The 144,179-nt window shown below is 45.4% G+C and overlaps 1 protein-coding gene and 1 long non-coding RNA gene across 2 annotated transcripts; one reads left to right on the top strand and one right to left on the bottom strand.

Annotated features, from left to right (window-relative positions):
* Positions 1-2,524: 2,524 nt before the first annotated feature.
* On the bottom strand, positions 2,525-120,975 carry LOC140203186 (extracellular serine/threonine protein kinase FAM20C-like). The gene is made up of 10 exons (XM_072269103.1): positions 119,616-120,975; positions 109,873-110,045; positions 77,060-77,138; positions 27,562-27,654; positions 25,482-25,597; positions 21,059-21,239; positions 18,791-18,900; positions 15,104-15,185; positions 5,272-5,331; positions 2,525-3,378 (listed from the first exon to the last, which is right to left on the bottom strand). Exons 1-10 carry the CDS (start codon positions 120,056-120,058, stop codon positions 3,126-3,128), a joined length of 1,590 nt encoding a protein of 529 aa, XP_072125204.1. The 5' UTR covers positions 120,059-120,975; the 3' UTR covers positions 2,525-3,125.
* Positions 80,585-94,847, top strand: LOC140203187 (uncharacterized). Its single transcript, XR_011887322.1, has 3 exons — positions 80,585-80,821; positions 92,500-92,631; positions 94,674-94,847. It is a non-coding gene; the product is annotated as an uncharacterized lncRNA (long non-coding RNA).
* Positions 120,976-144,179: the final 23,204 nt, after the last annotated feature.

Genomic DNA, 144,179 nt, shown 5'->3' on the forward strand with positions numbered 1-144,179 from the left:
AAGTCACAGAGAAAGGTTGAACAAGTTGGGTCTTTATTCTTTGGAACGTAGAAGGTTGAGGGGGGACTTGATAGAGGTATTTAAAATTATGAGGGGGATTGATAGAGTTGACGTGGATAGGCTTTTTCCATTGAGTGTGGGGGAGATTCAAACAAGAGGACATGAGTTGAGAGTTAAAGGGCAAAAGTTTAGGGGTAACATGAGGGGGAACTTCTTTACTCAGAGAGTAGTAGCTGTGTGGAACCAGCTTCCAGCAGAAGTGGTTGAGGCAGGTTTGATGTTGTCATTTAAAGTTAAATTGGATAGATATATGGACAGGAAAGGAATGGAGGGCTATGAGCTGAGTGCAGATCGGAGGGACTAGGTGAGAGTAAGAGTTTGGCACAGACTAGAAGGGCCGAGATGGCCCGTTTCCGTGCTGTAATTGTTACATGGTTTATATATGGTTATATAAGGTTCCCCATGGCAGGCTCAATCAGAAAGACAGGAGATATGGGATCCGGAGAAACTTAGATGTGGATACAGAACTGGCTTGTTCATAGAAAGCAGAGGGTGGTTGTAGATGGGGTATATTCTGCCTGGAGGTCAGAGGCCACAGGGATCTGTTCAGGTGCCTGTTCCTGTTCCATTTTGTTGAGCGAGGCATGGGGGCTAGGGGGTTGATGTTCAGTTGTGTTCTGTTAGTTTTTTTTATGTGGTAGGGGTTGTTTGGGGGTCGATGTTCTTGTTCCATTTTGTGCGGGGTGGGTGGGTAGGTTGATGCTTCTCTCTCAACGACTTTCAGGTTCATGGTTATCTGAAGAAGACTAATTTCAGAGTTGTGTATGGATACATGTTCTGAGAGAAATGAACTTTTGAACCTTTCCTCTTTGCGGTTTTTATTGATGACTTGAAAGCGGAAGTGGAAGGGCAGGTTTGTAAATTTGCATAAGACACGAAGGTTGGTAGAGTTGTGGAAAGTGTAGTTCAACCCCGAAAAGTGTGAAGTGATTCACTTCGGAAGATCGAATTTGAAAGCAGAATACAGGGGTTATTGGCTGGATTCTTAGCAGTGTGGTTGAACAAAGGGATTTTGGGATGCACGTCCATAGATCTCTCAGAGTGGCCATGCAAGTCGATAGACTTGTTAAAAAGGCATATGGTGTATTAGTGGGAGGATTGAGTTCAGGACCACAAGGTAATGTAGCACCATAAAACCCTGTCTAGACCACACTTGGAATATTCTGTTCAGTCCTGGTTTTCTCATTATAGGAAGGACGTGAAAGCTTTAGAGAGGGTGCAGAGGAGAATTACCAGGATGCTACCTGGATTACAGAGCGTGTCTTATGAGGATAGGCTGAGCTTTTCTCTTTGGAGTGAAGGAGGATGAGAGGTGACTTGGTAGAGCTGTACAAGATGATAAGCAGCAGCATAGATCGATTGGACAGCCAGAGACTTTTTCCCAGGACGGAAATGGCTAATACAAGGGGGCATAATTTTAAGGTGATTGGAGGAACATATAGGGAGGATGTCCGAAGTAGGTTTTTAGACAGAGTGTGGTAAGTGTGTGGAACATCCTGCCAGGGGTGGTAGTAGAGGCAGATACGTTAGAAGCATTTCAGAAATTCTTAGATAGGCACCTGGATGATAGAGAAGTGGAGGGCTATGTGAGAGGGAAGGGTTAGACTGATCTTAAAGCAGGTTACGAGGTCAGCACGACAGCACGGGCTGATGGACCTGAACTATGCCCTAATGTTCTATGTTCTTAAACCAACCTCCTTGGTCAAGCTTCTGGTCAACTGCCCTAGGATCTCCGATTGTGTCTGGAGTCCACTTCTGTCGGATTGCTCGCCTGTGAAGCTTCTGTCTCTGACATGGCTGTGCATTTTGATGGTTGCATTTAACAGGCAGCCAATAGTTTGTGGAATTATTTACTTAATACACCTTACCAGAGCTTCCTTAGGGCTTAGCTATCTGAATCCAGAGTGATAATTTCAAAAGTCCTTCCCCTTTCAGGTTGGGACCCCTTGTTGACTGTCCTTTTCCTCCACAGATGCAGCCTGACCTGCTGAGTTCATCTAGTACGTTACTTGTATGCGTGCATGTGTATGTGTGTGTGCGCATTAGTACATTGGTGCATGTGTGTGTGTGTGTGTGTGTGTGTGTGTGTGTGTGCGTGTGTGTGTGTGTGTGTGTGTGCGTGTGTGTGTGTGTGTGTGTGTGTGTGTGCATGTGTGCTTCTCCGGACTCCAGCAACTGCAGCCTCTTGCTCCTCTGAGACACCAAAGATTCTGCAGATGCTGGAAATCTTGGGAACACATGCAGAAGGCTGATCAAGCAGCATCTCTGGGTGAACAGCCTCAACCCAAAACATGGACTGCTCATTCCGGCCCAGAGTCACTACCTGGCCTGTTGAGATCCTCCAGCGTTTTGTGCGTGTTGCTCCTGTGTCCGTGTCTTGAAGGAGCAGTGCACCCTCACCGGCCTCCCACCTCAGGGCCGCTCGCCTCAAGTCGAACCTCAAGAGACACGGGACAGGGGCGAGTCATTGCCATTACTTTTATTGCACTTTTCACCAGGTCGCAAAAAACAATTACCACAAAATTAAAGCTGAGGAACACCGTTAACTGAGTCGGCTGGAGCCGCAGACCGCAGACGTCAGCCGCCCCGCCCCTACCTTTACACAAAGAGTTAAGAACAACACTGGTATCAATCTGTCGGGAAGAATCCCCACGCCATCCTTGTCTCCGAACGCGAGCCCAGTTTTCTCAGGCCAATGCAACCGACTTTCAAGTTTTCACACAGCGGGTAGAGTCCTTTTCCTTTCATTTATATATATATATTTAAAGATTTATATATTTTAAAGTCTTTTGTTTCTTCTGTTTTGGAATTGCACAGCTGTTCAATATTCACATCTTAGGATTGGATTCCATAGTGAAAAAAAAATCAAGTAAGTGCCTTAACTTAGAAACTTTTCATTATAATAATCTGTGCCAGAGTCTATACTTTACATATTTGGAAACAATTACATCTTTGTTCTGAATTCATTGAATTCAAAAAGTAACATAGATCACCAGTCTCTTCAAGACTTTCTATTTTTTACTTAGACGAGTAAAAAAAAGAGGGGGGAGTTTGGGATCCCTCTACTACCTTTTGGAAGAGGCTAAATTGACTTTGAAGTCTATGTCATTTGCCACCACGTTGTCATGACCCTCCTTCTCCACACAGTCATTTACCATCTTTAAGATGATTCTCACTCTCCTGTCCATTGCTTTCAGGTGGGCGTCGATCAGAATCGGAGAGAGCTTGTCTCTCATCAGCGACTCTTCCATCACATCGCTCAGCTTGTATTCTTCCTTTGCCAGGAGCTGCAGTCGAAGGTACGTCGATTGCTTGATTCTACGCAAGTGGTAGAAGGTGGGGTGTTAGCTCTGAAAATTCACGGCCCGCCCCCTATCAACACTGAATCCCTTCCACCTCTCTGGACACTGTGTCCCACACCACAACAAGCCCATTCTCTCTCCTCCCCCCTGTGCCCACACACCCAAACTGGTCCCTAGGCCTTGGTTTTAGAATCCATGCCCTTATTTTCCCACCATGTCCTTGTCCTCAGGACCATCCCTGTTGTTTCCTGTCCTGGTCCAGCAGCATGGGTGCTATCTCCAAGACAGCACACCAGAACTTTCTCAGAAGGCTAAGAAAATTCAACATGTCCACAATGACCCTCATTAATCTTTACAAGTGAACCACAGAGAGCATCTTAATGGGATGCATCGCATCTTGGTATGGTAACTACTCTGCCCAGGACTGTAGAGAGGTGTGTACACAGCCCAGCCCATCACACAAACCAGCCTCCTCACCATTGACCCCATCTATACTTCCCACTCTCTTAGGAAAACAGCCATCATAATCAAGGACTCATCCCACCCCGGACATTCTCTCTTCTCCACCCTCCCATCAGGCAGAAGGTACAAAAGACGGAGAACACGTACCATCAGCTTCTACCCCGCTGCTCTCAGAGGACCTCCCACACACTGAAAGATGAACTCGTGATCTCCCAATCTGTCTTGTCGCAGCCCCTGCACTTTATTTGTCTCCCTGCACCACACTTTCTCTGAACCTGCAAACCTCTTTTTCTTTTTGCTGTCTTGATGTACTTAGCTATGGAGTAATCTGTCTGGGTTGTGCGCAAACTAAAGCTTTTCATGGTTTCTTGGTAGGCGCGACAATAGAACAGTTCAGCACAGGAACAGGTGTTCAGCCCACAACATTGCCAATTAAATTTGTAATCAAATGAGCAACTAAACTGATCTCTTCTGCCTAAAAATGTCCATATCCTTCCATTTCCCTCACAGTTATTTGCTTATCTAAACGTCTCTTAAAATTCTCTAATGCAGGGGATCCCAACTTGGGGTCCATGGACTCTTTGTTTAATGGCATTGGTCCATGGCATGAAAAAGGTCAGGAACCCCTGCTCCAATGTATCTGCCTTCTGCCTCTCCCACCATCCCGGGCAGTGCATTCCAGACTCCCACTACTTTGTGTAAAAAAAAACAAACTTGCGTCACATCTCTCTTGAAATGAATCCCCTCTCAGCTGAAATGCACGCTCGCTCTACTAGACATTTCAACACTGGGAAAAAGATACTGTCTACCTACTCTATCTATGCTTGTCATAATCTTATATACCTTTATCTGTAATGAGTTCTTCAGACCTGTATGGGATGTTGGCGAGTGTTGGGCTCTGAGGTTATTAGAGCACCTGAAATGGTTTTTGTTTAACAAGAGCCATTGATTGTTTGGATTTCCTTGTGTTTTTCTTCAGTGACTCGCTCTTTATAATATAGTCTCCTGGTGTTTTCTGTTTAAGCTTATTAAGTTTATTTTGATAGGCTTGGGGATTCCCTATTATTTGTAATATTTAAGTGGATGCCTGATTAGTGCTAATCGTGGGGTCCTAGCTTTGATAACGTTCCTTTTTACGGTGTTGCTCGGTCAAGCCACCGATGTTCTTTTGGAATTATTACGGATAAACTCTCGTTGCCCCCTCTACATCAGAGTCTGTCTTTCCTCTGCACTTGGGTTCTGATATTGCCAGCACACGCTGTGACACAATCAAATCTCCCCTCTCAGCCAGAGAAAACAACCCAAGTCTGTCCGACCTCACACTTGCCCTCTAATCCAGGCAGTATCCTGGTAAAGCTCCTCTGCGCCCTTTCCAAAACCTCTACGCCCTTCCTATCATGGGTCGAGCCCATAATAAACCAGTTTCCGATACGCCCTCAGGACTTACCGACAGCACTGACTCAGTGGCACGAGGATGGAAAGCTCGTCGTGGGAATGTTTGCCAAACCTGCGCAGGAAACAAAGTCAAACATTAGGAAGCCCTTTCACAGTTCCAGCCGATGTGCAGGAGAACTGTGTCTCATAAGGAGACCATGAAGCAATTATTTTTTTCTTCCCAGGCAACCGCGTTCCTAGATATGCTGAATCTGGGACTGGCTTCAAGGAGTACTCCCTCTGCAACTTTTACGCACAACTTTTATAGGTGCAGGTGAGCGGCAGACCCTGACAAAATGACAGTTCAAGGGCAACACAAACAAAATGATGGAGGAACTCAGCAGGTCAGGCAGCATCTGGAGAGGAATACACAGTTGCCGATTTGGGCCGAGACCCTTCATCAGGACCGGGAAGGAAGAAGCCAGAAAAAGAAGGTGGGGGAGGGGAAGAAGTAGAAGCTGGCAGGAGATAGGCGAGACCAGATGAGGGGGCAGGTGGGATGAAGTGAGAAACTGGCAGGAGATAGGCGAGACCAGATGAGGGGGCAGGTGGGATGAAGTGAGAAGCTGGCAGGAGATAGGCGAGACCAGATGAGGGGGCAGGTGGGATGAAGTGAGAAGCTGGCAGGAGATAGGCGAGACCAGATGAGGGGGCAGGTGGGATGAAGTGAGAAGCTGGCAGGAGATAGACGAGACCAGATGAGGGGGCAGGTGGGATGAAGTGAGAAGCTGGCAGGAGATAGGCGAGACCAGATGAGGGGGCAGGTGGGATGAAGTGAGAAGCTGGCAGGAGATAGACGAGACCAGATGAGGGGGCAGGTGAGATGAAGTGAGAAGCTGGCAGGAGATAGGCGAGACCAGATGAGGGGGCAGGTGGGATGAAGTGAGAAGCTGGCAGGAGATAGACGAGACCAGATGAGGGGGCAGGTGGGATGAAGTGAGAAGCTGGGAGGTGATAAGTGGAAGAGGTTAAGGGACGATGAGGAAGGAATCTGATAGGAGAGGACGATGGACCATGGGAGAAAGGGAAGGAGGAGGAGCACCAGAGGGTGGTGTTAGGAAGGTCAGGAGAAGGGGTGAAAGGGGAGCCAGAATGGGGAATGAAAAAAGAGAGACGCGTAGGGGGATAAATCGATGGTCATGCCATCAGGTTAGAGAAGGGACTCCCAACTTTTTTTATGGCACGGACGCTTAACATAAACCAAGCGGTCCATAGACCCTAGGTTGGGAACCCCTGGGTTAGAAGCTATCCGGACGGAATATGAGGTTTTGCTCCTCCAGCCTAACCTTCATTAGAGATACGGCATGGTTACAGGTCACGGGGAGAACGTACAAACTCCTTACAGACTGCTGTGGGAATTGAACCCGGGCCTATAATAGAGTCATGCAAACTGCTACGCTACTGTGCCCCCCCCAAATCTTGAATTAATCAATTGATTCATTACACATCAATTCATCATTGTAGTACAATGATGTAATAAAATCCATGGCATTGTTCTAGCTCAATGTTCCAGCTATTGTTCTGATTTGTACAAACAGTATGCAAGACAAGCTTTTCACTGTGTCTTGGTACATGTGAGAATAACAATAAACCAATTCCAATCCCAATTCCAATCAAATTCACAATTCCAATTCTAATCCCTGGTCTAATTCCAATCCTGATCCCAATACCAATCATCATTCCAATCCCAATCCTCATCCCTATTTAAATTCCAATCCTTTTCCCAATTCCAATTTCAATCTGAATCCCAAAACCAATCCCAATCTCCATTCCAATCCTGATCCCAACACCAATCCCCATTCCAATCCCTATTCCATTTCTAATCCCAATCCCAATACTAATCCTCATTCTAATACCAATCGCCATTCCAATTCCAGTCCCAATCCCATTCAAGCTCCTGATGTGAAGGAAGCCAATATGAATGAACAGTATGACAGACAAGTGTTTCAGATGTGAAATGAAACCGTCCATCGTAAAAACAGGAAACAATGGAAATACTCTGCAGGTCAGGCAGCATCTGTGGAGGGGGAAGCAGAGCTAGTGTTTCAGAACTGGCCTGAAACTTTATTGATTTCCAGCTTTTATTTCATTTCCTGTAGATTGCCCTTTGCGTAAACAGGAGAAGCTGGGGGCGGTGGGGCGGTGATGCATGTTTATGGTCTATAGGGAAATCAGTAGGAGAACTGTACTGTGGTTAAAGAACTGTGTATATGTGCAGGTGGGAGGCAGGAATGGGGCTTATTTCTGCTGTTGTTGTTTTGTTGCTTGTGTTCTGTGTTGTCATGCCAAGCATGTTGGGTATGCCATGTTGGCGCAAAAATGTATAATTCTGGTGTGCTGGTTGTTAATGCAAATGACATGTTTCACTGTTTCATTGTCTGTACATGAGACAAATAAACTTCAATCTTGAATCAGAATGATAGGAATGATAGAGATAGGCAGAGATTTGACGGGCCAAATGGCCTTCCTCACTGCCATAAGGCAATGTAACATATAGCATCAGGGAGCAGTTTGTTGCATAGGAGTCCTGATGCTCTCTCCAAAATATATTTAACTAGCAAATCACAACCACAGGGTTCCACAGGTGCTGGAAATCTTGAGCAACACGCACAAAATGCTGGAGCAACTCAGCAAGTCAGGCAGCATCTATGGTAATGAATATGTCTTGGTCTGATCATCAGCACTAGAAAGGAAGGGGGAAGAAACCAGAATAAGAAGGGAGTGGGGGAGGGGGAAATACAAACTGACAAGTGATAAGGTGAGCGAGTCTGGGTGAGCACGTGGTCGAAGGGTCGGAGGGCAGCAGAGACCACAGATGAGTAGCAGTGAGAGAGGGTCTGACTGAAAACCTATCGAAGAGAAGATGAAAACTTCCTTAGAGTGGGCATCCTTCACAGAAATTTCACAGTCGAGCAGATAATCATAACCAGTGATGCACTGAGTTAGCTGTTTGACAGCACCAGGGATTAAACAATGTCTGGGAACATCTTTCAAGGTTCAAGGGCAGTCCGAGATCTGTCCCATCGTGGGATTGGTTGGAATAGGGACAGAACAAGCCGGAGGGTCGAAGATGTACAGAATTGAAATTACCCCGGGGTTAACTCTACCGATGGTTGGCTAGTGATTCAGGCCAACTAATATATTGAGCATCTTGTGTGAGTGACATACAAGCCCAGTGCTGTGAGTGGTGTTATACAGGGTTAGAAATCCTCCAGGCTAGAACTTTCAGTCTCCATGATGACCCGGTAGACCTCAGAGCAGGCTTCCTTCACAACAGGAATTTCAAAGGTATACCTTGAGGAAATACTCTACAATCTTTCTTTCCACAAGACCAAAATAGCAAACGACGTAGGAGCAAAACTAGGCCATTCAGCCCATTGAGACTGTTCCACCATTCCATCACAGCTGATTTATTATCCTTCTCAACCCCATTCTTCTGCCTTTTTCCCATAACCTTTGACACCCTGACTAATCAAGAACCCATCAAACTTTGCTTTAAATATACCCAATGGCTTGGCCTACATGACCGCCTATGGCAATGAATTTCACTACACTCTGGCTAATGAAATTACTCCTTATCTCTGTTCTAAAGGGACAGCCTTCTATTCTGAGGCTCTGATTCTAGACTCCCCCACTACAGGAAACATCATCTCCAAGGCCTTTCAATATTCAATAGGTTTCAATGGGATCTCCCTCATTCTTTTAAATTCCAGGGAATACAGGCCCGGAGCCATCAAATGCTCCTCATATGTTAATCCTTTCATTCCTGGGATCATTCTTGTGAACCTCCTCTAGACCTTCTCCAATTCCAGCACATCCTTTCTTAGATAAGGGGATCGAAACTGTTCATTCTGAGAGGTGAGCAGCTCATCAGACACTGGCAATTGAACGATCTCTGGGTTTGCTTCACCCACGGCCTCAGTATTCACCTTCCATCCAATTTTGTGGACGTGTTCCGGAGGTAAACAGTGACCAAGTCCAAGCAGTCAGCAGAAGAACATTAAACGCTGATTTTATCAGCATTCACAGACACGCAGAAAGGCACACACACTGTGGAGAAGAACCGATGACCTCTAAAAACTGATTGCACCCTCTGTTGTGACCTTGACGCATTGTTGTACTTGTTACCGCTCTTTAGCTGTGGCGGATGGCTGGCTTCAGTACAGTCTGTTTCGTTCTGTCTCGCCTGAGAGATGCAATTTGCATGAACAACAAAGGAACCTGCAGAGACTACATTAGCCGTGAATTTGGGATGTTACAGAGAAGTACAAAACCATCCCTTCAAAGTTGTTTGGCTATCCATAGCGACCAAACTGATTCAATTCACAGACTCACTATCGAGGACTCTACAATTTATGTTCTCAGTATTTTTAAAAATTATTTGTGCAATTTGCCTTCTTTTACACATTGGTTATTTGTCAGTCTTTGTTTATGTATAGTTCTTCATAAATTTAATTGTATTTCTTTATTTTCCTGTAAAAACCTGCAAGAAAATGACTCAGAGTAGTAGGTAGTGATTGACACACACACTCTGGCCACTTGTTCGGTACCTCCTTTACCTAACAAAGTGGCCACGGATTGTGCGGTTGTGGCTTCTGTTGCTGTTGCCCACCTACTTCAAGGCACGATGTGTTGTGTGTTCAGAGATACTCCTCTCGTAACGTGTGGTTATTTGAATAACCTTCACTTTCCTGTTAGCTTGAACCAGTCTGGCCATTCTCGTCTGACCTCGCTCATTAACAAGGCATTTTTACCCACACAACCGCTGCTTACTGAACTTTTTTTTGTTTTTCACACCATTTTCTGTAAACTCTAGAAACTGTTGTGCATAAAAATCAGGAGATCAGCAGTTTCTGAGATACTCAAACCGCCCTATCTGGCACCAAGGGTCAAAGTCACTTCGGTCACATTTTTTCTCCATGCCAATATTTGGTCTGAACAACAACTGAACCTCTTAACCATGCCTGTGTGCTTTTATGCATTGAGCTGCTGTCACGTGATTGGTTGATTAGATATTTGCATTAACGAACAGGTATACAGGTGTACCCAATAAAGCGGCCACCAAGTGTACCTGTGCTGAGCAATGCACACAAAATTCTGGAGGAATTCAGCAGGTCAGGCAGCATCTGTGGAGAGGAACAAATAGTTGACATTTTGGCCGAAACCCTCTGTCAGGATTAGTCCTGTTGACGAGTCTCGGCCTGAAATGTCGATCGTCTACTCTTCTCCATAGATGCTGCCTGACCTGCTGAGTTCCTCCAGCATTTTGTGCGTGGTGCTTTGCATTTCCAGCATCTTCAGGCTTTCTCATCTCAAGATTATCTCTGTGCCTAATACACAATCCACCTTCTTTCAGAAATGTGTTCACAGACTTGACCTCCACAGCTTTCCAACCAGATAGTTCCACAGGACCATCTCCCTGAGTCAAGATGTTTGTTATCCCTTCAGTCCTATACCAGAGGACATCTTTTGAGGTGGTTGAAGGAAAGTTTAGGGGAGATGTCACAGGTAGGCTTTTTTACACACAGTGTGGCCGATGTTTAGAATACCCTGCCAGGGATGGTGGTACAGGTAGATAATTAGGGACACTTAATTGACTTAGATAGGCATATGGGTGATAGAGGAATGAAGGGTTATGTTGGAGGGAAGAGTTAGATTGATCTTGGAATAGGTTAAAAGGTTAGAACAACATTCACTTACACTCCAGGTGTAATGCGTTGCAAGGTTTCACTGCTAATATAACGGCTTCTCTGTAAGGTTTCACTGCTAAGGTAATGGTTTCTCTGTAGCAGCAATGTTTAGGTTATGACTAGAGATAACGGGGGCTTTGGAATGTATGCTAGCCAATGAGAGGCATGTTGTTCTTCCTTGTGGATCTGGGAGCAGGGATTTCATGGTCTTTTGTTGGGGAGAGATGAAGAGAGAAGATGCGAATGAAGAGAGGTGGTAGAGCACCAAACGGAGTGGACTTGGAGTGAGGGTCCGAGGGTCAGCAACGATCGGAGAAGGTTGATGGGGAACAAAGGAACAGAACCGTGAGCTCCAACGTTGCTCATTAGACTGTCCCATGAGAACGGATCCTTTTTTTGTCTCTTTACAAACCACACAGTCAAATTAAGAGTTATGAAGCTCAATCATTTAATTATTGTGTACTGTTTGTTATTTCGTGGAACTGATTTGTAACAGGGGACACATTGTGCAGCATCCACCCAGACAAGATTCCTTAAGTTTGGCCGTGCCGGGGGCTGTCTTCCCCTAGATGAAGCTGCTAGCTGAAACCAGGGTTACACAGGGAATAAAGCTCTAACGTACTCAAATCTTTCCTTGTAACTCAGGCCCTCAAGTCTCGGCAACATGTTTGTAAATTTTCTCTGTACTCTTTCAGTCTTATTGCTGTCTTTCTGATGGTAGGTCATAGAGTCATAGAACGTCATAGCAGAGAAACAGGCCCTTTGGTTCATCTAGTCCATGCCGAACTGTTATTCTACCTTATCCCACCTGGATCATAGCCCTCCACCATGCATGTACATATCCAACTTCTCTCAAATGTTGAAATCAAATTTGAATCCACCACTTCTGCTGGCAGCTTGTTCCACAGTAACTCCTCCTCCCCTCCACATGAAGAAGTCTCCCCTCCCCCCCTCGCCCCGCCAAGCTCTCCCAGGTGACCACAACGGCACACAATACTCCAACTCTGACCTCACCAAAATCTCATACACCTTCAGCATAACTTTCCAAAGCCTGTACTCAATTTCTGTCAGCGCCGGTAAAACCATGCCTGGTTGATCCAATCCCTCATGATGTGACAGTCCCCGTCATCCCAGGACCCAGTCTCCTGAACCTTAGCTACGCTCCCTCTAAAGGCACATACACCTCTTCTGAAAGGAATTGATCAGAACTGTGTTAAGTACATCATACATTTAATGAACCAGTTTGAGATTCAAAATTGCTTGTTATTTCTCATTACCCTAGTGTAAAGAAGAATGAAATGATTGAAACTTTGATATGATATCTACCTCATGACACTACCTATTTTTGCCGTTCATTTATTGATTGATTAACTGATACAGCATTGAATATGCCCTTCTGGCCTTTCCAACCGCGACACCTAGCAACCCCCAGTTTTAGCCAGAGCCTAACCAAAGGACAATTCACAATATGACCTACTAACCAGTATGTATTTGGACTGTGGGAGGAAACTGGAGCACCTGCAGGAAGTTCACGTATTCCACAGGAAAGACATACAAACTCTTTATAGAGGGCGCTGGAATTGAATTCTGAACTCGGACGCCCGGAGCTGTAGTCTTGTGCTAACTGCTACGCTACTGTGGTTTTGTACGACTTAGTTTGGGGCCTTCTCTGGAGGGGAAGCCCCAAATCCTCGGCTTTGCCTATTGCCTGTTGCCGGGGCTGGGGTCGAAGCGCTTGGCAGAGATGGTGCTCGGTGCTCGGTGTCGAATAGGTGGTCGGAGGCTCGGAGTTTTTCGGACGGACTCGGAGTTGGACCGTGGTCGGATGCTTCCAGGATGCTGCACCGGCAAGTTGGCGGCGCTGGAGGTTCACCGTCTGCGTGAGATGATGGGACTTTCGAGAGACTCTGTGACTTTTACTGTGCCATGGTCTGTTCTTATCAAATTACGGTTTTGCTTTGCACTGTTGTAACTACATGTTATAATTATGTGGTTTTTGTTAGTTTTTAAGTCGGTTTGTCATGTGTTTTTCGTGATATCATTCTGGAAAAACGTTTTATCATTTCTTAATGCATGCATTACTAAATGACAATAAAAGGGGACTGCGTGTCCTCATAATCATAATCATAGTTATATTTTATATATTTCTTATTGTAATTTATTGTTTATTTTATATACTGCATTGTACTGATGGCACAGAACAACAAATTTCACGGCCTATGTCGGTGATAGTAAAAGCCACATGCACAAAATGCTGGAGGAACTCAGCAGGTCAGGCAGCATCTGATGCACCTATCAATCATACGATATGTTAAGCACAAGAGACTCTGCAGATGCCGGAGATCGTGAGCAGCAAAAACACAATTCTAGAGCAGGGGTTCTCCAATCTGAGTTCCACAGACCCCCGGGTTAATGGCCGGGGTTCAAGGCACAGAAAAGGTTGGGAACCCCCCCGATCTGCAGGTCAAGCAGCGTCTGAGTGAATCTGTGGAATTCATCGCCACAGACCGCTGTGGAGGCCAAGTCATTGGGTATGTTTAAAGCCGAAGTTGATCGGCTCTTGATCATTCAGGGTGCCAAAGGTTACGGGGAGAAGGCAGGAAATTGGGGTTGAGAGGGACAAGAAATCAGCCACGATGAATGGCAGAGAAGTCTTGATTGGCTGAATGGCCTAATTCTGCTCCTCCGTCTTATGATCCGTGTAGCTCCTCTAGCATTTTGTTCATGTACGTTCATGTTAAGCTTTATGTAAGTTATATTAAAAACATGTAGGGAACAAGGGCAGTTAATTGTTTCACAGAAACACTGGTAATTAGGCTAATGAAATAATTACACAGAACAGGATGCAGGCCAGATCTCTTCCCTTTGTATTTTGTTTTTCCATCTTTGTATTTTTACGATTTGATGTTTTTTGCACATTGTTGTTTGTCCGTCTTTCTTTGTGTGCATTTTTCAATGATTCTATCGTGTTTCTTGGTACTTACTCTGAATGGCCCTTAGGAAATGAATCTCAGGGTGACAGACACACACTTTGGTGATAAATGTACTTTGAAATGTGTAAGAGACTGACCTGGAGAGGTGATTTACTGGATTCAACAACAGCTAAAGTAGATAGTTTTGTGGTAAACTAATTATGTCATTGCACCAATATGTGAATAGTTAACCCATGCTGTCATTTTATGTATGAAGGTAGCACTAGTTCTGTTTGGGTTTATCAGTAGTTCTGAGTCTGTCACTAGTTCTCTCTGAGTCTGTCACTAGTCCTGTCTGGGTCTGTCACTAGTTCTGTCTGGGTCGGTCAGTAGTTCTGTCTGGGTCTGTCACTAGTTCTGTCTGGGTCAGTCAGTAGTTCTGTCTGGGCCTGTCAGTAGTTCTGTCTGGGTCTGTCAGTAGTTCTGTCTGGGCCTGTCAGTAGTTCTGTCGGGGTCAGTCAGTAGTTCTGTCGGGGTCAGTCAGTAGTTCTGTCTGGGCCTGTCAGTAGTTCTGTCTGGGTCTGTCAGTAGTTCTGTCGGGGTCAGTCACTAGTTCTGTCTGGGTCTGTCAGTAGTTCTGTCTGGGCCTGTCAGTAGTTCTGTCGGGGTCAGTCAGTAGTTCTGTCGGGGTCAGTCACTAGTTCTGTCTGGGTCTGTCAGTAGTTCTGTCTGGGTCTGTCAGTAGTTCTGTCGGGGTCAGTCACTAGTTCTGTCTGGGTCTGTCAGTAGTTCTGTCTGGGTCTGTCACATGTTCTGCTTGGGGAATTGATGTAGTGCAGGAACTCTAAACACTGAGTCTGTCACCTTGATGAATTATTCTATTAGACACCATTCTTATGTTCAAAGTGTTTGCTTTCAATAAAAGCTGTCCTGTTGTAACTCTGTAGAGTCTGACACTTTTTCCAATGACTACAAAGAAATGCACACGTGACATCTTTTTGTGCGTGCTCATACCTGTTCATCCTTTTCTGCTTTTATACCATTACATGCTCCTGCACATGTCAATACATCTCACACACAAGCATCACGACTGTTCACTCACAGCTGCATAATCTCACACACGCGGGCGAACAAGCACACATACACACACGTGCACATAACATACGCACAGGCACGCACATGCATACACGTGCACACACTTTTGCCCGTCCCATTGGAAGCTACGACTATCCCCCCTCCTTACCCTCTGCCATTGTCTAGATGAATGATAAATGAATCGTTCCCAAACTTTTCAAAGGTTTCGTAATGGTGCCGATCCATGTTACCTGTTGAGAGAGCAGCAGAGAAACAGTCAGCCAAAGACCGGGCCTGCCCGAACCCAGCAGCTCCATTGTTGGTCTCTCGACCACCCTCAGTCATACACCTGAGGAGGAGAGGGAATGCCAGCCAGCTCCTCAATCCTGGAGGGAGAGCTGCCGAGGGTGAGCTACGCTCTCAGTGTTCAGCACATGTGACCTGGAAGTAGCCTCGCTATTGACCAACTGACCTGTCCATCCCAGTTGAGCTCCAACATCTCACTGGTCTCCATCCTCCATGGAGAGGACCCCATGGAGACTCTCGGAGTGGGTGCTAGGAGGGCATCTCCTCATTCTGAAATTCTGACGGGAACACAAGAGACTGCAGAGCTCTGTTTCACTCACCTTCATGCACTTTGGAAGAAGGAAGAATAAAGGTGTATAATATTTTCTAAATGGGGAGAAAATTCAGAAATCAGAGGTGCAAAGGGATTTGGGAGTCTTAGTTCAGAATTCCTTAAAGGTTAACTTAGTCAGTGTCAAGGAAGGCAAATACAATGTTAGCTTCCATTTTGAGAGGACTGCAATACAAAAACAAGGATGTAATGCTGAGGCTTTATCAGGCATTGGTCAGACAGCACTTGGAATATTGTCAGCCTGAGTATTACCTAAGAGAGGATGTGCTGGCATTGGAGAGGGTCTAGGAGGTTCACGGCAATGGTGAATCTGTGGAATTCATCACCACGGACAGCTGTGGAGGCCAAGCCATTGGGTATATTTAAAGCGAAGGTTGATATGTTCTGGATTAGTTGGGTGTCAAAGTTAACAGGGAGAAGGCAGAAGAATGGGGTTGAGGCTATAATAAGTCAGCCATGGCAGAACTGTGGAACATACTAGATTGCCCAAATGACCTAATTATGCTCCTACAGTACTGTGAAAAATTCTTAGGCACATACATATAGCGAGGGTGCCCAAGACCTTTGCACAGTACTGTGTTTGTCAATGTGGAGCGGACAGTGAGCTTGTAAATCTGGTGGGAGCAAAGGATGTTGGGAGTGGTGAGGTGGACTGCCACGGGAGGGGTGTAGGACAGGAAGAAGTGCTGGGGGGGGTGGTGCGGGTGCAGACACACACAGCCCTAAGACACCAGGCAAGGTCATTTGATTCCAAACAACTGGTTTATTGATTATTACAGAATATCTCTCCGGTGCTTCCCACTCCCTCCCCTCTCTCTTCCCCTTTACCCAACCATGATTCCCCTCTCTCTGTCCCATCCCCACTCTCAGTCCACAATGGAAACCCATATCAGAATCAAGTTTATCATCACTCACGTGTCATATATATATATATATATATATATATACACACACCTAAAGCCTTTGCACATTACTATATGTTTTATAAGACCATAAGATACAGGAGCAGAAGTAGGCCATTTGGCCCAAGGAGTCTGCTCCGCCTTTAAATCTTGGGCTGATCCAATTCCTCCAGTCATCCACACTCCCCTGCTTTCTCCCCATATCCTTTGATACCTTGGCTAATCAAGAACTTATCTATCTCTGCCTTAAATGCACCCAATGACTTGGCCTCCATAGCCTCTCGTGGCAACAAATCCCACAGATTTACCACCCTCTGTCTAAAGTAATTTCTCCGCAATTTATAGTCTCATGATCTTCATCTTATTTCTTTATATCTTGTGACAAGCCTTCATTAGCATAGCAGGACTTGCATGTCTAAAGGAGATACAAGAGACTGCAGACGCAGGAATCTGGAGCATCACACAAAGGTGCAGGAAGAACTCAATGGGTCCGACTGCATCTGCGGACGGCAATGGACAGCTGATGTTTCGGTTTGAGACCCTTCATCTGGACTGAATGGGTAGACGGGGAGAGGGCGACTATAAAAAGGTGAAGGGAAAGGGCGGAGCAAGAGCTGGCAGGTGATGGGTGGATCCAGGTGAGGAGAGGCGACAGGCAGATGGAGGAGAGGAGAGCAGTGATAGCGACAGATGCTGGGAGGTGAGAGGTGGAGGTGTCAAAGGGGCTGCACGTGCTGGAATCTCTGACAGGAGAGAAAGATGAAGCATGGAACCAAGTGAGGGAGGTGGGGAGGTGGGGAGGTGGGGAGGGCAGGGGGATAGCAGGAAAGGAAGAGCAGTGGGACGAGTGTGAAGGTGATGGATATCCTTCTCGGAGCTTTTTTCTACCCCTGACATCCAACTTTGTATACCTTTCTACTTTTTAATTAAAATTTTATGTCTTTTAGGCCAATAAAGGGCCTGGATCTGAAATGTTGGCTGTCCATCTCCCTCCACAGATGGAGTCTGGCTAGCTGAGATCCTGAGAGTCCAAAGGCAGGATGTCTGGTCTCAGCGTAAGGGGCTGGTCAAGTAAGGTTGAGGGTTGTGAGACTTTGTATAACCCCACGGACAGTGGGTGCTCCATCACTGACTCGACGGTGGAGGCTGATGGACCTTTGATCCTTTGAAGGGATCATGGAGCCTTGAGAGGGGAAAGTTGCTGAGGTGGAGGAATTAGCCCAAATGCTAGGCCATTTCATCATGGCTGATTCATTTTCCCCCTCAGCCCCAATCTCCTGCCTTCTCCCCTTATCCTCTCATGCCCTGACCAACCAAGAATCGTTCACGCCTTAAATATACCCAATGACTTGGCCTCCACAGACACACGTGGCAACGAATTCCACAGATTCACCACCCTCTGGCTAAGGAAATTCCTCCTCATCTCCATTCTAAAAGGAGTACCCTCTATTAAGAGGCTGTGTCCTCTGGTCTTAGACTCTCCCACCATAGGAAACATCCTCTCCACATCCACTCTACTGAGGCCTTTCAACATTCAATAGGCTTCAATAAGGTCCCCTCTCATTCTTCTTAATTCCAGTCAGTGCAGCCCCAGAGCCATCAAACGCCCCTCATACATTATTCCTTTCATTCCTGGAATCATTCTCGTGAACCTCCTCTGAACCCTCTCCAGTGTCAGCACATCCTTTCTTAGATAAGGGGCCCAAAACTGGTCACAATACTCCAAGTGAGGCCTCGCCAGTGCTTTATAAAGCTTCAACATTACATCCTTGCTTTTATGTTCTAGTCCTCTCGAAATGAATGGTTCCAGTAGATCAGTTCTGCTTCCCTACTCGTCTCCCGAAGTCACGCCCAACACCAAAGGTCCTGCTCTATAGGTTTAGGAGCTTAGAATCACGAGGACCCGTCAGATCTATGCGATGTACCAATCCTCTCAGTGCAGTTTCCTCTACTCTTTCCCCTAAACCACAAATTATTCCCCCCAAACATCTGTCTGATTCCCTGCATATCCCAAAATCTATCAAGGTTTGAGGCCCTGCTTCTATCCCTTCATAAGTCAGCTGAATTACAGGAAACAAGAGGAAACCATTCAGTCCATCAATACTGTACTTCTCATACCTCAATATACCCACCAGCTGATCTCTGAGGCTGCCGAATGTCAGATGATTCAGCAAAATCAGAGCAGGGATCTCCTGCCCGTACCGTCACCGGGCAAGAACACTAGGATTTACCAGGAGTGCAGGGTGCTCGGCCCTACGGGCTGGGGGGCCAATTCCTGTCCTGTACAACCTCATTACATACAGCGAGCCTTCCTTACCCATGAGAAAGTCAAAAATAGTCATGTCGATGAGGTCGAGGAGCCATGTGCCCAAGTTGTAAGGTGCCGTTTGTTTGACTTCCTCGCAGTAGTCAGGATCCACCTCCCATCTGCTCGGGGGGGGGGCGGGGGTGGAAGCAGAGAGTTCTGTTAGTAGCACAGTCAGTGATTGTAGTATCCGCGCAAATCTCTCTCACATCGAGCTGCCCCTCCCCACCCCCCCAGTTAACCCAATGCTTCTCCAGCCCCCTAATCCCAAAGTCCTTCTGCCATAACATCTACTGTACAAGTCACACTGGTGTACAAGTCAGCCCCTGTCTCTGACTATCAGCGGCTGCTTCCCAGGGTCTCTGTCGCACAACATTTGCTGTATAGGGTATACATCAACCCCTCCTCTCTATCCAGCAACAACTGCTCCCCAGGGTCTATATGTCATAACATCTGTTGTATAAGTCACACTGGTGTACAAGTCAACCCCTGTCTCTGTCCATCAGCAGCTGATCCCCAGGATCTATGTACCACAACATCTGTTGAATAAGTCACACTGGGGTATACATTAATCCTTGCTCTCTATCTCTCTGTCCCAGCAGCAACTGCTCCCCAGGGTCTACGTACCATAACATCTGTTGTATAAGCCATACTGGGCATAAGATGACACCCCCCCCCCCCACAAACAACTGCTGATCCCAGTGTCTATTTAACGTGACATCTAGTGTATAAATCCCAGGTATATAACAGCCCAAGGTCTATCCAAGGTCCTTTAATACTGTAACATCTGGAGTACAGTCCTGTGCAAAAGTCTTTGGCATATATATAGCTAGGGTGCCTATGACTGTCTCATAGTTCTGTATATTATGCCTCTCCATTTACCAAATAACACTTAATACTACTGAGCTAACACAAGGCCTCCTGTCCCATGATCCTCTCGTATCCCCTTTGCCTATCACCTGTCCAGCTCTTGGCTCCATCCCTCCCTCTCCTGTCTTCTCCTATCATTTTGGATCTCCCCCTCCCACTTTCAAATCTCTTACTCACTCTTCCTTCAGTTAGTCCTGACGAAGGGTCTCGGCCCAAAATGTCAACTGTACCTCTTCCTAGAGATGCTGCCTGGCCTGCTGCGTTCACCAGCAACTTTGATAAAGTGTGTTGCCTAAATACTCTTAATTCTGTTTCCCAACCACCGTCCTATTTTAACCAATATACAGTTCTGTGCAAAGGTTTTAGGCTTGCTAACTATAAGACTTTTGCACAGAACTGTAGCTTGCACACTGATGTATATAAACTATTTTGGCAACCCTGCCCCCTCCAACATGCTTCCAGCAACACCAGATCCCCAGGTCTATTACCTCAACGTTTGATATATAAGTCATACAGATGTATAAATCGTCCCTTGTCTTTCTTCCTTCAACAGTTTATCCCAGGGTTTATTTACAGTAATAGCTGGTAAATAATTCATACTAGTGAATCCCCCCTTCCCCCGTGCTCCCTTCCACTTTCATATTCCCCACCAATTCCTGCTTTGTTATAGACTTCAGTGCTAGGAAATCACCCTTCATGGTTTTAAGGCTTTTTCCCCATTGAACTTTAGGTCAAAATTAAATAATAAAACCACGTTCTAGTTTTGAAACGCGATAGGTTCCAGTAATCATTTACAGTTATTTGTTTTTACTCTTTTCAGTTTCCTGGCTTGAGGTAAAGTTTTGTAAAATATGCATCAATAATGGAAAATCAGCAGCGAATTGTACAATGTCTAACTTACTTAGAACATAGAACAGGACAGAGAAACAATCCCTTCGGACCACAATGTCTGTGTCGACTGTGGCGACAAATTAGACTAATCCCCTTTGGTCTGCACGTGATCTGAATCCCTCCAAAGCCCTTCAAGCCTAACCGTCCCTTGATGGTGGATAAGACTCTCTCAATGATCAATGATCAACTTGATTCGCCATATATGTCTACATATATCAGTAATTAGCTGTGGTGTGTTAGTGTGACATGTAACAGAAAGACTAAAGAATTATATAAAAATCAAGTTACAGATTAAAGTATATATATATGGAATAAAATGTGGATAAATCCATTGCATTTTCCGTGAAATGTAATTCCGAGAGGATCAATGGATACTATTATTGAACAAAAGAAAAACACAGGACAAAACACTGAAACACCACAGCCGCCATCTTTGTCATCACCTCCCCTCCCAGTTTAGTCCCTTTGGGAACTGCCCCGAAGGGAGGCGTGCACCACTATCCCCCCCACCAGACTTACTCCGCTCGTTTGCGTTTGTGATAAGACCGTCGCCAGGGATTCCTCCACGTCTTCCTTTTGGCCAGGGCCAGGTCAGGCAGGAAGGCCGCCAGCGATCCCTCGATCTGGTCGGGTTTCCCGCACAGAGCGTGCTCGGTGGAGCAGTAGTAGGAGCACTCTCCGTAGAAGCAGACGTTGTTGGCTGCGCGGAGAGAGAGAAAGAGGGAAGGAGGATGGGTGCCAGTCAGCCAGGTTACCACAGGCAGCGTGCGGTGGGATAAGCTCATCGCAGGCTCTTACATGGGAAGTGGTGGATCCCAGTATGGGACTGAGTAATTATAAAGCCCAGGATGGTATATCACAGGAACAGGCCCTTCAGCCCATCATATCTGTGTTCACCATCATGACAAATTAAACCCATCTGTTCTGCTGCCACATGATCCATATCCCTCTGTTCCCCGCACATTCATGGGGCTGTCTAATTGCCTCCTAAATGTTGCTCTTATATCCGTGTACAGCACCTACCCTGACAGTGCCTTCTAGTGTCTACCATCCTCTGTGTAAAACACTTGTTTGCCACTGCCTTCTTCTCGGCAGTGTCTTTACAAGACAGGAGAGCATTCTAACTGGCTGCGTCACCGTCTGGCATGGGGGTGGGGGAGGCTACTGCACAGGATCGAAATAAGCTGCAGACAGTTGTAAATTTAGTTAGCTGCATCATGGGCACTAGCCTCCTTAATATCCAGGACATCTTCAAGGAGTGATGCCTCAAAAAGGAGGCATTCATCATTAAGGACCCCAAAACCCAGGAAATGCCCTGTTCTCTTTACTACTGTCAAGGATGAAGTACAGGAGCCTGAAAACGCACACTCAATGATTCAGGAACAGCTTCTTCCCCTCTGTCATATGATTGCTAAATGGACATTGAACCCATGAACACTACCTCACTCCTTTTTGCACAAATTATTTAATTTAATGATAGATAAATTAGATAGATACATGGATGGGAGAGGTCTGGAGGGTTATGGACTGGGTGCAGGTCAATGGGACTAGCGGAATAAAGTTTCAGCACAGACTAGAAGGCCGAATAGCCTGTTTTCTGTGCTGTAGCTATGGTTCTATTTTAAATGATTTAATATATAGTATATATATATATAATTACTGTAATTCGGTTATTTATTATTATGTATTGGGTTGTACAGCTGTGGCAAAAAGAACACATTTGAAGACATACACTGGTGACATTAAAGCTGATGTGAGTGTCCCACATCTCCTTTAAACTTTCCCCCTCTCACCTTAAATGCATGTCCTCTAGTGCAGGAGTTCCCAACCTGGGGTCCATGGACCCCTCAGTTAATGGTAGGGATCCATGGTATAAAAGAAGTTGGGAACCCTGGTCTAGTGTCCGACATTTTCACTGTGGGAAAAGTTATTCAGACTGTACCTATCATCATCATCATCGACCCAGCTGGTGGTGTAGTGGCATCAGCGCCGGACTTCGGGAGGAAAGGTCCCGAGTTCGAATCCAGCCGGCTCCCCTGCATGCTTTCCATCCGTGCTGGGTTATGAGCTGGTGATCTCTTTGGAAACTCACCCGGCTGAAGGCAATGGCAAACCACTGCTGCAGCTAGCCTCGTACGCGGTTCCCCACTACGTCAGAGAGGCGTGGAGAGAAACTCCGGATGCGACATACCTTTCCCTTATCATCATCATCATTATGTGCCGTGTTGTAAGAAATGGGCTGTCATGGTGAAGTGGTTTGCCATTGTCTTCTTCTAGGCAGTGTCTATACAAGACAGGTGACCCCAGCCAGTATCGATACTCTTCAGAGATTGTCTGCCTGGTGTCAGTGGTCGCATAACCAGGACTTGTGATATGCACCGGCTGCTTGTACGACCGTCCACCACCTCCTCCCACATGACCCTGATCAGGGGATAAGCAAGTGCTACACCTTGCCCAAGGGTGACCCGCAGGCTAGCAGAGGGAAGGAGCACCTTACACCTCCTTTGGTAGAGACATATCTCCACCCCACCACCCAATCTATGCATCTCATAATTTTACAAATTTCTATCAGGTCTCCCCTCAGCCTCCAGCGTTCCGGAGAAAGCAGTCCAGATTTGTCCAACCTCTCCTTTTAGCTCCTACTCTCAAATCCAGGGGAATCTCTTCTGCATCCTCTCCAAAGCCTCCAGCAACAGGGCGACCGGAACTGTGCACAGTACGACAAATGTAGCCTGGTGCTTCATTTATGTTTAATGATAACTCACGAGGATGTTGCTGGGACTTGAGGACCTGAGTTATAGGGAAAGTCTGAATAGGATGGGACTTCATTCCCTTGAGCACAGGAGAATGAGGGGAGATTTGACAGAGGGAGAGGTATAGATAGGATGAGTGCAAGGTGAAAGGGAAGGTGAGTGGGTAGGACGGGAGGGGGGATGTCTCTCCCACTGAATTCCTCCTTCTTCAGCCTCTTACCTCTTCCACCCATCCCCTTCCAACTTCTTACTTTGTCTCCCGTTCCCCACCCATCCACCTTCCCCCTCACCCGTACTCCCCCCACCTTCTTACTCTGGCTTCAGCGACTTTCCTTTCCAGTCCTAACGAAGTGCCTGAACCCCTCATCCTCCTCATGTAGACTCCTCATCCTCCTCCATAGATGCTGCCTGACCTGCTCACACTGTTCCCTCTAACCTGCGTGGCAGCAGCCGTGCAGTTACTGAAATGCTCCCGCGCACATTGCCCTTATGACGTTTTATTAAAGAGCCACGCAGTTTTCAGCCAGTGTAAAAATGTCCTGCTCAGAGCAATATCTGGTCCCTGCAGCAACACTGGAGGGACCGTTGGTGTTGAGTTCCTCCGGCATTTTGTGTGTGTACATCCTTGTTTACTTATTGTAAAAATTGTGTATAACTGATGTTTAATTCATATTTTTCTTGTGAACATTGCTTCTCTGAGGCTATGCTTCTGTGATTCACTTTCACTTCACCTGTGCCTACAGGTATTTGCGCGTATGACAATAAACTCGACTTTGAAATCTAACTCTAATGTCCTGAAATCTGGTTGGGCTCACTTCGGAGGGAAGCTAATTTGCACAAGATGGAGAATATTCTGCCAGGCACTGTCATATGTCAAGAGTATTACCTCACAGATTCACAGAGGATGGTAGCATTCATAGAGAACAGGTCCTTCGGCACAATCATCAAAGATCCTCACACCCAGACCACGCTCTTTTCTCGCTGCTGCCATCGGGTAGAAGGTACAAGTGCCTCAGGACTCACACCACCTTACTACCTGACAACCATCAGGCTCTCGAGCAAAAGGGATAACTAACTCATACAGTGTTTCCCAACTGGGGGACTCTTTATCCTGTTATTTCATCCTCTCATTACTTAATGCTGTTTATTTATATTTTCATTTGAACAGTTTGTTGTTCATTGATCCTGTTTATGGTTACGTTTTATAGATTTGCTACGTATCCCCACAGAAAAAAGGATCTCAGGGTTGTATGTGGTGATTTTGAAAATAAACTTTACTTTGAACCTCGACTACTTGGCGGGGTGCAGATACATCTCTACCAAAGGATGCATAAGGCACTCCTTCCCTCTGTGAGCCTGCAGGTCACCCTTGGATAAGGTGTAGCACCTGCTTAGCTCAATGATCAGGGTCACGTGAAGCCATGGGAGCAGGTGATGGATGGTCGTATGAGCAACTGGTGCATATCACAAGTCCTGGTTATGCGACCACTGACACCAGACAGACAATCTCTGAAAAGTATTGATAATGGCTGGGGTCACCAGTCTTCTGCCCAGAAGAAGGCAATGGCAAAACAACTTCTGTAGACAAATTTGCCAAGAATGAACATGGTCGTAGAAAGACCGTGATTGCCCATGTCATATGGCACAGCACATAATGAAGGCTCAAGTCCTGGTGGTATGTGCTTTCAAGCTTTTGTATCTTCTGCCTGATGGAAGGAGGGAGAAGAGAGAATCACCAGGATAGGAGGGGTCCTTGATAAAGTTGGCTGCTTTCTTGAGGCAGTGAAGGGAGTCCATGGAGGGGAGGCAGGTTTGTGTGATGGATTGGGCAACATGCACAACTCGCTATAGTTTCTTGTGGTCTTGAGCCATAACAAGCCATAAAGCATCCAGACATGACACTTTCCAAGGTGCATCTGCAAAAATTGCTGAGGATTATCAGGGACAAGCCAAGTTTCCTCAACTTTCTGAAGAAGTAGAGAACTTGGTGTGCTTCTCTGTAGTTTGATACAACTGATTCACCAAGGAACGACTCAGCCAGAGGGCACTCAGGCACTTCCCTCCAACAATCCCCTCCCCTCTAACCTTAGCCTACCTACTGCCGTGAGTTAGGAGCTTCATTGTTGAGGGGGCGCGATGCAGAGAAGGGAGGTGGCATTGCGAGGGCACCACCAAACCAAGCTGCCTACCTGGTGAGATGAAGAAGGTCCTCCAGAGTTTCTTGTCATGGGTGACGTCTCGGATTTCCCTCGTCATGTTGACCAGTCTCCCAGCAACCGGGGGCACACGTCGGAAATCCAGAATCCTTCAAAGGAAAAAGAGGGCCACCATCGAGAGAGTAAAATAAACCCTCAGTCACACTTAACTCTTGATAGGGTGGTAAAGAAGGCATATGGGGCACTTGTCTCCATTGTTCAAGGCACTAAGGGTAAGTGTATGGAAGCCATATTGCAGCTAATCAAACCTTGGCTAGGCTGCACTTGGAATATTGTGTGTAGTTCTCATCACACTATTACAGGAAGGATGCAGAAGCACTTAACATGGTGCAGAAGGGGTTTATTAGGATGCTGCCTGCATTAGAGGATTTGAGCCATAAAGAGGTTCGACACTCGCCTGCAGGAAAGATGTAAATACGGTTGAAAGAGTACAGAGAAAATTTACAAGGATGTTGTCAGGGCTAGAGGACCTGAATTAGAAGGAAAGGTTGATTAGGTTAGGACTTTATTGCTTGGAATGTAGCAGATTGAGGGGAGATTCAACAGAGGTACACGAAATTATGAGAGGTGTAGCTAGGGTAAATGCAAGCAGGCTTTTTCCATTGAGGTTGGGTGGGACTACAACCAGAGGTCATGGGTTAAGGGCGAAAGGTGAAATATTTAAGGGGAACATGAGGAGAAACTCCTTCACTCAGAGGTTTATGAGAGTGTGGAATGAGCTGCCAGTGTAAGTAGTGCATGCAAGCTCAACGTCAATGGTTAAAGTAAGTTTGGATAGGTACATGAATGGTAGGGTTATGGAGGGCTTTGGTCCAGGTGCAGGTTGATGGTAATAGGCAGTTTAAATGATTCGGCACAGACTAGAGGAGATGAAGGGCCTGCTTCTGTGCTGTACTTTTCTATGACTCTAAACTTGAGTTGTTTGCTTCAGAGTATCAAAGGCTGAGGAGAGACCTTGTAGAAGGTGACAGAATTATGAGAAGCATAGATAAGGCAGCCAGTCAGAATCTTTCTCCCAGGTAGAGATGGCAACTAACAGTGAATATTCACTAAAGTTGAGAGGGGGAAAGATTAAAGATTAAAGGAGATGTTGCAGGAGAAGGTTTTTACATAGAAAGTGTTGGGGGCAGCAATGGGCTGCCAAGGGTAATGGTGGAAGCAGATGTGATAATGGCATTTCGATAGGTACATGAAGGTGCAGGGAATGGAGGGAGATGGATTTACCAGGATGCTGCCTGGATTAGAGAGCATAGCTTATGAGGATAGGTAGGGCTCTTCTCTTTGGAGTGAAGGAGGATGAGAGGTGACTTGATAGAGGTGTACAACATGTTAAGAGGAAAGGTCGAGTGGACACCCAGAGATTTTTTTTCCCAGGATAGATAAAATTTTAAGGTGCACCAAGGTGCAAAGTTTTAAGGTGAACATGAGATTCTGCGGATGCTGGAAATCCAGAGCAACACACACAGACTGCTGGAGGAACTCACCAGCTCAGGCAGCATCTATGGAGGGGAATAAACAGATGATGTTTCAATCTTGAAGAAGGGTCTTGGCCTGAAACGTCAACTATTTGCTCATTTCCATAGATGCTGCCTGACCTGCTGAGTTCCTCCAGCATTTTGGGTGTCTTGCTCATAACTTAATGCTGATTGGAGGTAAGTATAGAAGAGGTGTCAGAGGTAGGTTTTTTTTACGCAGAGTTGGGCGTGAGTAACACTTGACCGGGGGAAGTGATAGAGCCAGGTACATTAATGACATTTAAGAAACTCTTATATATGCTCATGGATGACAGAAAAATGGAGGGCTATGTGGGAGGGAAGAGTTAGATTGATCTTAGAGTAGATTAAAGGGTCAGCACAACATTGTGGGCTGAAGGGCCTGTACTGTGCTGTAGTGTTTTGGTTTCGATGTTGTATGAACGTATAAGAGATTTGTGGGCTGAAGGGCCTGTACTGTGTTGTAGTGTTTTGGTTTCGATGTTGTATGAACGTAGAAGAGATTTTTGATCCAAGGGTCCCGTTCCCGTGCTGTACTGTGCTGGGTACAGAAGTCTCACCTGTCCAGATGAAAGGCAGCAATCTCCGAGTTGTGTCTCTCGTAGTCGGAGAAGTAGAAGAAGTCAGGAGGAGTCTCCTGCTCCCTGGTTTGCCTGGAAAAAAAACACTACAGTTTAATGAGACTTGTCCATTGGCAGGAGGCACACAGATAAGAAAACGCCGTTTACTTTTACTAAAAATTTAAAAGGTAATAAGTACATACAGTACTGGGTAAAAGTCCGAGGCACATATGGATATATAGCTATGGTGCCTAAGACTTTTGCACAGTACTGTCGCAATTTTATGTACGGCACTGTACTGTTGCTGCAAAATTTTAAAAAATACCCGTCATATGTGAGTGATGATAAACCTGATTCTGATATGGGTCTCTATTGTGGACTGAGAGTGGGAAGGGGTCAGGGAGAGGGGAATCATGGTTGGGAAAAGGGGTTGGGAAAAGGGGAAGAGAGAGGGGAGGGAGCGGGAAGCCCTAGAGAGACATTCTGTAATGATCAATAGACCAATAGTTTGGAATCAAATGACCTTGCCTGCTGTCTCAGAGCCGGGTGTGTCTGCACTCGCATCACCCCCACCCCTGGCACTCCTTCTCTGCCACCTGTCCCACACCCCTCCTGCAATGCTCCACCCTCACCATTCCCAACATCTGTTGCTCCTGCCAGATTTACAAACTCGCTTTCCGCTCCACGTTGACAAAACAGTACTGTGCAAAAGTCTTAGGCACATATATCTAGCTAGGGTGCCAAAGGCTTTTGCACAGTACTGTATATGTCACCATACACAACCCTGAGATTCATTTTTTGTGGGCATACTCAATAATTCCATAATAGAATAACAAAAGTGCAAATATGAAAAGAATGAAATAATAATAATAATAAATAAGCAATAAATATCGAGAACCTGAGATGAAAAGACCTTGAAAGTGAGCCCAGAGGTTGTGGGAACAATTCAATGATGGGGCAAGTGAAATTGAGTGAAGTTATCCCCTTTGGTTCAAGAACCTGATGGTTAAGGGATAGTAACTGTTTCTGAAACTGGTGGGGTGAGTCCAGAGGCTCCTGTACCTTCTTCCTGATGGCAGCAGCGAGTTGAGAGCATGTCCTGGGTGGTGGGGTCACTGAAGATGGATGCTATTTTCCTGCAACAATGCTGCATGTAGATGAGCTCAGTGGTAGGGAGGGCTTTACCTGTGATGGACTGGGCCACATCCACTACTTTTTGCAGGATTTTCCCTTCAAGGGCATTGGTGTTTCCAAACCAGGCTGTGATGCAGCCAGTCAATATACGCTACACCACATATCTAGTCAAAGTTTTAATGGCATGCTGAATCTTCACAACTCCTAATAATGCAGAGGCACTACAGTGTTTTCTTCATAATTGCTCTTACATGCTGGGCCCAGGACAATCCTCCAAAATGATAACACCGAGGAATTTGAAGGTGCTGACCGCTGATCCTCCAACGAGGACTGGCTCATGGACCTTTGGTTTCTTCCTCCTGAGTCAATAATGAGCTCCCGGGTCTTGTTAACGTGGAGTGAATGGTTGTTGTTGTGGCACCACTCAGCCAGATTTTCAATCTCCCTCCTGTATGCTGATTCGTCACCGCCTTTGATTCGGCCAATGATAGTGGTGTCGTCAGCGAACTTGAATATGACATTGGAGCTCTATTTAGCCACACGGTTATAAGTGTAAAGAGAGTAGAGCAGGGAGCTAAGCACACAGCCCCCTGCTTTACTCACGTAAGGTAAAAGCCACCTGAAGCACCTTCAATTACTCCAAAAGACTGAGGTTTGGTAAAATACTGAAAGGCTTTTATTCGCTGTACAATACGACCTCCACAGTGAGTGTCTGCCCCCGGACTGAGGGGGAGGGGCAAGGCGAACACCTTTATACAGGACTCTGTGGGAGGAGCCACAGGGGCAGTCAGCAGAGGGGTGTGTCCAGACAGGTAACCGAGTTACAACATATATACATGGTTTACCACACCACCCAGGCTGTTCCTTAAGGAAAAGAGTAGTTAATTCCCTTACGTAGGGAATGAAGGCTGGTGTCAATCAGATTACAAATGCACCATCCAGGCCAAGCTCTCTTCTCACTGCTACCATTCGGAGGGAGGGAGGTATCATTACCTTAGATCCCACACCACCAGGTTCAGGAACAGTTATTACCCTTCAACCAACAGGCTCCTCAACCAGTGTGGCTAACTTCACTCATCTGAACACTGAACAGATCAGAACCAGGTTTAATATCACCGGTAGATGCTATGAAATTTGTTGTCATGGGCTGCAGTACATTGCAATACATAGTAACAAAAACTGTGAATATATATATATAGTCAAATTCAACAAGTAGTGAGGTAGTGTTCATGGTTTCAATGTCCATTCAAAACTAGGATGATAGAGGGGAAGAAATATAAACACAAAATAATCTGCAGATGCTGGGGTCAAAGGATAAAGGGGAAGAAGCTGTTCCTGAATCATTCAGTGTGTGCCTTCAGCTCCCGTACCTCCTCCCTGCAACCTCTGGACTCACTTTCAAGGACGCTACAACTCATGTTCTCAGTATTATTATTTTATTTTTTATTTTCGTAATTTGTCTTCTTTTGCACAGTGGTTATTAGTCAGTCTTTGTTTTTGTACAGTTTTTAGAAATTGTATTTCCTTACTTTCCTGTGGATGCCTGCAAGAAAGTGGATCTCAGGGTGGGACATGGTGACATATATGTACTTTGATGATAAATTTATTTTGATGATCTTTCTGTGTGATAATGATGAGGCTCAAATGCCAACTTCACAACAGGAGTGGCCAGGAGCAGCAACTCACCAGGAGACGTCAGAATCGCTCTGAGAACTCGGGGGTTTGTAAGCTAATGTAGTGGAACGAGCGTGATGAGGGAGGTGGCAGAGGTTACCATTTTCTGACAAAATTATTGAAACCAAGCTTTCTATTAGCAGAATGCAAATATACAATTCCTTGCTGAACAAAACAGTTCCTGCTCTCCGGTGAGGTATGGGGTCGCACACGCGTGCCTCGTGCGACTAAAATCTGACACAGTCAGAAGCTGGGAGTCAGAGGGAGTTGCTGATAGAGTCATAGAGCCCTACAGCATAGAAACAGGCCCTTAAGCCCATCTAGAGCATACTGATCCAATCTTCTGCCTCGTCCCGTCTAACCTGCACCTGGACCATATCCCTCTAAACCGCTCCCATCCACGTACTTCACTCAGGAAATAGCAGGGAGCCACATGGACCCTTGAACCTTCTGCAATACCCAATCAAATTTCGACTGATCCAGTTGCAACCTCAGCTCTGCATTCCCGCCCACCTTTCATCCTCATGATTTTCACAAATCCTTCCCCCTCTTCCTTACACGTGTGACACCCTGCGTTCCAAAGACATGTGACATTACTAAACTATGTCTTAAATTGGGATTCCTTAGTTTTAAGCTGTGACCCTGCCCTACGCCCCCCCCACCCCAAACTTATTTACACAATGCAGAAATAGCCCTTTCTTCTATCATGACCCTGAGGGGCTTTCTAAAGCATTGAACCATCGGACCATTGGTAAGACCGTTGTTCACGTGACAGTCAACCAACCAGATCAGTGAGTCAGACCAATATAAACACAAGCACTCGGCAAAACCCACACTCAGTTGTGCACCTCGTCTACTGATGAAACGTTTGTGACCAAACCTCCAGGCCCGGTGAACAACCTGAGCACCAATCTTCTCGTTCATTTCATGCTACATCTACGTATCTCCCTCACAACTTTACGTAACTCTGTCATGCATCCCTTCCACTCCATGGAAAAGAAACCCAGTCCATCCCGCCTCTCCTTAAACTGAAATGCTCCTCCCTGGGTAACATCCTCGCAGAAACACAAGAGACTGGAATCTTCAGCAGAAAAACAAATGAAGCAACACACATAAAATGCTGGAGGAACTCAGCAGGACAGGCAGCATCCATAGAGAGGGAAAAACAGTCAACATCGGTGCTCAGTCCTGGTTGCCTCACTACAGGAAGGATGTGGAAGCCATAGAAAGGGTGCAGAGGAGGTTTACAAGGATGTTGCCTGGATTGGGGAGCATGCTTTATGAAAACAGGTTGAGTGAACTCGGCCTTTTCTCCTTGGAGCGACGGAGGATGACAGGTGACCTGATAGAGGTGTATAAGATGATGAGAGGCATTGATCGTGTGGATAGTCAGAGGCTTTGTCCCAGGGCTGAAATGGTTGCCACAAGAGGACACAGGTTTAAGGTGCTGGGGAGTAGGTACAGAGGAGATGTCAGGGATAAGTTTTTACTCAGAGAGTGCTGAGTGCATGGAATGGGCTGCCGGCAACAGTGGTGGAGACAGATATGATAGAGTCTTTTAACAGACTTAGTAAAATAGAGGGCTATGGGTAAGCCTAGAAATTTCTAAGGTAGGAACATGTTCAGCACAACTTTGTGGGCTGAAGGGCCTGTATTGTGCTGTAGATTTTCTATGTTTCAGGGCCGAGACACCTCACAAGGATGGAAAGGGTAAAGAAGTCAGAATAACAAGTTACGGGAAGGAGAAGGAGTAGAATCTGGCAGGTGATAGGTGAGACCAGCTGAGGGAGGAGGTGAGTGGGTGGTGGAATGGGGTTAAAGTATGAATCTAGCAGGTGATAGGTGAGACCAGGTGAGGGGGAAGGTGAGTGGGTGGGAGATGGGCATGAAATAAGAAGCTGGAAGGTGATAGGTGGAGTAGGTAAAGGCTGAAGCTGACAGGACAGGAAAGTGGACCATGGGAGAAAGGGAAGGAGGAGGCGAACCAGAGGGATGTGAGAAGGGATGAGAGGTGAGCCAGGATGGTAATGGAAAAAGAAAGAGGGAGGGGAGAGAAATTATTGGAGGCTACCCAGACAGAATATGAGTGTTGCTCCTCCAACGTGAGTAGCCTCATGGTGGCGGTAGAGGAGCCCATGGGCTGACATGTTGGAATGGGAATGGGAATAGAAACGGGCAGGTGATGAGTGAATGCTGGTGAACCCATGTGAGGCGGGGGGAGGCCGTTTCTGCTGTGAAAGAAAAAAAACTGCTGGAACAACTCCGAGCATTCGAGCCGTATCTGTGGAGGGAAAGGAAATGCTGATGTTTCAGGTCGAAACCCTGCATTGTGCTGGATCTCTGCTCCACCCTCACCACCCACGTTCTACAGCAGCATGAGCGGAACAGTGATAAAAGAAACATCGTTCATCTGGAAAGAATGCAGAGATGATTTATGAGGATGCTGCCAGGACTTGTGGGCCTCAGAGGTTGCACAGGCCGGGACCTTATTCCCCGGAATATAGTAGGCCGAGGGGCAACCACAGAGGCTCGTTAAATCATGAAGGCCATAGATAGGGTGAATGCACAGTCTTTTTCCCAGGGGAAGGAAGCCAAAAACTAGAGGGTATCGGTTTAAGACGAAAGGGTGAAGATTTAAAATGGATCTGAGGGGAGGGTGTGTGTGAAATTCCTCAGAGATCAGTGCGTATATGAATTGAGCTGTCAGAGAAAGTGGTTGAGACAGGAACCAATAGCAACATTCAAATATTTAGATGGGAGGTGTTTATTAATTTTTATTGAGATACCCCGCAGAATAGGCCCTTCTGGCCGTTTGAGTTGCACCACCCAGCAATTTCCCCAGTTTAGTCAGAGCCAAATTACAGGGCAATTTATAATGACCAATTAACCTACTAACCAGTACGCCTTTGTACTGTGGGAGGAAAACCATGCGGTCATGGGGGTGAATGTACTAACTCATTCCAGGCAGCAGCGGGAAATGAGCCCAGGTCGACTGTACTTTAAAGCGTTGCGCTACCCACTACACTACTGTGCTGTAGAGGGATATGGGCCAAATGTGGGAAAGTGGTATTACCTCGCTGGGCACCACGGTTGGCATGGGCTAGATGGGCTGAAGGGCCTGTTTCTGTGCTGTATTAATCTATGGCTCTAACTCCACACAACATCACAGCCGTGGCCTAACCAATTGTAACAGGTTGTCCCTGTTCTTGTACTCTGTCACAGTCAGTGAAGATTGGAACATTCAAGCTATTTAAAATATATGTTAATACGCGTTCTTCACTACACTATCTACGTGCCATTACTTTCAGGGACCTCAAGCTCCCTCTGTTCACCAACACTCCCTGGGGTCTTGCCATTTACTGTGCATGTCCTATCCCACTTAACCTTTCCAAGTCCATTGCTACACATCTGTCAGCAGTAAATCCCATCTGTCATTGTTCAGAAGAATCGGAATTAGAATCACTGACACACAGGACTGTGCAAAAGTTTTAGGCACATACTGTATGTATAGCCAGAGTTGCCTAAGAGTTTTACACAGTACTGTAGTAATTTTATGTATTGCACTGTACTGCTGCAAACAAAAAATCAAATTTCATGACAAACCTGATTCTGATATGGGTCTCTATTGTGGACTGAGAGTGGGAAGGAGACAGGGAGAGGGGAATCATGGTGAGGAAAAGGGGAAGGGAGAGGGGAGGGAGTGGGAAGCACCAGAGAGACATTCTGTAATGACTAATAGACCAATTGCTTGGAATCAAATGACCTTGCCTGGTGTCTCAGGGCGTGATATGTCTACACCCGCACCACCCCCACCCCTGGCACTCCTTCTCTGCCACCTGTCCCACACCCCTGCCATGTCGCTCCACCCTCACTATTCCCAGCATCCTTTGCTCTGCCCAGATTTACAAACTGGCTCTCCACTCCACGTTGACAAACACAGTACTGTGCAAAAGTCTCAGGCACCCCAGCTATAAATGTATGTCATGAAGATTGTTGTTTTGTGGCAGCAGTACACTGCCTAGCTTGCCAGTACAGTGCAATGCTTAAAAAAATTACTGTGTTACAGTAAAAATAAATAAATTAAATAAGTATCTCTAAATAAATACACTAATTAAATATTCTAATTTCAAAAGGTGCAATAACGCAAAACTGAAACAAATCGTAAAAGGGCAGCATGCGGTTAGCGCGACGTTATTACAGCTTGGGGCATTGGAGTCCACAATTCAATTCCAATGCCATCTGATAGAAGTTTGTACGTCCTTCCCATGGGAGTGTGGGTTTCCTCCGGGGGCTCCGGTTTCCTCCCACACTCCAAGGACGGACCAGTTGTAGGTTAACTGGTCGTTGTAAATTGTCCCGTGATTAGGTGAGGGTTAAATCGGGCGATAGCTGGGTGATGCGGCTCATCGAGCCAGAAGGGCCTGTCCCACGCTGTATCTCTAAACGAACAAACAAATAAATAAATAAACAAATCGTGCAAAAGACAAATAGCGAGTTAGCATTCATGGGCTCATTGTCTGTTCAGAAATCTGATGGTGGAGAGAAAGAGTCTGTTCCTCAAACGTTGCGTGTGTGTCTTCAAGCTCCTGTACCTCCTCCTTTGTGGTAGTAATGAGAAGAAGGCACGTACAGATTAGTGAGGGTCCTTAATGATGGATGCTACCTTCTTGAGTCACTTTAAGGGGCATTTAGACAGACACATGAGCAGGCAGTGAGTGGATGAATCTGGACTATGTTCAGGCAGAAGTGCTGTGGTTTAAGTCGGGATCATGGTCAGAACAGTCATGATAGGCCAAAGGGCCCCTTCCTCTATTACCTTTCAATGTGCTGTAGAGTCGTGGAGCAACAACAGCTCAGAAATAGACCCTTCGGCCCAATGAATCCATGCTGACCACAGTGTCCCGCTGTCCTGCGCTTGGCTCATATCACTCGACGTCCTGCCCCTATCCAAGTGCTCCTTAAACAATACTACTGCAATCAGTCTACCCTGTAGCTGATCAAAAACTAAGCAACGCATCACCAGCACTAGCCTACTCACCATCATGGACATATATACAGACACGTGTCAGGAATAAGGCCGGCAATATCATGTAGAATCTCATCTACCCTCCTCATGGACTGTGTGTCCCACTCCCATCAGGGAGCAGGCTACGTAGCATCCACACCAGGACCACCAGGCTCAAAAGCAGTGAGGCTGATCATCATCTCTGCCCACTACCCACCCCTCCACATGCCCCACTATCACTGCTTTATCATTTCCTGTCAGTGTCATCCAATGTACAAGCACTCCTGTGCCAGGCATCACTTTATGGACATATAATCAATCTCCGTATAGGCTATCCAATGTATTTATATTTCTCTTCACTCTCCTCTCCTATTAGATTCCTTCCACTTTAACCCTTTCCCTTTCCTACCCACCTGGCTTCACCTATCACCTCCCAGCCAGTCCTCCTTCCCCTCTCCCCACCTTTTCATTCTGGCCTCTTCCCCCTCCCTTTCCAGTCCCGAAGGAGGGCCTTGGTCCAAAGTGTCTTCTCTTTGTTCATTTCCACAGATGCTCTCTGATTTGCTGAATTCCTCCAGTGTTTTGTGTGTGTTGCTTTGGATTTCCAGCATCAGCAGACTTTCTCATGTTTATATTATTCAATTATTGTGGGTTTTTTTTTGTCCTGTATCAGATCTGGAGTAACAATTATTTCAGTCTCCTTTACACCTGTGTACTGGAAATGACATTAAACAATCTTGTATCCTCTCGACAACCTATCGAGAACCTCAGGGTTCTCTCCTGAAATATCCTCTCGATATCTAGCCTTTGAGAACCGCAGGGTTCTCTCCTGAAGTAACCTCTCCGACATCCAGACTGCTGAGAACCTCAGGAACTTGTGTGCTTCAATCTCCCGGTTCCGAATGCCCTGTGGGGTGAGCCTCCTTGCTCACAGCACAGTGCTGACCCAGCCCGTATAGCGGCAGACCCACCAACAGTGGGAGGCACCCAGCTCCCTGTGAGGGGGGGGGGACCAGAAACTGTATGCAGGACTGAAGGTGATTGTAGGCCACATAAACCCCTCAAACAGTTTCAAGCTCAAGTTTAATTGTCATTCCACCATACATGGATACAGCGAAATGAAACAGCGTTACCCCAGGGTCCAATGTACAAAACACAGTACCAACAATCACACACAGCACAAGGTACATCTAGCAAATATAAGACATCAGTAAAATGCCATCACACAAAAAACAGTAATAGCCCAAGACCCTGGGTCTATAAATGGCTTGGAATCCCAATGAGAGTCATACAGCACAGAAACAGGCCCTTCTTCCCAAATGGTCCATGCTAACCTGGATGGCCATCTGAGGTCATCCCATTTGCCCACGTTTGACCCATAACCTTCTAAACTTCATGAAAACCAGCCTCCCCTACATGGATCCTGTCAACACTTCCTGCTGCCTCGGGTAGCAGCCAACATAATCAAGGACTCCTCCCACCCCAGTCATTTGCTCTTAAAAGTTCCAAGTAAATTTATTATCAAAGTATATATGTGTCACCATACACTACCCTGGGATTCATTTTCTTACAGGCATTCACAGTAGAGTAAAGAAATATAACAGAATCAATGAAAACCGACACGCAAAGACTGACAAACAACCAATGTGCAGAAGACATTCTGTGCAAATACAAAAATATGCAATAATTAATAAATGAGTAAATAAATAGTACTGAGAACATGAGGTGTAGAGTCTTTGAAAGCGAGTCCATAGGCTGTGGAATCATTTCAGAGTTGAGTTGAGGTGAGTGAAGTTATCCACGCTGATTCAGAAGCCTGATGGTTGAAGGGTAATAACTGTACCCCCTGCCATCAGGCAGAAGATGCAAAGGTTTTCTCTTCCCATGGCCACGGTAGCACCGTGGTTAGTGCAATGCTTTGCAGTGCCAGCGATCAGGGTTCAATTCCTACCACTGTCTTTAAGGAGTTCATACCCACCAACATGCCAGAGGAGAAATTTGTAGCATTGGCAAGAGAACATTTCTGAGGATCTATCCAGATCCCAATATATCGATGTGATTACAAAGAAGGTATGACAGGGGCTATATTTCATTAGGAGTTTTGTTAGATTTGGTGTGTCACAAAGATATTTGCAAATTTCTACAGATGTACCACAGAGAGCATTCTTACTGGCTGCATCACCATCTAGGATGGTGGAGGGGGCACTGTGCAGGATTGAAATAAGCTGCAGAAAGTTGAGAGGGGAGACTTGCAGCATGGGCGAATGCTGGTCTTCCATAAACCTTGCCCAGGCCTGCATCCTGGAAAACCTCCAAGGCGCAAATCCATGGTCTCACGAGACTAACGGAATAAAAAAATATATACTTACTGTAATTTACAGGTTTTTTACTTATAAGACCATAAGACAAAGGAGCAGAAGTCGGCTATTCGGACCATCGAGTCTGCTCTGCCATTTCATCATGAGCTGATCCATTCTCCCATTTAGTCCCACTCCCCCGCCCTCTCACCATAACCTTTGATGCCTGGCTACTCAGATACCTATCAATCTCTGCCTTAAATACACCCAATGACTTGGCCTCCACTGCTGCCCGTGGCAACAAATTTCACCGATTCACCACCCTCTGGCTAAAAAAATTTCTTCGCATTTCTGTTTTGAATGGGCTCCCTTCAATCCTTAAGTCATGCCCTCTCGTACTAGACTCCCCCATCACGGGAAACAACTTTGCCACATCCACTCTGTCCATGCCTTTCAACATTCGAAATTGCATTGTATTACATTGCACTGCTGCCACATGGTGACAAATTTCATGACATATGCCAGCGATATTAAACCTGATCCTGATTCTGATTCGGAATTTGTGGAGCGATGATATCAGAACTCAAGAACACATCTTCTATGTGGAAGATAAAATCTACTTCCTGACTCATCTTTAGGGCAAGGAGGATGTGGGTGGTAAATCTGTGGAGTTCATTGCCACAGACAGCTGTGGAGACTTAGTCATTGGGTATACTTAAAGCAGATGTTGATAGGTTCTTAATTAGTCTGGACATCAAAGGTTACTCGGAAAAGACAGAATGGGGTTGAGAGGGATAATGAATCAGCCTTGATGGAATGGAGAAGCAGACTCGATGGGCCAAATGGCCTGATTCTGCTCCTATGTCTTATGGAAGCCAGAGTAGTGAAGATGAAACGTAGACGGGCACAGGGTGAACTCCACATAGACAGCGCCGGAGGTGGGGATTGACCGGGGTCTCTTTCGCCACGCTATCAGCCCTGTCACTGCTCCCGTGTTGACTTCTGTGAGGAGGGTGGAGGAAAATATTGGCCGGTGCCTCCTTGCCACTGGCTCGTCCCCTGGCACAGCACAAGAGTTTCCTAACAACTGCTCCACCGTGGGGAGTTAAATGCTTGCAAAGTGAGTGAACCCTTTAAATCAAAAATTGACAGCTCTGGTTTCGGTGTCAGCTGGGGGTGGAGTGGTTTGCACTTTTGTCTTCTGAGTCAAACGATTGCGGGTTCTAATCCCATTCCAGAGAGTAGAGTTTAAAATCTGGAGCGGCACTGTTGGACTGGGAGATCATTACGTTGTAAAACTGCAGTTAACATAGCACTGTCACAGTGGCAAAGATAGGGGTTCGATTCCTGCCGCTGTCTGTTAGTACTTTGTACGTCCTCCCCATGATCTTGTGGGTTTCCTCCGGGCGTTCCGGTTTCCTTCCACACTCCAAAGGCATAAAGGTTAGGGTCAGCGAGCTGCTAGCATGCTGCGTTGGCTCCAGAAGCACAGTGACTGTTGTGGGTCGCCCCAGTACATTTTCACCTGTGTTGGTTGTTGAAGCAAATTACACATTTCTGTTTTGATATATATGTGACAAGTAAAGCTGATCTTTGTAAGCTTTTTTATCCTTTCAATTATTAGTGGAGGCTGGAGTGACTTTGGAAGCAGTTGTCAGTGAAAGTGCTGTGTGATAAGGTACACAACCCATCCAGGAATGTGCTGACTGAGCTCACCTCACCCAAGCTGATGCCGGGGCCAGTGTGCTGATACTGGGACGCTGCTGGACGGGGGTTCCGCTCTCGGCCTACCACTAGGTGGTGCCGGCGAGCCAGGCAGAGCCGTGATCACAGTGACTCACAGCAGAGGCTGTGGTCAGCCAATCTCACAGGCTGCAGACAGTTTTGTCCCTTCATGTCTGCATGTGTGTGTCTGTGAGAGAGAGGGAGGTGCAGAAAATGTGTGTCTGTGATACTTTCCTTTTGAATGTGTCTGTATATACACATGCATCTCTCATGTGCTTGTGTGTGTATGCCTGTTTGTATATGTGAATGAGGCGCTGTGTGTGTGTGTGTATCTACATACAGTGGCATGCAGAAGTTTGGGCACCCCTGGTCAAAATTTCTGTTACTGTGAATAGTTAAGTGAATAGAAGATGAACAGATCTCCAAAAGTCATAAAGTTAAAGATGAAACATTCTTTTCAACATTTTAAGCAAGATTAGCATATTATTTTTGTTTTGTACAATTTTACAGTGAAAAAAAGGAAAGGAGCACCATGCAAAAGTCTGGGCACCCCAAGAGATTTGAGCTCTCAGGTAACTTTTACCAAGGTCTCAGACCTTAATTAGCTGGTTTGGGCTATGGCTTGTTCACAGGCCAGGTAATGCAAATTTCAAAGCTTTATAAATACCCTGACTCCTCAAACCTTGTCTCAACAATCAGCAGCCATGGGCTCCTCTAAGCAGCTGCCTAGCACTCTGAAAATTAAAATAAATGATGCCCCAAAGCAGGAGAAGGCTATAAGAAGATAGCAAAGTGTTTTCAGGTAGCCATTTCCTCAGTTCGTAATGGCAGTTAACAGGGATGGTGGAGGTCAAGTTGAGGTCTGGAAGACCAAGAAAAGTTTCTGAGAGAACTGCTCGCAGGATTGCTAGAAAGGCAAATCAAAACCCCCGTTTGACTGCAAAAGACCTTCAGGAAGATTTGGCAGACTCTGGAGTGGTGGTGCACTGTTCTACTGTGCAGCGACACCTGCACAAATATGACCTTCATGGAAGAGTCATCAGGAGAAAACCTTTCCTGCGTCCTCACCACAAAATTCAGCGTTAGAAGTTTGCAAAGGAACATCTAAATAAGCCTGATGCATTTTGGAAACAAGTCCTGTGGACTGATGAAGTTAAAATAGAACTTTTTGGCTGCAATGAGCAAAGGTATGTTTGGAGAAAAAAGGGTGCAGAATTTCATGAAAAGAACACCTCTCCAACTGTTAAGCACGGGGGGTGGATCGATCATGCTTTGGGTTTGTGTTGCAGCCAGTGGCACAGGGAACATTTCACTGGTAGAGGGAAGAATGAATTCAGTTAAATACCAGCAAATTCTGGAAGCAAACATCACACTGTCTGTAAAAAAAGCCGAAGATGAAAAGAGGATGGCTTCTACAACAGGATAATGATCCTAAACACGCCTCAAAATCCACAATGGACCACCTCAAGAGGCGCAAGCTGAAGGTTTTGCCATGGCCCTCACAGTCCCCCGACCTAAACATCATCGAGAATCTGTGGATAGACCTCAGAAGAGCAGTGCATGCAAGACAGCCCAAGAATCTCACAGAACTAGAAGCCTTTTGCAAGGAAGAATGAGCGAAAATCCCCCAAACAAGAATTGAAAGACTGGCTACAGAAAGCGTTTCCAAGCTGTGATACTTGCCAAAGGGGGTGTTACTAAGTGCTGACCATGCAGGGTGCCCAAACTTTTGCTTTGGGCCCTTTTCCTTTTTTGTTATTTTAAAACTGTAAAAGGTGGAAATAAAAAAGAAATCTTGCTTAAAATATTGAAAGAAATGTGTCATCTTTAACTGTATGCCTTTTGGAAATCAGGTCATCTTTTACTTGCTTAGCTATTCACAGTGACAGAAATTTTAACCAGGGGTGCCCAGCTGTGTGGTGAAAAAGGCACAACAGCGCCTCTTTCACCTCAGACGGTTGAGGAAGTTTGATATGGGCCCCCAAATCCTAAGAACTTTCTACAGGGGCACAATTGAGAGCATCCTGACTGGCTGCATCACTGCCTGGTATGGGAACTGTACCTCCCTTAATCGCAGGACTCTGCAGAGAGTGGTGCGTACAGCCCAGCGCATCTGTAGATGTGAACTTCCCATTATTCAGGGCTTTTACAAAGACAGATGTGTAAAAAGGGCCCAAAGGATCACTGGGGACCTGAGTCACCTCAACCACAAACTGTTCCAGCTGCTACCACCTGGGAACGGTACTGCAGCATAAAAGCCAGGACCAACAGTCTCCGGGCCAGCAGACTGATGACACAACTGTATTTCTAGGTTATACTGACTGTCCTGTTGTACATAATATTTATTATAAATTACTACAAATTGCACATTGAGACGGGGAAATAACGTAAAGATTTTTACTCCTCATGTATGTGAAGGATGTAAGCAATACAGTCAATTCAGTTGAAATGTATGTGTGTGTCTACGTATGTGTGCCCATGTTTATGAGTGTCGTGTACCCCTGTTTGTGTATTTTAATGAGTCGGTGTGTGTGTGAGAGGGAGAGTGTGAGAAGGTGTGTCTTTGAGTGTGATATGTAGGTGAGAGTGTGTGTATATATGAGAGAGAGTGTGAGTGATACAGAGAGAGGGGACTAAGAGCGTGAGTGAGAGAGAGATGGGGAGAGAGAGAGGGAGATCAATAGATAAATCTGGTTTTGTGTGAGTGTGTATATGTGAGACAGAGAGAGAGGGGAGAGGAGATCAATAGATAGATCTCGTATGTGAGCGTGTGTGTATGTGAGAGAGAGAAGATCGATAGATAGATCTGGTTTAGTGTGAGTGTGTGTGTATTTGAGAAACTGCTGTGTTGCTAAGGGATGAGCACACATCACAACGTTGTTTCTGCTGTGTCCTGTCTCCTCTCGGTGTCTGACAGCAGGGGTCAGAGGCCTGAGGGGGACAGAAGCCAACCATCAGGGATTGCAGGCATCTTTGGGCAGAGCTCAGACCAGAGACACCTCCGGTATCACCTTACACAGTGAAAACATTCAAAATAAAGACCAGCCTCAATAAAATGTAAAAAATGTCAAACAGTAGTTTGCAAAACGCGGAATAACAATTACTGGGTGTGGTATGACAGCCAAAGAATTAAACATTGGGTGCACCAGTTTTGGCTGATTTCTCATTTTAAGCAGAATAACTCAACTGAGAAATTCAAGTGAAATCATTTATCAACAAGGGAGCTGGAATCATCTGTCCTCGTGCTCTGAAGATTCCCCTTACATTTGCTTCCAAAGTACAATTAGAGTTGTTTCTATATTGGACGGATCCCACAGGGCCCCCTGTCTGTCTCACCTTTTTAATGTGAGTGTGTTTTAAAGGGCTCTGTACAAATTTTGCTCGGGACCCACACAGCTTGAGTCAGAAGGCTGGGGCAGGTCGGGGACCCCAGCAGTTCAGCGTTGCGATAGCGCCGTGGGATCTCACAGTGCCTGAGAGGCCAGGCGGACTGGGACCGTGAGGAGCATTCTAACTGGTTGCATCACCCTCTGGTATGGAGGGGCCACTGCGCAGGGTCGGGAAAAAAAAACAGCAGTGGGCTGTAAACTCGGCCAGCTCCATCATGGGGACCAGCCTCCCCACCATCGAGGACATCTCCAAAAGGTAATGCCTCAAGAAGGCATCATCCATCATTAGAGACCCTCACCCCCAATCCAGGACATGCCCCCTTTTCTTTACTAGCCTCCTTTCCCCGTGACTGTGCACTCCAATTTCCCCCCCAGAGTCCAAAGACCATAAGGCATAGGAGCTGAATTGGGCCATTCAGCCCATACAGTCTGCTCTGGCATACGAATTAGGGTTAGTGGGTTGTGGGTGTGCTGTATTGGTGCTGGAAGCATGGCGACATTTGCAGCCCACTCCCAGCACGATCTTTGCTGATTTGATTTGATGCAAACAATGCATTTCATTGCATGTTTTGATGCACACGTGCAAATAAAGCTAATCTTTATCTTTATTTATCAGACTAAGTCCATCCCAGGAAGACTTCTCCTACCATTGAGCACATCCACGTACAAGCAGCACTGCCTTAAGAAAGCAACATCCATTGTCAAGGACTCCCACCTTCAAAGGCATAGACTCTTATCACCTTCGTTACTGGACCAGTTGTGACGAAGGGCCTGTTTCTGCGCTGTATAACTCTATAACTTCAATTTGGAATCCATGTCTGTTTCTGGGGTTTCTTGGCCTACAATCACCTTCAGTCCTGCACACAGTCTCTGCTGCCCCTCACGTTCAAAGTAAATTTGTTATCAAACTACATACAAACTCTGAATTTTGTTTTCTTGCAGGCATACACAGTAAATCCAAGAAACACAATAATAGATTCAATGAAAGACTGCATTCAACAGGACAGACAAACAGCCCATGGGAGAAGGACAACCACTTGTGCAAACACAAAAGAGGGGAAAAAGATCAATAAATGAATAAGCAATAAATATTGAGAACATGAGATGAAGAGTCCTTGAAAGTGAGTCCATAGGTTGTGGGAAGGGTTCAATGATGGGGCAAGTGAAGCTGAGTGAAGTTAACCCCTCTGGTGCCACACACTGTTTGTGGGTCTGCCACTATACAGGCTGGTTAAGCACTCTGCTCCGAGCAAGGAGACCGACCCCACAGGGCACTCGGAACTTAAGCCTGTAACCCGGGACTTCCTAACAGTGATCCACTGGTTATAACTGTGCCATTCTGAATTCAGTCTTGTGAGACCATGGATCTGCGCCCTGGAAAGCCTTCACTCTCCAGGGCGCAGGCCTGGTCGAGGTTGTATGGAAGACAGGCAGTTGCCTATGCTGCAAGTCTCCCCTCTCCACGACACCGATGTTGTCCAAGGGAAGGGCAAGGGCCAATACAACTTGGCACCGGCGTCATCGCAGAGCAATGTGTGGTTAAGTGCGTTGCTCAAGGACACAACACGCTGCCTCAGCTGGGGCTCGAACTCACAACCTTCAGGTCGCTAGTCCAATGCCTTAACTACTTGGCCATGTGCCTACTCAGTAAATCCACCACAGTGCTGGGCATTTGGCATAATTTAATTACATTGCTGAGAAGAAATGCCCAGTGTCCTGCACCAGGCACCGTTTATCAAACTGTACGGCTTAACTAAATCTTTCAAATTCAGAATCAGGTTTAACATCACCGGTATATGTCATGAAAATTGTTGTTTTGCGGCAGCAGTACAATGCAATACATAACAAAAAGCAATAAACTGCAATACGAAATATATATGTAAGATGAATCTCAAGGTTGTAAACGGCACTGTTATAACTTCAACAAAATTGCTTTGAACTTTGAATGAAAAATTTAAGTGGTGCAACAAGAGAGGAAAATAAAAGTGAGGTAGTGTACATGGATTCGGGGACCATTTAGAAATGTGACAGAAGAGGGGAAGAAGCAGTTCCTAAAACATTGAGGGCATCAAATTCACCAACGAGATAACACTTCAGTGAAGACTTGCCTCCTTTCCCTTATTAATGTGTCAATTTTGTTGTTTTTCTCCAGCAAGTTTTAATTCAGGGGAGAATTAATTCTGTGTTTTATGAGAGGGTTGATCAGACTCTGGTGATGCATTCTCTGGATTTCGAGAATGTATAACAGTACAGGACAGGGTCAGGCTCTTCAGCCTGCCATGTGGTGCAGAGGTAATTAAACTGGAAATTAGATGCCTAACGAAGCTAATCCCTCCTGCCTACACAATGTCCATATCGCTCCATGCATGTAAATGAGAGGCTCCTAAATGAGACACGAGGCCCTGTGCCCTTCTGGGCCCGCAAGTTGTCGAGTCAGGAGTTTGAGACCCCGAGTTCAGGGTCCCGTCATCAGTGGATCCTAGGGTTGAAGCCCAAAGGTCGACGACCCAAGTCAGTGCATCTGGAAGTCGAGGCCTCGGTCGCTGACGCCCTGGTTTTGCGAGTTCACTGGGGAAGTCAGAGGCCCGATGTCTGTGGGTCCACTAGGAGCGGGAGGAGCAGCCCCCAGGGCCTGCCCTGGGGATGAAGGCCCATCGGTGTGCGAGTGGGTGGGCGGGAGGGAGGAGAGGGGCTTGGCTTGCCTGTTGTTTTGTTTCGTTTCTGTTGTTGCGTTGTTGTCATCGCTTGCGTAGTTCTGCTGAACACTGTGGCCATGCAATGCTGGCACCAGAACGTGCGGCGACACTTGCGGGCTGCGGCCCCGTGCCTCTGCTGCTTGTGTGGGTTATTAACACAAATAAAACATTTCACTATGGTTCGATGTACACGTGATAACTAAATCTGAGTCTATTGCATCTGCCTCCACCACCATCTCTGGTAGCCTATTCCAAACAGCTATCAATCTGTTATAATCCAGCCCCACACATCTCCCTTGAATTCTTAACTTAAATGTATACCATAAGACCATCAGATATAGGAGCAGAATTAGGCAATTTGGCTCATCAAGTCGGCCCTGGCATTTAATCATGGTTGATTTATTTTCCCTCCCAACCCCATTCTCCTACCTTTTCCCCATAACCTCTGATACCCTTACTATTCTCGAACGTATCAATCTCCACCTTAAATATAATAAGATCATAAGACCATTAGATATAGGAGCAGAATTAGGCCATTTGGTCCAGCGAGCATGCTCTGCCATTTCATCATGGCTGATCCAATTTTCCTCACAGCCATAATCTCCTGCCTTCTCCCTGTATCCCTTCACACTCTGACCGATCAAGAATCTATCAACCTCTGCCTTAAATATACATAAAGATTTGGCTTCCACAGCTGCCTGTGGCAAAGAATTCCACAGATTCACCACCATCTGGCTAAAGAAATTCCTCCTCATCTCCGTTCTAAAAGAACGCCCCTCTACTCTGAGGCTGTGTCCTCTGGTCTTAGACTCTCCCATCATAGGAAACATACTCTTCACATCCAATCTATCAAGGCCATTCACCATTCAAGAGGTTTCAATTAGGTCACACTTCATTCTTCTGAATTCTAGTGAATACAGGCCCAGAGCCATCAGATGGTCTTCCCATCACAAGCCAGTCAATTCTGGAATGATTTTCGTGAATCCTTTGAAACTCTCCAGTTTCAGCACATCCTTTCTGAGATATGGGGCCCAAACTTGCTGATGATACTCGAAGTAAAGCCTCACCAGTGGATGATTGAATTGATGGCTTTGTTACAAAGTTTGCAGACAATATTAAGATAGGTGGAGGGGCAGGCAGTTTTGAGGAAGTAGAGAGGATACAGAAAGACTGAGACAGATTAGGAGAATAGGCAAAAGCCTTCTGAAAATCCAAGTACACAACATCAGCCGATTCTCCTTTGTCTATCCTGTTTGTTATTTCTTCAAAGAATTCCAACAGATTTGTCAGACAAGATTTCCCCTTGAGGTTTTATGCTAACTACAGCCTACTTTATCATGTGCCTCCTAGTACCATGAGACCTCATCCTTAATAATCAACACCAACATCTTCCCAACCACTTAGTAACTGTCCCATAGTTTCCTTTCTTCTGCCTCTTTCCCTTCTTGAAGAGTGGAGTGACACTTGCAATTTTCCAGAACCATTTCAGAATCTAATGATTCTTGAAAGATCATTACTATTGCCTCCACAATCTCCTTAGCCACCTCTTTCAGAACACTGGGTGTACACCATCTGGTCCAGGGAACTTATTTACCTTCAGACCTTTCAGTTTCCCAACAGCCTTCTCTCTAGTTATGGTAACTTCACACACTTCATGCCCCCGGCACCTGGCTCAATAAATTGCATCTCAATAAATAAAATAAATAAAACCAAAAGATTGGAAATGTTCAGTAGGTCAGGCAGCATCTGTGGAAGGGAAAACAGACTTAAACATTAACTCTGTCTTTTTTTTTAAATTGAGATACATACAGCTCAGAACAGGCCCTTCTTGTCCTTCGCATCATGCTGCCCAGCAACCCCCGATTTAACCCTAACCTAATCACGGGACAATTTACAATGACCAAGTAACCTACCAACTGGTACGTCTTTGGAATGTGGGAGGAAACCGGAGCACCCGGAGATAACCCACGTGGTCACAGAGAGAACGTACAAACTCCGGTCACCAGTTGTACTAACTGCTACGCTACCATGCTGCCCATAGCTGCTTCCTGACCTGCTGAGTTTTTCCAGCATCCGTGCACATGACAATCAACTCAACTTTGTTTTGAACTTTCAACTGAACACATTTCACAAAAACTTCATATTATGGCATGAAGCACCCAGATACCAATTATTATCCAGCCCACTCTCCAAGCTGCTGATTAATGCTTAAAGATATTCATGCCTCACTCAGTGTTCATTGCTCATTTACCTTCTGGCTGCTAGTGATCGACTAATTAACCAACCAATTAGCAAGCAGCCAAGCTGACTAGAATCAATTTTGCCAATCGATGATGTTACCCAAACAATCATCGATTCTCAATTGGAAGGATTCCTCGGGCTGTGACACTCCACAAATCACCAACAAATACACAACAGGCCCTTCTGCCCATCAGAGTCTGCGCTAACCACTCTCACTACATGACCATAAGATATCGGAGCAGAATTAGACCATTAGGCCCATCAAGTCTATACTGCCATTCAATCAGGCTTGTTCTTTTTTTGAACCCCATTCTCTTGCCTCTCCCCAAGACCTTTAACCCTCTTACCAATCAAGGACTTATCAAATTTTGGTTTTAAACCCCCAAACTCTTGGCAATGAATTCCACAGATTCACTATCTTCTGGCTGAAGAAATTCCTTCTCACCTCAGTTCTAAAAAAAGCCCCTTTGTTCCGATGCTGAGCCTTTTGACAGGTACGTGGATAGACCAGGGCTTCCTAACCATTTTTATGCCATGGACCACTACCAATAACCGAGGGTCCATGGACCCTAGGTTGCAAACCACTGCCTTAGATCCTGGACTCTTTTACTAATGGGATCATCCTCAATGCATCCCGTCTATCCGGGCCTTTCCAAATTGGGTAGATAATTCTAATCCTATATTCTCCCTACATTCGCATCATCTCCCAACTGGTTCTACCACCTACTATGCTCTTGGGGCAACTTACCGGGGCCGATTAATGACTGATCTGCACGTCTTTTGGGAGGCGTCGCCTCAAGAAGGCAACTTCATCATCAAAGATCCCCACCCACCATCCATGCAATGCCATCTTCTCGAAGCTACCACCAGGTAGAAGGTATGAAAGCCTGAAACCCCACATCACCAGGTTCAAGTAACATAGCAGACAGCACTACGCTATTACAGCTCAGGGCGTTCCAAAGTTTAGAGTTCGATTCTGGTTCCATTCTGAAAGGAGTCTTTATATTCCCTCCGTGGAATGCGTGAGCTTTCTCTGGGTCCTCTGATTTCCTCCCACAGTCCAAGGGTGTACTGGGTACGTGAATCGGTCATTGTAAATTGCCCCACAGTTAGGTTTACGTTAATTGGGTTTGCTGGGATGGCATGGCTCGAAAGGCCACAAGAGCCAATTCTGCGCTGTCTCGCTAAATAAATAAACGTGGTAGAGGTGTATGAGATGATAAGATATGGGACATAATTTTAAGGTAATCAGAGGAAAGTGTGGGGGGGGGGGTGTAGAGAAGTAGGTTTTTTTTAAAAACACACAGAGTAGTGGCTGTGTGGAACGCCCTGCCAGTGGTGGTGATAGAGATTAGGCACATGGATGAAAGAAAACGGAGGACTACTGTATGTGGGAGACAAGGGTTAGATAGATCTTGGAGTAGGTTAAAGAGTCAGCACAATATCATGGGGCGAAGAGCCTGTACTGTGATAGACTGTTCTATGCTTAACAGCTACTTCTCTTTGTCCACTTAGCTCTTGAACTAACCAGCAAAGCCCTAATCACCAATGTTCCCTCTATTTTTTTTACGTCTGCGTGGACCGACTATTGCTCTGAGCAGGAAAATTTTACATGGCCTGAAAACTGCATGGCACTTTAAATGTTTCTTTTTGTAATATGCATTCCAATGAATATTTAGAACAAAAATTGAAAAATCACTATTTTGATTTCATTTATTAATTGAAGGGTATAATGAAATAAAGTATAGCAAAGAAAATCTTTCACATCCATAAACATTATCTCGCCTGATGGCATCAGTATTCGGGAGGCTGACAGTTTATTAGCAATGAGCTACCGACTTCCATTCTGTGTTTATTGTTACAATTTGTAACAGCGTTGTAACTTGTAACACTGACAATGCAAATACCTTGAAGCTCTAAAATGTTTCAAATAAAGGTTATGGCACGTTTATTATTTGGAAAATTTATGGATTATATTCATTAACATAAACAATTACAACTATCTTGGCGCCATCATCAACCAGGAAGGATCAAAGCCTGAGGTCCTTGCAAGGACAGCCCAAATGACCGCAATGCTGACTAAACTATAACCAATCAGGAGAGACAATAACATGGCTCTCAGATCCAAGTTGGAACTACTGCATGTACTGTGCTCTCCGTCTTCTTGTATGCATGGAAAGCTTCAGAAGGCCCCTCGGCACCTCCATACAAATCATGTCTCAAATGACGAAGTACGAAGAACCATCACCCAGCTCATGAAGATCTACTGTCCACAGTAAAAAAAAGAGGAAACTGAGATGGTATGGCCACATAACAAGATCAAGTGGACTCTCAAACACCATTCTTCAGGGAATGGTGCAGGGGAAAAGATAAAGGGGCAGACAGAGGAAGAAATGAATAGACAACATCACCGAGTGGACCAGCAAGAGCTTTGCCACAATCCAGGAACTCGCCCCAAAATTGAGAGATGGAGGCAACCGGTGCAGTACTCATCTGTACAGCACCCCAAGACCCAGGCGGGTTGCGGGATCGTAAACGTAGCCGTAATTACAGGGTTTTTCACAATTATATTAACATAGATTTCAAAAATACATTAGCATAATTTCAAAATTACAGTACTGTATTAAGTCTTAGGCACACCGATATATACCCCTACCTAAAAGAAAGAAAAGAAAAAGAAAAAAAAAGAAAGAAAGAAAGACTGCCTGGATATTGGAAGGTCTCCACATGCTCCATGGGATTCAAAATAAATTTAATATATTTATTTGTTACTTTCCCCAAAGGACCAACATCTTTATCATTGGCACACCTAGATATGCCAACGTATCTTTTGTAAATAAGGGTGCCAAATATTCAAAAATTTATCATATTTATCTCTTAAATTATAAATAATTTTTTCAAGTGGAATACAGCTAAAAATTTCATTATTCCAACGATCCATACTTAAATATGAATCTGATTTCCAAGTAACTGCTATAGCCTTCTTGGCTACTGCCAATGCGATTTTTATAAATTCTTTCTGGTATTTATTTAACTTAAGTTTCAGTTTTATCCCTTCAATGTCACCTAATAAAAATAATATAGAGTTATGCCAGTAAATTGTTCCAATAAAACCCTTAAATTTATCCAAAAAGACAAAGGAGCAGAAGTCGACCATTCGGCCCATCGAGTCTGCTCCGCCATTTTATCATGAGCTGATCCATTCTCCTATTTAGTCCCACTCCCCCGCCTTCTCACCATAACCTTTGATGCCCTGGCTACTCAGATACCTAACAATCTCTGCCTTAAATACACCCAATGACTTGGCATCCACTGCTGCCCGTGCGAACAAATTCCATAGATTCACCACCCTCTGACTAAAAAAATTTCTTCGCATTTCTGTTCTGAATGGGCGCCCTTCAATCCTGAAGTCATGCCCTCTCGTACTAGACTCCCCCATCACGGGAAACAACTTTGCCACATCCACTCTGTCCATGCCTTTCAACATTCGAAATGTTTCTATGAGGTCTCCCCTCATTCTTCTAAACTCCAAGGAATACAGTCCAAGAGCAGACAAACGTTCCTCATATGTTAACCCTCTCATTCCCGGAATCAATCTAGTGAATCTTCTCTGTACCCTCTCCAACATCGGCACATCCTTTCTTAAAAAAGGAGACCAAAACTGCCCACAGTACTCCAAGTGAGGTCTCACCAGCGCCTTATAGAGCCTCAACATCACATCCCTGCTCCTATACTCTATTCCTCTGGAAATGAATGCCAACATTGCATTCGTCTTCTTCACTACTGACTCAACCTGGAGGTTAACCTTAAGGGTATCCTGTATGAGGACTCCCAAGTCCCGTTGCATCTCCGAACTTTGAATTCTTTCCCCATTTAAATAATAGTCTGCCCGTTTATTTCTTCTGCCAAAGTGCATAACCATTTCCCACTTCTTTGCCCATACTTCCAATCTATCCAAGTCTCTCTGCAGACTCTCTGTTTCCTCAGCACTACCGGCCCCTCCACCTATCTTCGTATCATCAGCAAACGTAGCCACAAAGCCATCTATTCCATAATCCAAATCGATGATGTACAATGTAAAAAGAAGCGGCTCCAACACGGACCCCTGTGGAACACCACTGGTAACCGAGACCATTGATCAGATAAGTTTGAATTTAATCTATTTATTTTTTGCGGTGTAATATATAAGTGGTGCAAAAAATTATATTGTACTAATCTGAGTCGAACATTTATTGTATTTGTCATACTGTTAAGACATAGTCTTGACCATTAGTTTCATCAATATTAACACTCAAATCCATTTCCCATTTTTGTCTTGACTTGTGAATTTCTTGTTTAAGTGTCTGTTTTTGAATCAGATTATACATAAAAGAAATAAATTTTTTAATTTTTCCTTTTTGAATTAAAATTTCAATTTCATTAGGTTTCGGCAAAAACATTGTTTGGCCCAGTTTGTCTCTTAAATAAGCTCTTAATTGAAGGTAACTAAAGAAAGTGTTATTTGATATTTTATATTTATTCTTTAATTGTTCAAATGACATCAATATACCTCCTACATAACAGTCTCCTATACATCTAATCCCTTTTTGGTACCAATTATATAAAAGTTGATTATCCATTGTAAAAGGAATAAGTCTGTTTTGGATCAAAGGTCTCCTTGCTAATAAAGATTTCTTTATTTCATCATCAACATTTATCTTATTCCACAGATCAATCAAATGTTTTAATATAGGAGATTCTTTCTTTTCCTGTAGCCATTTAGATTCCCATTTATATATAAAATCTTCGGGTGTATTTTCTCCTATCTTATCTAATTCTATTCTAATCCATACGAGTTTTCATTCGTCAAAGAAAGATGCAATAAATCTAAGTTGATTTGCTTTATAATAATTCTTAAAATTTGGAAGTTGTAACCCTCCTAACTCAAATCTCCATGCCAATTTTTCCAATGATATTCTTGACATCTTACCTTTCCAAAGAAATTTCCTCACACATTTATTTAACTCATGAAAAAATTTCTGTGGCAGTTGTATTGGTAGTGTTTGGAATAAATACTGTAATCTAGGAAATATGTTCATTTTTACAACATTGACTCTACCCACTAATGTTATTGGTAATATCATCCATTTGTCAAGATCTTCTTGAATTTTTTTCGATAGTGGTAAATAATTAAATTTATATAAATTCTTTATATCATTATCAAGTCTTATACCTAAATAAATGAATTAATTACGAATATTAAACTCAAAATAAATGATTCACCACCTTAAGTTAGTATTTTGTAGATGCACCTTTGGCAGCAATTACAACCTTGAATATGTGTGGGTAGGTCTCTATCAGCTTTGCACATCTGGATACTACAACTTTTCCCCATTCATCTTTACAAAACTGCTCAAGCTCTGTCAGATTTAATGGGAATTGTGAACGAACAGCCCTTTTCAAGTCCAGCCACAAATTCTGAATTGGATTGAGGTCTGGACTCTGACTTGGCCACCCTAGGACATTAACTTTGTCATTTTTAAGCCATTCCTGTGTAGCTTTGGCTTCATGCTTGGATACATTGTCTTGCTGGAAAACATCTTCTCCCAAGTTGCAGTTCTCATACAGACTGCCAGGTTTTCCTTTAGGATTTCCCTGTATTTTGCTGCATTTATTTCATCCTCTACCTTCACAAGCCTTCCAGGGCCTGCTGCAGTGAAGCATCCCCGCAGCGTGATGCAGCCACCACCATGCTTCACGGTAGGGATGTTGTCTTTTTGATGAAACGCAGTGTTTGGCTTACGCCAAAACATAGCATTTAGTCTGACAGCCAAAAAACCCAACTTTGGTTTCATCCAACCATAGAACCTTCTTCCAGCTGACTTCAGAGTCTCCTACATGCCTTCTGGCAAACAGTAGCTGAGATTTCATGTGAATTTTTTTCAACAGAAGCTTTCTCTTTGCCACTCTCCCATAAAGCTGCGACTGGTGAAGCACCCGGGCAACGACTGTTGCATGTACTGTCTCTCCCATCTCAGATATTGAAGCTCATAACTCCTCCAGAGTTGTCATAGGTCTCTTGGTGACCTCCCTCACTAGTCCCCATCTTGCACGGTCACTCAATTTTTGAGGGTGGCCTGCTCTAGGTAGATTTACAGCTGTGCCATATTCTTTCAATTTCTTGATGAATGACTTAACTGTACTCCAAGGGACAGTCAGTAACTTGGAAATTTTCTTGTTTCCATCTCCTGACTTGTGCTTTTCAATAACATTTTTACAGAGTTGCTTGGCGTGTGCCTCTGTCTTCATGGTGTAGTTTTTGCCAGGATCCTGACTCACCAGCAGTTGGACCTTCTAGATACAGGTGTATTTTTACTACAATCAATTGAAGCAACGTGACTACACAGGTATCTCCATTTAACTAATTATGTGACTTGTAAAACCAATTGGCTGCACCAGTGATGATTTGGTGTGTCATATTAAAGGGGGTGAATACTTATGCAATCAATTATTTTGTGCTTTATATTTGTATTTAATTTAGATCACTTTGTAGAGATCTGCTTTCACTTTGACATGCAAGAGTCTTTTTCTGTTGATCAGAATCAAAAAAGCCAAATTAAATCCACTGTAATTCAACGTTGTAAAACAATAAAACATGAAAACTTCTGGGGGGGATGGTGAATAACTTTTACAGGCACAATATGTGCCTACGATGTTTGCACAGTACTGTACATTAGGGACATTTAACAGACTCTTAGATAAACTCATGGTTAATGGAAAACTGGAGGGCTATGTGGAAGGGAAGCGTTAGATTGATCTTGGAGTAGGTTAAAAGGTCAGCACAACATCACAGACCACCAAGGGCCTGCACTGTTTTGTAATGTTTTATAGTCTATTATTGAGGATTCACTCACAGAACATAGAATATAGGATAACTTTTCTCTCACTGATATCAGACTCTTGAACAGACTTCAATTGCAGTAAAGATGAACCCTTCCAAAGGTCAGTCTCCTTATGTACAGACGTCACACAATCAATCTATGCATATAAACTATTATATATATTCATTGTGTTTTTTTTTATAATTGTGTTCTCTATCTTATTGTGGTCTGATCTTGTGCTGCATCAGATCCAGAGTAACAATTATTTTTTTCTCCTTTACACTTGCGTACAGGAAATGACATCAAACCATCTTGAACCTTGATCTCTCCCTCTACCTCAAGGTGGCGCTGATCTGCCAACCTGCACTGTGCTTCTTCCATAACTGTACAATTCTTATTTTTTTCCTTCTCTGTTACTCACTGTATTTATGCATGACATAATCTGTCTGGATGGCGCGTGTACGGGGTCTTTCTTTTTTGTATGTTAAATTTAAAATGGCTTCTTTGTTATGTTATACTGGGGAATGCTGAGAAAGTCTCTAACTGGACATTTGCTGGGGTTAATACAGACAGCAGGGTGCTATTAGCCAATGGGTGGTCATGTATCGTTTTTGTTTGGATGATAATGCTGTCTCATATAACTAGGGACGGGGTTTTTGGCAGGGAGTCGGAGGAGAGACGGGGAGTCGGAGGAGAGACGGGGAGGACGGCAGGGAGTCAGAGGACAGATGGGGAGTCAGTGGAGAGACAGGGAGTCGGAGGAGAGATGGGGAGTCAGAGGGGAGACGGGGATGACGGAGGAGAGACGGGGAGGACGGGGGGAGACGGGGAGGACAGGGGGAGACGGGGAGTCAGGGGAGAGACGGGGAGTTGGGGGAGAGATGGGGAGGACGGCAGACGTGCGGGGAGTCGGAGGAGAGACGGGGAGGACGGTGGACGTGCGGGGAGTTGGAGGAGAGACGGGGAGGACGGCGTACGGGCAGAAAGGCTCCGGTCGATCACTCCGGGTGGTCCCGAGCCGTGAGTCGACAGGACTCGGGTGGTCGTCGGGAATCGACTGAGCTCCAACGGTTGCGCACGAAGAACTTGGACCTTGATAAGTCTTGGTGCCTTTTTTTTCCATTACTTCCTTTTCTGTATCGAATTTATATTAATGTCATAGACTTAGTAATATCTATAAAGTGTACTTGGTAAAACATACTGGGTGTGGTGGCTGATGATTGATGTTTGGGATTGATTCGGGCAGCAACCGACTCCGTGGGAAGCGTTGAGGCGGGTGCTGGGTGGGATTTCCCCGAGACATATACGAGCCAATATAACTGAGCGTTACACATGTAAATAAAGCTTTTCACTGTATCTCAGTATATGTGACAAATCAGTCACTGAACGTCACTTTGCACTGCACCCACCCAGTCTAACACCACCGAGCATCTGCAGCAATTCCCTTGCCTCGTGGCACCCTGAGGTTAGAAAGACACAGCTGAAGAGAAATTGGCGACACATCTCATGGGAGCTTTCAAAAGGCAGTACATTGAGCTTTCAGAGTCATATCAAGGTTGGGGTTTAGAGCTTTTGCTTGCTCTACTCTCTCCTTGGCATTATGAGGGCTGCGAAGAGCCATCAGGACTGCCAGAGAGGCGGCTGAGCGAGCCTCCAGATGGCTATGGATCAAGAGGTGTGACCCATGGACCTGCTGGGACACAAGCCTGGGCCCGATCAACCCTGGCTGGGTCGCCTGGGTGAGAGTGTCTGATGATGAAAGACCCAAAACATCTGATGACTCCAGGTTACATCACAATGATGCTGTGTCCCAGCACATTCTAGGATGTATCTCAGCATCATACAGTCACTACAGCACAGAAGCATGCCCTTCAGCCCATTTAGTCTGTGAACTATCATTAATTTGCCTCGTCCCACCAACTTGCACCTGGACCTTAGCTCCACTCCCCTCCCATACTCTTCTCATTCAAGTACTAGGGGTGTTTGATAAGTTCGTGGCCTAGAGTAGAAGAAGTCAATTTTTGAAAACCTGGCACATTTATTTTTCCTACATTTACACACTTAGTCCAGCGGTCGTGGAGCATACGGATCCCTTCTTTGTAGAAATCGACGTCTTGGACCTCCGGAAAGTGGTCCACAGCAGGTGTGATTGATAAGTTCGTGGCCCAAAGTAGAAGGAGATGAGTTATTAACTTCAAACTTTCTGCATTATCACTCAAAGAGTTGAACTGCATGTGCGTGTAACGAGAGCTGTATAACTCATCTCCTTCTACCTTAGGCCACAAACTTATCAATCACCCCTGCTGTGGGCACTTTCTGGACATCCAAGATCCGCATGCTCCACGACCGCTGGACTAAGTGCGTAAATGTAGGAGGGGATTATGTTGAAAAATAAGTGTGCTAGGTTTTTGAAAATTGACTCCTTCTACCATAGGCCACGATCTTATCAATCACCCCTCGTACCTATCCAAACTTCTCTTAACCGTTGAAATCAAACCCACATCTGCTGGCAGCTCATTCCACACTCTCACCACTCTCTGAGTGTATAAGATCCCCTGCAGGTTCCCCTTGAATATCACACCTTTCACCCTTAACCCATGACCTCTAGTTCTAGTCTCACCTAACCTCACTGCAAAATGGCTGCGTTTACCCTATCAATACCTCCCATAATTTTGTATACCTCTATCAAATTTCTGCTCATTGAGATACCTCTATCAAATCTCCCCTCATTGAGATACCTCTATTAAACCTGCCTCACTGATGATTGTCCAGTGGCACTTACATCAGGACACCCATGTTCCAGGAAATTCAATAATTGTGTTACAGAGTGCACCATTGTTGTAACAGAAAATTGGATTTGCAGTAGACCTGTGAATAATCATTTTTTTTCTGTAATCATGACCTAGTTTGTTACTTAATTAAGTCTTTCTGTAGCTACCTTATGTTATCAAAATGTAGTCTCACTGATAATTGTGTTAACTGAGAACGTAAAGGTTCTACCAAATTCAAGCTCGGGTGGAGCAGTTTTGACTCGTCTGCTGTCACACACCAGCTTTATAATAAATCGTGCGTTATTTCCGACACCAGCTCCAATAGTGGGAGAGTCTGAAACCAGAGGGCACAGCCTCAGAATAGAAGGACGTCCCTTTAGAACAGAGATGAGGAGCTGTTTCTTTAGCCAGAGGGTGGTGAATCTGTGGAATCATTACCACATACGGCTGTGAAGGCCAATTCACTGGGTATATTTAGAGCCATAGAGAAGTACAGTTCAGAAACAGGACATTCAGCCCATCTAGTTCATGCCAACGCCATTTAAACCCCCTACTCTCATCAACTGGCACCAGAACCATAGCCCTCCATGCCCCTGCCATCCATGTACCAATCCAAATTTCACTTCATTGAAATCGAGCTTGCGTGCACCACTTGTGCTGGAAGCTCGTTCCACACTCTCCCCACCCTCCGAGACGAAGAAGTTTCCCCTCATGTTCCCCGTAAAGACTTCTCACCTTCCACCCTTAACCCATGACCTCTGGTTGTAGTCCCACCCAACCTCAATGGTAAAAGCCTGCTTGTATTTACCCTATCTACACCCCTCATCATTTTATTTAAAGCGAAGCTTGATAGGTGCTTGATTAGTTGGGTATCAAAGATTATGAGGAGAATGGGGTTGAGAGGAAAAATAAGTCAGTCATTATAGAATGATTAAAGCAGACTTGAAGGGCTGAATGGCCTAACTTGGCCCCTACAGAGCCTATGAAGAAACTATGGCTGAGCCACCAAGTGTGGTATTAAGCACTTTGGCTGGAAGAATACAGATGTAGGCTAAATGGGGAAATTACTCTGATTACCCTCCCTTCATCACCACCCCCCCCCCCCACTCCATAGGAAGCACTGACCATCCCTACAGTTCAGAAATCAGAGGGGCAAAGAGACCTACTTCAAGATTCACTTACGATGAACTTGCAGCTAGAATCAACAGTAAGGAAAGCAAAAACAATGGCAGTAGCCATTTCGAGAGGACTAGAACGTAAGAGAAGCTTGGACAGGTACATTGATGGGATCAATGAACACACGTTGATGGGATTAGGCAGAAGGTGAGGTTGACATGGACTAAGTGGACACAGGGCCTGTTACTCTGCTGTAGAAAGCAAGGGTGTACTGCTGAGGCTTTATAAGATGCTGGCCAGACCACATTTGGAATACTGTGAGCAGCTTTGGGTCCTGTACCTCAGGAAAGATGTGCTGGCTCTGGAAATTATTCAGAGGAGGTTCACAAGAATGAGCCCAGGAACGCAAGGCTTGATGGATGAGGAGTGTTTATTGGCTCTGGGCCTGTATTTGACGTTCAGAAGAATAATGGGGAATTTCATGGAAACCTCATGGATGCTGAAGGGCCTGGATAGTGCAGATGTGGAGAAGATATTTCCATTAGTCGGAGAGTCTAGGATCTGATGGCACAGCCTCAGAATGAAGGGATGTCCCTCTAGAATTGAGATGAGGAGGAATTCCTTTACCTAGAAGGTGGCGAATCTGTGGAATTCACTGCCACAGGCTGCTGAGGAGTGTATTTAATGCAGAAATTAATAGATTATTGGGTGATAAAAGTATTAAGGGTTACAGTGAGAGGGCAGGAGAATGGGGGCAAAAAAAATGTCATGGTTCAGTTGTGGAGCATTTCAATGGCTTAATTCTGACCCTATATCTTATAGTCTTATGGAAATTGGGACTAGACATCTGGGTTTAATGGTCTCCTGTGGATACACTACTGGCATTTTTCATTTAAAGATGCGCATGGTTTTGCTCAAAAAGAAAACATAAACATTCAGCTCAGCCACTGTAAGTTTAGCAATTTGTGCACAGCTTCCCCAACCCACATGTCTTGGATCATCCGGGAGGGGAAAAAAAAAGATCAAATGCTTTATAGCAGAACGCAGAACTAAAAATACTGCTACTGTCTTAGAACAGCAGAACCAGGCTCAGACCCAGCTCGCTGGCTCCAGATTTAGTTCAGACTGGCTGCATTATAGCCCAGTATGGAAACACCAATGCCCCGAATGGAAAATCCTACAAAAAGGAGTGTATGTGGCCCAGTCTGGCACAGGGAAAGCCCTCCCCATAACTGAGCACATCTACATGGAGTGCTGTCACAGGAAAACGGTATCCATCAAGAGCGACTCCCACCACCTGGTCATGCTCTCTTCTCGTTGCTGCCATCAGGAAGGAGGTACGGGAGCCTCAGGACTCACACCACCAGGTTCAGGAACAGTTATTAATCCTCAACCAACAGGCTCTTGAACCAGAGGGGATAAATTCACTCAACTTCACTCACCCCAACAGTGAACTGTTTCCACAAACTATGGATTCACTTTCAAGGATCCTTCATCCCATGTTCTCGATATTTATTGCTAATTTATTCATTTATTATTACTTGTTACATTTTGTATTTGCACAGCTTGTTGTCTTTTGCACACTTGTTGCAGACATCCCACCCTGCAAAAACTCATTTCAGGGAGGTAGCACCTCAATTTGCGGGAGACTCCCGGAACTTCCGGGAGCGGTGGGATGTCTGCAATAGAGTAGCTCCTTAGCAGCTGGCCAGCTAGTTTAAATAACGTTAGCTATGCTAGTGAACGAATGACACCTGTTAAAGTCACCTCAACATGTCTTTTACATTTTAACCCACCATGGGCAATAGAAAAGTCACTGTTGCAAACAGTGCAGTGAGTAACACTGTCATTATTTTGACCCCTATTAGGCAGGGGTACACTTTAGTGTAGTCTGGGGTGATGTACGTTTTATATTTTCTTTTTCTGGAACACTCTGCCATGGCACGCTCTCGCTCTCTCTCTTTCTCCCTCTCTCGTTTTCGCTTGCTTTCTCTCTCGTTCTCTCGCTCGCTCTCAAAAAAATTGATTTCCGTGATATTGTATATAATTTGTGGGCATCAGGGAGCCTCTATTAATATGCGGGGGACTCCCGGAACTTCCGGGAGAGGTGGGATGTCTGTTGTTGTATGCCCAGTTGCTGCAGTCATTCATTGATTCTATTATGGTTATTGGATTTATTGAGTATGCCCACAAGAAAATGAATCTTGGAGTTGTGTATGGTGACATATATGTAACTTTGATAATAAATTTACTTTGAACTTTTGAATGTTGCACATTTTTCAAAAAGGAACCCAGTTCTAGATTCAGGCCCTCTGCTCTGGCTCCAGGTTTTGGTTCAGATTAGCTGCAGATCTATGGAATGGAATCTGGCTCCAAATTCAGTTCCTGCAACCTGGCTCCACATTTTGGCTACAAACTGGCTGCTCACTTACAGAAAGAAACCCGGCTCCACATTCTGGTCTTGTATCCTGGCTTCACATTTTGGCTCAGACTGGCTGCACATTCAGAGAAAGGAATCCAGCTCCAGCTTCTGGCCATGTATCCTGGCTCCACATTTTGGCTCAGACTGGCTGCACATTCAGAGAAAGGAATCCAGCTCCAGCTTCTGGCTGTGTACCCTGGCTCCATATTTTGGCTCAGACTAGCTGTTCATTTACAGAAAGGAACCTTGCTCCATATACAGGCTGAAGTTATATTATGCCAGCACAGGCACAAAGAGAGACCACTACAGACCAATAACTCAGTTACTTAACAACACCTACTAAATTGCTTAATGTGATGACTCTTTCGGGGGCCATTTTTACCGTGAGGATTAGGTTCGGGACACAGAGTGTACGGCTGACTATCTGGGCCTCACTGCTGTTCCTGGAGTATTAACAACTTGCCTGATTCACCTGACCCTGGGCGTCTGAAAACCTGCCTCTCATCTGCACCCGTGAACATTACCCTGTACAATCATGAGCCAGGGGATTCAAAAATCTGAAAGGATGGACCACCAAAGCTGGAGTAAATTCATTATCAAAGTACGAATATGTCACCGTGTACTACCTTGAGAATCAATTTATTGCAGGCATTTACAGGAAAATAAAGAAACACAATAGAATTTATTAAATAAGTTACACAGAAATAAAGTCTGACCAACTACCAAAGTGGAAACATAGAAACATAGAAAATAGATGCAGGAGTAGGCCATTCAGCCCTTTGAGCCTGCACCGCCATTCAGTATGATCGTGGCTGATCATCCAACTCAGAACCCTGTACCTGCCTTCCCTCCATACCCCCTGATCCCTTTAGCCACAAGGGCCATATCTAATTCCCTCTTAAATATAGCCAATGAACTGGCCTCAACTGTTTCCTGTGGCAGAGAATTCCACAGATTCACCACTCTCTGTGTGAAGAAGTTTTTCCTCATCTGAGTCCTAAAAGGCTTCTCCTTTATCCTCAAACTGTGACCCCTCGTTCTGGACCACAGAAAAGAAGACATCTTTTGCAAATAAAAAGAATCATTAACATTGAGAACACGAGTTGTAGGGTCCTTGAAAGTGGGTAATAGAATCAGTTCAGAGTTTAGGTGAGTGGTTATCAATGCTGGTTCAGCAGCCTGATGGTTGAGAGGTAGTAACAGTTTCTGGACCCGGTGGTGTGGGACCTAAGGTTCCTGTACCTCCTGCCCAATGACAGCAACGAGACGAGAACATGGTCAGGATGGTGGGGGTCCTTGAGGGTGGATGCTTCCTTCTCGTAGCACCACTCCTTGTAGATGAGCCCAAGACACCAGACCCAAGGACAGCTTCTACCCCATTGATATAAGATGAGTGAATAGTCCCTAGTACAATAAAGGTGGGCTGTTGACTTCACAATTTACCCATTGTGACCAGTGTCTGCCAGCACTGCATTTTCTCTGGAACTGTAACACTTTATTCTGCACTCAGCTCTGATTTTTCTTGCACCACCTCGTATGTACTGATGTGATGAAATGATTTGTTTGTATGACATGCCAAACGACGCTTTTCACAGCAAGTCAGTGCATGTGACGACAGAACACAAAACTTAGAACACAGCAGCCCTCAGGGCCCAATGTTGTGCCAACTTTTTAAACCTATTCCAAGATCAGTCTAACCCATCTCTCCCACAGAGCTCTCCATCTTTCCATCATCCATTCAAAGTGATTCAAAGTGTCACTGCTAATTTGTTCTGTACCTTATAATATGTAATTTATGCACTATCCTTTGTTTATTTATGCATAATTCATTTGTAGACTTTATTCTTACCTTCCCAAGTTACTGTGTGTTATGTGTACTTCTGTGCTTTACACCCTAGTCCAGAGAAACGTTGCCTTGTCTAGCGGTAGATATGTATGAAGTTAAATGACAATAAACTTAACTTGACTATCCATGTGTCTATCTAAGTGTCTCCTAAATGTCCCTAATGCATCTGCCTCTAGTGGGCACATGGCCAAGTGGTTAAGGCATTGGACTAGCGACCTGAAGGTCGTGAGTTCGAGCCCCAGCCGAGGGAACATGTTGTGTCCTTGAGCAATGCACTTAATCACACATTGCTCTGGTGCCAAGCTGTATGGGTCCTAATGCCCTTCCCTTGGACAACATTGGTGTCGTGGAGAGGGGAGACTTGCAGCATGGGCAACTGCCGGTCTTCCATACAACCTTGCCCAGGCCTGCTCCCTGGAGAGTGAAGACTTTCCAGGCGCAGATCCATGGTCTCGCATGGTCTTGCAAAACCTGCCTCTACCACGCACCCACCACTCTGTATGTAAAAAAACATCTCTGACATCCTTGCTATATTTTCCACCAATCACTTTAAAATTATGCCCCCCCTCACCAGCATTCGCCATTTCCGTCCTGGCGAAAAAAGTCTCTGGCCATCCACTTAATCTATGCCTCTAATCATCTTATACACCTCCATCGAATCACTTCTCAGCGATAGTAAACCAATCGACCAGTTTGCCAGTGGGTACCCATGTCCTGAAGTGCTACTTGCATTATTAATCAGTAAACAAAAAGATCATGAAACAAACAGACGCTTCTGCCTAAGTTGTGCCAAACTCATTAAGATAATGATGTCTAATTACCCTGATTCATTCTGTCTGCACATGATCCACCTTGCATTCTCTGCATATTCATATACTGTATCTGTCTAAGAGACTCTCAAACACCTATCGTATCTGTCCCTACCACCATTGAGGTCTAACCGATATGAAGCACAGTAATGTTATACTGTTTACTTTTTAACTAGTGTTGTAAATGGTGGTGGGGTAGAGATAAGTCGCTACCAAAGGAGGTGTAAGGTGCTCCTTCCCTCCACTAGTCTGTAGGTCATCCTTGGGCAAGGTGTAGCAAATGCTTAGCCCCCCATTTGTGGTCATGTGAAGCCATGGGATCAGGTGGTGGATGGCTGTATGAGCAGCTGGTTCATATCATCAGTTTTGGTTATGCAACCATTGCTGCCAGGCAGACAATCTCTGGACTATTGATAATGGCTGGGGTCATCTGTCTTGTAAAGACACTGCCCAGAAGGTGACATTGGCAAACCACTTCTGAAGAAAAATTTGCCGAGGACAATCATGGACAAAGACCACGATCGCCTATGATATGGCACATAATGATGATGTCATATGACACGGAGCATAATGATGTAAAGTCACCTTATGCTAATGTAAATCTTCTGGAATACATTTCATTATTTGCTAAGTTATTTGTGGGAATATTATTTTAAGAGTTGTGTGAGAGTTATATGTATTGTGTTCACCTCAGTCCAGAGGAACATTGTTTCATTTGGCTGTATACATGTATGCGGTTTAATGGCATTAAATCTGAACTAGTGCGATCATTTAAGTCAGTGGTCCCCAACCTCCGGGCCATGGATCGATACATTGCCACGAAGAATGCAGCGGTACAGCGGTAGCCGGAATGCACCCAGCACATCTTTAAGAAAAAAGCCAAAATAAACAAGCTAATTAATTAGGTGCCGCCCGGCACGTAAATGTCGGCCTAGATCAGGGGCGATTGCTGATTGTCAAGTTGTCATTCCAAAGAATGGCGCCAAGCTACTGGAAGAGCTGGAGGGCAGTGAATCAGCATGATTTAAGGAGATTTGGTGAGTCACCAAATACCCTAGCAAATTTCTACACATGTAGCATGCAGAGTATTCCTGCTTGCTGTATCAGCACCTTTTAAGGAGTGTCCAATACACAGGATCGAAAGAGCTTGCAGTGAATTGTCAACTTAACCATCTCTACCACCATCGAGGACATCTTCAAAAGGCCTTGCCTCAGGAAGGCGGCAAGCCGGATGGGTATTAAGGACGGCAAGTCCTGGACCGTGAAGGTTCATAATGATGGAGGCTGCCTTCTTGAGGCACCGCCTATTGAAGATAAACTCAGTTGTGCCCAGTTGGCTGAGGGTACAACTCTCGGCAGCTTTTGCAGATCCTGTGCAGTGGCATCTCCATGGAGACTACAGTTCACTTGCAACTTCATCTGCAGCCTTCCAAAGAAAACTGGATAATCGGGTTACGGAATAAGCTGGAGAAGAGGATATGATTCACAAGGGGATAGCATAGGCTCAATGGGCTGAACAGCCTTCGGCACAGCTGCAATTCTATACCACTAAAAGTCAGCTTGAATACTGTCAAATGCTAGTCCAAGCATCTTAGAGTTAATCTTTTGAGGCGCTATTTGAGATGTTTTGGCTTGGTGCCACACCAACCCTAGGGCACTTTGCTTACAATGCAATCTTTTCTCTCCGAGATTTCTACTTCGCAGTAACACACTGGCGTTACACTGAGGGCCTGTGATATAATTCCAGCATCGCACTGTTCACCGGCTGCACTTTCAGAGGGGCAGAGTTTGGGCAGGGGATAGGAAACCGCTCCAGTATCTCTTCCCATTGGTTGCCTGGCGAGAAGGTGACATCATTATTGTCAAAAAGGATACAGTGCTTTCCTGGCAAATATGACGAATAAACTCTTCTCGTGCTTCTAGCCAGGGACAGGTATCAATTTTAACTGACATTTCAATGACAAACTGTGCCACTTTAATCAGGGCTGATGCCTGAGTATGGCTAGCCCGGTTGTATTTGTACTCCGCAGTCCATCCCTCCTGATTGGTTAGGATCCTGAAGAGGTACTGGATGAATGCCATCCACAAATCAGTAAGGAAGCTCAGATCACAGCTTATGTGGGTTCAAGATGACCTGGTCCTCAGGTCAGCTGACATTTACAAGATTCCCCGTGAATGTGGAGCAGCGTGGACGGGATGCAAGATTTAAACCCACATCAAGGAGCCCAGGAGATGTATCCGTTTGGGTTACCCGAAGAAATCAGCAGTAGCAGAATATTGTATTTGCAATAGCTGTAGGACTGATTTCGCCAGAACAAAACTAGTGTGCTGCACCAATGGCTTTTTGGGACTGACTGGTGAAGGAAGCCATTGAAATAAAACCAGAGGAAAAGGATTGTAACAAAGACGAAGGTCTCGGTCTAAGTAAGAACCAGATTTCAATTGTAAACAAGGTTGGAGAACGGAAACCTGATTGAATGAGGACTCACCAATCAAGAGGGGTGGATGATGGGGGGGATGAATACTTCCAGATTAGATATGCCCAGGCATTAGCCCTGATGAGGATGTCGGAGTTCATCATTGAAAAGTTGGTTAAGGTCGATATCTGTACCTGTTTGGAAGCACGAGAAGAATTTATTCATCACAACTGTCCTCTGCTATCTCCACTCTGTGCACTGTCAATATCATAAGACCATAAGGCAGGAGCAGAATTAGGCCATTCAGCCCATCAAGTCTGCTCCACCATTCTATCAGAGCTGATTTATTATCCCTCTCAACCCCACTCTCCTGCTTTCTCCCCGTAATCTTTGATGTCCCGACTAATCAACAGTCTGTCAAGCTCCGTTTGAAATATACTCAATGAATTGGCTTCCACAGCCACCTGTGGCAAAGAATTCCACAGATTCACTATCCCCCAGCTACAGGAATTCCTCATCACTAAAGGAACGTCCTTCTATTCTGAGGTTGTGCCCTCTGGTACTAGACTCTCCCACTCTAGGAAACATCGTCTGCACATCCACACTGTCTAGACCTTCCAATATTCAATATCCACACCCCCATTCTTCTAAACTCTAGCAAGTGCACACCTAGAGCCATCAGATGCTCCTCATACAGTACTGTGGAGATATAATTACCTAGGGTAGCTAAGACGTGTGCACAGTAAAGTAGATAGGAGAGAGAGTTTGTAAATCAGGCGGGAGGAACAGATATTCTGAATTGCGAGTGCGGAACGTGGGTGGGATGGGTGCCAGAGAAGGAGTGCCAGGGGTGGGGGTGATGTGGGTGCAGACACACCCAGCCCTGAGACACTAGACTAGGTCAATTGATTCCAAACAATTGGTTTATTGATCATTACAGACTGACTCTCTGGGCACTTCCTTCTTCCTCCCCTTTTCCCAACCATGATTCCCCTCTCCCTGCCCCCTTCCCACTCTCAGTCCACAATAGAGACCCATATCAGAATCAGGTTTATCATCACTCACATATATCATGAAATTTGATTTTTTACTGCGGCAGCAGGAATACAGTGCAATACATACAATTATTACAACACTGTGCAAAAGTCTTCGGCATCCTAACTATACATACGTGCTGAGGACTCTTGCACAGTGCTGTATGTTAACCTTTTCATTTCCAGGATCATTTTCCTGAACTTCCTCTGGACACGGGAGGCCTAAGATTGCTCACAGTACTCCAGGTGTAGTCTGACCAATGCCTTGTAAAGCTTAGGCCCTTGGGATCTAGAGATACAGAGTCATACAACACATTAAGTACCAAGATGCCCACCTTCATTTGGTCCCCCCTGTACCTAATAAAGTGGCCACTGAGTCAGACATCCCACCTCTCCCGGAAGTTCCGGGAGTCTCCTGCATATTAATAGTGGCTCCCTGATGCCCGCAAATTATATACAATATCACGGAAATCAATTTTTCTGAGAGCGAGAGAACGAGAGAGAGAAAGCAAGAGAGAGCGCGAGAGCAACCACGAGAGAGAGAGCGAGTGCAAGCAAGAGAGAGCGCGAGAGCAACCACGAGAGAGAGAGCGAGTGCAAGCAAGAGAGAGCGCGCGAGCCAGAGAGAGAGCGTGCAAGTGAGACAGAAAGCGGGCGAGAGCATGAGAGAGAGAGAGAGAGAGAGAGAGAGAGAGAGAGCGCGAGCGCGCGCGTGTGCACGCCATGGCAGAGTGTTTCAAAAAAAGAAAATATAAAACGTACGTCACCCCAGACTACACTAAAGTGTACCCCTGCCTAATAGGGGTCAAAAATAATGACAGTATTGCTCGCTGCACTGTTTGCAGCAGTGACTTTTCTATTGCCCATGGTGGGTTAAAATGTAAAAGACATATTGAGGTGAGTTTAACAGGTGTCATTCGTTCATTAGCATAGCTAACGTTATTTAAACTAGTTGGCTAGCTGCTCAGGAGCTACTCTATTGCAGACATCCTACCTCTCCCGGAAGTTCCGGGAGTCTCCCGCAAATTGATGGTGCTACCTGCCTGAAATGAGTTTTTACAGTGTGGGATGTCTGCTGAGTGTGTGTTCATGGTCTTCTGCTGCTGTATCCCATCCACTTCAAGTTTCGACATGTGCGTTCAGAGATGCTCTTGACTTCTGCACACCACTATTGTAACGTGAAGTTATTTGAGTTACTGGCGCCTCCCTGTCAGCCTGAACCAGTCTGGCCGTTCTCCTCTGACCTCTCTCATTAACAAGATATTTTTGCTGCTCACTGGATGTTTTTATTTTCATTTTCGCACCATTCTCTGTAAACTCTAGTGACTGTTGTGTGTGAAAGTCCCAGGAGATCAGCAGTTTCTGAGAAACTCAGACCCCACCCCCCATATCTGGCATCAATAATCATTCTACGGTCAAAGTCACTTCGATCGCATTCCTTCCCCATTCTAATGTTTGGTCTGAACAACAACTGAACTTCATGACCGTGTTTGCATTAAGTTACTACCACATGACTGGCTGATTTGATATTAACACTGCAGGTGTACAGGTGTACCTAACAAAGTGGCCACTAAGTGGATATGTACTTTGATAATAAATTTGACTCTGATAGAGTCATATAATGTGAAAACTGTAAACAGTGTGAATCATGGAGCACTGTAAAAAAAAAAGAATTTTAACAAAGACGAAGGTCTCACTCGAAGTAAGAACTAGAATTCGATTGTAAACAAGGTGGAAGAGCAGAAACCTGATTGGATGAGGACTAACCAATCAGGAAGGGCAGACTACAGGGGTAGAAATTCCATCAGACTAGACATGCCCGGGTATCATCCCTGATGAAGATTCGTCATTGAAATGTCAGTTATAATCGATACTTGTACCAGGCTGGAAGCCCGTGAAGAGGTTATTTGTCATGTAAGCCGGGAATGTATTCAGAGAGCAGAGCTTAGTTTTGGAGGGTGGAACCTAGTCAAGATGGTGCCAAATGGTGACTCCTTTGTTTGCATCTTCGGAAACAGTTCTATTTCCATCTTTAATATCTCTATTTTTCCCTTTCAGGGTTCTTTTGAAGACTCTGACCTGGAGTTACACGCTGACTACGGTTCTTTGTGGGAATGGGACCCGCTCTCGAGGTTTCACAACTGGCCGTTATCCGACATGCCAAGGGCGCGGCCTAACAGTTTGGCTCACCTTTGGAAGCCTAGGATCTCTGGGCTCTGGAGATGGGCGGATCGAAGGTCAGTGTCCCGACAGACCAGCGTTTCGTGGGAGCCGGAAGATCTTTGGCTGCGTGCCCAGAGACCTGAGATCTTTGGGCACACTCGGAAAAAGCGATGCGACGGACTTTTAACATCATAAACCAGCGAGTTGTTTGTTAAGTCTCCCCTCTCGCTGTGAAACAGAGACACCTCTTTCTCCCTTATTAGGGAGAGAGAGAGAGCCTGTGGTGTATTGAATTACCAGGTGAACAAGTAGTCTTTGGGGTAGGGCAAGTCTGTGTCTTTGCTGTTGCTCTTGCTGCACGCTTGAGTGCTCGGTGGTGGGTGCAGATGATTTTTTTTTTGCCGGTGGGGGGAGGGGGGATCAATGCTTGCTGCTGCTTACACGCGGGAGGGAGGGGAGCTGGGGGGGGGACTTTCGGGTTCTAACATCTAACTGTCATTCATTCTTTGGGGCACTCCTCTGTTTTCATGGATGGTTGCGAAGAAAAAGCATTTCAGGATGTATACAGTATACATTTCTCTGACATTAAATGTACCTTTGAAACCTTTGAAAGCACTAGATCCCTTTTCACTATAATACTGTAAGGTTGTGTTGCTGTAATCACGGAATAACGTTCCTTCGGATAAAGGAAAGTGTCGGTGAAGTGTTAGGAGAAAGTCGGGGAGAATGCGCGGAGAATAGGGACAGTGTAGGATTGGTTTGGTTTGGTTAGCTTTATTATTGTCACATGTACTGAGATACAATGAAAAGCTTGTCTTGCATATTGTTCATCCAGATCAGATCATTGCATGGTGCACTGAGGTACAACAAGGCAGAACAATAACAATGCAGAATAAAGTGTAACAGCTCCAGAGATGAATGGAAATGGATGGCTGATGGTCAGGTCGGACTCGATGGGCCAACGGCCTGTTTCTGTGTTGGACCTCTCTCTGCACTCCCCCAATCTCCCCTCCCCTTTGCTCCTCCACGCAGTGCCAGTACCAGGTAGGATATCTTTCTCTAATCTGCGCCACCAGCAGTCGATAAGCCAAGGCTGGACGGGAGCCAAGACAGGAGAGGGAGAGCAAACAGGGAGCAGGGAGCGAGGAAGCAAAGAAAACAAAGACGCGAAGGTTAAAGTGATCACCAGCCTGCGTCATGGCGCAAATATGCTGACGTTGTATCATCGGAAATTTACGCGTTGGGTCACTTTAGCTGATACACTCTGACGATGTATATGCTTCTCACAAACGAATGATTAATTTATTCATCAGCTTCTCTAACTTCTGATCATTTCACCCCCCCCTTCCCCTTCCTTCTTTTTCCATTCCCAGTCTGACTCCCCTCCCACCCCTTCTCTTCACCTCACCTGCCCATCTGAGGCCCCTCCTCCTTTCTTTTCCCCCATGGTCCGCTCTCCTCACCTATCAGATTCCTTCTTCTTCAGCCCTTAAACCTCTTCCACCTATCACCTCCCAGCTTCTCACATCACCTCCTCCTCCACCCACCAACCTTCCCTCTCACCTGGCTTCACCTGCCAGCTTGTGCACTTTCCCCGCCCCCTACCTCCTTATTCTGGACCGCTCCCCCTTCCTTTCCAGTCTAGAAGCTTCTACTGTTGACTCCTCTCATAGATGCTGCCTGACTTGCTGCGTTCCTCCAGCATTTTGTGCTTGCTTATAGCATTTGTAGAATCTCTTGTATTTATGATTCGTGCCTCTACAGTTCACAGGACATCCACTCCGGAAGCGGTGTGAAGCCCCTCACTGTCTCACCGCAGGGTCTGCAGTATTTCAGAGCTCAGCCTGTAAATGGGGCACAGCAAGTGTCCGCAGACAGTGGGTCACCCCTTTGCAGATGGCCGTCCTTTACCGCTAGTGTCAGGGATCACTGAGACGTAACATTAGCCCAGTTCTTTGTCTGAGCACAGAAGCTGTCAGTTCTGCTACGTTCTCTCTCCAAGCAACTGCTGTGTTCTGCATTTCATTTTCTTTTTTCTTTTTTCTCCTCCCTCTCCCTCCTCCTCCCCACCCAATTGTGTCACCTGGACCCTCGGTCTCCACCCTCTCATAGACAAGCTTCTCTACCCTTCCTCACATCCTAAGGACACCTGTCTCCTCACGTTTCCAGTCGGAGTCACGCACAGCACGGAAACAGACCCACTGCACCCAGTGGCCTGACGAAGCATCATCCATCTGAAACGTTAAATCCGTTTCGACCTCCACTGTTCCCCCTAAGCTGCGTGGGCACACGGCCACGCAGTAACTGAAATGTTCCCGCGCACATAGCCTTTGTGACCGCCCGGCTGGAATTTTATTTAATATAATACTTTATTAAAGAGCTGTGCGGTTTTCAGACTGCTCAGAGCAGCTGTAGGGAAAAATTAGAGGGAACGTTGGTGCTGCCTGACCTGATGAGTGTTTCAGCATTTTCTAGATTCTAGAAGACTTCTCTTTGTGATCTGGAGATCTTTAAGAAGAGGTGCCTCAAGAAAGTGGTATCAATCCCCAAGGACTCTCAACAACCAGGTCATGCCCTCTTCTCATTACCACCATCGGGGAGGAACACAGCAGCCTGAAGATCCACACGTACTCATCCCCACACCACACAATACATGGAATCTGCATTGGCCACCAATAGACAATCTCCTAAAAGTACATCACACCCGACCAGACTGATCACATTATCCTCTCCCCCTCTGCCATCAAATTCCTGAATGGCCTATCAACACTACCACATTATTCCTTTTGTTTTACACTATTTATTTGTGTCGTTTATCATAATTTTGTACTTTTATATTGTACAGCTGCCACAAAATAACAAATTTCATGCCATACAGTGGACGTCAGTGTTAACTAATCTGATGCTGAACGAAACATTCATGCCGGCACAACATGACTTGCCAACTTTTACACTCAATGTCCTGACCATTGATGGCAAGCTTGCCGTGTGCCTCCTTTACCACACGATCAATGTTTGTTGAGAGCTTTGCATGGGGCCAGCAACGCCATCCTGCAAAAGCCCAGAATGATAGAAGCTTCAAAGACCTCGTCCATGGTAGAGGGAGGATCTTCGCCTGGGGCATGGGCAACACCTTCAAAGATTCAAAGTGCATTTATTATCAAAGTATGTATGTAGTGTACAACCCTGAGACTTGTCTTCCCTCAGATAACCATGAAACCTGTTCAAAGAAAAACATCAAACCCCCAGCGCACAAAAAACAAATCGTGCAAATGCTAAAAAAAAACGAGCAAAAAACACATTATAAAACATCAAGACCATAAAGTCATCGACAGAGTCCAGGCATATTCGGTTCAGTGCAATCTAATGCTATGTAGTTCATTGTCTGCAGGCTGTAAAGCCATTCTGGCCCGATCAAAATCGCACAAAATAGCAACAAAGAAAAGGAGCGACTGGAAATCAGAAATGCGTCATTCCGTGAACTACAGAGTCCAATCCACAAACAGCGTCGATTAAACCTTGCCCAAGACCCAGACCTCCGGCACCAACCTCTAGCAGCATCCAGTGAGAGGGAAAGAGAGAGAGAGAGAGAGACCACTCATGTGCAGGGAACTTCCTCTGGGAACAGCGGGCAAGTAGGAGAGAGACCATCACATGCAGACCCCTTCCTCCAGGATCAGCAAGTGAGAGGGAGAGAGAGAGAGAGAGAGAAACTGGACACACGCAGGTAGACGGTGCTGAATAACCGCCTGCCTTCCGCTTTCGTCCTTGTTGATTTCAATCTTCCTTGACGCATCAGTCGGCAAGAAATGGAGTCGATCATGGGCTCACGCTCCATCTCCAGGCTCCTGAGCCTCGCGAACTTGAAAGACTGGCCCGGGACAGAGGACTCTGGTGAGCTGCCACCAACAGCCATTGCCCGGTAGGGGCGATGGGCTTATGTGTGTTGCTCTGGCCAGGGAGCCTTGCACACCAAAGTTAGTTGCCGGGACTTGAGAAACTGAGTTACAGAGAAAGGTTGAATAACTTAGGACTTTATTCCCTGGAGCGTAGGAGAATGAGGGGAGATTTGATAGAGGTATATAAAATTATGATGGGTATAGATAGAGTGAATGCAAGCAGGCTTTTTCCACTGAGGCTAGGGGAGAAAAAAAAGAGGACATGGGTTAAGGGTGAAGGGGGAAAGGTTTAAAGGGAACATTAGAGGGTGCTTCTTCACACAGAGAGTGGTGGGAGTGTGGAATGAGCTGCCAGATGAAGTGGTAAATGCATGCTCACTTTTAACATTTAAGAATAAATTGGACAGATACATGGATGGGAGGTGTATGGAGGGATATGGTCCAGGTGCAGGTCAGTGGGACTGGGCAGAAAAATGGTTCGGCACAGCCAAGAAGGGCCAAAAGGCCTGTTTCTGTGCTGTAATGTTCTATGGTTCTATGGTTAGAAGTTGCAGACAGTAATTATTCACTGCATAGTCAAAGATTTTGCTCACATGCACCCCAGGTATTTTTTTCTTAAAATTTTAAATCTTTTCCCCAATGATTCTTGGACCATCTGCTGATGGAAATAGCGCTATAAGGCCATAAGATATAGGAGCAGAATTAGGCCATTCAGCCCATCGAATCTGCTCCGCCATTCCATCATGGCTTATCCTGATCTCACTCAATCCCATACACCTACGTAGGAGAGGCAACAGACAGCAGATGTGGGAACCTGGAGCAAGAAACTTCTGGATATCTCCCTGCGTCATACATGAAACTTCTGAATACCTGAACCATGGGTAATTTTTCTCCTCCCCCACAGATGCTGCTCGACCCACTGTGTTCCTCCCGTCCCGCAGATTGCTTGACGCTCCGAATCCTAATTTAGTCTCACCTCAGTAGCGTAGCAGTTAGCGTGATACTGTTACAGCTTGGAGCACTGGGGTTCAGAGTTCAAATAAGGAATCCATTTGTTGTCCCTGTAATTGCATGGGTTTCCTCTGGGTGCTCTTGTTTCCTCCCACATTTCAAAGATGTACTGGTCAGGAGGTCGTTGTAAATTGTCCTCTGATTTGGCTACAGGTAAATAGGTGGGTTGTTGGGCAGTGTGGCTCGTGGTTCCATGCTGTACCTCTAAATAAATATTCTTTAGATGAGAATCAAAAGAACTTAGGGAGCTTTAATAATCACACGTACATTGAAACATATTGCGAAATGTGTCAATTGCGTCAAACTAAATCATCGAGGATTGTACTCGTGGCAGACTGCAAGTGTTGCCAAGCTTTAGGCGTCACAGAGCATGCTCACAACTCACTAATCTTAACCGTATGTCTTCAGACTGTGGGAGGAAACCAGAGCACCTGGAGGAAACCCATGTGGTCATGGGGAGAACATACAAACTCCTGACAGACAGTGGTAGGAATCGAACCCAGATCAATGGTCGCTGGCGCTGTAAAGTGATTGTGCTGCCGTGCCTCCCCTCATCAACTGGCAGCATCCCCTCATTCCCATTAACTCTCTCCCCAGGTGTTATCAACACTTACACACCAGGGGCAAACACAAGAGATCCTGCAGATGATGGAAACACACACAAAATACTGAAGGAACTCGGCAGGTCACGCAGCAATTATGGAAATGTGACTACAACAACACAACACACAATGAAACAAACAGCAGTGACAACAACAGACCACAACAACACACAAAGTGCTGGAGGAACTCAGAAGGTCAGGCAGCATCTAAGGAAACGAATAAACAGTCGACGTTTCAGGCTAACACCCTTCATCAGGACTGGAAAGGAAGCAGGAAGAAGCCAGAATAAGATGGTGGGAGGGGAGTAGCACAAGCTAGCAGATGAAAGGTGAGGGGAAAGACAGGTGGGTGGGTGGAGGAGGTGGGATAAAGAGAGAAGCTGGGAGGAGATAGGTGGAGAAGGTAAAAGGGCTGAAGAAGAATGAACCTGATAGGAGAGGAGTGTGGACCATGGGAGAAAACGATGGAGGAGGGGCACCAGTGGGAGGTGATAGGCAGGTGAGGAAAAGAGGAGAGGTACAAGGGGAGGCCAAGAGGAGAATGAAAGAAGAGGGAAGGGGAGGAAGAAAAGCTGCTGAGAGTTAGAAAAATTGATTCAAGCAGCCAATTAACTGACCAATTTGCAGGTCTTTGGGATGTGGAATGGAACTGGAGTACTTAGAAGAAACCCACATGGTCACAGGGAGAACATGCAGACTCCACACAGACAGCCCCAGAGATCAGGATTGAATCTGGGTGTCTGAAGTTCTGAGGCAGAACCCTGCCAGCTACATTGCTCTGTAATTTTCTCACCCAGATGCAAGGCATTATGCAAATGCGGGCTTTTGTTGCAAGAAAACTGTGCAAACAACTTGGAACACAAGGGAAGCGAGAGTATTGGCTGGTGAACTGAATGGAAGAGTAATTGGAAGTAACATCAAAGGAGCTCAGTTATTGATGAGAGAGTCAGTGGTGACGCGGTTGGAAGCAGCAGCTTCAACGGGGACAACCAAAGGTGTTATTATCTTTCTTAAACGTACTTTTTATGATAACAAGACCCTGCTGGAGATTAAGAACTTAAACTACTGCAGATCTATCCCATCAATGACCTGCTTATTGGCGGAGAAACTGATGGAACTAGACTCGGTGCAGATCGTGCTGCTGCCCCTGTGTCAGAAACTCGGAGCTGGAACGTGAAGCTGGTTTGCCCCCTAACAGTGAGTCATTGTCTTGGTTGCTTTTCTTGTGATCGCAGGACTCTGCTGGACGTTGTTAGTGTGGAATGCTGCAAGTTCGATTCACTGATTTGGTGGTGAACGGTGGGAGCAGATGTAGGGGGGGGGGGAGCTGTGTGGCCGTGGTTGTGGAAAAGACTGGGCCTCAAGCTGTGGTGTCACCCGTTTGCAGCCGCTTGGCTGGTCGGGGGGGGGGGGGGGGCGGAGTGGTTCATCAGGGTCAGGTGCTCCACTGGAGTGCCAGAGGCAATATGGCACAGCATACACGTTGGATTTGGTGCTGCTCGGCTGAAGACAAGATATATTATGCTTCCCAGTGGCCACACATTTTAATTCCACGTCCCATTCCCATTCTGATATGTCTATCCACGGCCTCCTCTACTGTAAAGATGAAGCCACACTCAGGTTGGAGGAACAACACCTTATATTCCGTCTGGGTAGCCTCCAACCTGATGGCAGGAACATTGACTTCTCTAACTTCCACTAATGCCCCACCTCCCGCTCGTACACCATCTGTTATTTATACACACACATTCTTTTTCTCTCTCTCCTTTTTCTCCCTCTGTCTCTCTCACTATACCCCTTGCCCATCCTCTGAGTTTTCCCCCCCTCCTCCTTTTCTTTTTTCCCTGGGCCTCCTGTCCCATGATCCTCTCGTATCCCCTTTTGCCTATCAACTGTCCAGCTCTAAGCTCCATCCCTCCCCCTCCTGTCTTCTCCTATCATTCTGGATCTCCCCCTCCCCCTCCAACTTTCAAATCTCTTACTAGCTCTTCTTTCAGTTAGTCCTGCCGAAGGGTCTCGGCCCGAAACGTTGACTGTACCTCTTCCTAGAGATGCTGCCTGGCCTGCTGCATTCACCAGCAACTTTGCTGTGTGTTGCATATATTATGTTTGACTGCAGACTACTGCAACATTCATGGATTCAGGGACTTGGAGTATTTTTTTGTGTGCCTGTATTTGACCACTGTCTTATATGTGCTATGTGTGCCTTGTGCAGTAAATGACTGTTGAGACTGTGTTTTGTACCTTGGTCCCAGAGAAATGCTGTTTTATTTGGCTATATTCATAGGTATTGATGTATGGTTGAACGACAACTAATCTTGAACTTGATATGCATTTGATGACCATTACATTTGGTGGACAAATAGAAAACAATGAAATGTACTCACTTCATTGGTTTGAAGAGAGCCTGTCCGTAGTTTTGGAAAGTCATGATAAGTTTCAGCTGTGTGCCTCCAGACTTCATGGCTGTAAGGGGCAAAAAAAAAAGCAAGAGTGAACTAAAATGCATGAAGAGTAAGTTGCTATTCAGCAAGCTGAGGTTGGAAGAAAGGGAATTGCAATTCCATAGTGCCATTCACATCCCTTCCAGAACTTTCTTAAATACAACAGAGTATAGAATCACTAATGGAATGGAAAAGTGGTAGGTACGGCACAGTCCATCACAGGTAAAGCCTTCTCCAACACTGAGCACATCTACATGAAACACGGATGCAATATCCACCATCAAGGACTCCCACCATCCAGGCTATGCTCTCTTCTCCCTGCTGACATCAGGAAGGAGGTAAAAGCTTTAGGTCCCACACCACAAGATGCTCGACCCGAAATATCACAGACAAAATGCTGGAGGAACTCAGCAGGCCAGGCAGCGTCTATGGAAAAGAGTACAGTCAACGGGCCGAAACGTCGAGTGTACTCTTTTCCATAGATGCTGCCTGGCCTGCTGAGTTCCTCCAGCATTTGTGTGTGTTTTGTTTGGATTTCCAGCATCTGCTGATTTTCTCTTGTTCCTTGAATTGAATTGACTTTATTACTTACATCCTTCACATACATGAGGAGTGAAAATCTTTACATTACGTCTCCGTCTAAATATGCAATGTGCGATTTATAGTAGTTTGTAATAAATAGTATGTACAACAGGACAGTCAATATAGCATAGAAATACAATTGTATCAGCATGAATTAATCAGGCTGATGGCCTGGTGGAAGAAGCTGTCCCGGAGCCTGTTGGTCCTGGCTTTTATGCTGCGGTACCATTTCCCGGATGGCAGCAGCTGAAACAGTTTGTGGTTGGGGTGACTCAGGTCCCCAATGATTCTTCGGGACCTTTTTACACACCTGTCTTTGTAAAAGTCCTGAATAGTGGAAAGTTCACATCTACAGATATGCTGGGTTGTCCGCACCACTCTCTGCAGAATCCTGCGACTGAGGGAAGTACAGTTCCCATACCAGGCAGTGATGCAGCCAGTCAGGATGCTCTCAATTATGCCTCTGTAGACCTGAAATATCAATTGTTTATTCATTTCCATAGATGCTGGCTGACCTGCCAAGTTCCTCCAACATTTTGTGGGCATTGCTTTTGGTTATTTACCTACAACCATCAGGCTACTGAAACAGTGTGAATAACTTAATTCACCTCAACGCTGAACTGATTCAACTACCAACAGACTCACTTTCAAAGACTTTACAAATCAAGTTCACAGTACTATTGTTTATTATTTGCAAAATTTGTCTTCTTTTGCACATTAATTGTTTGCCAGTCTTTATGTATAGTTTTTCATAAAATTTATTTTCATTTTTCTGGTGAAATATACATACTTTGATATTAAATTTACTTTGACACACTAATGAAGAATCTTTTGTTTGTTGTTATCGTTGAAATGTCGGTAAATTTAATCAGTTTCTTATCATGTGCACTGAGGTACGATGAAAATCCATTGTCCTGCACACCGTCCATTTCATTACATCAGCCCATCGAGGCAATGCAAGGGAAAACAGTGACAATGCAGGATAAAGTGCTACAATTACAGAGAAAGTGCGGTGTCGACAGACAATGTAGATAAGGTCGATATGTGGGAAACGCAGGCCCCAAACTGTACATAGCAAGATCTAACAAACAACAGTAGACTAAGCTGATCCTCATTCTGAGCCCTGATATCAACAAGGAGCTTTCCTTTTGAAGAAATATTGATATGGAATAACTATTAGCCAACGGACTGGGGATCCAACACAACATTATACCATGGGACGAAACGACCATAAAGCCTAGGAGCAGAATTAGGCCATTCAGCCCATCAAGTCTGCTCCACCATTCTACCATGGCTGATTTATTAACTCTGTCAACCCTGTTCTCCTGCCTTTTCTACTTTTAATGCCCTATTAAAGACCCTATCAACCTTTGCTTTAAATATACCCAAAGATTTGGCCTCCACAGTTGTCAATGGCAGTGAATCCACAGATTCGCCACACACAGGCTAAAGAAATTCCTCCTCAACTCTGTTTTAAAGGAATGTCCTCTTCTCCACATCCACTCTATCGAGGCCTTTCACCATTTGATAGGTTTCAATGAGGTCACCCCTCATTCACTGGAATTCAGAAGAATGAGGGGTGACCTCATTGAATTCTAACGAATGGTGAAAGGCCTCGATAGAGTGGCTGTGCAGAGGATGCATCCTATGGTGGGAGAACCTAAGACAAGAAGACACAGCCTCATAATACAGGGACGTTCTCTAGAACAGAAATGAGGAGGAACTTCTGTAGCCAGAGGGTGGTGAATCTGTGGAATTCTTTGTCATAGGCAGCTGTGAACGCCAAGTCTTTATGTATGTTCAAGGCAGAGGTTGATAGATTCTTGATTGGTCAGAGCATGAAGGGATATGGGGAAGGCAGGAGATTGGGGCTATGAAGAAAATTGAATCAGCCATGATGAAACGGCACAGCAGACTTGATGGGCCAAATGGCCTAATTCTACTCCTATATCTTATGGTCTTACCCGTGTCCATGTCGTCTGGTTGTAGACTCTCCAACTACAGGAACTATCCTCTCCACATCCACACTATCTAGGTCTTTCAGTGTTTGATAAGTTTCAATAAGATCCCCTCTCATTCTTCTAAACTCTATCAAGAAAAGGCCCCAGAGTTTCTGGAGCCTCTCCAGTGTCAGCACATCTTTTCTTCGTTAAGGGGCCCCTAACTGCTCACAATACTCCAAGTGCAGTCTGACCAACGCATCAGAAAGCCTCAGAATTACATCCCTGTCCATTTTAAAATTAAAAAGATAGATTTTCATATTTAGAACAGGCTGACTCTGGCATTTTGCCAGTGTATATAATCTCTTATCTTCACTCAGTAATGATGGGAAAGATTGAGTTCGGCTGGTGGGCTTTATAAATATTACAGCAGGTTTTTTCCCCCGTCGTATGCAGCATATGATATTAACAGCTGACCTTAGGGAAGAGAAAAGCAATCTGTGCTCTGTTCTCTGGAGATGAAAATGTCATCTTTAATTAACTGGAGACAAGTTGGATATCCCTGCAAGAATCAGTGATGCAAACCAGGCAACTGAGAACAGGGCCTCCTGATCTGATGTTGCATCGGACAATTTATTGTTGTTGTTGTTCCTTCTTGCGCATGGGGCGGCATTTTTGTCAATCCGTAGCATTTAACTGTTTTAATGAGGGCCGAATTGCGAGCTCAATGCTCAACCCAGCACGGATGGAAAGCGTGCAAGGAGCCGGCAGGATTTGAACCCGGGGCCATTTGGCCCGAAGTCCAGTGTTGACACCACTACACCAGTGGCCAGCATTGGGTGATTTATTAACTGTACAAGTGGTGTTGGTCCATGACGCTAACTCTTTTCTTTTGAACAGAACCCTGTTCTCTCCTGCATCGGCGTTTACTTTGATTTGGGGCATCGGTGTATGTGTGGACATATCCTGCTGCTCACACTACCAATGGACACACTTTCAAAGAAACTACAACACGTTCACAGTGTTATTAATTTACTCATTTATTAATTATTATTTAGTTTCCAAATTTTCAGGTTGCCTTCTTTTGCACACTGTTTTCTTGTCAGTCTTTGTACGTACATTTTTGCTGATTCCATTGTATTTCTTTGTTCTACAGGAATGCCTGCAAGAAAATGGATCTCAGGTAGGATATGGTGACTGATATGCACTTTGATAATAATTTTACTTTGAATGTTTATTGTACTATCTCACTGCACTGTGTAATGATTTGATCTGTATAAACAGAATACAAGACAAGTTTTTCCACTGTATATATGTGACAATAATAACCCAATACCAATACCCCTGAGGTTAGGACGCGGGGGCGGAGGGCAACGCCTTTACCAGCTGTGACACTGCGCAGCCCAAGATAATAGAATGATTCTGGGAATGAGAGGGTTAACATATGAGGAACGTTTGTCCGCTCTTGGACTGTATTCCTTGGAATTTAGAAGAATGAGGGGAGACCTCATAGGAACATTTCGAATGTTGAAAGGCATGGACAGAGTGGATGTGGCAAAGTTGTTTCCCATGATGGGGGAGCCTAGTACGAGAGGGCATGACTTAAGGATTGAAGGGCGCCCATTCAGAACAGAGACACGAAGACATTTTTTTTAGCCAGAGGGTGGTAAATCTATGGAATTTGTTGCCAGGGCGGCAGTGGAGGCCAAGTCATTGGGTGTATTTAAGGCAGACATTGATAGGTATCTGAGTAGCCAGGGCATCAAAGGTTATGGTGAGAAGGTGGGGGTGTGGGACTAAATGGGAGAATGGATCAGTTCATGATAAAATGGCGGAGCAGACTTGATGGGCCAAGTGGCTGACTTGGGCTGCTTTGTCTTATGGTCTTATGGTCTTAATATAGGTTAGAAGTCAAGATGGCGTCCCCTTTTGCTCCGGCCCAGGGCAGTGTGGGTTGGCAGATGGAACATGATGCATAGGAAGTGCAGAGGTTAGCTGATTAGTCCAGGTGTCAAAGATTATGGAGAGAAGGCAGGAGAATGGGGTTGAGAGGGATAATAAATCAGCCATAGCTGAAGGTAGAACAGACTCAATGGGCCGAATGGCCTAACTCTGCTCACCTTATTTGTCACATGTACATCGAAACATACAGTGAAATGTGTCATTTGTGTCAACGACCAACACAGTCGGGATGAGTTGGGGGGGCAGCCCGCTTAGGTTTTCACACTTTTGATACCAACCTGTGACCTCTAACACTAACCTGGATGTCTTTGAAGTGTGTGAGGAAACCCCAGCCACCATGCGGTCATGGGGAGAATGTATAAACTCCTTACAGGTAGCAGATTGGGTGGCAGGGTGAAGACAAGTCCCTACCAAAAGGGGTGTAAGTCACACCTTCCCTCCGCTAACCTGCAGGTAACTCTTGGGCAAGGTGTAGCACCTGCTTAACCACCCCCACCCCACCTCTGATCAAGGTCCTGTGAAGCCATGGGAGTAGGCAGTGGATGATCGTATGACATGGCACAGGGAAATCCAGGTTATGCAAATACTGATGCCAGGCAGACAATCTCTGAAGAGTATTGATAATGGCTGGGGTCACCCGTCTTGTAAAGACACAGCGCAGAAGGCGGCAATGGCAAACCACTTCTGCAGAAAAATTTGCCAAAAACATCATGGTCATGGAAAGACCATGATTGTCCATGTCATATGACATGGCACATAATGATGATGTCATACGACACAGCACATAATGATGATGATGACAGACAGCAGCGGAACTGAACCCCAATCTTACAGCTGGTGCTTCTGTGTAGCCTTTGTGTTCAGTTTTTTGGAGTTCAATAAATGAGTTGTTATAGTTTTTTCTTAAACATAAAATGCCTCCTGTAGTTTTATTTGTGAAAACCTACAGTGCAAACCCCTCACAGACAGCATCTGAACCCAGGACTCTGCTAAATAAGGATACAGCAGCTCTGCTAAAATATTCACAGATAACAACCATACTCTGTATAAAAAAAAGACCTCATCCCACAGATCCTCTTTAAAACTCCTCCCTCTCATCTTACAGCTCTGCCCTCTTGTTTTTAATAGCCCTAGCATGGGAGGGATTGTGACTACTCTCTCCATGTCTCTCACAATTTTATATACAGTCCTGTGCAAAAGTCTTAGGCACGTATAGTCTGCTGAGGTGCCCAAGGCTTTTGCACAATACTAACCATTCTGGGACAGCTTGCTCACCCTTGGTCCCTACTGGGCACTCAGCTCTCACCTGTGGCTCCAAGTAGCTCCCAGACTGGGCGGATGAGATCTACAGCGAGATCCAAGGGCCAGGAGCACAGTTCTGCAACGCTCCGTGGAGAGCGAAGAGCATGACAAGGCTCAGACGATATCATGGTCATCCACTGCCACCAGGGAAGACCCCAGTTTGTGACACTTGTTCGTACCACTGAACCTGGAATTCCGAGGTTGAGAGGGGGGAACTGCCCCAGGGCAACAGCTTTTCTACTTTAAAAACTCTCCTGCACAAGTCTCCTGTCATCGTCACACATGACAGACAACCACTGTAGTAATTTTAGGTATTGCACTGTACTGCTGCAAAAAAACCCCCAAATTTCATGACATATGTGAGTGATGATAAACCTGATTCTGATATGGGTCTCTATTGTGGACTGAGAGGGGGAAGGAGGCAGGGAGAGGGGAATCATGGTTGGGAAAAGGGGAAGGGAGCAGGAATCACCAGAGACACAACCTGTAATGATCAATAAACCAATTGTTTGGAATCAAATGACTTTGCCTGGTGTCTCAGGGCTGGGTGTGTCTGTACCCTCACCACTCCTGTCCCTGGCACTCCACCTCTGCCACCTCCCATGGTGCTCCACTGTTGCCATTCCTAGAATCCTTTGCTTCTGCCAGATTTACAAATACGCTCTCCGCTCCACATTGGCAAATACAGCACTGTGCGAAAGTCTTGGGCAGTCTAGCTACAGTGCCTAAGATCTTTGCACCGTCCTGATAGGTGAGACCAGATGAGGGGGAAGTTGGGTGGATGGGGGAGGAGAGAAAAAGTAAGCAGCCGGGAGCGTTTCTTCCCTTTTGTCAATGCTCCATTATTCTCTCCTATCAGAAGCACCTTCTCCCTTTTTCCATTCCTCTTCTGATTTCCCTCTCACCCATTCTCCTCACCTGTCCAACACTTCCCTCTTTTTCCCTTCTTCCTTCCTTTTCTTTTGTGGTCCACTGTCTTCATATTAGATTTCTTGTTCTTCAGCCCTTGAGGTAGCAGTTCAAGAAGGCGATATCCATCATTAAGCAGCCCCATCACCCGGGACATACCCTCTTCTCGTTTCTACCATTAGGGAGGAGATACAGGAGCCTGAAGGCACACACTCAATGTTCTAGGAATAGCTTTTTTTTAGATTATGAAGACACGCAGTCCTCTTTTATTGTCATTTAGTAATGCATTCATATTTCCTCCGGTGTGATATCACAAAACACAGGACAGACCAAGACTGGAAAAACTAACAAAACCACATAATTATAACATATAGTTACAACAGTGCAACAATACCATAACTTGATGAAGAACAGTCCATGAGCACAGTACACAGTTCAAAGTCTCTCAAATGTCCCACATCTCACGCAGACGGGAGAAGGAAGAAAAACTCTCCCTGCCATGCCGACCACAGTCCGACTCTGAGTCATCCAAAAACTTCGAGCTCTGATCAGCTCTCCGACACCGAGTACTGAGTGCCATCTCTGTCCGAATGATTTGACCTCAATCTCGGTCGCCAACAGCAGGCAAAGCCGGGGATTTGCCCTCCACTGTCAGATTTCTGAACAGACAATGGACCCATGAACACTCCCTCATTATTTGTCTTTCTGCACTATGTATTTCATTTTGTGACTTGTAAGTTTGAGGCTGTATTGCACTGCACTACTACTGCAAAATAATACATTTCTTGTCACGTGTTAATGATAATAAATTATGATTCTGAGATGGTTGTTGTTTTTTACTTTACGCTACGTGACAGGTATCTACCTAAATGCTGCCTGGGCTTAGTTGTGGGACCATCTGCTCCTTTTGGCATTCATACCTGGCAGAGCAGGCAACCAAGCATGCCAACAGAAGCTATATTCGGGAAGTACAGCATGGATGGAAGTTTGGCTGACTGGCAGGAGACAAAAAGTGAGAATAAACGAGGTCTTTTCTTGTTGGCTGCCAGTGACTCGTGGTGTTCTGCAGGCATCGGTAATTGGGATCGCTTCCTTTTGCATCTCCTGTCAATGGTTTGGATGACGGAATTGATGGCTTTGTGGCCAAGTCTGCAGACGATACAAAGGCAGGTGGGATAGACAGCTGCTGTTGAGGAAACACAGAAAATGGGCAAAGAAATGGAAGGTGGAATATAATGTGGGGTAGTGTACGTTCATGCTCTTTGGTGGAAGGAATAAGGACATTGACTATGTTCTAAACGGGGAGAAAATTTAAAAATTACAGGTGGAAGGGGACGGGAGGCCTTCTGCAAGATTCCCTAAAGGGAAACTTAAACTGGTTCAGTCAGTGGTAAGGAAGGCAAATGTAATGTTAGCATTCATTTCAAGAGGACTAGAACATAAGAGCACGGATGTGATGTGGAGGCTTTATACGGCATTAATTAGACTGCACTTGGAGTACTGAGAGCAGTTTGCACACACAGAAGTTCTGGAGGAACTCAGAACATCAGCCAGCGTCTATGGAGGGGAATGAACCGCTGACATTTCAGGCTGAGACCCTTCATCGGGACCCATGTGGTCCTGGGAGGAACATCCAAAATCCTTACAGACAGTGGCGGGAATCAAACCCCGATCGCCAGCACTGTAAAGCATTGCATTAATTGCTTAACACTACCATGTCACCCTTACCGAGGGGTAGGGAGTGAATTTCAAACGAGGGCTTCAATTCTAATGATTAGAATTGCACAGGTCAAAGTAATCTCTTTTCCAAAAAAAGATGTCACTCGCATGCAAGAGGATCACGGTCCAAAGTCTACACTGAGTCAGTCCCTAGATAAGCAGGCTCAATGGCTGTTTAATTTTATGTAAATAAATCTGATTTCTTTGGAGGTCCATCTGGGCAGGTTTCAGCAGGAGCTCAATGCAAACGGAAGATTCAAATATTACTCCCTCATCTGTGATTCACAATCTTTAGGGAAAGTACTTGGCTCCCAGCCCTACAAAGGTAACCTTTCAACGTGAGATTCATTCGCGCAGTTTACTGACGAAACTCACAGCTTGCAAAACATGAGGATAAAGGGTTTGAGAGCGCGTTGCGCAGTTCTTAAAGCTGGTTTGGCCAGCTTCCATGCTGAGCATGAATTTGTTCTGATATTGAACTCACTTCAAGTCATAGAAACAGACAGCACCTCAGCAGACCTTTCAGCCCATCTAGTCTATGCCAAAATGTTATTCTGCCCACCCCATTGAACTGCACCTAGACCATACACCTCTCATCCAAATTTGGCTTGCATGTTAAAATTAAACCACTCCTGCCAGCAGCTCATTCACCCTCAGATGTTCCCCCTTAAATATTTCACCTTTCATCCTTAACCTATAATCTCTAGTTCAAGTCTCACCCAAGCTCGGTGGAAAAATCCTGCTTGCATTTATCCTATCTGTACCTGGCACGGTACCACAGTGGTTAGCACAATGCCCTACAGTGCCAGCGACCCAGGTTCCAGTCCCACTGCTGTCTGTACGGAGTTTGCACGTTCTCCCCGTGACTACGCAGGTCTCCCCCCTCAGTCCAAAGGCGTACTGGTTGGTCGGTTAATTGTTCTTTGAAAAACTGGCCCGTGATTAGGCTAGAGTAAAATCAGGGGTTGCAAGAGGGCACAGATAGAAGGGCTGGATGGGCCTATTCTGTTCTATATCTCCATCAATCAATCAATAAATAAACAAATATATTTATTTATTTGGTATGCCTTCCATCATTCTTCCACGCTCCTGGAGAAAAAAATCCAACCTATTCAACCATTCCCTACCCCTCAGATCCTCAAATTCTGGCAACATCCTTGTAAGGATGTCAAGGGAGGCTTAGCTTTGGAAAGCAGTATCTCCCAGTGGCCACACATTTTAATTCCACATCCCATTCCCATTCTGACAAGTCTATCCACGGCCTCCTCTACTGTAACGATGAAGCCACACTCAGGTTGGAGGAACAACACCTTATATTCCATCTGGGTAGCCTCCAACCTGATGGCATAAACATCGACTTCTCTAACTTCCGCTAATGCCCCACTTCCCCCTTGTACCCATCCGTTATTTATTTATATACATACATTCTTTCTCTCTCTCTCCTTTTTCTCCCTCTGTCCCTCTGACTATACCCCTTGCCCATCCTCTGGGTTCCCCCCCCACTCCCTTTTCCTTCTCCCTGGGCCTCCTGTCCCATGATCCTCTCGTATCCCTTTTGCCAATCACCTGTCCAGCTCTTGGCTCTATCCCTCCCCCTCCTGTCTTCTCCTATCATTTTGGATCTCCCCCTCCCCCTCCCACTTTCAAATCTCTTACTATCTCTTCTTTCAGTTAGTCCTGACGAAGGGTCTCGGCCCGAAACGTCAACTGTACCTCTTCCTAGAGATGCTGCCTGGCCTGCTGCATTCACCAGCAACTTTTATGTGTGTTGCTTGAAATTCCAGCATCTGCAGATTTCCTCATGTCTTAGCTTTGGTACTAGTTTTGGTATGGTTTATTGTTGTCACATGTACGGAGATACCCCTGTGAAAAGCTTGTTTTGTATGCTGCTTATACAGATCAAATCATTACACAATACATTGAGCTAGAATAATAAACCAGTGACAATGCCAAACAAAGTGCAAAAGCTACCAAAAAGTTGCAGTATGTGTAAACAATATCATAATGGAGTAGATTGTGAGGTCAAGAATCCATCTTATTGTACAAGGTCCATTCAAGAGTCTGATAACAGCGGGAGAGAAGCTGTCCCTGAGCCTGGTGGCAAGTGCTTTCAGGATTTTGCGTCTTCTGCCCGACGGAAGAGGGGAGAATAGAGTATGTCCTTGTGGGTGGGGTCTTGGATTGTGCTGGCTGTTTCACCGAGGCAATGAGAAGTGTAGGTAGTCTATGGAGAGGAGGCTTGCTCCTGTGATGAGCTGAGCTGTGCTCAAAACTCTCTGCAGTTTCTTCCGGCCACGGGCAGAGCAGCTGCCGTCCAAGACAGGATGCTTTCTATGGTCCTTCGGCAAAAATCAGTAATAGTCAAAGTTCTTCAGCCTCCTGAGGAAGTAGAGGCGTTGATAAGCTTTCTAGGCCGTGATATCAATATGGCCGGATCAGGACAGGCTGTTGGTGATGTTCGGTTCGAGGAACCTCTGGCAATGATGAGCTGGGAAAGACCCGCACTTTGTCGGAATGCAGTTGAGAAAGACCACTCAGCACCTGGAGCTTCCTCACTCATTTCCTCATTTAGAAGAACATCCTCCAAGAGGACCACAACCTTTGGTTTGGAGGCTTGTGTCCCTCAGTGACTATGCTGGCTGGAGTCAGGGCTTTGTGCTTTGCTCTTGGTAGGGTCACCCATGGCAAACAGGCCAAAAGATAGAGGCCAGATCAAGAGTGGTCCACCGGTCCTCCAAGTTCAAGGGTTCAGCAGAGGACAATAACTCTAACTGGTAAGACAAAACTGTTACCGAAACGGCAATAAAGAATCCTTCTACATCCGAGTGCAACGGTATTCCTGAGTCTCCACTTGGGAATTGCATGACTGACAGTAATGGCCTAATTCTCCTCCTATGTTCGTAAGACCATAAGGGTGCAAAACTGCTCACAATACTCTGAGTGTAGTCTGACCAAAGCCTCAGTCATGTCTTCTTGTGGCTCATGGACCATTCAGAAATCCGATGGCGGAGGGCGAGAAGCTGCCCCTAAAACGTAGAACATTGATGTAGCATTCCCAGCCTTTCTGTCCTGTCTTTTGTCCGAACCTGGGGAAGTTTGGAATATTCTAACTAATATATCCACTGTTTTGTTGGACACTTCATAAAGTGCCGAGTATATAAGCCGGCTGAGCCAAAGCATTTATCAGTATTAAAACCTTCAGATGTGCCAAAAATATGCCTAATATCAATCGTACAATGGGCGGCGGTATGGAGATATGTCTCTATCAAAGGAGTTGTAAGGCGCTCCTTCACTCCGCTAGCCTGCAGGTCACCCTTGGGCGAGGTTCAGCACCTACTTAGCCCCTGATCAGGGCCGTGTGAAGCCATGGGAGCAGGTGGTGGATGGTCATATGAGCAGTTGGTACATATCACAAGTCTCGGTTATGTAACCACTGACACCAGGCAGACAATCTCTGAAGAGTATTGATAATGGCTGGGGTCACTCATCTTTTAAAGCTACTGCCCTGAAGAAGGCAATGCCACTTCTGTTGAAAGATTTGCCAGGAACAATCACGGTCACGGAAAGACCATAATGGCCTACATCATAACGAAGGAGCAAATGATGGTGATAGTACTTAATGCAACCCCAGCATTACTCAGTATTAACGAGATGGTTGCAATGTCTTATTTTTATTTATTTAGTGATACAGTACAGTAACTGACCCTTCTGGCCCACCGAGCCCGTGCTACCCAGTGTGACAAACTAACTTACCAACCCAGAGGTCTTTGGAATGTGGGAGGAAACCAGAGGAACCAGAAGAAACCCATGCAGTCATGGGGAGAACATACAATCTCCTCACAGGCAGCAATGGAACTGAGACCGAGGTCTCGTTGGCAATGCAAACGTCGTTACGCTTAATGTGCTACTGTCTCCTATCGTAAAGGCTGAGGCACAGTTTCTGTTTAACCGTCTCCGCTATTTGCTGGATCTGCACCTCCTCAACCTCCTTCCCAGGGGGATCGTTCAGGGTTCCCCTGGGCCTCTCTCTTCTTTTTATATAAGAAAGAAACTTACATTGTAGCAACACACACTCTGCTGGGGAAATTAGTGGACTGAGCTGTATCAGTGGGAAGAATGAAACTGCCTCCCCTGCAGAAACTGCCCCCATACCTCTATTACCCACTCACATGTTTTACTTCCCTATTACTTCCCCGGTACCCCTCCTCCTTTCCTCGTCCCCCTTCCCCTTGTTCCACTCTCTTCTCCTGTCAGATTTTTCTTTTCTCCAACCTTTGACCTTTCCCATCCAAATGGCTTCACCCATCACCTGCTAAACCAGGGGCGTCAATAGATACTGCTCATCCCACTGAGTTCCTCCAGCAGACCGTTTATTGCTCCAGATTCCGCCATGTATTACAAATTACATTCTACAATACTACAACCAAGAGGCGTCACGGTTAGCGAGATGCTACTACAGCCCAGGGCAGCGGAGTCTGCAGTTCAGTCCTGGCGTACAAAGAGTTTGTATGTTTTTCCTGTTTGCTCGTGAGTTTTCTCCCACAGTCCAAGGGCATAACAGGTAGCAGGTTAACTGGTCATTGTAAGTTGTCCTGTGATTAGACTAGGGTCAAATAGGTGGATTGCTGGGCGACAATACTCATCGGACTGGAGGGCCTGTTCCACACTGTATGCATGTATGTATGTCTGTCTGAATGAATGAATGAATGAATAAATTAAATAAATAAATAAATAAATAGTGAGAGAGACACCCACAGAGAGAGAGATAGGTCAATCGATAGATGATAGAGAAATAAATGAATGAATTGCCCGAGGGTTAAAGAGGTGGGTTGCTGGGTGGTGTGGCTTGAAGGGCCTGTTTTGTGCTGCATCTCTAAAAAAAAATCAATTAATTGACCAAGACAGAGACAATAACAGTGACCAACACAATTACTAACACAAACTAAATTAAAATTCTCTCGTTATGTTTTTTTAAATTAAATTGTATAATTGATGTTTTTGTGAATGCTGTTTATCTGACGTTCTGCGCTTGTGTTCTGCTGCAAGCAAGTTTTTCATTGCATCTCTGCATAGATAAGACGCTGTGGCCGGCAGTCAGTGAGCGGCGCAACGCTGAACCGAGCTGAACTGAGCTAGACCGAATACTCCTGGACTCGTGGTTTGACGTTTCATATTCCATGTGTTGTTTGCTCACTTTCTGCTGCTTATGCAATTTGTTCTTTTTTCACGTGTTGTGTGTTTGATGTTTTCTTGAATGGGTTCTATGGTGTTTCTTTGTTTCATGGCTGTCTGTGGTGAAGACGAATCTCAGGGTTGTATTCTATATACATACCTTGATAGTAACTGTCCTTTGAATCTTTGAATAAGACAGGAGCAGAGATAGGTCTTATGTATGCAATAAAGAACTCAGCAGCATCACCGGTAACATATACATACTTGAGCAGATGACAATAAACTCCACTTTGACCTTGACTTTGACTCATTCTGCTTCATAACCAGAACTAAGACTGCTTCTTCCCTGTTAGCTCCAAAACTTATTGTTCTAGGAAACTATCCTTATAGCTTGGACACCATCAGCCGTTCAGTCAGATCTGGGCGCTGCAAACAACTCGGACAAACCTGGACACCGCCGATGGCTCGATCAAATCTGGACATCGCAAATTCCATGACCACATCTGGACTGTACACAGCCTTGACACATCTGGGCACTGCAGAGAGTTTTAGCATACTTGGGAGAAGTCTTGGACATATTGAGTATTTTGAACATAGCGGTGCACTGCGTTGTGAATGCAACCCAGTGTATCACGCAAACCAATATCTTCTCCTTTGACCCGTTGCCTCTTCCCACTGCCTCAGGAAGGCAGATAACATGATCATGATCCCCTCCCAACCTGGTCACTCTATTTTCTCCCCTCTCCCGTCAGGCAAAAGATACAAAATCCTAAAAGCACTTACTACCATGCTCAAGGACAAATTCTGGTTTATTCATTATGTACCGTGTTGCATGACGTAGGCAATTATGGTCTTTCCATGACATAGATTGCACTTGGCAATTTACACAAGCGGTTTGCAATTGCCTTCTTCTGGGCAGTGTCTATACAAGACAGGTGAGCACAGCCATTATCAACACTCTTCAGAGACTGCCTGCCTGGCGTCCGTGGTCGCATAACCAGGACGTGATCTGCACCGGCTGCTCGTACGACCATCCACCACCTGATCCCATGGCTTCACATGACCCTGATCAGGGAGGTAAGAAGGTGCTACACCTTCCCTAAGGGTGACCTGCAGGCTAGCGGAGGGAAGGAGCGCCTTACACCTCCTTTGGTAGAGACACATCTCCATCCTGCCACCCAAATTCTACCCTGCAGTTATCAGACTTTTGAGCGGATCTCCCACACACTAATACATGAAGCCTCGATCCCCCAATCTACCTTATCGTGACACTAGCACTTTCTTTTCTGCTCACTTGGCACATTCCCTGCAGCTGAACACTGTCTTCCGCATTGTTTACTTTTGATTACCTTGATGTCATTCTGTCCAGACCGGATGCAAAATAAAAGCCTTTTCCTGTGTCATAAACCGATACTATACAAGAGCAGGATGCTGTGTCAAGGGTGACTACAGCAAGACTCCCGGCCAGAGTGATTGCGGCCGGACAACACACCCAGAGTGGCCACAGCCAGACCCCCGGCTAGAGTGACCACAGCTGGACACCACGGCCAGACACCGCGCCCAGAGCGACCACAGCCGGAGCCTTGGCCTGAGTGACCATGGCTAGACACCGCGCCCAGAGCGGCCACGGCCGGACACCCAGCCAGAGTGACCATGGCTGGACACTGCGCCCAGCATGTCCCCAGCTGGACACCTTGTCCAGAGACACTATGGTCTGTCACTGTGACCACAGCCTAACACTGTGAACAGTCTTCTGCACAACACACAGATCTGAGACAGGTTTAAAACTGTTTTCAGGAAATGTAGCAGCGAAAGGAAATCAATTCCATCGGGAAGAATTAAACAGGTTGGAAATTCCTTTCTGCCGGAGGAAGAAGTGTGAAGGGGACCTGAGAGGGGCGTATAAAATCATAAACACGTTTGAACAGGGTGAGTGTGAAATGTTTCGACATGCCATTAAAAACTGGAAATGGAATTCAGGAGAGTGTGGAGAAAGGATGGAACTCACTCCCACGGGCAGGCTGGGCCCTACAGATTTCTTACAGGGGTGTGGGGGTGGTGTGTTCAGTAAACACAAGGAGAAGGGAGACGTGGTGTTACAGGGAAAGGAAATTAGAAGGAGGCAGAAACACACGAGATTGTTGAGGCAAAGGGGCCTGATTCTGTTCTGCTGTTATCATGTGGAGGATAGAATTCATTCTTCAGCCTGCTGAGATTTGTTATGCTCTGGTTACCACTCAAAGGGAGTGGTATGCGCTGTGGGAACACAGCAAGGTGGGTCATTACGTGCACGAAGGGAGGCTGCACAAACTGACTGATTCCAAGGGAGGAGATGATTCAGGAAGGTTGGAAAGTATGACGGAAAACCTTAGCGCAGGGCATCAGGCAGAGGTTACAGCTGGAAGTGACGAAAGGCGGTGAATCAGAAGGCATTGATAGTGCTCAGTGTTTGTGGAATGTTGAGAGGGGACTGGGGAGGTCAACAAATCAGCCTGTTGGCTGTGCAGGAAAGGGAAGTGCAGTACAGCCATCTCTGGGAACGTTACCGTCCACCTCCCCATCCCATCGCTGCTCCATGCCTGTGTTGAGACCCCTCACAAGAGAAGGAAGGAAGTTAAAGACCAGTGGAGGGGAGGCTGAGCCAAGGCATTACTGGAGAGATGGGGTGACAGCAGTGTTGGGCTCAGGAAGGGACTGCATGGAAGTTTTGAGGTCAAAGCTGGGATTGGATGATGTTAATATTGAGCTTAGGGTAGTAAATGGACATTGAAAGTCTTGGACACAGGCAGGGACTTGTGTGCAGGTTGGACTCTGGGCAGTGATTGGACATGAACTTGTGACACATATCAACCATAATTTAGCTGACTGGAAGGACGGCTCGAAGGCCGAACAGCCATTCTCCTTTGAATCCAGATCAAGTTCATTGCTGTGGGCATAAATACCCAGGGTACAAATACCACGAAAATTAGCTTTCTGAAAAGCAGCAGCTCACTACATTACAGATATAAATTACATCAACTTAAATTAATTTAATTTATAAATTAACAAGAAATAAATTAATTATAGATTAACAATTCACAATAAATTATTAATTCATAAATTAATTTAATTCCCTGGATAGAAATGGCTAATACAGGGGGACGTAATTTTAAGATGAGTAGAGGAAAGTATAGGAGGGATGTCAGAAGTATACAGAGTGGTGTGTGCATAGAACACCCAGTTAAGGGCAGTGGTAGAGGCAGGTACATTTAAGGGTATTTATAGATAGACCCACAGATGACAGAATGGTGCAAGGTTATGTGGGAAGGAAGTTTGTAAAGCTGGCGTTACATTGTGGACTGACGGACCTGGTTCTGTGCAATAATGTTCTATGTTCTATGACTTGATAACTTACTCTAACATCATGATGCATGACAAGGTACATGACCTTAAAATCTTTACAGCAGTAGAGAAGAAGAAGAAGAAGACTAGCCCTTAACTCGGCAGTGGTGTTATCGGGGCACCGGCATGACGGTGTCTCTGTAGCAAGCTATTCTTGTTTTTACGAGGCCGAGTTGCTAGCTCAACACTCAACCCGACTCGGATTCGAACTCGGGAACCTTCGCTCCAGAGTCCGGCGCTGATATTATTGCGCCACCAAGCGGGACACAGCAGTAGAGAGTCAGGTTCAACTCCACCGCCGTCTTGTAGGAGTTTGTACGAACTCCCCCATGACCGCGCGGGTTTCCCCAGATGCTCTGTCTTCCTCTCATATCCCAACGACAGAAGGGTTAGCATTAGTGAGTTCTGGGCATGCTCCACTGGCGCTGGAAGCATGGCGACGCTTGATCCTAGAGTAGTTTATGTAGTTGGTACAACATTGTGGACTGAAGGGCCTGTACAACGTTGCAATGCTCAAGGTTCAAAGTAAATTTTGTTATCAAAGTACATATATGTCACCACATACTACTCTGAGATTCATTTTCTTGCAGGCATACTCAATAAATCTACAGAATAACAACTATAACAGGATCAATGAAAGACCACCTAACTAGGGTGTTCTCTAGAGTACTGAAGACCACCAGAATGATGAAGACAACAAACTTCTCAAATGCAAAAACGTGAATAGTAATAATAAATAAATAAGCAATAAATATCGAGAACATGAGATGAAGAGTCCTTGAAAGTGACTTCTATGTTCTATGCTCTATGCACGTGATTAAAAAGCAATAAAAAAAAGAACAGCATTCGTGTAAGGTGAGGAAATCTAGTCTGAGGGAGAATTAGGGATTCTACAGACAAAGTCAGAACTGATGGTAATTCAGGACAAGGTCACTGTCATTCTGTCTCCTTGAACCCATCTGCCAATCATCAGTTCCAGTCTGTCCATCAGCAAGATGTTGAATCAACCACGGCGCCGTGTCATTAGCAGCACGCTAACCAGTCCCAGTAGAGTCTGCACTCTAACAGCAGTGCACTTCCAATTTATTTTTTAATTCAAAATCACAAACAGCACCTATTCCATCAGATAGCATTGTGACCTGCGTTCTCGCAGATGGGTGTGAAATTAAAACACCCTGATTGAAATGCAACCTCCTAACTCCCATTTTATTTCCATTACTTTGCTATTTTATACCTGCCTTTGAAGATAGCTTGCCAGCAATATTATTACTCTGTATTGTGTGACTTGCTGCAGGCAAACAAAATGCATCTCTTTTCAACCATCCATGTGGTGGATTCTTTTTTTTTAGAAAAATTATTCGCCGTGGTCGATAGCTAATTCAGACCGAGGTGCATTTAATTAGAAACTGTTTCCAGTCAGTGTTATGTGGGGCAACACGTTGTAGGGTTATAACTGGGCAAGACCTTAAAGAGAGATGATCATCTTTGCTCGTCACATACATATTGAAATATCGAAACATACAGAGAAATGCATCGCAATGCACACAAAATGCAGGAGGAACTCAGCAGGTCAGGCAGCATCTAGGAAATGGCGTTTCAGGCCAAGACCCTTCATCAGCACTTATGAAGGGTCTTGGCCTGAAACGTTGTCTGTTTATCAATTTCTATAGATGCTGCCTGACCTGCTGAGTTTTCCTCCAGCACTTTGTGTGTGAGTGTGTGTTGCTCTGGATGTCCAGCGCCTTCAGAATTTCTTGTGTTTGTGAAATGCGCCGTTTGCGTCAACGACCAACACAGTCTGAGGATGCGCTGGGGGCAGCCTGCAACTGTCGCCATGCTTTGGCTGCCAACATAGCATGCTCACGATTTACTAACCCTAACCTGTATGTCTTTCTGGAACACAAAATAACATGCAGATGCTGGGGTCAAAGCAACACTCACAACACGCTGGAGGAACTCAGCAGGTCGGGCAGCATCCGTGGAAACGGGTCGACGTTTCGGGCCTGAGCCCTTCATCAGAACTGTAGAGGGAAGGGGCAGAGGCCCTATAAAGAAGGTGGGGGGAGGGTGGGAAGGAGAAGGCAGGTAGGTTCCAGGTGAAAAACCAGCAAGGGGAAAGAAAAAGGGGTGGGGGAAGGGAAGCAGGGAGGGGATAGGCAGGAAAAGTGAAGAAGGAATAGGGGAAAACACAATGGGTAGTAGAAGGAGGTGGAACCATGAAGGAAGTGATAGGCAGCTGGGGGAGAGGGCAGAGTGAAATAGGGATAGGGGAACAGAGGGGAAGGGAATTACCGGAAGTTGGAGAATTCAATGTTCATACCAAGGGGCTGGAGACTACCTAGACGGTATATGAGGTGTTGCTCGTCCAACCTGAGTTTAGCCTCATCATGGCAGTAGAGGAGGCCATGTATGGACATATCTGAAAGGGAGTGGGAAGCAGAGTTGAAGTGGGTGGCTACTGGGAGATCCTGTCTGTTTTGGCATATGGAGCGGAGTGCTCGGCGAAGCGGTCCCCCAATCTGGAATGTGGGAGGAAACAGAGCACCAGGAGGAAACCCACACGATCGGGGGGTAGGGAGACAGAAACTCCTTCTGGGCTTACACCCCAGTGAGGTGCCAAGTGGTTTGTTCAGGACTTTTATGAGAACTTATATTTCCTTTGTACTAGGGAACCATTATAACTGGGGTGAAAACTGTCCCTGAGCCTGGGGAGATGTGCATTTGGGCTTCGGTACCTTCTGCCAGATGCGAAAGGGGACATATGACAACAATAAGCTAATAATGGACAGTATACCGTGACAGCGATCGGGGTTCAACTCCCGCCCCTGCCTTAGGGAATTCGTACATTCACTCTGTGACCCTGTAGGTTTCCTCTGGGTGCTCCAGATTCCTCCCACAATGCAGGTTAAAGTTAGTGAGCTGTGGGCATCCTTCGTTGGCGCCAAAAGCATGGCGGCACTTGCGGGCTGCCCTCAGGTTGTTGACAGAAACAACTCATTTCACTGTGTTTCAATATCCCTACGTTCATGTCCTGGACACGTTGTCACACTGGATGATTAATTAGCTTGGTAATAGGAGGCAGAGGGTGATGGCGGAGGGCCGCTTTTGGAAGCCTGTGAGCAACGTGTTGGCCCGTGGCCAAGTGGTTAAGGCACTCGTCTAGTAATTTGAAGGTCGCTAGTTCGAGCCTTGGCTGAGGCAACGCTGTGTGTCCTTGAGCAAGGCACTTAACCACACATTGCTCTGTGATGACACTGGTGCCAAGCTGTATGGGTCCTAATGCCCTTCCCTTGGACAACATCGGTGCTGTGGAGAGGAGAGACTTGCAGCATGGACAACTGCTGGTCTTCCATACAAACTCGCCCAGGCCTGCGCCCTGGAAACCTTCCAAAGCTCAAATCCATGGTCTCATGAGACTAACGGATGCCTATATAAAAAAAGAAGAGCAATGGTGGTATGTACCACAGGGACGTAAGATGAATGGATTCCATATGACTGCAAATTGCTCACTTGTTTTAGAATCATCCACATATTCTGAGGTACAATAAAAAAAAAACTTTGTTTGGTATGTCATCCAGATGTCATCAGATCAGTCCGTTAAAGAAAAGCAGTACAGATGCACAAGAAAAGTACAAGAGTTACAGGCAGACAGGAAGGTGGAAGGCCTAGGGGAAGGGGAAGTAGATTGTGAGGTCAGGAATCCATCTTATCGTACTAGTAAACCGTCCAATAGTCTATTAACAGCAGGGTAAAAGCTGTCCTTGAGCCTGGTAGTATGTGATTTCAGGCTTTTGTATCTTCTGCCCGATGGGGGCGGTGGGCAGGGGGAGAGAAAGTCCAGAATGGAGACAATATGAACAGCTGATGGTGTTGCCAAGAGGATATTTGCAGACTATGGCATGATACTGAACAAATGGGTAGATAGCAGAACATGACAGTCATCTGTGCACTTTATGTCAACTTGCATATCAACAGATTCTTTCAATTATCTCTTAATGTTACTGTGTTAATATTATTTCTGTGTTTATATTCTAACTGGTTGCATCGCTGTCTGGTTTGGAGGGGGGGGGGAACACTGGACAGGATTGAAATAAGCTGCAGAAAGTTATAAAGTCGGTCAGCTCCATCATGGGCACGTCTGCAAGGACATCTTCAAGGAACGATGCCTCAAAAAGGCAGCGTCCGTCATTAAGGATCCCATCACCCAGGCCATGCCCTTTTCTCCTTGCTACCGTCAGAGAGGTGCAGAAGCCTGAAGGCACACAGTCAGTGATTCAGGAACAACTTCTTCCCCTCTGCCACCCGATTTCTGAATGGACATTGAACCCATGAGCACTATCTCACTATTTCCTCCTTCTGCACTATTTATGTAACTTAACTTTTTAAATATATATATAATTCTTACTACGGTTTACAATAATAATGTTTTATTATTATGTATTCCATTGTACTGCTGCCACATTAAAACAAATTTCATGATATATACTGGTGACACCAAACCTGATTGTGATTATTTTATATACTATGTGTGATATATATGCTGTGTTTCACACCTTGGTCCCAGAGGAATGTTTTTTCACATACTGTATACATGTGTATGGTTGAAAGACAATTAACTTGAACATGAATATAATGTTGTTAAGTGCAAGGTGTTTGGGAGAACTACTAACAATAGAACAGACACAAGGAATGGTACAGACTGAGAGGGGATTGAGAAACAAGGAGAATGCAGTGTACAACTCCAAGGACCTCTGAAAGTTGCAACACTCATACACAGCTTGAACAAGGGGGCATAAAGGATCCTTGCTTTCATTAGCTGAGCCACAGAAAATGAGAATAAGGAGATTGGTTAGGTGAAGACTGGAGCTTTGTGTGCACAGTTTTGAGGTTAATTTTGAAGATGAAATCTCATGTGGATAGGGTGGTGAAAAAAGCTTTTGGTTTGCTGGCCTTTATTAATCAGAGCATTGAGTATAGGAGTTGGGATGTAATGTTGAATTTGTATAAGGCATTGGTAAGGCCAAATCTGGAGTATTGTGTACAGTTCTGGTCACTGAATTATAGGAAAGATGTCAATAAAATTGAGAGAGTACAGAGAAGGTTTACTAAAATGTTGCCTGGGTTTCATCTCCTAAGTTACAGAGAAAGATTGAACAAGTTAGGTCTTTATTCTTTGGAGCGTAGAAGGTTGAGGGGGGACTTGATAGAGGTATTTAAAATTATGAGGGGGATTGATAGAGTTGACGTGGTTAGACTTTTTCCATTAAGGGTGGGGAAGATTCAAACAAGAGGACATGGGTTAAGAGTTAGAGGACAAAAGTTTAGGGGTAACATGAGGGGGAACTTCTTTACTCAGAGAGTGGTAGCTGTGTGGAATGAGCTCCCAGCAGAAGTGGTTGAGACAGGTTCTATGTTGTCATTTAAAGTTAAATTGGATAGATATATGGACAGGAAAGGAATGGAGAGTTATGGGCTGAGTGCAGGTTGGTGGGACTAGGATAGGGTAAGAGTTTGGCATGGACTAGAAGGGCCGAGATGGCCTGTTTCCGTGCTGTAATTGTTATATGGTTATATGGTTAAGAGGGTACATGGTGAGTTGGCCTTCATTAGTAGAGAGAGTGAGTTCAAAAGCTGCAAGGCAATGTTGCGACTTTGCAAAACCCTAGTTAGACCACACTTGGAGCACCGTATTCATTTCTGATCACCTCTTGATAGGAAGGATGTGGAAGCTTCAGAGAGGAGGAAGTGGAGATTTACCAGGGGTGCTGCCTGGATTTGAGAGCGTATCTTATGAGGGAAGTTTGAGCGAGAAAGGCCTTTTCTTTTTGGAGCCAAGGTGGGTGACAAGTGACTTGACTGAGATGTACAAGTTCATTAGATGCATGGATAGAATGGACAACCAAGGCAGAAATCTTTAATACAAGAGTGCAGAAATGGAAGAAAGTATAGGGGGATGTCAGAGATAGGCTTTACTACACAGAGAGTGGTGAGTGCATGGAACAGCCTGCCTGGGGTGGTGGTAGAGGTAGATACATTAGCAACATTTAAGAACCTCTTAGATAGGCAATGAAAGAAAAATGGAGGGCTATGTGGGAGGGGAGCATTAAACTTGGAAAGGGTCTGAGGAAGAACATCAAATGTGTAGTTGGAATCTGGAGTATCCATCCTGAGGGAGTGATGAAGACATCCAGAGCATTTGATAGTGTGTGGACCAGGGTTTTCCGATCTTTTTTATGGCATGGACCCCTACCATTAATGGAGGGGTCTGTGGATTCAAGGTTGGGAACCCCCTGGTGTAGACCAGGTATTGGCAACTGACATAAGGATGGCGCGAACATAGCTAAATTAAAAATAGTGCAAAAACGGAAACAATAAAAAAGTGAGGTAGTGTTCATGGGATCAATGCCCATTTAGAAATTGACTGCAGACGGGAAGAAGCTGTTCCTGAATCTGTACCTCCTCCCTGATTGTAACAATGAGAAGGGGGCACATCCAGGGTGATAGGGGTCCTTAGTAATGGACGCTGCATTTCTGAGGCACTGCTCCTTGAAGATCAATTGGATACTATGGAAGTTAGTACCCATGATGGAGCTGACTAATTTTACAACCCCACCCCCACCATACCAGTCAATGTTGCAGCCTGTCAGAATGCTCGGCACATTTCTAGAAGTTTCATGCATTTTAGGTGACAAACCAAATCTCATCAAACTCCTGATGAATCGCCTTCTTTACAACTGCATCAGTATGTTGGGACCAGGTTAGATCCACAAAGATATTGACATCCAGGGACTTGAAATTGCTCACTGTCTCCACTTCTGTGAGGCTGGTTCAGACAGCAGATTGGTGAGTTTAGACTGATGGATGGGTGGGATTTGGTACCCAGCTACAACAATCTTAGAAATACAAACACAAGAGATTCTGCAGAGGCTGGAAATCCAGAGCAACACACACAAAATGCCGGTAGAACTCAGCAGGTCAGGCAGCATCTATGAAGGGGAATAAAGAGTCGACATTTCAAGCCAAGACCCTTCTTCTTGGCCCAAAATGCTAGTTCTTTATTCCTCCACAGATGCTACCTGACTTGCCGAGTTCCTCCAGCATTTTGTGCACATTAATCTTAGAAACGCCCTGCTTAATGAACAATGCCCAGCACAGTCAATCAATATCACGTAACTAATACAGTGAACTCACTCATTATGATAGCTTACACAAGGGAACACAAAGAAATGCCACAAATCACCATCATCAGCAAAACAGACAATTCTGTTACTGAAATCTGCAGCAAATGCTGCTTGAATTTAAATTGATAAAAGAAAATTTACTGACATAAATCCAATCCGATTATAATTTGATACGAACGTGTACAATTCAAGAGCAGAAGATGTACAATTGTTGGTAATCTATACTAGTGTTAGAGGGGATTAAATGGAAGGGTGTGAAGACCAACCTATGAACCTGTAATGTAGTTGGAAAATTGGCCTGCTTCAATGCTTCACCAATACAGAAGGAGGCCAATAAATAAAATGAGTTTATTGCTCTCTGGTAGAGCTATTCAGTTAGTCCAATCCCCCTTCCCTTTCCCCGAAGTCCCATAATTTTCTCACTAAGCATGTGTCCAATTGTCCTTTGCACATTCTGTTGAATGCCCTTCCACTTTCCTGATGAGCTAGGCAATCTATAATGCAATTCACTGTCAGGAGGTATTCCACAAATGTTGCCTATCAACCTAGAGCCTTGTCTTTTCCTGTAGTCTGCCCCAAAACAGTTGCTCTTCATTATTAACTCTATCAGCACCAGATGGATTTTCATAAGGAAGTGGATTTTAATAAAGTGCAAAAACGGAAACAATAAAAAAGTGAGGTAGTGTTCATGGGATCAATGCCCATTTAGAAATTGACTGCAGACGGGAAGAAGCAGTTCCTGAATCTGTACCTCCTCCCTGATGGTAACAATGAGAAGGGGGCACGTCCAGGGTGATAGGAGGCCTTAGTAATGGACGCTGCATTTCTAGATGCTAGTGAACGCAGCATCTCTAGGAAGAGGTACAGTTGACGTTTCGTGCCGAGACCCTTCGTCAGGACCCCTGACGAAAAGTGCTTTCAATTCCAAGAATGAAGGGGGGGATCTCATTGAAGCCTACCGAATATTGAATGGCCTAGACAGAGTGGACATGGAGAGGATGACTTCAATAGGGGAGGACTCTAGGACCAGAGGGTACAGCTTCAGAATACAAGGGCATCTCTTATTTATTTATTTATTTAGATAGGTAGATATACTTTATTGATCCCGAGGGAAATTGGGTTTCGTTACAGCCGCACCAACCAAGAATAGAGCATAAATATAGCAATACAAAAAACCCCCAACAATCAAACAACGAAATGCAAAACTATGCCAGATGGAAAATAAGTCCAGGACCAGTCTATTGGCTCAGGGTGTCTGACCCTCCACGGGAGGAGCTGCACGTTCGATGGCCGCTGGCAAGAACGATCTCCCGTGCCGCCAAGTGTTGTATCATGGTGGAATGTGGCCGAAGTCCAACAGTAAAAAGTTCAATATCCAGTCTGCAAATACATTCCTCGATCATAATATACCCCAGATTGCACCAACCGTTGTTAGCCAGATCAGTAAGCACCGAACTCCTTTACGCCGCTTACCGCTCTCGGTGCACTTCCGGTCAGGTGGAATTTAGAGATACAGCGTGGAACAGGCCCTTCTAGTCCACCGATTTAACCCTCACCTAATCACATGGCAATTTACCACGACCAATTAACCTACAAATCGGTACACCCTTGGCTTGTGGGAGGAAACCGGAGCACCCGGAGGAAACCCACGCGTTTACGGGAAGAACGTACCATCTCCTTCCAGACAGTTCTGGAATTGAGCTGTAATAGCGTTGCACGTATCGCTACGCTACAGTGGCGCACTTTAGAACAGAGGTAAAGAGGAACTTCTTCAGCCTGAGGGTGGTGAAGCTGTAGAATACATTGCCACCGACGGCCGTGGTGGTCAAGTCACTGGGTCTATTTAAAGCGGAGGTTGATAGGTTCTTGATTAGTCAGGGCATCAAAGGTTACGGGGAGGATAGTCTTCATATAGAAAGGGTGTGGAGAGTGTTCAGAAGAGGTTTAAGTGAATTAGAGGGTATGAGTTGTAAGAAGGAGGTTGACAAACTCGGACTGTTTCCTCTGGAGTGGCAGAAGCTGAGAGGAGATCTGACAGAAGTTTACAACATTATGAGAGGCAGAGGTAGCTTAGGTTGCCAGAATCTTTCACAGATGTCTAAAACTAGAGGCCATGCATTTAAGGTGATGGTGGGGGGGTGGGGGCGTTGTTCGGTGCAAATGTGCAGGGCAAGTATTTTTTATACACAGGGAGTGGAGGGTGTCTGGAATGTACAGCCGGGGCGGTGGTGGAGGCAGATACAATAGGGGTGTTTATTTAGACACGTGAATGTTCAGAGAATGGAAGGCTACTGAACTTGTGTAGGTGGAAGGCATTAGTTTCATCGGACATTTATTTTCTAATTCAGTTGGTTTAATTATGAGGTGAAGGCCCTGTTTGACATTCTACCCAGAAGGCAACAAATTGTATAAATAGATTGTCAACACAAGAAATTCTGAAGATGCTGGAAAACCAGAGCAACACACACAAAACACCAGGGGAACTCTGCAGGTCAGGCAGCATCTATAGAGAGAAATAGAACATAGAATAGTACAGCACAGTACAGGCCCTTTGGCCCTCAATGTTGTGCCGACCCTCAAACTCTGCCTCCCATATAAGCCCCCACTTTAAATTCCTCCATATACCTGTCTAGTAGTCTCTTAAACTTCACTAGTGTATCTGCCTCCACCACTGACTCAGGCAGTGCATTCCACACACCAACCACTCTCTGAGTAAAAAAAACCTTCCTCTAATATCCCCATTGAACTTCCCATCCCTTACCTTAAAGCCATGTCCTCTTGTATTGAGCAGTGGTGCCCTGGGGAAGAGGTGCTGGCTATCCACTCTATCTATTCCTCTTAACATCTTGTACACCTCTATCATGTCTCCTCTTATCCTCCTTCTCTCCAAAGAGTAAAGCCCTAGCTCCCTTAATCTCTGATCATAATCCATACCCTCTAAACCAGGCAGCATCCTGGTAAATCTCCTCTGTACCCTTTCCAATGCTTCCACATCCTTCCTATAGTGAGGCGACCAGAACTGGACACAAAGACAGTCCATGTTTGGGGCTGAGACCTTACAAGTAGAAGTTTATTAACATGAATTGAAGACTGGTTTTCACACAAGCAGATACAATGAGTCTTTACACAGAAAGTGCTAAAGCAGGGTTTCTTAACCTGTGGTCCACAAACTTGGACGGGAAAAAATTTACCTCAAACAACACCCATAAAAGTTGCTGGTGAACGCAGTAGGCCAGGCAGCATCTCTAGGAAAAGGAAAAAACTTACCTCTTTATTTTCCCTAATCCCTAACTGAAATTTAGCATTTCCTTCAATGATGAATGTAGGCAACAAACTCTGGTAATATTAGCAGTAACTGTGACTTTGTCACCAATAGAAATCACAGATATCTTCCTATCACATTACAGTTGTTACAATGCATTATTCTGAGAAGGGGTCCATAGACTTCACTGGACCATGACATAAAAAGAGATTAAGAACCCCTATGCTAAAGGAATTTAGTCATTCAGGCAGCAAGTCTGGAGAGGAATAAACAGTGGACATTTTGGAGCAAGACCTTTCACCAGGGCAGTCCTATTAAAGGGTCTCACCCCAAAACATCAACTATTTAGAAGACAGAACATAGAATAGTACAGCACAGAACAGGCCCTTCAGCCCACAATGATGTGCCAAAACATTTAAATAATAATCAAATAGCCAACTAAACTAATCTCTTCTGCCTACACAATGTCCATATCCTTCCACTTCCCTCATTTTCATGTACCTATCTAAATGTCTTGTAAAAGCCTTTGATGTTCCAGCCTCTATCACCACCAGCTTGGGTACTAGCCTACAAAGTACCTAGGACATCTTCAGGGAGCGGTGTCTCAGAAAGGCAGCGTCCATTATGAAGAACCTCCAGCACCCAGGGTATGCCCTTTTCTTACCATCAGGTAGGAGGTACAGAAGCTTGAAGGCACACACTCAGTGATTCAGGAACAGCTTCTTCCCTTCTGCCATCTGATTCTTAAATGGACATTGAACCTTTGGACACTACCTCACTTTTAAAAAAATATATACCGTAGTATTTCTGTTTTTTGCATGATTTTTAATCTATTCAATATAAATATACTGTATAAAGTATACTGAACAAGATTTACTTATTTATTATTTTTTTCTTCTTCTATATTGCGTATTGCATTGAACTGCTGCTGCTAAGTTAACAAATTTCACGGCACATGCCGGTGATAATAATCCTGATTCTGATTCACCATCATTGTTTTCTGCTAGGATTATCCCTGATTCCTTTCTTGGACTCCCCTTCATAGATGCTGCCTGACTTGCTGAGTTCCTCCAGCACTTTGTGTTTTGCTCAAAGTTTCCAGCATCTGCGGAATCTCTTGTATTGATACAACTGATCTTCTTCAGGCTGAAGGATCAGATCTTGACCTGCGAGTTTATATTCATGACCTACAAAAGGGGAGAACTATCAGGTACCCGCGAAAGCAGGTGAAAGGACATGTTGTGGCCAGGCTATTAGGACACTGTGACAGGTTATTTGTCGGTTCAGGGAGTCACTGAAAACTTGTTAAATGGCACATAACATGGTGAAGTGTGAGATCATGAAACTCAGTAACAGGAATCCACAGGCAGATTATTGTCTATGTGAGAGAGACTGCAGGTGTGAAGTACAAAGAAAACTAGGTGTGCTTGGTCATGAATTACAAGTAGCTCACAGGTGCAGCAAGTGTTTTGGAAGACAAGTTGTCTTGGATACCTCTGAGACTAGTACCAATGATAACTAAGTTTACAATTTTTTGCAACTTACTTCGATCTTGTGCAGTAGCCCCCGCTCCCCACCCCATACCAGTGATTCTACCAGTCAGAATGCTCTCCACATTGTATCTGCAGACATTTTTGAGTGTTTTAGGAGACAAACCAAATCCCTTCAAACTCCTAATGAAATGTAGCTGCGTTGGTATGGTGGGGCCAAGTTAAGTTATCATAACTATCGACAGCCACGAACTTGAAATTGCTCACTCTTTCCACTTCTGACTTCACAAGTGATGCTCGCACGATGGGACAGGGTTACACAGCTGCAGTGCATAAGGATGTCTGCTCACAGAGGGTGGTGTATCCCTGGAATGCTCTGTTCCGCAGGGCCATGCCTGGATTTAGTGAGGAAGTCGACAGATTTTGTAAAGATCACGGAGTTGGAGGCTGTGGGAAGCAGCCACAGGAGTTGAGGCCTGAAGCAGGTCAGCTACCGCAGGCCTCATCTCATCTAGGCTGTGAAGGGCCTCGGGCTAAAATGTTGATTCTTTATTCCACTCCATAGATGCCACCTGACCTTCTGAGTTCCTTCAGCATTGTGTGTGTGTTACTATTTTCTTGTGTAGGCATGTGGCCAAGTGGTTAAGACACTGGACTAGCGACCTGAAGGTCGTGAGTTCGAGCCCCAGCCGAGGCAACGTGTTGTGTCCTTGAGCAAGGCACTTAGTCACACATTGCTCTGCGACGACAGTGGTGCCAAGCTGTATGGGTCCTAATGCCCTCCCCTTGGACAACATCGGTGTCGTGGAGAGGGGAGACTTGCAGCCAGTCTTCCATACAACCTTGCCCAGGCCTGTGCCCTAGAGAGTGAAGACTTTCCAGGCGCAGATCCATGGTCTCGCAAGACTAACGAATGCCTTTACTTTTTACTATTTTCTTATGTATCATCCTCCATTGAGTTCCCTCTCAGCCTTCTCTGCTCGAAAGGTCAGTGGGATAACATATAGAACTCCTCCCTTACAATTCCAGAGACGTGGATCCGATCCTGGCCCTTGGGTGCTATCTGTGTGGAGTTTATGCATTCCCCACCCGCCCCACACCCCACTGGTGCTCCAATTTCCTGCCACACTCGAAAGATATGGAGGGGTTGGAAGTTTAATTGCCCATTGTAAATTAACCCTTGCGTAGCTGGGCAGTAGAATAATTGGGCTGGAGTTTAGAGGCACGTGAGAGAGAATACACAGGGAATGAGATTGATGGGATTCCTTTGAAAGCTGGCATTGATTCAATAGATTGAATGTCCTCCCATTTCATACAAAATAAAGATTCAAAATCCGAAGATCAGCTTCATTTGTCACATGTACATCAAAACATACAGTGAAATGCCGCACTTGCGTTGCAGACATGCTGGGGCAGCCCAGATAGTGTCACCACAATTCAACACCAACATAGCACGCCCACAGCCTACTGAAATGCGGGAGAAAACACAAGCACCCGGAGGAAACCAATACAGTCACCGGGCACCACTGTAGCACAGTGGTTAGCGTGATGCTGTTACAGCTTGGGACATCGGAGTTCAATTCCGACGTCCGCTGTAAGAAAGTTTATACGTTCTTCCTGTGTGTGGGTGGGTGGGTTTCCTCCAGGTGCTTTGGTTTCGTCCCACAGACCAAAGACGTACCAGTTAGTAGACTGATTGTAAAGTCTCCTGTGATTAGACTGAGGTTAAACTGGTGGGTTGCTGATTGTTGTGGGTTGGTGCGTCCTGTTCTGCACAGTACTTCTGAATAAACAAATTAATTAATTAAATAAAATATATAAACTCCTTACAGACAGCACTGGAAATCCAACTATGATTGGCAACGTTCCTGCTAATTGTTTTTACAGCTGCACGGACCAACCATTGCTCTAACCAGGAAATTTTTAAGCAGCTTGAAAACTGCGTGGCACTTTAAAAGTGATTTTTGTTATGTGCATACTACAAGTACGTACTAAGAATGAAAATTGAAAAATCAAATACTTTTGATTTTATTTATTAATTCAAGAGTATAATGAAATACAGTACAAAGAAAATCTTCCACGTTTCGTAAACTTTTTCTCATCTGTCTTTATTCCGAAGGCTACGTGCTCAGGAGCTTTTTAGTTACCACGTGACTGCGCACCTACATGACTTAGAAGGAACAGTGGGTCAGTATTGCCTTCGACCGAGAGTGTTCTTCAAACCCCAATCACTTCTTCATTACTACAGCCGGATGTGGAGGCCAAGCCATTGAGTATATTTAAAGTGGAAGCTGCTAGGTTCTTGATTAGTAATAGTGTTGTAACTTGAAACACTGAGAATGCAAATACATAAAAGCTCTAAAATGTTTCAAAGTAAGGGTTGTGGTACATTTATTATTTTAAAAACTTATGGATTGTATTTACTAATACATAACTAATTACAGGGTGTTGCACAATTATATTAATGTAGATTTCAAAATTATATTAACACAATTTAAAATTATGTTCACATTATATAAAAGAAAATTCCAGCCATGTGGCAATGAAGGCTATGTGTGTGGGAGCATTGCAGTTACTGTGCAGCCATGTAACTATGCAGCTTAGAGGGAACAGTGCTGATCGGTGATCGCGGGCGACACAAAGCGACTGTGCTAACCACAATCATGCCAGCCACAAAAAATACATAATACCGAATAATATTCTAGCTCCCCATAATAATACATGAGGAACAACAGCCCTTTCTGTATGTAATTCAGCTCTTGACTCAACACTGCCTTGGAATAAGTATGTTGGCTCTTTGAGAAACAACTTTAATTTGACACAATCCCTGATGTTATTTAGAATATTGCATTGTGTAAATCGGAGGCATTTATATTATTTTCTCAGCTGCCAGTGCTTGTTACCTGGCCCACGATTTCAGCAAATTTAACTTAAGGTGTATTTGTGATGGTATTCTACTATATCTGTTAGCACCTCTCCCTCGAGACATCAGTTTTCAATCACTCTGTTGGACTGGCTAGTCCCAGAATGATTTTATTCACTCGCCTCCATCTTCATGCAGTTTTTTTTGAGGTAATAAGGCAAGGAATTATTTTCACACAGATCTGTAATCTCGAAGTCACTTTCTCAGAGGGGCAATTTATCTCCTTACAAAGACAGATTACACCCAATGGCACTTTATTGGGCACCTCCTCTACCTCAAAGTGGCCACTGTGTGTATGTTTGTGGTCTGCTGCTGCTGTAGCCTATCCACTTCAAGTGTCAATGTATTGTGCGTTCAGAGATGCTCTTCTGCACACCACTGTTGTGAAGTATGGTTATTTCAGTTACTGTCACCTTCCTGTCAGCTTGAACCGGTCTGGCCATTCTGCTCTGACCCCTCTCGTTAACAAGGAGCTTTCACCCACAGAACTGCCACTCACTGGATATTTTTTGTTTTTCTGCACCATTCTCTGTAAACTCTGGAGACTGTCATGTGTGAAAATCCCAGGAGATCAGCACTTCCTGAGATATTCAAACCACCCCATCTGGCACAATCATTCCACAGGCACAGTCACTTAGATCACATTTCTTCCCCATTCGGATGTTTGGTCTGAACAGCAACCGAACCTCTTGACCATGTCTGCATGCTTTTCTGCTCTGACTTTCAGTCACATGATTGACTGATTAGATATTTGTATTAACTAATAAAGAGGCCGCTAAGCGAGCCTTCACAGAAAGATCCGAAATCTCAAAAGTCACTTTCTCAGATGGACAACTTATCTCCTTACAAAGACACATTATATGTGCTGTGTTTCCACTGTAGTGATTAGGGATATAGGGGTAGAGTTGATATATGAAAGAGATATTTTCTCACCCACACTGGAGATGTGTTGAGTGGCCAGATCCCCCAGCAAGGCCTCGATCGCCGGATTATGCCGTGAGTACAACTCATAACGGTTTATCCCGATGTGGAATTTTAACCAGTTGGGGTACGAGTCGACAGACGTTTCACTGGGGGCCAAGAGATCACCTTCCTCTTCGTTCGCCCTGAAAACAGAAAGGATTAGAAGGTCAAACCTGTCAATCAATTTTCAAAGTAACACATACACAAAGTGCAGGAACTCAGTAGCTCCCGGCAGCATCTCAGGAAAGGAATAAACAGTTGGTGTTTTGCACCAAGACCCTTCATCAGGATTCAATTTTCAAGGATGCGCTGGCAAAAATGGGGACTTGCGGTGACAGGATTTGCAGAGTTAGTAGGCCTGTTGCCTCAGGGTTCCAGTGAGCCATGTTTGATCCAGACCTCTGGTGCTGTCCATGTTGAGTTTGCACGTTCTCACCATGACCAAGTAGGCACTGTCCCTCATCATTGCAGGTGGCAAAGCAGGGTTAAGACTTACACAGTGAATGATAGGGCACTGGGGAGTGCCAAGAACAAAGTGATCTGGGATGGCAGATAGGGTCACAAATCTACAGGAGTTGAGATGTTATGTTGAAGCTGTATTAAACGTTGGAGAGGCCCAATTTGGAATATGTGTGTAGTTCTCGTCACTTACCCACAGGAAGGACGTAGAAAGAGTACAAAGAAAATTTACAAGGACGTTGAGGGGATTTGAATTGAGGACGTAAAAGTCAACTAGATTAGGTTTCATTCCCTGGAGCATAGAAGACTGAGGAGAGATTCGACAGAAGTATACAAAATTTTAAAGGGTATAGATAGGGTAAATGGAAGAAGGCTGATCTTGAGTGAGACTGGAAATAGAGGTCACAGGTTAAAGGTGAGAGGTGAAATACTTAAAGAGAATCTGAGGGGCAACTTCTTCATTCAGAGGGTGGTGAGAATGTGAGAAATACTCTTCAGGTCGAGCAGCATCTACAGAGAGAGAAGCAGAGCTGATGTACCAGGTATGAGAAGCAGGTTCTGATGAAGGGTGTCAGATCTGAAACATTAACTCTGATTTATTTCTACAGGTACCGCCTGACCTGTTGAAGGCTTTATTTTTGTTCAGAGATACAGCATGGTAACAGGTCCTTGCAGCACAATCAGCCCACACCACCCAGTTATACCCACAATAACAGGTTCTTGCAGCACAATCAGCTCACCTCACCCAACTATACCCAGAGTAACAGGTCCTTGCAGCACAATGAGCAGATGCTGCCCAATTATACCCAATGGTAACAGGTCCTTGCAGCACAATCAGGTCACGCCACCCAATTATACGCACAAGGCTAATTAATCTACTAACCCATACATCTTTGAAATGTGGGAGGAAACCGGAGCACCCTGAGGAAACCCACACAGTGAATGAGAGAGCATACAAACTACTTACAGACAAGGGCAGGAATTGAACCTGGGTCACTGACACTGTAATAACATTACATTTACTGCTACACTACCTTTCGTTCGTTAGGTGCCATGTCGTATGATGTGGGCAATCATGGGCTTTCTGTGGCAATGATAGTTCTTGGCAAATTTATCTATAGAAGTTGCCCCAGCCATTATCAATACTCTTCAGAGAGTGTCTGCCTGGCTTCAGTGGTCGCATAACCAGGACTTGTGATCTGCACCGGCTGCTCATACGACCATCCACCACCTGATCACGTGGCTTCACGTGTCCCCGATCAGGAGGCTAAGCAGGTGTTACACCTTGCCCAAGAGTGACTTGCAGGCTTGTAGACAAAACAGGCTCCTTACACATCCTGTGGTAGAGACACATCTCCATACCCCATCCAACTGTGCCACCTTAAGTAAAAGCAAATATATATTCTGATGTCAGCACAGCTTGCCCACAACTCACTAACCTTAGATCCAACCTGTACGTCTTTGGAACGCGAAAGGAAACCGGAGCACCTGGATGAAACCAATGGGTCGTTGGCCCTTTAATAACTTCACACAAACTACTACGCCAACAGCGCTGCCCACAAGTGCAGTGGTTGGGTACTGGTTAAGTCAACTGGCTAGCAATACGGAAGCTTGAAACTGGAACCTTCCGGCCCGAGTCCACATCGCAGCATGGCAACAGGTGTTGGATCGGGGTGCAGATTGTCATTCGGGGGCAGCATGGTGGCATAACAGTCAGCGCATCGCTTTACAGCACCAGCGACCCGGGTTCAATTCCTGTCACTGTCTGTAAGGAGTTTGTACAGTCCTTCCCATGTGCGTGTAGGCTTCTTCCAGGCGTTCCCGTTTCCTCCCACATTCCAAAGGCGTACGGGTTAGTAGTTTAATTGGTCATTATTAATCGTCCTGTGATTCAGCTAGGGTTAAATCAGTGGGTTGCTGGGCAGTCTGGCAGGGCCTGTTCCGCAATGTATCTCCAGATAAATAACAAACAAGGTTCTGAACATCACTGTGCTTCTACTAAAGAGAGAGCGTCTGCAGCTCCACACAGGAAAGATGGGTGGAGGAGGGTGGGGAGAGGAGGAGGGGAAGGGGATGAGATTGGAAGACAAGAAGAGGGCAGGGAGAAAGAGAAGGAAAAACAACACAAAAAGAGAAGTGGGGAGGGACGTTGAAAAGGAATGTAGCAGCAGAGACACTTGCACAAATTATTATCGCGCCAGAAGGAAATAAGAACTAAAGGGGGTTGATTTGGCAAATGATCTGTCATTGGGAAATTACACAGAGCCTATGTTCTGGGGAAAAGGAATGAGAGCTTTGAGAGTATGGCTAGGAAATCTGACAACCTGTCCTCAGATCCCAATGTCACATTGGGGAAGGACAATGGCCGCAAATGCACAGCCAGGAAAATATTCCCACTGAAGACACAGCACTTATCTTGTTTCTTCACCCTACCTGACGTCACCCCCCCCCCACCCCGACAGAGCAATAACAAATTCGGTGGACAGGGAAATCCCAATGTCAAAAATGGGGCTGTAGTCAGAGAGAAAGGGGTGGTGAGGAGGAGCGATGACCATGTGGGCAGTGGGCAGGGGTGAAAAAGGGGGCACAGGGTGATGGGGAGAGGAGAGGTGCTGACGGCAAAGTAGAATGGAACAGTGAAGGGTGGAGAGAGGGGTTCATTGTGATCCACAAGGAGAGGGAGGAAGGGAAGGGGGTAATCAGATGAGAGACAGAGAAAACAGACGAAGGAGGGAGAGAGATCGATGGGATGTGGGGGAAGAGAGTGAGGGGGTGAGGGGAGGGGGGGAGAGAGGGGGGAGAGGGGGGAGAGGGGGGAGAGGGGGAGAGGGGGAGGGGGAGAGGGGGGAGAGGGAGAGGGGGAGAGGGGGAGGGGGAGAGGGGGAGAGGGGGAGAGGGGGAGAGGGGGAGAGGGGGAGAGGGGGAGAGGGGGAGAGGGGGAGAGGGGGAGAGGGGGAGAGGGGGAGAGGGGGAAGAGGGGGAAGAGGGGGGAGGGGGAGAGGGGGAGAGGGGGGAGAGGGGGGAGAGGGGGAGAGGGGGAGAGGGGGGAGAGGGGGGAGAGGGGGGAGAGGGGGGAGAGGGGGAGAGGGGGGAGAGGGGGAGAGAGGGGGAGAGGGGGAGAGGGGGAAGGGGGGGAAGGGGGGGAAGGGGAGAGGGGGAAGGGGGGGAGAGGGGGGGGTGGGGAGAGGGGGGTGGGGAGAGGGAGAGGTGGGGAGAGGGGGTGAGGGCTGGGATGACCAGACTGATAGAGGCCTGAGTCAGGGACACGGGCTGGCTGTCTATGGTAACTGAAGGACGTGACAGAGAAGACAGGGTCAAGAGTGCGAGAGGGTGGGAGGTGCAAAGTGAGCAGAGTGGGGACAGTGACAGAGTGAGAGAGACAGATCAGTGGGAGGAGAGAGAGTGGGAAATGTCTGTGTTTATTTAACCCAGAGATGGATTGTTGCCCGCCACAGGGACTGACAAGTGGAGTTTGTTCCCAGCTCCAGCCTCTGCTGCCACCAGGCTACAGAATATATGTCTTTTTCAATAAAGGAAGGCAAGCATTGAAGCTGACGAGAACAATAGTCCTTTCCAGAGGAGTCTGAGAGCAGGGGGAGTGACTGTCTCCGCGTCAGAGCACCACCAAGGACAACACACAAGAAAAATAAGATTGGGACAGGCAGTAGATTTCAGGCCAAGATATCTGCTCCTCTTTCCTTTCTAACTGACTGCCCTCTCCCTGTCACTTTTAACCCCCTCTTTCCAGCTGACTGCTTCTCTCTCCCTCTCTGCTCTCCTCTCTTGTGATCCCTCTGTCTCATCTGACTCCTCGCTATTTCCCTCTGCTTATCTGTCTCTCTCCCTTTTCTCTGTCTCTTTCTCCTTCCATCCTGTCTGTCTCTCTTGCACCTTCTTTCTCTTTCCCCCTCCCCGACTCTTTCTCCCTCCTTCCTGTTTCTCTATCTGTCTCTCTGCCTCCCTCTCCCTGTCTCTTTCACTCACTCTCTATCTCTGTTCCTTTCTCTCTCTCTCTATCTCATTTTCTCTTCCCCCCCACCTCTCTCTCCCTCCCCCATTCTTTCTCCCCCGTCCCTCTGCTCCTTCTGCCAGCAGGGGAGACTGAGGTGCTGCCCATCAGGGTTCAATCCGACTGAGCACAATTCTGCACAAAACACTGGAGGAACCGAATGGGTTAGGCAGCATCTATTGAGGGAAATAACCAGTTGACATTTCAGGCCGAGCCCCTTCAAGGAACTGTAGACGGAAGCAACACCCACGAAGCTAGAGGAACTCAGCAAGATTAGGCAGCACCCGTGAAGGGAGAGGTTTTGAATTGAGATCCTTAAAGGGCCTCCAGCAACTTTTAGGTTTTTCTTCAGTTTCTAGCTTCTGCAGCCTCTCATGTCTCCTAACCTTAGTTCCAATCCACGTTGGCAGCAAGACATCGTGGTCAAACTCACTGAGGATCCAGTCTAAACCATCCTTCCAAGGACTGCCCTCTCACCATTGTGCAAAACACACTTCTTACCTTCCCCCTAAATGTTTCAACATAGCGCCATTGAATGTTTATGAGCCAGAGTAGGCCATTCAGTCAATCATCTGAATGTTAGTCTCATACCAATCTCCAATCTCCAGCCTTGCAGTTCATGGCTTTCTCAAATCCTGCGCAAATGTGTTAGAACATATTGCCTCCTCTCCCCTTCATGACTAGGAGTTCAATGTCACTCAATGCCATAAAGAGCTGATTATTGACTTCAGGAGGAGGAAACCGAAAAGTCTATGAACCACAGGTGGAGAAGGTCTGCACCATTAAATTCCTCAGCGTTATCATTTCAGAGGTGTGGCCACGTGGCCAAGTGGTTAAGGCATTGGACTAGCGGCCTGAAGGTCATGAGTTCGAGCCCCAGCCAAGGGAACGTGTTGTGTCCTTGAGCAAGGCACTTAACCACACATTGCTCTGCGACGACACTGGTGCCAAGCTGTAAGGGTCCTAATGCCCTTCCCTTGGACAACATTGGTGTCGTGGAGAGGGGAGACTTGCAGCATGGGCAACTGCTGGTCTTCCATACAACCTTGCCCAGGCTTGCACCCTGGAGAGTGAAGACTTTCCAGGCGCAGATCTATGGTCTCGCAAGACTAACAGATGCCTTTACTATCATTTCAGAGGATCTGTCCTGGGCCCAGCACGGCAACACCTCTACTTCCTTAGGAGTTTGCCACGATTTGGCATGACATCTAAAACTTTGACAAACTTCTACAGATGTGTGATGGAGAGTATATTTACTGGTTGCATCACAGCCTGGTATAGAAACACCAATGCCCTTTAAAGGAAAATCCTACAAAAAGTAATGGAGACAGCCCCATCCATCATGGGTAAAGCATCCCCCCTCCCCACCATTGAACACATCCACACGGAGCACTGTCACAGGAAAGCAGCATTCATTATCAAAGATCCCCACCACTCTACCAGGTCATGGTTTCTTCTCGCTGCTGCCATTCGGAAGATACATCTCATGCCTCCAGGTTCAGGAACAGTTATTAACCCTCAATCACCAGGCTCTTGAACCAAAGGGGATAACCTCACTCAACTTCATTTGCTTCATCACTGAACTGTTCCCTCAACCCATGGACTCGTTTTCAAGGACTCTTCATTTCATGTTCTCACTATTTATTGTTAATTTTTTTTAGCAATAAAGACAGCCTGTTGTCTTTTGCACATCGGTTGTTTGTCTACCTTGTTGGGTGAGTTCTTTCATTGATTATATTATGTTTCTTGGATTTACTGAGTATGGCCACAAGAAAATAAATCTCAGGGCGGTGTATATGGTGACATAAATTTGCTATGAACTTTGAATTCTTCAACCCCTACATCATCTGGGTGAAAACATGTTTCCACACCTTCTCTCAAATTCTTCCACCAAGAACATTTCTTTCCCTTTGGTGTTCAGCCTTCCCTCAGACTCTCTGCCTTTTGTTACCTCACACCTCAGTCAGATCCCCCCTCAGCCTCTTCCATCTGGAGGGAAACAACTTCAGCCTTTCTAGTCTGTCCTCACCACCGAGGACTGCTAATCTCTGTGGGGAGGGGGAAGAGAGGGGGTGCGGAGATAGGAGAGGGGTCACAGAGGGGAGAAGTGCAGGGGTAGGAAAGTTTGAGAGAGAGATGAGGCAAAGGAGAGAGGGCGAGTGGGTAAGGGGGAGTGACGGAGAGAGAGGGATTGTTAGAGAGTGGGTAAGATGGGAGAGGACAGTGACTGTGGGAGAGTAGGCAGAGAGAAGCCTGTGGCAGCCTGTCTGTAGAGACTGAAGGCAGTGACAGAACTATCTCTCTCTCTCTCTCCCTCTCTTTCTCCCTCCCCCATGCTCCTAGATTCAAACTGGAATCCATCCCTCCACTCTGAATCACAAGAAGGTTAAAAGCAACACAAGAGGCCATTCTACCCATCGAGGCAATACCAGTTCTATGTTAGAACAACCCCGCCTGTCTCCATCAGCTGCCTTAGAACACAGAACAATACAGCACAGTACAACTGCAGCCCATGAAGATGCTCCAAACTTTTAACCTACTCTAAAATTAATTGAACCCTTCTCTCCCACATAGCCCTCCGTTTTTCTGTCGTCCATGTGCCTATCTATGAGTCTCTTAAACACTGTTCCCTCTAATCTATGCAGGTGCACGGCCGCACAGTAACTGAAATGCTCCCGCGCACTTTGTCTTTGTTACCACACAGCTACTCATTCTAAATGTACATTGTACACGTTACAAAAAAAATTAAAGTGCTGCACAGTTTTCAGGCCATGTAAAAATTTTCTGCTCAGAGCAGTAGTTAGTCCGCACAGCTGTAAAAAAAATTGAAAAGGAACGTTGCTCTTAAATGTCTCTGTTCCATTAGAACAATGAAAGGCTATTTTGGAGGGATGATATAGATTGATCTTAAAATAGGTTAAAAAATCAGCACAACATTATGGGCCAAATGTGGTGTTCCATGTTCTTTAATGTTTCTGCCTCTACCACCACCGCAGGCAGCGCGTTCCAGTCACACACCTCTCTGACATCATCCCCCTCATACTTTCCTCCAATCATGTTAAAGTCATGCTCCCTTGTATCTGTTATTTGTCACTTCTGACCAGGGAATAAGTTTTTGATCTATTTAGAGATACAACATGGAACAGACCCTTCGGGCCCTTCAAACCGTGCTGTCCAGTAACCCACCAATTAAACTGTAGTCTAATTACAATGCCCAATTAACATACTAACCAGTCCGTCTTGGGGCTGTGGGTGGAATCAAAGGCACCATAGGAAACCCATGCGCTTACTGGGAGAACATACAAACTCCTGATAGATTGCGCCGGAAATGAACTCCGAACCCCGAGCTGAAACAGTGTGGCACTAACTGCCCACCACACCCCACAGTTCTAATCAGCTTGTACACCTCCATCCAGTCAACTCAACTCTCATCTGCCTTCAGTCCAAAACCCTCTCCTATCGGCTCTTGTCTTTGCACTCATCTGTCGTCCTGCCCCCAACCACTCAGCAAGTTGAGGAAGCACCTCCTCCTCCTCACTTTTGGTTATTCTGTCTTCACCCGTGGCTTCAGCAGAGAAGGATCAATAGGGAAGACAAACACTCAACCCTCAGGCCTGCCAACTCTTTCCTCTTGGACCCTCATCCTTCTGAATACTCCGGGTGTGACATAACCAGAGGCATTCCAGAAACTCGGGTTCAGTCTCAACCTTGGGAGCCGTCTGCAAGGAGTTTGCATATTCTCCCTCTGACTGGGTGGGCTTCCATAAAACTCTAAGACATGGGAGCGGAAATCAGACCATTTGGCTCAGCGACTCTGCTCCGCCATTCCAACGTATCCCTCTCAACCCCTTTCTCCTGCCTTCTCCCTGTAACCTTTGACACCCTGATTAATCAAAAACATGCTAACCTCCACTTTAAATATACCCAACCATTTGACCACAGCCATTCGTGGCAACGAATCTCGCAGATTCACATCCCTATGGCTGAAGAAATTTCTCCTCATCTCTGTTCGAAAAGGATGTCTCTGTTTTCCCCTGGATGCTCCAGTTTCCTCCCGCAGGAGATGTGTGCAGGTAGTGGGTCAATTGGACACTGTAACTTTTGTGTAGGTGGATGGCAAGAAAATTGGGGTTGAACATTCCTTAAGAAAGAACAGATTGTATTGTGTGTGGGTGAAGGGTAGATCCTGGGGAGAGTTGATGAGGATGTGGGGAGGACAAAATGGAATAAGGGTCGGTTAACGTGTGTAAGTGAGGGGCAGAATCTGGGGAGTGGGGAGATGCCACAGTCATGTAGCTGTTAGCACGACACTGTTACAGTTTGGGGCATCAGAGCTCAGAGTTCAATTCCAGCATCCTCTGTAAGAAAGTTTGTACATTCTCCTTGTGACCACGTGGGGTTTCTCCGTTTCCTCTCACAGTCCAAACACGTATCGCTTTGTAGGTTAATTGGTCATTGCAAATTGTCCTGTGATTAAATAAGTGGGCTGTCGGTTTGTGTGGCTCAGTAGGACTTGTCCCATGTTGTATCTTGAAATCAGGGGCTCACGGACCCCCTTAGTTAATGGTAGGGGTCCATGACATAAAAAGGATGGGGACCCCACTCTTAGTAAATAAATTGGCAGATAGATAGATAACCAAAGAATTATATTCAAGTAGAATAAATTACCCCAGGTTTGGGGCCAAAGGACCTGTTCCTCTGCTATTGTGCTCTTTGACTAATGGGTCGGTGAAAGGTAGAATTTTTGGGGGTGGGGTGGGGAAGTTGATAGGATCATACGGAGAATAACTTAAAAATGACCACCGTAAATTGACCCAAGTGTTTACGCCAATTGGGACTATTGATGGGAATTGAAAAAGGACGAGTGTGGGTTCACTGACCACTGTAAGTTACTTCCAGCGTGCAGGTTGGACGGAGAATCGAGGGAGAGGTTATGGAAACTTTGGGAGAATGAAGTGGAAATTAGTGCCGGTCTATTGGCCACTGCTACTCGCCCAGAATGTGGAGGCAAATAGTGGAATTTGAGGGGTTAATGGGGGGAATAACACAGGATTTGTATGGAGTTGGTTAACACTATAAATTGTCCCAAATGTGCGTGGGTGCAGGGTGGAACTTGAGGGGAATGCTAGGTTACAGAGAGGATTAGTGAGGAGGAATACGGACTAATCCGATGGGCCGAAAACCGACAAGAAAGGAACGAGCATCACCACCACCTTACCCCCGCACCAACCTCTCAAGGACTTACCAGTCTCGGGGGTCGCCGGCCTTGGGGTTGAACCTGATGTCCGAGTTGACGTTGAAGAGGATGTCCTGGGTGCGAAGTGCCGGCGGCGGCCTCTGGTAGAGCGGGTGGCCGAAGAGGGCGGCCAGTTTGGAGGGGCGGCTGCGAGCGGCGGCCCGCGGCTCGCCCTCGGACACCAGCCGCTTGCCGCTGCGGTTGGCGGCCGGCGCCGTGCCGAAGTCCTGCAGGATGCGCAGTGTGTGTTTGTCCCAGCCGGGCGGGCGGTGCTGGCAGGGGCAGCCGGCCTCACCTCCTCCTCCCCCGGTCGCCGCTGCTGCCCCCGGCCCGCCGGCGGCTCCCCCTGCCGACCTCCTCTCCAGGCGGGGCAGCAAGTCTGTCAGGATGTGCATGGTGCAGGCGACCAGGAAGACGGTTACCACCAATACCCGGAACCTCCGCGGCAGCATCGTTGTCTGATGGAGGGAGAGGAGGGGAGGGGAGGGGAGGGAAAAAGAGATGAGGGAGGGGGAGATAAAAGGAGTGAGAGGAGAGAGATGGAATGAAAAGGGAAGAGAGGGAGAGGAAAAAAGAGAGAGGAGGCAGTAGACGAGAAAGAGGAGGAGGGGAGGGAGTCGGGATTCCAAGCCCTCAGCCGGCGGGGCAGCGAGCTCCGATCAGCGCCGTGTCATCTGGAAGCGGCTTCACATTGCAAGTCTTGGCGCTCCTGGTTCATCTGTCTTGGCGCAGTGTGTGTGTGTGCAAGTGTCTCCCTCTCGCTCTCACCGAGACCGAGCCATCGAGTTCCCGAGAAGGAGCATCAGACGTGGAGCCGCTCACTGATTGGAAATCCGGCGGCCGCTCTCTCCGGCAGCGTCGGGGAGAAGTAGTGAACACACACACACACACACACATACACTCTAAACCTTCTCCCCTCCCCTGGATGGGAGGAGTAATGGTGACTCCCCGCTACAAAGCCAACCCTACCTTTCTCCAGAGGCAGGGATGCGGGGGGGGGGGTAGAGGGGGTTGTCTGGTCGAACTGTACCCCAATCGGCTCTCCTGTCCCGGCGGAGTCTCGTCCTCAGGGGGTGGGGAAGGGGAAAGATATAGGTGGGGATGATCCCTGGAGCTAGAAGATTTCCCCCACCCCTGGCAACTTGCAATAGCCCACCGCCTCCAATCAGAGCGAAGGGGCGGCTTTTAATCCCCACCCACCTCTACTTCTCTCCTCCTTCCCCGTCAGGGAACGGGGGGGGGGGGAGATCACAATACAGATAATAACAGGGGGGACAAAGATATAGAGGGAGATATCACCGTGGCAGAGAGAATAAGTTAGAGAGAGGGGAGCTATGGAAGGAAGAGGAGAGAGACTGACGGACAAGAGAGAGAGAGAGAGAGAGAGAGAGAGAGAAATCACTGACAGAGAGAAGACTAGAGAGAGAGGGGGAGGGTCGATATCGGGGTGGGGGAGAGAAGGACGGTGACAGGGAAAGAAAAGGATGTGAGAGACGGTGATACAGTAATCGGGGGAGAAAGGGGGTATAGAGTGGGAGAGGGGAACTGAGGGAAGGTGAAAGTGACAGGGAAAGAGAGAGTGTTGAAGAAGGGGAATTTGGGGAAGAGACAGGAGAGAGACAGAGAGTGAATGAGAGACTGGAGGAAAAGGGAGTGACGGGGTGGGGGGGGTGAAGAAGACGATTAGAGAAGGGGTGACTGGGGGAGAGAAGGCGGCCAGGCTGAGGGAGGGGGCAGTCAGAGAGGAAGAGGTGTGAGGAAGAGTTTTTTTAGAGAGAGAGAGAGGCGTAGGCGGCAGAGGGAGCCGGTTGCATTTGGGCACAGCCGCCTTGTTGTGCGGAGCCGGTTCCAGGAGCAAGTCTCACCGCCAGCCGCCCGATCAGCACACACGGGGAGGAAATGATTTATTACATATATGTGTGTGTATGTTTTGGGTTGAAATCGAAACGCGGCCCGAGTACATTGCCAACAGCGGAAAACACGGGCGCAGTCTGGCCACCAGACCTGATGTCCCAGGTCTGCGCCCCCCCCCCCTGTCTATTGTTTTTTTTGTACTTGCCACAGTCTGCTTGTTTGATTCCGTTCAAGCAGGCGAACTGATTTTTATTTGCCTGAACTTAAAACGGCGAAGGCAGTTCTTTGGGCCATGGTAGGTCTTTGGTCCGCGCGGGTTCCTGAACATACAGATTTGCTCAGTATCTCTTCCCTTGCTTTCTCCGGCTTTTGGTTACATTCCTCTCCTTCCTCTGCGCTCTTAACTCTTTTAACATTTCAGCATGTCAAGAGTATACAGACAGTGCTGGAGGAACTTGGCGTGTATGAAGGGGAATAAACAGTTGACATTTCGGCCGAGACCCTTCATCGGGACGGCTGGAGAGACTCGGTAGATCGAGCAGCGGCTACGGAGGCAAAGAGATAGTCGACGTTTCGGGGCGAGATCCTGCCCCTCTTCCGCCGGAGTTTACTGTAACTCTTAAATGCAGCGTAATAGATGGAAACATTTTTATTAAAATAAACTTTATGTACACATCATCAGTCTATGTATCTGAGTCCCGAGGAAGTCTGAACCGTCGACTGTCTATACCCCTCCATTCATTCTGCCTGACTTACTGAGTTCCTCCAGCATTTTGTGTGCGTTGCTGTGTACACAAGCTATCTTATCTATTTATATTTATTGTTTTTTTAAATTATGTTCTTTATCTTGGTGTGTTTTGTGTGTGTGTGTGTTATGTCTTTCTCCTTTACACTTGTGTATTGGAAGTGACATTAAACAATCTTGAACCTCCCTTGAATCTTGAATTCCCAATGAAAATATTTGCCAGAGTAAACAGTACCATGCCTTTTCATTGTCACATTTCATAGTCAATGCTTTCAGCCGTGTTCTACTACATTCCGTAAAATCAAACGGACTGCTGCCACTCGTGTGCCCCCCTGGGGTGATATATTACAATAATTGAGGGGTTTCTTCAGCCGGGTTGGCCCGATGAAAAGGTCGAACTTCTCCCACGGCCAGGAAGAGATTGGGTTAAAGTTTTTGCTAACTACGTAATCCCGACAGCGGAGAATCTGTAATTATGTCTCAACGATAGACATCATACATTTTATCTGTTTAGTGAACTGATCCGTGACTCAGAGATTGGGGCGGTAATGTCTGCGCCAGATACAGCGTTAAAGCCACGGTGCGTTTCAGTCCTCCGCTCTGCAACGACCCACGTCTTAACTCATTAAAAAAGACGCGTGGAACTCACTTCGAAACTTCAGAGGCTGACGTTTGGCACGTTGCCCCAGTCGGCTGTTTGTAAACATTCGCCACGATATCAGGACACCCATTAGCCTCTCGTTTTAAACCTCAGTTCTAAAGTTCAAAGTTCAAAGTAAAACCGTATTATCAGAGAACATACATGTCACTGCCTACGACCCTGAGGTTCTTTGTCTACGGGCCTGCAAAAACTTCATGGTTCTGGCACCGACAAACAATTTCTCTGTATTCACACGCATTTCTGTGATACATGCACATAAAGTAATATTAGCATAAATTATACTGAAAAGCACAAATATTATCATGTTATCCCAGTAAACCCAACTAGCCTCCCAATATGTTATCCCAGTAAACCCAACTAGCCTCCCAATATTGTTGAATATTGTCTCAGTATTTTCATAAATTATCCTGGTAGACCCAATCAGCTTCTCAATTTAGCATAATTATGCTAATGATTTTAACGCTCCTCTATATTAGCATAAATGTTCCTGATTTAGAATCTTGACTACTCCCATAAATTATCCAGTTGAAACCAATGCTTCACTCTGATACTGAAGCCGCACTTCTTTCTTCCTTCACTCTCTCAAGTTTGTCAACCATTTCCCGAAGAAAAGGGAATCCCCAAAAGATATTCACATTTTTGTTAAATATTATTTTGCTTAAGAATTATATACTTTGTTTATTCTGTGAATGAAAAGTGTAATGGTAATTGTACATTCAGTAACCACTTTATTCAGTGCCCCCGGTACCTAATAAAGTGGCCACAGAGTGTATGTTTCATGGTCTGCTGCTGCTGTAGCCCGTCCACTTCAACTTTGCATATGTTGTGTGTTCAGTGATGCTCTTCTGCACACCACTGTTGTAAAGCGTGTTTATCTAAGTTACTGTTGCCTTCTTGTCAGCTTGATCCAGTCCAGCCGTCCTCCTCCGACCTTTCTCATTAACAAGGCGTTTTCACCCACAAAACTGCAGTGCCTGGGACTGTTTATTGTTTTTCTCACCAATTTCTGTAAACTCTAGAGACCATTGTGTGTGAAATTCCCAGGAGATCAGCAGTTTCAGAGATACTCAATTCATCCTGTCTGTCACCAACAATCGAAGTCACTTAGATCACATTTCTTCCCCATTCTGATGTTTGGTCTGAACAGCAACTGAACCTCTTGACCATGTCTGAATGCTTTTATGCATTGAGTTGCTAACACGTGATTGGCTGCTGAGCTATTTCTTTTAATGAGCAGGTGTACAGATGTACCTAATAAAGTGGCCACTGAGTATATAGTCAATAGGAAATCCTGCTTCGTTGACCATTACACTCAGTGATGGAGCAATAAATTCCTCCCTCTATCCGCTACACTGGCAATCAGTCCAAAAGCGATTTCCAAAATTCCAGCTAACAGCATGGTATAGGCAGCAATAAATCTTGTGGAATCATTAACCCCTTGCTCTCGCAATTAAACAAGGTAAGCTTTCAAGAGTTCCGTGCCTCTCTTAAAATTGCCTGGGGCATTTTTCTTTCCAGACACATGTACAACAGGCTAGGCTGTTATTGTTTAGCAATTTGTGTCTTTGGAAGAACAAAGAATGACAGGAGTCTGGTCTCACTGCAGTCACTTGCAGTATACACACAGTGGCCTCTTTATTAGGTACACCCATAAACCTGCTTGTTAATGTAAATATCTAATCAGCCAATCATGTAGCAGCAACTCAATATGTAAAAGCATGCAGGCAAGGTCAAGAGGTCCAGCTGTTGTTCAGAACAAACAATAGAATGGGAAAGAAATGTGATCTAAGTGACTTTGACTGTGGAATGATTGCTGGTGCCAGACAGGGAGGTTTGAGTATCTCACACACTGCTGACCTCCTGAGATTTTCACACGCAACCGTCTCTAAAGCTTGCTGAGAATTATGCAAGAAACAAAAAAAAAATCCAGTGAGTGACAGTTCTGTGGGTGAAAACGCCATGCTTATCAGAGATAGAGAGATCAGGGCAGAAAGGCCAGACTGGTTCAAGCTGACAAGAAGGCGACAGTAACTCAAATAACCACACGTTACCACTGTGGTGTCCAGAAGAGCACCTCTGAATCCACAACACGTTGAATCTTAAAGTGGACGGCCCATGCCGCAGAAGACCATGAACATTCACTCACTGGCCACTTCATTGGGTACAGGAGGTAGAAAATAAAATGGGCACTGAGTGTATTTCCAGTTCTCACAGTCCTTTTATGTAATCTATGTCTTATCAAAATCATAAACACAAGAGATTCTGCAGATGCTAGAAATCCTGAGCATCTCACACACACACACACACACACACACACACACACACACACACAGAGTCCTGGAGGAACTCAGCAGGCCAGGCAGCATCTATGGAGGGAAATAAACAGTTGGCATTTCATATTGAGTCCCTTCATCTGGACTGTAAGATAACCCTATGGTGCCCATACGCAGCTCTCCGGTGAAAAACGATATCATATCTGTTAAATGGGGGCCGTGGGCAATTCTGATTTGATGGAGTACGGATGTGAAAGCACAGAGGAACATCTGGAGAAATTTCTGAAACGCCCGTTCGCTGCTGTCGTTACTGTGCGGTCGTGAGTCTTTCGGAGGGTAGGCCTCAAAATCCCCGGCCTTGCCTGCTTTTGGCGACCGAGAAGGAGGTCGAATCGTTCGGACAGAGATGGCGCTCATTACTTGGTGTGGGAGAGCTGATCAGAGCCCGAAGTTTTCGGATGACTCAGAGACGGATTGTGGTCGAGCATGGAAGGGAGAGTTTTTCTCCCTTCCCCCATCTGCGTGAGATGTGGGACATTTGAGAAACTTTGAACTTTACTGTGCTCACGGACTTCTTCATCAAGTTATGGTATTGTTACACTGTTTGTAACTATATGTTATAATTATGTGGTTTTGTCAGTTTTTTCAGTCTTGGTTTGTCCTGTGTTTTGTGATATCACACCAGAGGAAATAATGTATCATTTCTTAATTCATGCATTACTAAATGACAATAAAAGAGGACTACATGTCTTCATAATCACAAAATTTCCCATTGCTGGAAGTCAGGAACTGTAGCAAATCTGGGTGAGCACATGGTTAAAGAGTTGGAGAGAAGCAGAGATCACGGGGTGGGGGGCAGTGAGAGGGGTCTCACTGAACTCCTAATAAAGGGAAAATTTGCATAGGCATGCCTCAAAGAGTCCTCAGAGTGGAGCAGCAAATCATAAACATTTCCCTCTATAGATGCTGACTGACCTGCATCGTTCCTCCAGCACAAATGCCTGCAAGAAAATTAAACAGTATGTGGTGACATACACTGTCTGTACTTTGATAATAAATGGGTGGGGTTAAGATGGCGCCAAGTGGTTGCTCCTTGCAGCTCACCTGCGGAAAACAGCTTAAATTCCTCTCATTTACTTTCAAGGTGGTTGAGGTTCTATCGCGGTCCTGAAACTGAGTCTTTTTTTAAATGGCAGATGAGTTCCTGTTTCTGGAGTTCACCTGTTGACTGCAGAACTTGATCCCTCTTTGGGTGTTTTACCCTTGCTCGGTGAGTGGTGGGTACTGACACTTCATGCTGAAATGAGCTAGGGGGAGGGGGAGGGGGAGGTTGATGCTTCGTTGCTGCTTGTGTGAGGGGGAGGGGACTTCGGAGTTCTAACATTCTTCTGTCACTCATTCTTTTGCCGTTCTTCTGTTTCCGTGGATGTCTGTGAAGACTAAGTTTTTCAGGTTGTATATCGTATACATTTTCTGATAATAAACTGAACCACTTGAACTTTGATTTTGAGTTTCAGTTTTGTTATTTGGAATCAAATATTTTCCCCCAGGAGTCTGTCTTTTACCCCCAGGAGTCTGTTTCCACCCCCCCCCCACCTAGATAAGGGTAAGTGGAATGATGTCATACAAGAAGGGGAACCTTGATGCAGCGATTCACGCATCCTCTAGTACCACAGCCGATCAAGTGCTCTCACATTTGGCTGGATGACTAGTTCATCACGAGCTCAGCCCTCCCTACCATTGACAACACCGACAGGAGTTGTTGCCTCAAGAGGGTGGCATCCATCATCAGAGATCCCCACCATCTGGGCCATGCCTTCTTCTCAATGCTACGTTGGACAGGAAGTACAAAAATCCGAAGTCCCACACCACGAGGTTCAGGGACAGCTACATTCCAACACGGAACAGTTTCTTGAACCAACCTTACCCTGCCTCAGCAACAGAACATCAGAGAGAGAGCACCTCTTGCACTACTTTGTATTTGTCTCTGATTGTGTTTTTGGACTGATATCTTGTTTTTGCATAGTTCTTTTCATTGTCTTGTATAATTTGATGTACAATGTATGTATTATTTATGTCCTGAGCGCTGGCTGTACCTACATGTCTCTGATGCTGCTGCAAGTGAGCTTTTTATTGTATCTGTACCTCACTGTGTTACTGCAAACAAGTACCACCAAACAGCGCCACCAACGATCATTCTGAAGTATTCTGAGGATCAGCTGGAAGGACAGACACACTAACACCAGCATACTGGAGGAGGCCAACAGGGACAGCATCTCCACCACTATAAAGCAACACCATCTCTGATGGATAGATCATGTCACCACATCTCCCTCTCCCTCAAGAGGTGACCTGATAGATGAGAGGTGACCTGATAGAGGTGTATAACAGCGGACCCCAACCACCGGCCCGCAGACCGGTACCGGACCGCAAAGCATGTGCTACCGGGCCGCGAGGAAACGATATGAGTCAGCTGCACCTTTCCTCATTCCCTGTCACGCACTGTTGAACTTGAACATAGGGTTGCCAACTGTCCTGTATTTGCCGGGACATCCCGTATATTGGGCTAAATTGGTTTCTCCCACACGGGACCGCCTTTGTCCCGCATTTCCCTTGCTAAGGTAGAGTGTTCCTATGAAACCTTTCGTGCCGAAATGGCGTAAAGCGAAGAAGCAATTACCATTAATTTATATGGGAAAAACTATGAGCGTTCCTAGATCCAAAAAATAACCTACCAAATAACACATAAAACCTACAACAAAACTAACATATAGTAAAAGCAGGAATGATATGATAAATACACAGTCTATATGAAGTAGAAATAATGTATGTACAGTACTGTATGGTTGGGAAGATTATGCCAAAACCGATTTGTGGGAGAAAAATCCGGCACGTAGGTGCCCACGTAAGGCTTCATGGTCACGGTAGTCTTTCTCGTGGTAAACCCAAGTGTCCCGTATTTGACTGCTACTTTTGTCCCTTATTTGGGAGTGAGAAAGTTGGCAACCCTAACTGTAAAAGACATGTTGAGGTGAGTTTAATCCTACTTGAACACCCCCCCCCCCCCCCCATCGGCCAGTCCACAAGAATATTGTCAATATTAAACCGGTCCGTGGTGCAAAAAAGGTTGGGGACCCCTGGTGTATAAGATGACGAGAGGCATTGATCATGTGGATAGTCAGAGGCTTTGTCCCAGGGCTGAAATGGTTGCCACAAGAGGACACAGGTTTAAGGTGCTGGGGAGTAGGTACAGAGGAGATGTCAGGGATAAGTTTTTACTCAGAGAGTGGTGAGTGCATGGAATGGGCTGCCGGCAACAGTGGTGGAGACAGATATGATAGAGTCTTTTAACAGACTTAGTAAAATAGAGGGCTATGGGTAAGCCTAGAAATTTCTAAGGTAGGAACATGTTCAGCACAACTTTGTGGGCCGAAGGGCCTGTATTGTGCTGTAGGTTTTCTATGTTTCTAACAGATCCTTTACTCCCAGTTGAAGGAAGGTCAGCAAGGCCCTGGTGGGCAGATGAAATGTCTTAAATGTACATACTGTCAAAATCAGCCTGAAGAAAATCAACGGTGGCACTGTCGCGTAGTGAAATGCTTCACGGTACAGGTGACCTGGGTTCAATTCCCGCCCTTGCCTGTAAGGAGCTTGTATGTTTTCCCCATGGCTACATGGGTTTCCTCCAGGTGCTCTGGTTTCCTCCCACAGTCCAAAGACACACTGGTTGGTAGGTTAATTGGTCATTATAAATTGTCCCGTGATTAAGCATGAATTACAGTGCAGCATGGCTCGAAGGGCCGGAAGGGTCTACTCTGAACTGTATCTCAATAAATAAATACATCTGAAAACTGGGACGACATTGCTCTCAGTAGATACACCTGGAGGAAATCTGTTCAAGAGGGAGCTGCACCACAGGAGAGTGACCTCCGCTGTGCCGCAGAGAACAAGTGACAGCTGTGAAACGAGAGACTGAGCAGCCAGAAGACCCAACCACTGACCACAGCCGCCTCTTCTGCCCACACGGCACCAGAATATGCGGATCCTGGATCGGCCTCTACAGCCACCTGAGGTCCCATCAATAGACCACCCTTAAGAGAACATCCTACTCGACTCAAGTGATTGCACTCCTCGTGTGCACAATAACTCAATTTTTGTAGGTTATTTCTGATGGGTTAATTATAATGCATCAATATCTACAGAAAGTCAGATATTGAGCATGAAGTAATACTTGTTGTACTTTGAACCTAATGGCGAATAGTTTATAAATCGTGATGAAACCACAGCGTTTATGAAACAGAAAGAGACCATCAGCCCATCATGACTGGTCTAGTCCACAACCATCCAGCTACTACCATCAGGAAGGAGACACAGGAGCCCTCAGCCCAACACCAACAGGTTCAGGAACAGTTATTACCCTTCAACCATTAGGCTCCTGAACCAGCTTGAATAACTTCACTCACCAAAACTGCACCACACTACAGATTGACTTTCGTGTACTCTACAACTCAAGTTCTCAGCATTACTTATCCATTTATTTACACAGTTTGTCTTCTTTTGCACATTGGTTGTTTGTCAGCTCTTGTTCGTATACAGATCTTTTCATCTATCAGGGTGTGCGCACATAGGACCGGACCCAGGTGCGGAGGTACAGCAGACTCTGTCACGGTGGAGTGCTGGCAATGACTCGATCCGGGTGGGGAGGAATAGTGGACTCCCATGTACAGATGGACAAGAGGTTAGAAACAGGAACCAGCAGGGAATCAGAAGCATGGCCGAGTAACACCGTGAGACAAATCATTCTTCATATACACAAGGACCCTGACCCAGTGGTAAACAAGGGTCCCCTTTAAGTAATTATAGAAAGTGGAAAACCCTTGCCAGTCATAATTAACTTGACAATGTTAAACAGAAACCACCAGGGCTTAACAGCTCTAACAATGAGTAAATACAGGTAGCTGAGAAACCTGGAAATCCAGCGCTCTGCTGCAAGGCCCACAGGGTTCGTGCAGGGAGCCTAGAACCAGAGGACACAGCCTCAGAACAGAAGGACATCCCTTTGGAACAGAGATGAGGAGGAATTCTCTTAGACAGAGGGTGGTGAATCTGTGGAATCCATTGCCACTGAGGACTGCGGAGGCCATATCATTGGGTATATTTGAAGTGGAAGCTGGTGGGTTCTTGATTAGCCAGGGCATCAAAGGTTACAGGGAGAGGTCAGGAGAATAGGGTTGGGAGGGACAATAGATCAGCCATGATGGAATGGTGGAACAGACTCAATGGGGTGGAAAGCCTGATTCTGCTCCTGCGTCTTATGTTCTTTATTCATAAATTCTATTTTATATTTTTGTAAACGCCTGCAAGAAAATAAATCTCTTGTTAGTATATGCTAATTATGCCTACTTTGTTAATAAGTTTATTTTGACTTTGACTTTGAAAGTGGAGATATTCAGATTCATCTCCCTTCCCAGCTCTCTCTTCACAGTCCTTTAACACACTGCTTAAAGTGTTGATATGTATCGATATCATATCACATACTGTATACGCAGAGCAGACTTGATGGGTTGAATAGCCCATTTTTTACTCCGATGTCTTATGGTCTATCAGGCTGAGTAACATCTTCTTACCCCAGGCTGTTAGACTTCTTAACACCCTGCTGCCACCCAGCACACACGTACGCCCTGTCTGAATAACCTACTGCCCCCTTCCCCACCCTCACTGACGCACTCTCATCCTGCACTGGGCACTTTTCATCTTTTATTGCTGCTGTCTCACATATTGATACGACTGTTTGTTTTATTATAATAATGCCAGTCTATCATAAACACGCCCCTCGCACTTCACGCCAACCTGTCAATCTTCAGGCCCTGTCACTCAGGGACTTGTGCTGATATTATTTTGTGACTCTACGTGCCGGATTGTAACTATATGATGTGTGTGACACTATGTACTGTGATTTGTGCCTTGGTCCCAGAGGAAGAATGTTTCGTGTGGCTGTATACACGTGTGTGGTTGACTGACAGTTTATTTTATTTATTTATTGAGATTTATCTATTACTCAGAGTAGTCCTTTCCCACTCTTTGAGTCAGGCTGCCCAGCAGTTCCCAATTTAACCCTAGCCTAGTCACTGGACAATTACAATGACCAAATAACCTACTAACCTACTAACCTAATAATGCCCCACCTCCCCCCCGTACTCCATCCGTTATTTATTATATATATATTCTTTCTCTCACTCTCCTTTTTCTCCCTCTGTCCCTCTGACTATACCCCTTGCCCATCCTCTGGTTTCCCCCCTCCCCCTTTTCCTTCTTCCCGGACCTCCTGTCCCATGATCCTCTCATACCCCTTTTGCCAATCACCTGTCCAGCTCTTGGCTCCATCCCTCCCCCTCCTGTCTTCTCCTATCATTTCGGATCTCCCCCTCCCCCTCCCACTTTCAAATCTCTTACCAGCTCTTCCTTCAGTTAGTCCTGACGAAGGGTCTCGGCCCAAAACGTCGACTGTACCTCTTCCTACAGATGCTGCCTAGCCTGCTGTGTTCACCAGCAACTTTGATGTGTGTTAAATGGATAACCTACTAACTGGTCTCTGGACTGTGGGAGGAGGCCCGGGCAGCCCGAGGAAACCCACGCATTCCTCGGGGAGGACTTACAAGCTCCTTATAGGTAGCATCAGGAATAAAATTGAACTTATATTACCAACACTGTTCCACTGCCCTTTCTAAGAGTGAGTTCTGGATCACCCCTCCCCCATGCTTTAAGGTGAAGAAGAAGTTCTCGAAGAAATCTTCTACTCCTCACAAGTATGGTGCATTTGATGGAATGAAAAAGCACGAGATATGCGACTGTGTCTGGCGTTATATAAATACACAAAGTATGACATTTTGTCTGGGAATATATTAACTCATGACAAGAGTAGAACACCGTCTGACAACGTATTAATAAAAGATATAGACCGATGTGTCTGTGAATATATCAATTGTTGACTTTTACTGTTGCTTCTGAGAATGCATTAGCAGATGAGACAGTCTATTCCGTCAGAGAGTATATAGTCACAGAACATCAACAACAGTAGCTGGTAGCAAACTAAATTGCTTCCTCACCTATAGTAACTGATAAAATGCCATTATCATACACACTCCACTGAACACCTCACGCACAACAGGATATTTGAGTGTACCCACAGTAACTTAATGTCACTGGCAAGAGACAGTCTGCTGGTTCTCGAGTCAGGGGAATTCGGGCAAGCGGCGTGGCAGATTGTAACGTCGAAACAGCGAGCCGCTGGTCGCCCCTCTCATTGTGGCAGGAGCAGTTTCTGAGACGACGAAGTGTTGGGATGGACAGTGGTTTTTGATGGTCTCTAGATCATGGTTTCTGTGGGTTTTGCTGTCGCTTGCATGGTGTGGGGGGGGAGTAGTTTAGTGCTTTCTCTGGACCATGTGGTGGAGAGGGAGAGGAAAGGTTGATGATTTCGCTGCTCTTGTGCATTGGAGGGGTGAGGGGGCCTTGGGATTCTAATGTTTTCTGTCATTCATTCTTCTGGGTTTTTTTTCGGTTTCGTGGATGTATGTGAAGAGTAAGAATTTCAGGTTGTGTACTGTATAATTCTCTGATATTAAATTGAACAATTGAACCGTTTGACCATTGGTGTACAGGTATCAGAAAGATCTCAGCCTCTTCTGCTCTGTGTTCACCAGGCAACTTATTTATTAATGTCAAAGTCAAATTCTGCAAGAACTTTAACTTTGCAAGAAAAATACCAGCAAGACAATGAATCTTAAGGTAGTACAGTATATGGTGAAATACAGTATCTGTAATAATAAATTTATTGTGAACTTTGAACTTCTAGAGTCAAGGTCCATTTATTATCAAAGTACATATATGTCACCATACACCACTCTGAGATTCATTGTCTGAACAGGCATTTAGAGGAACATAAAGAAATACAATAGAATTTATGAAAATCTATAAATAAATAAATACAGACTAAATAAAAAATATATACCTAGAACGTGATTGTGTTTTGAAAGTCTGAAACAGAAAAATTACGCTTTGGATACATAAAAGTTGTTAATAATTATTGGAACAGAATTACAAATGTGTCCTGAATAAACAGGGAAGAAGTCACAAGAGACCTCTAGAATCTGGAGCAAGAAATAACCTGCTGGAGCTAAGCCTACTGCCTGTTACGCCACTGGCATTTAGGCCAACAATGAAGGTCCTCCACCTTTGTCTGTCCTTGATCATCAAAACCAATTTTGGTCTTGGTCTTGGTGATGTTCAGGGCTTCCTTCATCATGCCAGTAGCTTCCTCTCGGTTTTCACTACTGTCAGCTATGCAAGACCTGGATGGAGACTCAGGAATGCTGTCACGTTCTGATGTAGAAGGATTCTTCATTGCTGTTTCTGTAACAACTTTGTTTTACCAGTCAGGGCTTTTAGCCTGGAGCTGAACCTCCAAACCTGGAGGACCAGTGGACCACTCTTAGTCTGGCCTCTTCCCTTTGATCTGTTTGGTGTGGGTGACCCTACCAAGAGCTAAATCATAAAGCTCTGACTCCAGCCGACATAGCTCTCCAGGTCATTGAGACACACCAGCCACCAAACCCAACAACGATGGTCTTCTTAAAAGAATCTACTGGAGGTACTTAAATGTTTTGAGCAGCATCTGTGGGATGGTAAGGAATTGTTGATGTTTTGAGCCTTTATCACCTTCCTTACTTATCAGATTCCAGCACCGGTAGCCTTCATGTTCCTGTTAATCATCTTCCACTCACCGTCTCCACCTTCACCCTCCTCCTTCCCACCTACTGATTCCATCTGTTAGCTTCCATCTATCTTCCACACAATGGACCACAAGATAGCGGAGCAGAAGTAGGTCTTTTGGCCCATCGAGTTCGCTCTGGCATTCCATCATGACTGATTTATTGTCCCTCCCAACCCCCATTCTCCTGCCTTCTCCCCGTAACCTTTGACGCCCTTACTAATCAAGAACCTATCAACCTCAGCTTTAAATATACCCAATGACTGAGTCTCCACAGTCATCCATGGCAATGAAATTCAAACATTCACCACCCTCTGGCTGAAGTGATTCCTCCTCATCTCTGTTCTATAGGAACATCCTTCTATTCTGAGGCTGTGCTGTCTGGTCCTAGACTCCCCCACTACAGGAAACATCCTCTTGATGCCCACTCGCTAGGCTTTTCAATCCTATCTATCACATCTACCTACCTTCCACTCGACCCAGACCAGGAAACTGAGCACAAGGTTCCAGTCTGCCTCTCACTCACCCTAAGCATTTACTGTTATAAACAATGTGCGTAGTTGTACACAGCCCTGTCTTAGAAACTCTCAAGAACCATCACTACGATGTTTTTATTGTCCTTTTGCCGTTGACCTGAAACATTAATTCTGATTCTCTCTCCACAGCCTCTGCCCAACCTACTGAGTGTTTCAAGCGTGTTCTGTTTAATTTCATTATCTTTTCTCTTCTTATGAAATTAATCATTTTTTTAACTTAATTAATGTTCTGAATTCAGAGGATTTCAAGCCAACTGCTGCCCATCTGCCCTCATTTCTCATGTGTGGGTTTGATGTCATTGGGGTGGGAGTGGACTACCTTTGTTCTCAGATCAATTAATTAATCCTGAAATGTGCAATCTTTACTCCAGAGGGGATCTGACCAGAGCTTTATACAAGGGCTGATGTATCATTTTGTTTAAATAGCCAAAACGTCAGCAATACCTTCTGCCAAGTTATTGCTCTCTAAAACATAAACATGTGCTATTGTTGATTCAGGATTGGTTATGGAACCAGGAATTTGGTGGTGTACCAGTGAGGTTTGGAAATCTGTGAACACAGCCCAGTCCATCGCGAAAAGCAGCCTCCCGCACATTGACTCTGCTTTCACTTGCCACTGCCTTGGGAAAGCGGCAAAAAGCAGTGACAATGAGAAGGGAAAGCCCTGTTCTCATTGCTGTTATCAAGAAGGAGGTACAGGGCCTGAAGGCATACACTCAACGATTCAGGAACAGCTTCTTCCCCTCATGCCATCCAATTTCTGAATGGACATTGAACCCATAAACACTACCTCACAATTTTTTTATTTCTACTTTTGCACTACTTATTAATTTAACTATTAAAAATATATATGTATGTACTGCAATTCACAGTTTTTAAAATATATTATTAAGTATTTGCAAGGTACTGCTGCTGCAAAGTTAACAAATTTCACGACAAATGCCGGTGATTTTAACCCTGATTCTGATTTTTATTCTAATAATCTCCCGCTCCAGACATTCCGCCTTCCCCTTCCTTTGGGTAGAAGATAGAAGAGCTTGAGAACACGCACCATCAGGCTCAAGAACAGCATCTATCCCAATGTCATAAGATTCTTGATTGGACAGCTTATTTGATAAAGAGCTCCTGATCTCCCAGTCTACCCGATCATGACCAAGGCACCTTCTCGTCTACCTGCACTGCACTCTGTTTGTAAGTGTAACACTTCGTCCTGTATTCTGTTCTACACTCAGTGGCCACTTCATTAGCTACGCCTGTACACCTGCTCGTTAACGCCAATATCTAATCAGCCAATCATGCGGCAGCAACTCAATACATAAAAGCACGCAGACATGGTCAAGAGGTTCAGTTGTTGTCCAGACCAAACATTGCAATGGGAAAGAAATGTGATCTAAGTGACTTTGATTGTTGGTGCTACAGGGGGTGGTTTGAACATCCCAGAAACTGCTGGCCTCCTGGGATTTTCATGCACATTATTCCCAAGCTTTTATAGAAAATGGTGTGAAAATGCCTGGTTAATGAGAAAGTTTGGCCAGACAGGTTCAAGCTGACAATAAAGTGACAGTAACTCAAATAACCACATGTCACAACTGTGGTGTCCAGAAGAGCATCTCTGAACGCACGGCATGTCGAACCTTGAAGTGGATGGGTTACAGCAGCAGAAGACCATGAGCATACACTCAGTGACCACTTTATTATGTACAAGAGGTGCCAAATAAAGTGGCCACCATTTGCAGTTTTCCCTCACTACCTCGATCTACTTGTGTATGTAGTTCCTCCAGCGTTTTGTGTGAGTTGCTCAGGATTTCCAGATTCCCTTGTGTCTCTGTAGAATAATCTTTCTGGATGGCCTCAAAACAACATTATTCAATGCCATCCAATTACAATTAGTAGGTTATTTGGTCGTTGGGTGTAAGTAGGCGGTGTGGGCTCATTGAGCCAGGAGGACCTGTAACTGTGCTATATTCCTAAAAAAATTTCATTTAAAATATTATTCTTCATCAGTTATTCTCATTGCTGTAATATCTTATCCCTCTTTCCTGTGGCGTCTTTCTATGTATCATACAATGCTCAACGTGAAGAAATTAGCTGATCCATCTTCCCCTCAGCCCCAATCTCTTGCCTTCCCCCTGTACCCCTTCATGACCAGACTAATCAAGAATCTCACAACTTCTGCCTTAAATATACCCAATGACTTGGCCTCCACAGCCGCCTGTGGCAACAAATTCCACAGATTCACCGTTCATGTTCAACCGTAGAGCCTCTTAGACACATTTATTCTCCTTGCCTCCCGCCACCACGCAGGCAGTGCATTCTAGGCACCCCACCGCACTCTGTGTCAAAAACTCACCCTGCACATCTCCTTTGAACTTTCCCCTTCACACTTCTAGTATCAGACATTTTGACCCTTTGAAAAAGGAATTGGCTGTTCACTCTATCTATTTGCCTCTCACAATCTTACAGGAAGGATACAAAAGGAAACAGAAATGTAAGTGTTTGTCTGCCAGTCAGTTCTCGGGGAAATAGAATCAGGTTTATTATCGCTGACACACAGGACTATGCAAGTCATAGGCACATGTATATAGCGAGGGAGCTCAGACTTTTGCACAGAACTGTAGTAATTTTATGTATTGCACTGTACTGCAGCCGCAAAAAGAAACAAATTTCATGACATACGTGAGTGATGATAAACCTGATAAACCTAACACAAAAAAAACTACTGCAAGTTCCCTGTTCTTATTACTATCATCAGGGAGAAGGTACAGGAGCCTGAAGACACACACTCAATATTTCAGGACAGCTTCTTCCTCTCTGCCTTGACATTTTTGGATGGGCTATGAACCCATGTACACTAACACACTACTTTTTCCTTTCTTTTTTTCTCTTGATCTCTTTTTGCAGTACTTAGTTCACTTAATTATTTTAAATATATATTTCTTGTTGAAATTTATAGTCTGTTATTATGTAGTGCACTGCTGCAGCAAAAGAAGTGATTTCACAACGTGCCAGTGGTATTAAATCTGATTCTGCTTCTGATTTTGAAGTTACAATAAGCGTAAATAACATTGTAAAAGAGAACTCGCGGGGTAGTGTTCATGGACTATGCAGCTGGTTCAGTAAGCAGGTTATGTTGAAACAAGTTACTTGTCGAAATGAACAGAATTACAGTCAGGTGTTGAGGCTTTAAGCATTTTATGCGATTGATTGTTGGTCTGAATTACTAGGTTTGATTGGTCCCACCTGGCAGTCATTATTATGTTAAATCATTGCCTTCTGGACAATGGCTGCCTTGGCAAATCCTGGCAGTGTTCACGCTGTTTGGAATTTTCCAACGATGTTTTACTGTGGTTGTAAATCTTTCATATTGGCCAAATGAGGACGTCAGAATAGTTTATTATTCAGGGCTCGGATCCAATTATCTTCAACAATTCTACATTTTTCACATAGCTACATAGAGTGTGCTTCTGGGTAAGAGTCAAACCAAGCTTAGACACTCTAGTCACTGGAGTGCAAGTCAGGTGTCTTAAACAGAAAAAGCAGGGTTTTTTTCCAGCCAGATTAGAGGGTAAAAGTTGTAAGGAGAGGCCAGACCAATGTAGTTTGTTTATTCAACAGCATTGGAGGCTGAGGGGAATCCTGATAGAAGTCTGAGGAATAAACACGAGGAATTAGGCAGATGCTGGAAATTCAAGCAACACACATCAAAGTTGCTGGTGAACGCAGCAGGCCAGGCAGCATCTCTAGGAAGAGGTACAGTCAACGTTTCAGGCCGAGACCCTTCGTCAGGATGAAGGGTCTCGGCCTGAAACGTCGACTGTACCTCTTCCTAGAGATGCTGCCTGGCCTGCTGCGTTCACCAGCAACTTTGAGAAGTCTGAGGGGCATAGATTGTGCAGACAGTCAGCCTGTTTCCCAGGGTTAAAAATCAAAGTAAATTTTCAAATTCAAAGCACATTTATTATCAAAGTAAATATGTATATGTCACCGTATACTACCTTGAGATTCATTTTCTTGCAGGCATTTACAGGAAAGGCTCATCATATGAAGAGCATTTGATGGCTCTGGGCCTCAGTGAGGGATGACCTCATTGAAATCTATTGAGTGTTGAAAGGCCTCGAGAGAGTGAATGTGGAGAGGATGTTTCCTATGATAGGGGAGTCTAAGACCAGAACGCACAGCCTCAGTATAGAGGGACCGTCCATTTAGAATGAAAATGAGGAGGAACTTCTTTAGCCACAGAGTGGTGAAACTATGGAATTCATTGCCACACATGGCTGTGGAGGCCAAGTCATTGGATGTATTTAAGGCAGAGGCTGACAGGTTCTTGATTAGCTAGGGCATGAAGGGTTACGAGAACAAGGCAGGAGATTGGAATTGAGACGGAAATGATCAGCCATGATGGAATGGGGGAGAAGATTCAATGGGGCAAATGGCTCCTGTAACTTATGGTCTTAAAATAAAGAAATACAATAGAATTTATGAAAATATACATAATCTCCTAAAGAAGACAAACTGTGCAAATTAAAAAAATTAATAATACCAGGAACATTAGTTCTGGAGTCCGTGAAAATCAGTCTGTATGTTGTGGAATCAGTTCAGTGTTGAGGTAAGTGGAGTTATCCACGTTGGTTCAGGACCTTGAGGGTTTAGGTTCGAAATATAAAGTTCTGAAAAGCATGCATTTGAGATGAGATAGGGAAGGTTTAAAGGATCAACCAAAAAGATGCTGCAGAAGATGGAAATCCAGAGTAAAACACACAAACGGGCGGCACGTTAGCATAGGGGTCAGTGCAACACTTTACAACACCAGCGACCCAGGTTCAATTCAAGGAGTTTGCACGTAGATTTCCCCCAGGTGTTCTGGTTTCCTCCCACAAAAGTGTGTCTGCTGTTGGTTTAATTGGCCATTGTAAATTGTCCTGTGATTAGGCTAATGTTAAACTTGGGGTTGCTGGAGGTTGTGGACTGAAGGGCTGGGGGGGGGCTGCCGGTTCTGTACGGTATCTCAATAAATAAGTGAATAAATAAAGTGTTGGAGGAACTCAGCAGGTCAAGTAGCATTTATGGAGAGGAATAAACAGTCATTTCATCTGTTTGTTCAGGAACTGATGAAGGGTCTTGGCCCAAAATGTTGGCGGCTTGTTCCTCTCCATTGATGCAGCTCGGCCTGCTGAATTCCTTGGGTATTTTGTGTGTGTTACTCTAGGGATGTGTGGGGCAAGTTGTTTTACACAGGTGTTGCCAGGCATGATACAGTATCATATGGTATTCTACAACAGTAACATCTCAGAGGCCTTTAGACAGACACAATAATATGTGGAGAGTGGAGAGACAGGGATCATGTAAAGGCAGAAAGAACTTAGTTTAATTTGGCATCATATTTGGCATAGTACTATGGCGTAAAGGGCTTTCACAGGTAAATCCTCCCCATCACTGAGCACAAACACAAGGATGTACAGGAGGTACAGGGGCCTTGGGTCCTACACCACCAGATTCATGAAAGGTTATTACCCCCTCAGTCACCGGACTCCTGAACCAGTGTGGATAACTTCACTCATCCCAACACTGAACTGATTCAACAACCTATAGACCTCACTTTCCAGGATTCCACAACTCATGTTCTCTACATTATTTATTATTTATTCAGTTATTATTATTTCTTTCTTTTTGTATTTGCACATTGGTTGTTTGTCCATCTTTCTGTGCATTTTTGTTGTGTTTCTTTGTATTTTCTGTGAACGCCTGCAAGAAAATGAATCTCAGGGTAGTAGATGGTGACGTATATGTATTTTAATAATCAATTTCCTTTGAACTTCGTTCCTGTGTTGTACATTCCATGTTCTTGTACTATCATTATGATGATGTCAGAGGGAAGTGAATTGTTGGTGGTAATTAGTAATGTGATCACCCAAGTCAAGTATGATGGCCTCCTAAGGACATGAGATTTGAGATTTGTTCAGGGAAAAAGTCTATTATTCCCTTAACAGAGAGTGCCTGTGCATGACTTTGTTTAATGTGGGTGGCTGATGCATGGACAGCCACCACACCATAAAACAATTACAGTACAGAAACAGGCCATCTTGGCCCTTCTAGTCCATGTCGACACACGGTTCTTGACAGATCGGGGTTAGGGTCCAGGGACATGGAGTGCAAGGTGACTGGGGACACTTCACTGCTGCTGCCTTCCTCCTTCTTCACAGCCCTGTGATATGTCATCATCGTCCACCAGCTCCACCATTGACGTCCTGGTTAGGTCGCTCTTTGTCTGGACCCTACCCCCTTGTTCCTACCGCCACGGGTGACCCCTCCAGGAGCCAGGCTCTGGATGATATCATGCTCAGGATCTCAGGAATTCATAAGTCCCTCCACCATGACAAGGTGATGATCCTCAGAGAAGACTCAGAATGGTACCCTGAACGGAAGTGCTCAATTCCTTTTGATCTCAGAACCTAAGCAGGCTTGGGCCTGGTCACCTTGATCCTCGAACCACTGCATCTTTACTTCATAGAGGCAGACCAGTTTGTTCCTCAGAAATACTGTTGACATTCCCTGGGTGCATCTTGCTTTGCTCAATCTTTCAAAATACAACTAGCTATTGAGTGGAAGAGTCAGTGATATAGAAAATATATCTACTTCAACTACTGCACAGAGTCTTGTCATCTTCAGAAGTTTTCGGATGACTCTGCCATAGTTGGATGCATCAGCAAGGGAGATGAGGCTGAGTACCAGGCTACGGTAGGAAACTTTGTCACATGGTGTGAGCAGAATTATCTGCAGCTTAATGTGAAAAAGACTAAGGAGCTGGTGGTAGACCTGAGGAAAACTAAGGTACTGGTGACCCCTGTTTCCATCCAGAGGGTCAGTGTGGACATGGTGGAGGATTACAAATACCTGGGGATACGAATTGACAATAAACTGGACTGGTCAAAGAACACTGAGGCTGTCTACAAGAAGGGACAGAGCCATCTCTATTTCTTGAGGAGACTGAGGTCCTTTAACATCTGCTGGACAATGCTGAGGATGTTCTATGAGTCTGTGGTGGCCAGTGCGATCATGTTTGCTGTTGTGTGCTGGGGCAGCAGGCTGAGGGTAGCAGACACCAACAGAATCAACAAACTCATTCGTAAGGCCAGTGATATTGTGGGGATGGAACTGGACTCTCTGATGATGGTGTCTGAAAAAAGGATGCTGTCCAAGTTGCATGCCATCTTGGACAATGTCTCCCATCCACTACATAATGTACTGGTTGGGCACAGGAGTACATTCAGCCAGAGACTCATTCCACTGAGATGCAACACAGAGCGTCATAGGAAGTCATTCCTGCCTGTGACCATCAAACTTTACAACTCCTCCCTTGGAGGGTCATTTTTTTTTAACCAATTTCCCCCGGGATCAATAAAGTATGACTATGACTAAATAAAAGTAAGGAGTTTGCTTAAAATAACTACTAATAATAAGCCTAGATAAACATAATTCAGTGTAATTAAGTAAGGGATATAAAGACAGGCTGGTGAACTTTGTGTTAAAATGCATGATGGGAAATAAACCAATTGCCATTTTTTTCAGTATCTGATCTTTTTAATGTCCACATGAAAACAGATATACTTTACAACAGTGTTAGGGTGTGTTCTAGAGTTAGGGTATATGTCAAATATTAATTTCAACAGCAACCAATCTTCAGACATGAATGTGGATCGTAGATTGAATTTAAAATGCATCCCAAAACAATAATTTTCCTGGAGCTGAGGACTGGAGTTGATTGCAAACCAGACGACGCGAATTAACATTCATTTTGGGTGTCTGGAGTGTGGGTGCGAAGAAGGAGGTGTGTGGAAACTACATGTAATTCAAAGGAAGCATTGTAGATACAGTTTAGCTATACAATTGTCCTGCTATTACCGTTGATCTTTAGCATATAAAATTGTCATGTAATGTTGGGTCTGGAGGCCTGTTCCTCTGAGAGTCTCAATAAGATGCCCGCTGTTTGCTTTTGTTGAATAAAACACTTCTATATCCACCAGCTTCAGTGTTTCTTTGGTGACTTTGATCACGTGATAACAATAACAATAGCGGATTATCAGCACCCAATTGCCCACCATTGAGAACATCTACCATAAACGCTGCCTGGGCAGGGCGAAAGCATTATCAAGGATGCATCTCACCCTAACCATGGACTTTTTACTCTCCTCCCATCCGGTAGGCACTACAGGAGCCTCCGCTCCCACGCCAGCAGGCACAGGAAGAGCTTCTTCCCTGAGGCTGTGACCCTGCTGAACCTCACATCACAGCGCTAAGCAGTATTGCACCCATATTGTACTGTCTCAGTACTTTTATATTTGTGTGCTGTAGCACTTTTTTTATTCGCAGTTATTTTGTAAATAACACTATTCTTTGCACTTCTGGTCAGATGCTAAATGCATTACATTGGCTTTGTATCTGTACTTGGCACAATGACAATAAAGGTGAATCTAATCTAATCTCACAAAGCTAGATTGAAGGTGATGTAGATGTGACAAACTCACCGTGTGTCATATTACTTATTGGTGCCTATTGTTTTTACATGAAGGCAGCAACGAGTACATACCGCTGTATGAATATGTTTGGCACCTTGGACTTCATAAATCAAAGTATAGAGTACAGTAGTTGGGATGTTATGCTGAATTTATATAAGGCATTGGTGAAGCCTAACATGGAGTATTGTGTGTAGTTTTAGTCACCAACCTACAGGAAAGTTACCAATAAGACTGAAAGATTACAGAGAAAGTTTACAAGGATGTTGCAGCACTTGGGGATATGAGCTCTCGGGAAAGGCTGAACAGGTTTGGATTTCAATCCCTGGAGCCTAAGCAAATGAGGGGAGATTTAATAGAGAGATTTAAAATTACGAGGGGGATAGATAATGTAAATGCAAGCAGCATTTTTCCACTGAGGTTGGGTGAGACTACAACTAGGGTTAAGTGCCTCACTGGAGCCTTAACATGGGTTAAGGGTGAAAAGTGAAATATTTAAGGGGAACATGAGGGGTAGTGTCTTCACTCAGAGGGTATTGTGTGTGTGGAACGAGCTACCAGCAGAAGTGATGGATATGGGTTTGATTTCAACATTTAAGCGGTTTGGCTAAGTACAGTACATGGATGGGAGGGATGAGGAAGACTATGGTCCAGGTGTAGCTCTATGGGACTAGGCAGAATAATAGTTTGGTACAGGTTCGGGCTGAAGGGCCTCTCTGTGCTGTAGTAGTCTATGACTTTATGACTTTAAGTATAGATTGTTCATATTAGATTTTCAGAGAAGAGTATTTGCAGTGAAGAAACATAAGTTTTCAATAACGATTAAAATCCCAGAACGATCTGTAATAGAAACAGAATTTAGATATTTGCAACAATTGTCTAGATTTTACATGCTTCTTAACATTCCCTTAATGAACAATGCATCCTCCCACAATCAACCTACTTGAATATAGGTAATGAATTTTGAAACATTGTCACGTAAATCCTTTTTCTTTGGAAAATTCTTCTGAAATCTCCGTTCTATGATGTATATTGTGAGTTATTAAATGTTCAGGGTGACAAGCGATGGGTCCTGACTAGCCTCTTTAAGCAGATCTCCTTTCTTATGTAACCTTTTGTCTCCCTTACACAATACTATAGGTTAATTGGCACTTTGATTCCACCAAAACTCTTTGCTACCTCAAGGGACAATTCAATCAATCTAGCAAGCAAGAATAATCGATG

This window comes from Mobula birostris, chromosome 9, assembly GCF_030028105.1.
Source record: "Mobula birostris isolate sMobBir1 chromosome 9, sMobBir1.hap1, whole genome shotgun sequence".
NCBI lineage: Eukaryota > Metazoa > Chordata > Chondrichthyes > Myliobatiformes > Myliobatidae > Mobula > Mobula birostris.

Coding starts and splice junctions, on each gene's coding strand:
- LOC140203186 (XM_072269103.1), bottom strand. CDS start 120,058: ATGCTGCCGCGGAGGTTCCGGGTATTGGTGGTAACCGTCTTCCTGGTC. Junction 25,598..27,561: donor GCTGCCTTTCATCTGGACAG/GTGAGACTTCTG, acceptor TTTCCTTTGAAG/GATTCTGGATTTCCGACGTG. Junction 15,186..18,790: donor TATTTTTGACTTTCTCATGG/GTAAGGAAGGCT, acceptor CTCTCTCAACAG/GTAACATGGATCGGCACCAT.